Consider the following 144,179-nt stretch of genomic DNA (forward strand, 5'->3'; position numbering starts at 1 on the left):
GTCAGACTTCAAAACGCACTTTTTACATGCAAAAATCATGACAGCTTACATAAAACATTCAAAATTTTCTGAAATTGTAGCGTTTTGTAAAAATGCTTATCTTTTTATGTTGTTGAACATGCTCACATAACATAACATGCCCTGTAATTACAACTGTGCTATATATATGCATTTTAACATGTGGCAATTATAATAAAGTATTTCCTACAATATTTTAATTTGCTGCATCTTGAAAATGCATTTAATTATAACTTTTATATTTAACAGTTGTTCCTGTAAGGTTGACAGATGTTTACTGTAAGATGTAACAATTTATGTCAATGTTAAGTGAAGGTGAGATGGTATGCTTTCAAATCTGTATGGCAAAAAATAATGTTTGCATGGCTAGACAGGAACGTGTGACTTTGCATTCAAAACATGAATGATGCAAACATTTTATGCCGCACGCCCACTGACACCCACTGACTCCCATTTACACTATTTAAGAAAAAGATTTTTTACCAACTCTACACATTACACGGTGTTGTAATGGGTCAAGTTTTGCCTCTTGTATACTGTTTGCTTGCTAGAAAGTACATGGGTACCTTGCACACATTATTTCCTGATATAAAGTTCAAACTAGAACAATCAGATATAGAAATGGGTGTTGAGAGCTTTAGATATGATTTTGAGGATGCTGTCACCAAAGGATGTTTTGACCTGTTTCCATATAGAATGTTGGCTTTTTCCATTTCCAACACGCTCACTGGCGCCAAATTTGCGATCCAATCGTATTTGGAGGATGGAAATATTGCAATTAATTTAAAACTAATTAAAGCCCTAGCCTTCATGCCAAGTCCAAAAATAAGTTCAGCATTTACTGAAGTGAAAGAAAGTTTGCCAGAAATCACTTCAGAAATGGTGTCTTAGATGTAACGGACATAATATAGGATATGAAACTTTCTCTTTATGTTGCAAGGATGATTGAACGATAAGCAAACCAAACCTTTATCTTATTGTCCAATGTAATAAAGAGTTGAAAAATTGTACATTATTATTTTGCCTGTTTGCGTTCTATGCTTCCAAAGGATCTTGTTATAGATTTTATTAGCATTATATCCCTTCGTTTCAGGTATTTCATAGCGAGAGGCATGAGCGTTCCCTACTCGTCCAAGGTGTGTTTATCAAATCCCTACTCATCTAAGGTGTGTTTATGACAGAACACTGTCTAGAGAACCGCGTACCAACAGTCATCTAGAAGGATGGCATAGGAGGTTCTAGACAGTTATAGCAAAGTATCACCAGCACAACTTCGCGTTCATTGCCAAACTAAAGGGTGAACAAGCTAGAACAAAAACTACAATAAAGCAAATAATCATTGGTACAGCTACAAGGACCACGCCAGAAAAGGGGCCAAGTGCCCTCATTTGAACAAAACTAGAAGAGGACCTTATAATGATTCTACATACCAAGTTTGGTGTAGATTCTAATTCTGGCCTATTATTTTAGAGGAGAACCTGTTTAAGTTAAAATGTTGATGACGGATAACGGACTCGGACCATCTGCCTATGCATATGTCTCACCCTGAACAAAGAAACCAGAAACTACTTAGTGGAGGAAAAAAGAGACATAAGTTTGTATTGAGATAAAAGCTTATATACATAAGCTATCCATAAGACAGTATGCTCGAGTATTTGACAGCTTCTAAGCTGAACAAGGGCCATTTTTGATTTTGTTGGGTTTAACGTTACAGCAACACATTTATAGGTCATATGGCGACTTTCCAGCTTTTTGCAGTGAAGGAAGACCTCAGGTGCCCCTCCCGGCATTATGCCATCAAGGGCAAACCCCCAACTTCCTGCAAGCCAGCTGGATGGCTTCGTTGCATGAAGAATTGTACGCCTCAAGCAAGGCTCGAACCCACATCGGTGAGGGGAGAGTGATTTTGGTCAGCTACCTTAACCTCTCGGTCATAGAGGCCCATCAAGGGTCATAACTTGACAAATAAATATATTTTTTATTATGACAATGATAACAACTTCCATGCAAATCTTTAAATAAATAAAGAAGAAAAATGACCATAATTTGAATTAAATTATGTTAGAGTTATATAACTTTGTTGTTTCAGTAGGTTGGGAAGCCTTGTGTGAAGTTTCACTCCAACACATTAAGTTGTTATCGAGGTACAGCTAGACAGTTATTTGCATGCAGAACTTTTACCACATTTTCTAAGTCCAAAAGGGGCTATAAATTGAATTATATTCAGCCAAGAGTTATCTTACTTCTTCTATTTCCATAGTTCTGATAACTGGGAAGCGTTGTTTGACGTTTCAATCAAATACGTACAGTTCTTACTGAAATACAGCTTGATAGTCAGTTGGACAAAAACCAGTCACATTTTCTAAGTGAAAATGGGCCATTATTGGAATTTGATTTAACCAAGTTATTTTACTTGTTTATTTATGACTAGGAAGCCTTGCTTTATGTTTCAATCTTGTACATGCAATGGGTACTAAGATATGAAGGTAAGCAATGTGTGATGCCGACTTTGATGCCCAGGTAAGTAGAATCGCTCTCACTACTCTTTGATTAGTTAAGCTAAAAATATGGACGCTGATGCAGACAAATGAGTGAGTGCAACACCTCTACCTTTCTTCGAATGGGCGATATAAAAAAAGGCTTATTCAAGATAAGAGTGACATAGCAGCCCTAAGTCATTCACCGAACTTTGACTATTTGGCCTTGATTATATGACTGTACGACACACTTCATAAATAATAACAACTACGTTTAGAACTAAATAAATACATAAAACAGGTAAAGAGCCTTGAACAAATTAGACAGACGATCTTACAAGGAACAAGTTAACTGAAGATCACAAAGAAGTTCAGGGGAATGTCATTTAGTGACACTCCTGCTTTAAGCTTTGATGTCCCTTTGAAAGGCCAAGTGCGTCCCACACCACATCACATCCAACTGAAGAAACTTTAGAGAGTACTTTATAAGAATGCTACTGACCAATTTTGATGAAGATCTATCAAATGCCTCATGCGAAGAAATTGTATAAAGGTATTTCCGCTATTAGCTAAAGTGGTCTTAACAGAGTGGCTAAGTGCTCCCAATTAAACAACAAGAGGACCATGATGGTCCTGAATCGCTCACCTGTCCCCACATGACCCAGTTTTGAACTGAGTATGACGTCGTTTTTTCTATTATTTGACATAGTGACCTAGTTTTTGAGCTCATGTGACCCAGTTTTGAATTTGACCTAGATATCATCGAGATAAAAAATCTGACCAATTTTCATGAAGATCCATTGAAAAATATGGTCTCTAGAGAGGTCACAAGGTTTTTCTATTATTTAACCTAATGACCTAGTTTTTGAAGGCACGTGACCCAGTTTTGAACTTGACCTAGATATCATCAAGGTGAACATTCTCACCAATTTTCATGAAGATCTCATGAAAAATATGGCCTCTAGAGAGGTCACAAGGTTTTTCTATTTTTATAACTACTGACCTAGTTTTTGACCGCACGTGACCTAGTTTCGAACTTTACCTAGATATCATCAAGGTGAACATTCTGACCAATTTTCATGAAGATCCATTGCAAAATATAGCCTCTAGAGAGGTCGAAAGGTTTTTCTATTTTTAGACATACTGACCTATTTTTTGAACGCATTTGACCCAGTTTCGAACTGGACCTATATATCATCAAGATAAACATTCAGACCAATTTTCATACAGATCCCATGAAAAATATGACCTCTAAAGAGGTCACAAGTTTTTTTATTATTTGACCTACTGACCTAGTTTTTGAGGCACGTGACCCAGTTTCGAACTTGACCTAGTTATCATCAAGGTGGACCAATTTTCATGAAGATCCATTGAAAGTATGGCCTCTAGAAAGGTCACAAGGTTTTTCTGTTTTTAGACCTACTGACCTAGTTTTTGACCACAGTTGACCAAGTTTCGAACTTGACCTAGATATCATGAACATTCAGACCAACTTTCATACAGATCCCATGAAAAATATGGCCTCTAGAGAGGTCACAAGGTTTTTTTATTTTTTGACCTACTGACCTAGTTTTTGACGGCACATTGCCCAGTTTCGAACTTGACCTAGATATCATCAAGTGAACATTCTGACCAATTTTTATGAAGATCCATTGAAAAGTATGGCCTTTAGAGAGGTCACAAGTTTTTTTGTTTTCTGTTTTGGATTTAATGTCGCAACGACATGATAGGTCATATGGCGACTTTCCAGCTTTAATGGTGGAGGAAGACCCCAGGTGCCCCTCAGTGCATTATTTAATCACGAGTGGGCACCTGGGTTTTCTATTTTTAGACCTACTGACCTAGTTTTGGACCGCACGTGACCCAGTTTCGAACTTGACCTAGACATCATTAAGATGAACATTCTAATTTTCATAAAGATCCCAAGAAAAATGTGACCTCTAGAATGGTCACAAGCAAAAGTTTATGGACGCACAGACAGACGACGGATGCCACGAGATCACAAAAGCTCACCTTGTCACTTTGTGACATGTGAGCTAAAAAGGAAAGGCCCTTATAATTATGCTACAGACCTAATGTTTTTGCAGCCCATAAAAATTATCAAGGTCCCCTCTTTTGACAAAACTGGTAGATGACCTTATAGTGATACTACAGATTAAGTTTTGTGAAGTTCCACCAAGTTGTTCTTGAAAAGTTGTTTCTATTTTTAGCTTTAGTGGCACTTAAATGTGGTCAAGCAGAACCATTTGAACAAATTTGAAAGAGGACTTTGCCAGGAGGAATATTTTTAAGCAAACAAGTAGACCAATTCCACCTTTATAGTTCACCCAGAGCGTTTGGTTCAAGTGAGCTAAATATGATTGGACCTTACACTTTTTGTGAATGTTTACTTATAATTGAACAATTTTGGTGAAGGACCTTATAATAATGCTACAAATCAATTTTGATGAAGATCCATCAAGCAGTTCATGAGAAGTCTTTAGAATACATTCCTATTTTTAATTCTAGTAGCCCCTAAAAGGGGAAGACTGTACCCATTTGTATAAATTTGGGAGAACCATATAATGATGCTACAGACCAAGTTTGATCAAGATCTTTCAAGCAGTTCATGAGAAGAAATCATTTAAAGGCATTTCTTATTTTCGCTCTAGCGGTCCGCCCCCCCCCCCCCCCCCCCCCCCCCCCCCCCCCCCCCCCCCCCCGAGACGACCTTATAATGATACTATAGACTTAGTTTGATGAAGATCTATCAGGAAATTTCATGGTCAAAGGTTCGAGTCCCAGTCTGGCTAAACATATGTCCTATTTATTGGCACATATCCTAACTGAGGTAACAGTAATGTAATATAGCATCATTACAACTTGGAGAAACTCGTCATGTTAATACTGATGAAATAAATGATGTACAAACAATTACATATAAAATTTATTCGAATCTTTGAACAAAATGACATCATTTTGAACATTCAGCAATGTTTATAACAAATCAAACAAATTATATTTCCCTCTTTACTTCATGTAAAGTCTGGAAAGTGCTATTACATCTAGCCCGCAGCATGATTTATAATATTGATATGGGTACATTTTTTCAATGGCATCTTCCCAATAATAATCATCATTTTGCAGACAACATTACTTTTTTTTTCAAAATGTTAAAACACAATCTATTTTTGGTAAAACAAATAATGCATAAAACTAGTGCATATACAGTTTAAGAACTGGAACCTAGGCTCCATTTTCACCCATCAATCCAGGCGTCTCTTTCATCCATCCAATATCTTTATCCGACTGCCAAATAAAAAATCATAAACTTGCATATGAACCTGCAATGCCAATTCTCTTTGTTTTTTCATGTTTTGACCTCTTATATTTTAGACAGATTAATTAAGGAAACACCTGCAGAATAATTAAGAATACACTAGCAGCTTCAAGAAAAAGGAAAACACATTTCACAACTGTCAATCACCTAAATTTAACATATATACGAGTACGGTAACGTCATATCAGAGTACCTAAAGAGTAATTAAACACTACAAAAAATGAAAGATCAAATGTGATGCTTGAAGGACCACTAACTTTTATTTCAAAACTGAAGTAAACAAAATGTTAACCTTTCAAAATAAGACAATATACAGAAATTAATTGACATTTGTTTATTTACAATATCAAGTGTCTTTGTGGTTGGAACAAATTTTGATCTTTATGATGCAAGCATAATGCATTACATATTAATATCGAACAAACAAACGTAAAAATGTCACTATATAAAATGACATATTATAATTATCAGTTCTGATGCAAACAAACGATGCAGGAAAAGATACAAAATGTCTACACTCCTTTGTTGCCTACAAAGTATACCGTAATCACGCTGCTCTTAGAATCTTAGATGATGAACTTAAGGTAAAACCCTGAAAATATCTTATTGGCCAAAAAATCAACTGTAAGTTGCAAGAAAAAAAAACATCTGAAAGTACAAACATAAACATAACAAACTGGTGAGACCTTGAATACTAAACACTTCTTTCACTAGTCCTACGTTGTTAAGTAAAAATCATGAACAGAAATACTATTCAGTGCACAAGTGTCAAAACACTTATATCAATAAAAAAATCTCAAACTAAAGAGCTTGAGTGTATAAACAATCTGTGTACTGTAAAAATTAGACAGTGTTCAGTTTGCCACAAAAAAACATAAAAAAGTCAATAAAATCATTTATATAAAGGAAACAGACAGCAATTAACATTAATTAATGTTTATTGTGTATGAATTTCCTTATCAGTTTAAAAGACTAAATTTTAGTCTGTAAACTTTTAAGGAAATTCTGATGCAATTAACACATCACCAGGATATTAGCACTTTATGTCAACTGAAGGTTAAAATTCAGTTTTTTGTTTGCCATTTTACTGCTGTATTCATCATTACGATAATGTTGTGTGTACTTACAGCACTCCGTATAAATAATATTCTTGAAAGTGTCTAGCTACAGAACATTCTTGTAGACCATGACTTGCATAATGTGTTTACTGACCTCACTTAAAACAAATAAGTACATATCTATAAATCGGTAATATATCTAGCACTATAAACCTTTCAATCATGAATTGCACTCTTATAGCACTTCACTTTTCACAACCTTCAATACTTGCACTTCTTTCTATTGTAATAACAAACTGCATATAATTTAAAAACTATGGGTCTGCATTCGTAAATCCTTTACAGCGTATTCATCACAAAAGTTTGGCAGAAAAGGGTACTAGTACATTGTATTATAATTAAAATACTATCACTTGAAATGTCTTTTATCACAAAATCATGGCAAACCATGACAAGATCAGTAATATTCCACCATATGGTGTTGCTTTCCGGACACGCCCATCCCCTGTCATAGCCTGATAATAACATGTACCAGAGAATATCAAAATGCCCGAGGTCATCAGTGTGCCCACCTGAAATAATTAAACAATGATGTTGAAGCTGCATTGCAGCACCATGACAAAACGTGTGTGAAATGGTTTTCACAGGCAACATGTTCCAAGTCCAAGTCTGGCTGCATATTTCTTACTAGAATCTATCTGACATTGCTATCTACCATTTCAGTGTGAAAGCTTCACTTTTAGAGATTTTCTTTTGTTTTTGTTGGGTTTAATATCACACAAACACAATTATGGTCATACAGCAATTTTCCAGCTTTGATGGTGGAGGAAGATCCAAGGAGCCCATCCGTGCATTATTTCATCATGGGCAGGCACCTGGGTAGAACCATCAACTTTCCTTAACCTAGCTGGATGGCTTCCTCGCATGAAGAATTCAGCACACCATGTGAGGCTCTAACCCATATCTATCAGGGGCTAGTAATTCAAAGTCTGTGACTTTAAACCACTCGGCCAAGGAAACTTTGAACAAAGAACGAAAATGGACACAATGTTTTAGAGAATGAGACTGGACACAAAGCTTTAGACAGAGAATAAGAATGGACAAAAAGCTTTAGGCAGAAAATGAAAATGGACACATAGCTTTAGAAAGAAAATGAGACTGGATACAAAGCTTTAGTCTAAGAATGAGTCTGGACACAATTAAAGGTTTAGACAGAAAATGAGACTGGATATAAAGCTTTAGACAGAGAATAAGAATGGACAAAAAGCTTTAGGCAGAAAATGAAAATGGACACATAGCTTTAGAAAGAAAATGAGACTGGATACAAAGCTTTAGTCTAAGAATGAGTCTGGACACCATTAAAGGTTTAGACAGAAAATGAGACTGGATATAAAGCTTTAGACAGAGAATAAGAATGGACAAAAAGCTTTAGGCAGAAAATGAAAATGGACACATAGCTTTAGAAAGAAAATGAGACTGGATACAAAGCTTTAGTCTAAGAATGAGTCTGGGCACAATTAAAGGTTTAGACAGAAAATGAAACCGCATGGACACAAAACTTTAGAAAATTAGAATGGACCCAAAGCTTTAAACAGTGAGTGAGACTGGACACAAAGTTTTAGTGTGAGAATAAGGCTGGACACAAAGTTACCAATTTGAGTTCCTACATTATTTTGCAAAAATAATATACATGTACACTTCACGAGCCTGTTTAAGTACAAATTCTTTGTAAAATATTTAAAATGAAAAACATTTTGCTTATAATTATGTTTTAGAAACAATAACATGTATTAGCTTTATATGAAAGTAAACTGCACCAAAGGTAAGATTACCAGCATAGGTCTTCTAGTGAGCGGGACCCCCAGCAGCGCCACTGAATGTATCAAGTGCATCTTGTTACCAGATTCAAACACCTGAAATAATTACAGTTGTCATGACAACATGTGTTACCATATTTCTTCTTATTACTGTCATACTGTATGCAGGTAATCAGAAGAAATGTTGTAAATAAAATCTGATAGAAGATCCTTGATAGCATATAATACAAGCAAATAAAATAATAGCAGTCTCTGTTTGACTGTCTGTTCATGAGAAACATGTATGTACTTATCAGATTGTTTCAACATGACACTACTTTTTACAAATTAGAACTAGAACTGTCACAGGAGTGACTTATACCCCACCATATGGTCTTGTCACAGAAGAATGGCAACCATCAACCATAAGATATTTTAAAAATTATTAGAATAATATAAAACTTAAAAAAAAAATAATTAATACATAATACAAAATTTTACTTCATCCTGGGCTTCCTCGGCACATATAAGTAATACTAGTATATGTGCCCAGGATGAGGGATGAGGTAAATATAAAAATCTCTAATATAAGAGATACACTAAAAATTAATACCAAAAAGTGTCTTACCGACACATGTTACCACAGAAAAATGTTTTTACTTTTTATACAGGACTAATAATAAAAAAGTTAGAAAAATTCCTAAAATATTGAAAATCTAAAACTTTCTAAGAATTTCTAAAAATAGACAAATTCTTAGAATTTAAGGGGAAGTAACTCAGTATAAAAGTTTAAAAAAGGTAACTTCCCTTTGGCTCTAAGCCAATCAGAATGATATATAGTGAAAATACATCAAAATTAGCCTTAAAGTCTAAGTAAAAGGGGGCATAATTCATGAAAAATTGGTGTAGGAGTTAAGCATCTTGTGTCACATGATGTGGGTGATGAGGTGGAACATCTATTTTGAGTTTGAATCAATTCCATTTAGTAATAACTGAGATATAGTGAAAATACATCAAAATTTACCTTAAATTCTAAGTAAAAGGGGGCATAATTCATGAAAAGTTGGTGTCAGAGTTATGCAGCTTGTGTCACAAGATGGGGTGATAAGGTGGAACATCTATTTTAAGTTTGAATCATATCCATTTAGTAATAACTGAGATATAGTGAAAATGCATCAAAATTAACCTTATATTCTAATTAAAAGGGGGCATAATTCATTAAAAAATGGTGTCAGAGTTATGCACCTTGTGTCACATGATGTGGGTGATAAGGTGGAACATCTATTTTAAGTCTGAATCAAAACCATTTAGACTTAGTAATAACTGAGATATAGTGAAAATGCATCAAAATTAACCTTAAACTAGAAGATGCTTTTGTAGAAAAGTGCATGTCTCCCCCGATGCATAGTCATATAGGCAGGAAGTCAATAGGGGACAGGAGCAAAAGTCTAAGCAACACTGGTGGCTGGATGCAATAGGAATCATCTATTTGGCATGTCCAATCATTCCACAAAGTTTCAACATTCTGGGCTAAGTGGTTCTCAAGTTATGAATTGGAAACTGTTTTCCATGTTCAAGCCCCTGTGACCTTGACCTTTGATCGGGTGATCCCAAAATCAGTAGGGGTCATCTACTCTGCATGTCCAATCATCCTACGAAGTTTCAAAATTCTGGGTCAAGTAGTTCTCAAGTTACTGACCGGAAATGTTTTTCCATGTTCAGGCCCCTGTGACCTTGACCTTTAATAGAGTGATCCCAAAATCAATAGGGGTCATCTACTATGCATATCCAATCATCCTATGAAGTTTCAACATTCTGAATCAAGTGGTTCTCAAGTTATTGATCGGAAATGGTTTTCCATGATCAGGCCCCTGTGACCTTGACCTTTAATTGAGTAACCCAAAATCAATAGATGTCATCTACTCTGCATGACCTATCATCCTATGAAGTTTCAATATTCTGGGTCAAGTGGTTCTCAAGTTATTGATCAGATATGGTTTTCCATGTTCAGACCCCTGTGACCTTGACCTTTAACAGAGTGACCCCAAAATCAATAGGGGTCATCTACTCTGCATGACCAATCATCCTATGAATTTTCAACATTCTGGGTCAAGTGGTTCTCAAGTTATTGATCGGAAATGGTTTTCCATGTTCAGGCCCCTGTGACCTTGACCTTTAAAGGAGTGACCCCCAAAATCAATAGGGGTCATCTACTCTGCATGTCCAATCATCCTATGAAGTTTCAACATTCTGGGTCAAGTCGTTCTCAAGTTATTGATCAGAAATGTTTTTCTAAGTTCAGGCCCCTGTGACCTTGACCTTCAACGGAGTGACCCCAAAAGCAATAGGGGTCATCTACTCTGCATGACTAATCATCCTATGAAGTTTCAACATTCTGGGTCAAGTGATTCTCAAGTTATTGATCGGAAATGGTGTTCCATGTTAAGGCCCCTGTGACCTTGACCTTTGACGGAGTGATCCCAAAACAATAGGGGTCGTCTCCTCCATAAGCCCTGCCACCGTATGAAGTTTGAAGGTTCTAGGTTAAATGGTTCTCCAGTTATTGATCGGAAATGAAGTGTGACGTACGTATGTACGGAAGGACGGGGCAAAAACAATATATCTCCCTTGGGGGGGGTGGGGGAGACATAATTCTAAACAAGAGGGCCATAATGGCCCTATATCGCTCACCTGTCATCATTGCACTTAAGGACAAGAAGGTCAAAAAATCATAATCAAGATCAATCAAAAGAATCATATGATAAATATAGTTGAAATTTTCCTAAAGGTACAGATATGTCAAAATACACCTATAAATTGGCGGTACCATCCATGTTGTACCACAGGAAAGTGGTCTCGGTTTTTCCCTACGGCAAATAATTAAAAAGTTACTAAATAAGCTATTTATAGTAACATAAAAGGGAAGCAATTAAACAAAAATTATTGTAAGTGAACAAAAGAAGGATCTGCCAAATAAAAACAAGAGCACTGCAATGCAACACAAATGCAGAGCAATATACACACAAAACAAAGTAATATGACCTTTGACCCCTAAGTATGACCTTGACCTTGAAGTGAGCCATCCGAAACATGTGCTCTGCACATCGTTTCGATGAGGTGAACATTTGTGTCAGGTTTCTTTGAAATCCTTCGAGGGGTTCAAGAGTTACAGAGCGGAAGGGAAATTGCTAACCAACAGACAGAAAGACAGACAGACAGAAGGACACCGAGGCGATAACATAATATGTCTCTTAGGGCGTATAAAAAGGAATTGATATCTTATGGTGATACAAGTTGTGTGCAAGTTTGGTTAAAATCAAGTCATAAACGAAGCTGCTATTGTGCAGACAAAGTCAAAATAGCTAATTTTGGCCCTTTCAGGGGCCATAACTCTGGAACCCATTGTGGGATCTGGCCAGTTCAAGAAACTGGCTGTCTAGCATACCCTGACAAAAAATTAGGGCTAATTTTAGGGCAATTTGTACAAAAAAATAGGGCTAAAATTAGGAATTTGGTACAATTTTAAGGAAATTTTAGGGCTAAATTTAGGAATTTTCAAATTAAAATATGGACTTTACAGACCATGTAATGTGCTTACCTTTATGTGATTGACATAAAAGTAACTCACAAATAGTGCTTTATTTACAGAAAAGACGTCTACCAGCTTTCCACTGTTTTCAGCTATTGTTGGCTGTATCCTGGAAATAAACAGAAATGAGAATTAACTACTTTGACTAAAAGTACACATTAAAAATAGCACAGTGTCACTAGCTATACACTTACTTCGTCTGACTGAAAAGAGTTTAATTATGGCCTCCTCTTCTCCCCTTATAGCCATCACAATCCACACCATATTTTTTTATTCTTTAATTTTTTAAACAAGAAACAATGCCAAAAAGTAAGAAATGCTGTCAACTGGAGTACAGTGTATTGCCAGCAACAGTGCATATCAGAGTACACAAATTGAGAGTGAACTAAGACAAGTGTTCAACAAACTTATAACTATGATTAACTTGTACAGAAATTATAACACACTTATTACCAACAAATACATAGTTTTACAACATTCAGCATGGACATCAGGTACTTGATATACTTAGAAAATACAAATTAAACCAGCACAGGTCATTAAATTAGCAAATTCACAAAAACTGTTTCCAAGCCATACATTTGTTGACATCAGTGCATGATTGTGAGAAAAATCTCAAGAATCGTCTCCTCTTCACCCTTTTCAGCTATCACATTCCACAATAAACAATTTGTTAATTTGAAGCATTGACAGCTCAAAAAATTGCAGTGGGAAAAATATACATCTAATAAAAATGTTGATGGGCATCAGTTCATATTTGACTAGAAACTTGTATAGCTTGCAAACAATACATACATGTATAAAGAATAAATCTGAACTGTGATCACATATTACATAATAATGAAGAACAGGCCAAGTAAATAATCAGAATTTGACCTGATTTTTTATTATGTCTACACCTATATACACCTATTAACTAGGTATTACTTCTGCACTATGTGTATGCTACACTTCCAGTGAAGGAGCACTAAATATCCCTCAGATAATCTTCACTGGGAAATAGATCTTTCAAGTATCACAATTTACCTTCAGAAATCCTATCTCTGTCATCTAGTCACAACCAATAACAAGCTGAACACATGGATCCACTGGTAAACTGCTTTCAACTGTGCTAAACTGTTTTTTTCTGAATTAGAACTTTTAAACAACATTTAAAACATTTTCTCTTTTTGATCATTGCAAAAAAGTTAAAAATTTAGGAATCTTTGTGAAAAAACAGGGCCTTTTTAGGAATTTCCTTTGATTTTTTAAAAAAAATAGGAATTTTAGCCAAATCGAAAAAAAATAGGAAAAAGTAGGAATTTTAGGGACGCTAGACAGCCTGAAGAAAGGAACCAAGATCTTATGGTGACACAAGTTTCTGTGCAAGTTTGATTAAATTCAAATCATAAATGAAGCTGCTATTGTGCAGACAAGGTCAAAATAGCTTATTTTGGCCCTATCAGGGGCCATAACTCTGGAACACATAATGGAATCTGGCCAGTTCAAGAAAGGAACCAAGATCTTGTGGTGATACAAGTAGTGTGCAAGTTTAGTTAAAATCAAATCATAAATGAAGCTGCTAATGCGCAGACAAGGTAAAAATAGCTAATTTTGGCCTTTCAGGGGCCATAACTCTGAAACCCATTAAGGGATCTGGCAGGTTCAAGAAAGGAATCGAGATCTTATGGTGACACAAGTTTTGTGCAAGTTTGATTAAATTCAAATCATAAACGAAGCTGCTATTGTGCAGACAAGGTCAAAATAGCTAATTTTGGCCCTTTCAGGGGCCATAACTCTGGAACCGATAATGGGATCTGGCCAGTTCAAGAAAGGAACCAATATATATCTTATGGTGATACAAGCTGTGTGCAAGTTTAGTAAAAATCAAATCATAAATAAAGCTGCTAATGCGCAGACAAGGTAAAAATAGCTAATTTTGGCCCTTTCAAGGGCCATAACTCTGGAACCGATAATGGGATCTGGCCAGTTCAAGAAAGGAACCAAGATCTTATGGTGATACAAGTTGTGTGCAAGTTTGGTTAAAATAAAATCATAAATGAAACCATTATTGTGCAGACAAGAAATTGTGGACGGATGACGGACGAAGGGTGATCACAAAAGCTCACCCTGTCACTACGTGACAGATGAGCTAATAAAAGGGGACATAATTCATGAAAAATTGGTGTCAGAGTTATGCATCTTGTGTCACATGATGTGGGTGATAAGGTGATACATCTATTTTAAATTTGAATCAAATCCATTTAGTAGTAACTGAGATAATAGATTTCGCGACGGGACGGGACGGGACAAAACTGACTCCTATATAGCCCCCCACAAACATGTTTGGTGGGGGTATAATTATATCTTTTGTCATGTTTATTGACTTTTGAATCAATGATTTTGTTAATTTAACATAACTGGAGTTGTATGCTAGCAACCACAGCTGATTTTTCAAAATGGATTTTTGATGTTTTTAGTAACAGCTCTTTTATGTTCTATATTTGGTAACTTAAGTAATTTTTCTACCATTCTTATAGCAAATTAGGTGTTTGCAAATTTTTCCAGAATGAAATCTAAATGTAAGAGCTGGGGTCGTATTCATAAAGCATCTTAAGTATTAGTATAAGAAATTGATTATTTACTTAAGTATTACTTAGGTTAGAAATTTATTTTACTTAAGTATATTTGTTATTCATAAAACAACTTAATAAGTAATTCTTATTTTTTATTGTGGACGAAAACATTAAAAAAACAACATTAATTTCAGACAGATACATATGCACAATTATGTTTAAAGTGCTTTTATCTGAAAAACAACACTTTAATCGTACTCTCCACGCTATTTTATTTTCTGACTTAAGTCATTTCTTACGTATCTTAAGTTTAAGCTGTTTTATGACTAGGACTTAAGTTTTTACTTAGACTTAAGTTAAAATCACCACAAACTTAAGTAAAATCTTAAACTTAAGTCAAAACTTATACTTAATATGTTTTATGAATACGGCCCCAGATCTTCTATTTATTACTTTGAACAAAACAATATGCAAACTTACATTCTTAAGTCTTGTGTCCTCAGTTTTTGAATTAAATGCTGAAAAATAAAAATTACGTAGTGTCATTAATGAAATTTACCTATCATTGCTATCATTACAAACTACATGTATTACAGCTTGAATATTTAACTATTAGCCTGCTGGCAGCAAGTGATTCTGCCTTTGTGCCCAGTGCAGACCAAGATTACAAGATTACACTAGCTCAAAATGGAAGACTGCTGAGGAAGCAATTCAAACTAGAGCTATCACTAAAGGCGATTAATACCCCAGAAGCTGCGTTGACACAGGGAAAGTAAAATGTTGTGATCAAGACTTTTGACATTAAAGTGTAACCTTGACCTTGGATCTAGTGGATTGTGCACTCTACATGTTATTTTGATGAGGTTAAGGCTTGACACTAATTTCATGAAATTCATTCCAGTGGTTTAGTAGATAATATATGGTGTGGACACAAATTAAGGCTATTTGTTCTCTGACCTACAAGTGTGACCTTAGCCTTGGACCTAGTGACTCGTGTTTTAACTCTGCACGTTAGTTTTATGAAAATCTTCCCAATGGAAGAATTATGAAGTGGATACAAATTATGGATGGACTGACATGCATGTAGCTCCTGTATACTTTGGGGGTATAAAAATATTCTTTGTGACTTTAAGCTGGAAAACAAATTGAATTTGTATTAAATATATATTTCAAGAAGGAACTTTGACAGGATTACAAAAATCTGGAAACTGTAATTTGTTTGTTTTCAGAGACTTTCACTCGCACTGGCGATTTAAAGTCTGACTTGAGTGAAAACTATAAAGTTTAAACTATTAATCTATCTCCCATAAAACGAGCCAGTCCCAAAGCAAGAAAGTATGTTTTTTAGCCCAATTCTGGACTTTAAATTCCCAAATGAATGTTAACTTCCAGGGTTCTTGCTGTTCTACAATAGTTTATGTATTTTATCTCTGTTTATTTGTTAAATTGTTATGTAACAACAGTTATGATATATATGAAACCCCACATTTGAAAATATTACACTTAAGGAAAGCACCTTATATATGTTTAGGTAACTTTCAATTTTTTTCCAATTAATATCCCAGAGCATTTTCCCAATTCCACTGGCGTTGGTGGCATTCCCAAAATAATGGCAAAAAGGCCTGGTACACCTGAAAATACAGTTAAAATTACACCCAGTGACATAAAATATGTATTTATGAGAGGCTTCAATTAGGTCATGAATAAAAGGTGTTACTTTTTCATACTAAGAACCATGTTCCCTACAAATATTTTACAGCGAACTAATTAATATTCTCGGGTAAAAACAGGTAAACAGATCAGCACTAAAAGCCACTTCAACAATAATAATTTCAAGTACCGGGTACATTATACAGCAATATAAAGGGAATCTATCTATAAGATACTGTTATGTATTAACTGTATTTGTTGTCTCCCTTGGATACCTTGAAATTTCATTCATGAAAGTCAATGTGTTTCTATCAAATTATAGATTTTCTTGAACTGCCAGGGTTCTCACTAGGATTTTCAAAGTAGGAGTCCTGGACTCCTGCCTGGAAAAAGATGAATCCCAGTATGAACAATTTGAGTCCTATATTTCTGCTGGTCGCTAGATAAAGTCATGGCCTTCTGAAGCACTTCCTTTTGCTAAGGCCATAGTTTATGAATCTGCAAAATTAACATTTATGAAGTGATTCATGGAGACGATTTACTAATTATGTCATCTGTAGTTGCGTTACCTTTTCTACTCTACTTGATACCCAAAATGAAAACAAAATATTGTCTAACGAAGAAGATGTCAGATTTTTAAAACGTTTAGAAAAAATATACCACAGAATTTTGGAATTATCATAAATGCTAAATGAAAAACAAACTGGTACACACAATCATTCTGAATACTTTTGTAAAGTTTTATAACACGTCTGTTTCAAATGACGAAACAATAATGAATATCTGAGAATGTAAACAACCCTTTTACTAACTGCATTGGTACAGAAAGACAACCTATAAAAATATATACTTTGAAAATTTGATATTTTATGCTAAACTGTTCAACATCAACAACATAATGATTAATCAGCTGAAACTGAACCTTTCTATTTAAACTTCATTGTGATATTCAGTGTCTTTTGATTGGTATTACTATAATACCAAAAGACACGAGCATCTAAGTATAAAACTTTAAGGAATCAGTCCAACTACTTAAAATCATGTAAATGTTATTCTTTGCCGAAATAAATCTATCAACGTATAAACAATTTTTTGGACAAATCCCATTAAACATGTTCAATGCAATATTCATTTATTATAACACGTACATTCTAACATGATCCGATTCATTTTCCTATATAACAAAGAAGGCTGAAAACAGTGAATTATTATACAACAATTCACTGTTCTGACGTCACAAATATTACGTCATAGCGTCAAACAGCATAGCAGTACGCTGGAAAAGAAACCAAATTGAAAACGGGCAAATATTTAATGAATAATAAGAAAAAACAATCATCTGGATGACATGGATGATACAACAGCTCAAATCAAGCTGTTATCTAATTAGAAGTGTCTAGGGGTACGGATCCGTACCTCTAGATAAGCCTGTTAGAAGTTTCCTAGGGGTACGGACCTTCCTTTTTCTAGAGATTAAGGATCATTTACGTTTCAAATTTTGTTGAAAATGAAATAACAAATAAGACTTCATCAGTATTCACCTAAAACTTGGATTTAAATGGTTAACAGTGTTCATACAATTTGTTACATTTTCTTTCGGAATGTAAACAACCGAGGAACACCAAATAAATCACGAGGATTCGAACTTGCAGAAAAAAGATATAAAGATTAAACAAAATAATGTTAGACTGACTGGACCAGTCCTCGCCCAGAAAAGGCATTAAAATTGCAATATTTTTATTGTAATACTATATATCAACTTCTTTGCCTCGTCAGTTCTACCCAGGCATTGTCCCATTCAAATGACCCAATTTTTAGTAAACACTTACATCCGGGACTTTGAAAATCGGGCATAACACCACTATACTGTTTCCATCGTTTTTCCAGGTGGACAGGACCCATGCTCGCCCAGTGGTATATTTTTAAAAGAAAACCATTTATGTATTAAATGACAAGATAAACATTTAGTCTAATCTATTAGTATTCTCAACAACATATTTACTCCCGCAAAAAGCATGATAGTTATACAATAGAAGTTATCAAAACGTATTTACTGTAAAAACACTGATGCAGCATTCTTGCCTAGAAGTTATGGGTTGGGTGCAGACGAATCACAAAATTGCATAAACAACATATTTTTAATTACATTTAAATAAACTAGATGTGAAAGATGATGGTAAAATTGTCTGTAATTATTTTTGCCCTTGAAGCAGCATTTCGAAAACAATTTTGACAGCCCGGAGTTGACGAATATTTGCTGATATAAAATCATTATTTGGTCTGATAGTTTGAAATAAACTGCATAAAAAGTTCATACTATGTTTAACCTTTAGTATTGCAACAGTTTTTAACCAGTGTTTTTGAAAATATTTATTTTAAGTCATGTTTCTTTTTGGCCACTTTCACATTTGGTTTCATTTTCCCTTTTATTTTCGTCTGCTATCGACCTTGACCGGAACCGGAGACTCTTCAAAAGTGAGGACAGAGAGTGGGACACAAAGGGTACAAAAAATAAACAACACATCTGACAAAAATTTGCATCTTTATTACACAATCTGGCATCAAATTAAAAAATGGGCGAGCATGTGCCTGGGCGAGCATAGGTCCAGTGACTCTAAATATGTTGAGAAAAAACTATCTTAATAATTGATAATTAACCATAATTGTATTTATGTTTTTCACACATTTGGTAGCCGTTACGAGATACAAGTGACGTTTTCACAAACAGTTTCTTTACTTAATGTCGCTTAATTGATTACAGGCCCGTGTGCAGGATTTGTTTGCTAGGGGGGCCCAACCTGGGGTGGGTTGGGGAGGGGTATCCCCTCCCGATTGTGAAATGTTTTTAATATGGCACATGAATAGATGCATTTTCCTGCTACCTGAAACACCTTTAAGGATGCATGAATGTATTATATATTTAAGGAAAAGTCTACTTTTTAATCATTTCATCAAGCCTTTTCAATGTATGTATGATTGTACAGTCACAGTGAATGGACTTATTTTTCTGTATGATACCCAGTTGAAAAAAATGTTGAAGTTTTATTTGTTTGTTTGTTTGTTTGTTTTGGGTTTAACGCCGTTTTTCAACAGTATTTCAGTCATGTAACGGCGGGCAGTTAACCTAACCAGTATTCCTGGATTCTGTACCAGTACAAACCTGTTCTCCGCAAGTAACTGCCAACTTCCCCACATGAGTTTTAAGATGATTATTAAGTAGACTAGCTCCTAGACTATGATGATTTTTTTTCACATTTTTATGATTTCATGTAGTGAACTGAGCCAGTCTATTTACTATGTCCAATATTACAATTTTAACATCAGTCCTCTTAGAAAATCTCTAGAATAGACTGGCTTTTGTCTCTATGAACATAAAAAAGAAAAAGAAATCATAGAAATATCGTAATTTTCAGTCTAGTTGCTAGTCTAATTATTAAGGGTATCCTATTTGCAAAATGGCCAAATGTTTTTAGATTTCCAACAAAACAAACGAAGTATTATGACAATTACTATTTACATCACAGATTTCAAATGACAATGAACTCTTAACTGTACCAAAGATCTATAAAAATAAATAGATGTGTATTTTATACTTCTTTGACTGTACAAACTATAACATCACAGCACATATTAAATAATATTTTTATGTATATTACCCCTCATAAGTAACGAGTTTTAGATGCGTTTTGTAAGATTTACTGAGAAACTACTTTTAAAACTATGAGAGTTATTAAGTAAGGTTATTGGACCCAAAAGAGTAAAATTGATACAGTAGTTTCAAATTCATAATTGTTGTAAAATAAAAAGATAGGATAAATATTTATCAATTTAATAAATTTGGGGAATGTGCCTTAATGTAAAAACAAAATACAACCATCATAATGTTTCAATTTTCAAATTCATTTTATGATTTACTCAACAAAACCAACAATGTAATGATCATTTTATAACACTTCCAAAGAGTAAAAAACATAATAGTTTCTCTCCTACCCAATCAAGTACCGATTAAGCGATCAATGAAGCATGCACAGATAAACTTTTACCTGTGACATGCCTGGGGCTAATTTCCACTACTGGACACGGTTTTATGGCTCTTTAGCCTGTGTATTGCTGTCGAATCAAGCCAGTTGCGCTGGTGTATAAATTTGTTAATTGAGGGGCCCATAGTAATAAAAATCGTAACTAGCCAGCCAGCTGGGGGGGCCCGGGCCCCCTGGCCCCCCACCTGGACACGTGCCTGGATTATTAAACAATCAGTTCCATGCCGATTATCATTATACCTTGTTAAATAACAAAATAAATAGGTGCATATTATTATACCTAATTTTTTTTTGTTGAATTTCAAACAGAATTCATTTAAGGGATAGATTCATTCATTAATCTAGTCGTTACCAACAGTTTATTTTACAACGAACTAATTATTTAGATTTTGAAAGAGAAGGTAAACAATCGGGTGAATGCTGGTATCTGTAAACCAATTTGATCCAAGTTTTAAGTGAAGACTGTTTAAGTCATATTTTTTATTTCATTTCCAACAAAATTTAAGATATAAATAGCCCTTAATCTTTAGAAAAAGGAGGTCCGTATCCCTAGAAAACCCCTGACAGGCTTGTCTAGAGGTACAGATCCGTACCTCTAGAATCAAATTCTAGAGGTTTGGATCCGTATCACTAGACACTTCCTATCTAATTTGTCTGGACACTGTTCCTGTCCGGATACTAGTTCACACCAGGTTGTATTACATTATTATCGTTAAATGAGTGGGTCAGTTAGGATGATAAAACTATTAATTATAAATTTATCTATTTAGTTATTACCATGTGCACCGTATGCAGACATAATCACAGCAAGTCCTCCAGAAAGTCCAGCTATCCTAATGAAGTTCTTGCCTGCGGCTGCACCCAAATTCATTTTCTCGACTTCTTTTACCACGACAGTATGAACTTCTTTCGTGGGAACCCAGGACGCTATCTGATTCCACAAACTTCTAACAATATCTGACATTTTAAACTGTCATAACGCCGAGGGCACAAAAATTGCGAAAATTTACGAAAAAAGTACGGAAATTCTTCCTTGAATGTATCCTTGAATGGAACCTAAAGATATTAAACTACTACCCTTAAACACACCGGAGAAAACTCGACAAAACACCCCAAAACGTTTAAAGAGAAGTTGCTGGAAGGTAGTATTTCTTCACGGCTCCTTCTTTCAGTAGTTGCAGTACGTAATTCTCTTTATCTAGTACGAAAATAAATTACTTTGAAAAAATTAATTTTATTCTTTAGGTTCAATTATTTACGAAGTAGGTTTCCGCTTTCATTTTCATTTTACATGCAATTTAAAATATCAATGAATACCTACAAATTATGACTTTTCTATCTCAGTTTGAAAAACCAGAGTTTATCTTCCGCACAAAGCTTGTGTTTAAAAACCTGACACGCACTGCATGTGTAAGTGCGTTGACCCAGAGGTGTAGAAAATGTTCAACAATCAGGCAGACTGATGAAAACCAGTCATTTTTTGTAACAACACCAATATTTTATGTAAATGCAGGTAAAAACATTTTCAAGGTTTTGTTTTATAACCTCCATGCCTTTTTTAAACTTAAATCTATCAGATATTGAGATAAAAGCTAGTTTGGACTAACCAGACTGCTAGACAATCTTACTGTCGCTCAGTGGCTGCATTTTAATTTCTGACATTTGCAGCCACTGCACAGTTTGACCGTCACAATATAAAACAAACTGTATGCATCGGATAAGTTCGACTAACCAGACCGCTAGACCCGAAGTGTAGAGGTCCAGTTTCTGGACCCATAGATAGTCAACATATAATTAATTCGACGTTCAGATTGTTTAATATTTGTGACGGGGCAATCTAAACGTCAAAACTTTGAAAGACCAAAATAATGGAGGATAAATCACAGTACAAGGTTGTGTAAAGTTAATGGTTTTATCGCTTGTGCATATTGGCATGTAGACACGGTAAACGTTAAATGCACAGTGTACAGTACATACATACATAGGTTTAATTCACCAGAAAATTCAAAATTTTGGATATTATTTGATAATTTTTACATAAATCATTGAGGAATTGAATCCCCTTTAGATACATGTAAGTTTTATTTGAATTTATGGCCAATTTTTGACATAATTGGCATTTAAACCTATAGCATGTAAAGCGTCGGCAGCAATGAAAATTTCATCGGAAATTGCTTCCATTATTTTGGTCTTATGAGTGTTTGACGCAAGTGGGGATATTGCCCATATGAAAAAAATTTCTCAATATTTCCTAGGATCACATCAAATTTGTTGGACTAGACCCCTAGACAACCAGTGTAGGACTGTCTAGATCGAGGTCCGGTAATCTATGAATACTTAAAATGGTTCATGTATACAGGAACTTTCATTTATCTGTGACTGAGGTGTCAAATAATTGGTACAATAGAGATCTGATAAGCAAGAAAAAACTAAATTTATGTTACATATATGTATACAAAATGTTTAGTTATATGGTTAACAAATATAGTCAGCATGACTTTCCAGGAATGATTATCGTGCGAATAACAAAAAGCATTGGTGTGACTATGACTGTATGCGAATAAAGAAAATAATCAGCACAATGGTTGTTCGTATAAAAACAATCATCAGCACGACCTTCATGCAGATAGTCTCGGCCTTTTATATATCATTACAGTATGCACTTAACTTCTATCATTGACAACCTTTTTGAGTTCAACGATGCATGAAAACCATAACAATCAAACAGTAATATAAACATGCTGTCTTTTAAATTATCATGCGGGAGTAGTACACAGGTGAGCGCTTTAGGGTCAATGACCCTCTTGTTTGTTATTGTTGGTGTTTTATTTCTGAGTAGCTTCTATTTCATCTTTCAGCACCACATATGGGCCACCTGTATACCTGTGTTTTGGCTGATGCTGTAGCGAGATATCACAGCTTAAAGGGCAAACAAATACTCTTCTCTACAGGAACTGATGAACATGGTCTTAAGGTAATATTAATACATAGAAATACAGTACATATATATATATGATATATTAAGGTGTTACAGATTAAAGGATGAATGAAATATCTTTTCCATTGATGCTGATTTAAGTTTGGTCTTAAGGTATGTTGAGATATCAAGGTACTAATAGGTTAATAAATACTCTTCTTCACTTGATATGGCAAGATATTTCTGACTTAACACATGCAATTACTCTTTTACAATGGAACTGATTAACACAATTTTAAGGTATGTTGATGTATGAAGATATAATTATATGATATTAAAGATTTAAGAGCAAGCAAATACTCCTCTGCACCAGGATGGATGAAAGTGGAACATAAATATTTGATACATTAAGGTATCACAGATTAAAAGGCCAAACAAGTACTCTTCTCCATCATAATGGTGCTGATAAACCTAGTCTTAAGGTTACATGATGTTTGATGTATGAAGATATCGCAATGGTCAATTTCCTCCGCGCAGGCTGGTCAGGACCCATGCTGTTCGCAATGGTTGCTGGTGGTCACTAGATGACCCTTGGTTTTTGAAGATCAGTAGGTCAAAGGTCAAGGTCTCAGTGACCTTGAGACGAAAGGCTGTTTATAGCTCAACTGAGCCAAAGGCTCATGGTGAGCTTTTGTGACCGTTCAATATCTGTCGTGTGTCGTGCGTTGTCCGTCACCATTTTCTACAAAAAAATCTTCTTATTGAAAACCACTGGGCAGAATTACACCAAAGCTTCACAGGAATGATCCTTGGGTGGCCCCCTTTCAAAATTGTTCAAAGAATTGAATTTTATTATGGTCCTGTACCAGAATTGTTTAAATTATAACTCTTGGATTAAAAGAGGCCGTGACCCGGGGAGTCTCAAGTTTTACATAGACTTATAAACATGTAGGAAACAATTTATAAAATCTTCTTCTCTGAAACTGCAAGGCCTAGGCTTTTGATATTTGGTGTTTTGTATTGCCTTGTGGTCCTCTACCAAATTTGTTCAAATTATGCCCCTGGGGTGAAAAGAGACCTGCCCTGGGGGTCCCAAATTTAACATAGACTTATATAGGGAAAAAAATCTTCATGTCTGAAAGTTCAAGGCCTAGGCCTTTGATATTTGGTATGTAGCATTGCCTAGTGGATCTCTAACAAGATTGTTCAAATTATGCCCCCCCCGGGGTTAAAAGAGGCCCTGCCCTGGGGGTCACTTGTTATATGAGTTATCAGGAAGTTATATAGGATTAAATACTTAAAAAATTATCAGATCATATTTCCTAGACTGTTTAATTATAATTATTTGATGACCCCAAGCGATTAGGGGTCACCTCACTGTGACCTTGACCTACTGGCTTACTTTCTTGTTTTTTAAGATACAGCCTTGAAATTTGGATGACATGTACAGTTTTGCACACCCATCTTAAAACTGACTTTCAGTGACCATGAGTGTGACCTACTGACCTACTTTCTAATATTTTAGTATCAGTTTGCCATTTTAAACATGTGGCTCATATTACTCAGGTGAGCGATTCAGGGTCATCATGACCCTCTTGTTGATCAATAGCTAGAGAATGTTAATATCTTTAGAAGGTTAATAAATTCATAACCTTATTGGTCAGGGTGTCATTTAGGTCTGCTGTCAACTTTCTGAAACCTACAAATTATGCACAAAGTTAAAATTGAAATGCCATCATGAGTCAGGGATCAGCCTAGGTCAAAATTTTAGGGAGAAGTGACTTCTCCCTCCACAGAATTTAGGGAGAAGTTGAGAAATTTAAGGAGAAGCATCGGCATAGCATTCAGTTTCTTGCCTATATATATCCACTTTCTGTGGGTCTAGTTGTAACTTATAAACAGTAATTATTTAAGGAAATTGATTCTTGCATTATCATTTTCATGAATTTCTAAATAAAGTATAAACTTAGCTATGAAAAAGTCGCCTTTAAATTTTTATCCGAAATTTACATGTCCGAAATTCGTAAATTTAACAGGTGCACGATCAAAACGGCGTGAAAATTTTCATTAATGTTTCGATTCTCGTACTTTTATAATGCCCGATTTTTGCACCAACTTGTTCAGATTTATACATTTAATTTATTTATTTATTATTTTTTTCGAAAATAATACCAAACTCGTAGTTAATGGCGATCTTTTTACAATATTTTGTACGGCAGTTCTGACGTCCGCGAAATCATTTTTAATCCACAGTACCCGAGCCGTTCATTTACAGAAATTGACCGTAATTATGGTAATTGGAATAATTTTTGAAGTAATCGTTAATAAAATGAAAGAATAATATACAATTGTTGCATAAAATCATGCTCTCGTTAAGTTTATCGGCTTTTTACACGCCGATTGAAAATTTTCAAAATGGCGGCGGCTTACAATATTATTGATTGACGCTGTTAGATAGTAACGCTACGATTGGCTGAAGTTTGACAGGCGAGTAGGCGGGGTTGACTATGGATTTATCGATAATTTAATCTAGAATATGCATCAAGTTTTGCAACTTTAAGTAAACAGATAATAACTCGCTGAAAAACTCGGCGATTTGGATTTCGCCCGGAGGCGATAATTAGGCGAAGTGGCCGACTTTAAAGCGACGATATCGCTCAAATCGCCTTGTAGGCTGATCCCTGTGAGTGGGCATATGTGTCATACCACAGGGTGCATATGTGCTTTTTAACAGCTCTTGTTCCATCAAGCATTTTAGGATAGCTTTTATCATACATTGTTGACATCATTTTTTTATTAAATTTTCCCTTTTTTCCACCCAACAGATACAGCAGGCTGCGGAAAGGCATAAAAAACCTCCAGCTGAGTTTACCACTAGCATATCTAGCACATTTAAGGTATGTATTAATTATTCAGTTTAGAATAGAATAGAACAGACTTCAAAATAAACTTGGCAGTTAATGACAGGGTGTACTTCTGTACACATTTTTGAGCCAGGGTAATGGAATGATAATGTAAAATATCAGAATAAACATGTATGTTATAAGTGGTCATGTCTTAGTAAGTCCAAAACATAAAAGTTCTCCACAGATTAAAAGTTATAAAAAGTTTATTCATACATTAATTCGAACTTCCATTAGAAATTTGACTTTGTTTACTATTTTCACTTCAATGATATTAGTTTTTTAATTGTGCTTGTTATACCCCCAAAAAACGAAGTTTGGTGGAGGGGGGCGGGGGCATATAATAGTGACCTTGTCGGTCGGTCTGTCTGTCGGTTGGTCTGTTGGTTTTCACGGTTTCCGGACAATAATTCATGAAAGGTTAGACAGATTTAAATAATTTTTGGTACACAGACCTGTGTAACATTATAAAATACAGGTCAAGTTTGACATTGAGGTCAGTAGGTCAAAGGTAAAGGTCTCAGTGATCAGGAAAAGTTAAATGATTTCTGGATGATAACTTTAGAACACTTGGGCCAAGAATCATAAATTTTAGTACACAGGTGTAACATCATAAAGTACAGGTCAAGTTCAACTTTTAGGTCAGTAGGTCAAAGGTAAAGGTCACAATGACCAGGAACAGTTAAACGGTTTCCAGATGATAACTTGAGAATACTTGGGCCTAGGATTATAAATTTTGGTACACAGGTGTAATATAAAATACAGGTCAGGTTTGACTTTTAGGTCAGTAGGTGAAAAGTCAAGGTTACAGCGACTCTCAGAAGTTGAGAACAGTTAAACGGTTTACGGATGAAAACTTGAGAATGCTTTGGCCTAACATCATAAAATACAGGTCAAGTTCGACTTTGAGGGTCAAGGTCACAATGATCCAGAGCAGTTAAACGGTTTCTGGATGATAACTTGAGAATACTTGGGTCTAGGATCATGAAAGTTGATAAAAAGGTTGGTCATGACCAGCAGATGACCCTTATTGATTTTGAGATCAATATGTCAAAGGTCAAGGTCACTGTGACCCTGAATAGTTAAACCATTTCCGAGTGATAACTTGAGAGCGCTTAGACCTAGGATCAGGAAAGTTGATAGGAAGGTTTATCATGATCAGCAGATGACACCTATTGATTTTGAGGTCAGTAGTTTAAAGGTCAAGGTCAGAGTGAGTGGCCAGGAACAGTTAAATCGTTTCCAGACAAAAACTTGAGAATGCTTGGGCCTAGGACCGCAAATCCTAATAGGGAGGTTGATCATGACCAGCAGATGACCCCTATTGATTTTGAGGTTCGACTTTGACATTGGCTTACTTCTGTGACAAGGCCATATTGTGGAGTTATATTCGTCACTTCTGTGACAGCTCTAGTTTGCACTTAGTCTTCTGATGATTGCAAGCTGAAATTATACTCTTGGGACTCAAGTACGGCAGCTGTTCAGCCTCTGATTTCTCAAACACTTGTTTAACAGCTGTTTGAATTCTAATTGGGTAACTGTTCAGACTCTGGTTTGTTCAGACTTTGGTTTGGCAGCTGTTTGGATTCTGTTTTGGCAACTGTTCAAAATCTGATTTGTTCAGACTCTGGTTTGGCAGCTATAAAGATTTCCATTTGGCAGCTGTTTGGGCTCCGGTTCAGCAGTTGTTAGGTTTCTGGTTTGGTACCTGTTCAGACTCATGTTTGGCAGCTGTTCAGACTCTGGTTTGGCAGCTGTTTATACTCTGATTAGACAGTTGTTTGCACTCTGGTTTAGCAGCTGTTTAGACTCTGGTCTGGCAGTTGTTTGAACTCTGGTTTGGTGACTGTTTGAATGCTGGTTAGGCAGCTGTTTGCACTCTGGTTAGGCAGCTGTTCATACTCTGGTTAGGCAGCTGTTTGCACTCCAGTTTGGCAGCTGTTCATACTCTGGTTAGGCAGCTGTTTGCACTCTGGTTTGGCAGCTGTTCATACTCTGGTTTGGCAGCTGTTTGCACTCTGGTTTGACAACTGTTCAGACTTAGTTTTGGCAGCTGTTTGTGTTCTGGTTTGGCAGTTGTTTAGATTCACTGAATTTTGGTTTTGATTTGTTTCAGGAAATGTTTGACTGTTACAACATCAATTACACAGACTATATACGGACCACTGAGGAGAGACACTATGTTACTGTGCAGAAGTTTTGGGTAAATACATGTTAGTTCTTATGTAAAATTTACAAATTACAAATCAGATATTATCAACAGTAAGTGTTTTATTATTATTATAGGACTACATTTGAAATAGTGTTATGATTAATATCTCGATTAGATTGGTAATAGGAAAAAATGTTTACAGTCACAATTTTATTGAGACGTAACAAGGCTGCTGTTTGGATTACATTAGTTTCTTATTCATGTTTATTTACAAGAATATCACTTTTGCAGAGAATATCAGTTTCTATGGACCTCCATGTTACCAGTTACCAAACAATGAGATAAGAGGACTTTATGAGTCATAAAATAAGTAGAGTTACACTGTAACTCGAAGCTCTTTATTAACTGCTCAAAGGTAGACCTAGTGTTAAAAGTAGCTGAATATTAAAAACTTTTTATTTCAAAGACGATGTCTTGCACAATTGTTTTTTCAGAGAGAGCTGGAAACCAGGGGATGTATTTATAAAGGTTCATATGAGGGCTGGTACTCGGTGTCAGACGAAGCTTTCCTTAGTGAAAATGATGTAAAAACTTCAGTTAATGAAAAGGGACAGGTACTGAAGGTGAGTTGAAGCAAGGGGCAAATTAGCTTCGTATGTATAAAAAAGATGTAGGGAACACAGTTGGACAGAACAATTTGTTCCTTTATCATCAGGGTTCTTTGTAACAGTTCTATTACATATTATAGGGATAACCAACATGATTGTAATGTATACTGCATATTCTTACAACCAGGGCTTGTGATTTCCATCGCAGTTTTACAGAAGAAAATTGTATCTGAAGTCTTTCATTCTTCATCTCGTGTCTTGTGAGGAAGTTTTCATTTACTTGTGGAGAACTTGTCAGTACTGGTGCAGCATCTTATGGCACTGGCTAGGTTTATGAACCATCATAACAAAAGTATTAAAAAAACAGTCTGAAAGACATTTTCCGATGTTTTTAAGGCATTCACAGGATAAGTGAATAACCAGTTTGAATTTGATATTCAGATATTGAAACCCACCTTTTTGCTCATTACCAACTAAAAATCTTTTACATCTAATTTGTTTTGATGACCCGTCAGTATCCCATACTATCTGCCACTCTTCAACCTTAAATTTATCCTGAAGGAGAATCAGTAAGTTACAGAGGAGCACCTACATTAACAACTCCTTGGAATGAGAAATTGAGCAACCAAATCCAATGGTTGTTTGACAGGGTTTGGGCTATATCTATTGTCACTATTCACAACATTACACTGGTGTGTGGTACTATACATACAGATATCAGCTTAGAGTTGTCACCTGTTCACAACGTTAATATGAAGTGCTATTTTAACAGGCATCTGTTAAGAGTGGTCCCCAGGTCACATTACTAACATGAAGTGCTATATTAACAGGGATCAGTTGAGAGTGGTCACCAGGTCACATTACTAACATGAAGTGCTATATTTACAGGGATCAGTTGAGATTGGTCACCAGGTCACATTACTAACATGAAGTGCTATATTTACAGGGATCAGTTGAGAGTGGTCACCAGGTCAAATTGCTAACATGAAGTGCTCTATTAATGTATCAGTTCATGTCACTTAAGTGAAAGTGTATTAATGAGAGTGGTTGCCCAATAATGTCATTAACATGAAGTACTATGTTTATAGGTATCAGCTGAGTGAGGGTGGACACCTGGTTACATCACTAAAATAGGGTGCTATAATTGCAGGTATCGGCTGAGACTGGTGACCTGGTCATGTCACTAACATGAGGTGCTATATTTACAGGTATCAGCTGAGACTGGTGACCTGGTCATGTCACTAACATGGGGTGCTATATTTACAGGTATCAGCTGAGACTGGTGACCTGGTCATGTCACTAACATGAGGTGCTATATTGCAGGTATCAGCTGAGACTGGCGACCTGGTCATGTCACTTACATGGGGTGCAGTATTTACTGGTATCAGCTGAGACTGGCGACCTGGTCATGTTACTAACATGAGGTGCTATACTTACTGGCATCAGGTGAGACTGGTGACCTGTTCATGTCACGAACATGGGGTGCTATATTTACAGGTATAAGCTGAGACTAGTGACCTGGTCATGTCACTAACATGAGGTGCTATATTTACAAGTATAAACTGAGACTGGTGACCTGGTCATGTCACGAACATGGGGTTCTATATTTACAGGTATCAGCTGAGACTGGTGACCTGGTCATGTCACTAACATGGGGTGCTATATTTACAGGTATCAGCTGAGACTGGTGACCTGGTCATGTCACTAACATGGGGTGCTATATTTACAGGTATCATCTGTGACTGGTGACTTTGTCATGTCACCAACTGGAGGTGCTATATTTACAGGTATCAGTTGAGACTGGTGACCTTGTCATGTCACTAACATGAGGTGCCATATTTAGGTATTAGTTGAGACTGATGACCTGGTCATGTCGCTAACTGGAGATGCCATATTTGCAGGTATTAGCTGAGACTGGTGACCTGGTCATGTCACTAACACACGATGCCATATTTACAGATATCAGCTGAGGCTTGTGACCTGTTTATGTCATGAACATGGGGTGCTATATTTACATGTATCAGCTGAGAGTGTTGATCTTGTCATGTCACTAACATGTGATGCTATATTTACAGGTATCAGCTGAGAGTGGTCACCCAGTCACATGGATGCAGGAAGACAACTATATGTTTAGACTTTCTGATTATAAGGACAAACTTCGTGAATGGTTTGACACTGGAGGTGTGTACAATGCTGTATAATGTTACACTTTTATATTATGTGAAATTCAATGTGAAATTATTTAATTTTGTCTGCTTAAAATTGTGTGGTTTTGGCCATAGAGCTTTTTCTAAGATCGTAATGAATTTGTGACTTTTGAATTTAAGTTGAATGTTACTGGTTTAATAAAATGGCTGCTTGGGGGCAGGGCTAGTTTTTGCTATATCGCTTTATAGAAAACTTGGAAAATCTATCTTGAAACTGTCAGCTTCATTTTAAAATAATTTTACAGAAATGTCCATTGGGTGACCTACCAAATCCCTTCAAGTTGTGTTGATTTGTTAATAGGGATAGGATGTGTTCTGTCTATATTTATTATATTTTATTTATTTTGCAAACTTAGATTGAAAATCTTCTGCTCTGAAACTTCTGTCATGATTTTAATATAAACTTACTGAAATGTCCCTTTTATGGCCTTCCACCATTACCCTTTATACAATTTTGATTTGTTGAAAATCTTGACTGCCAGGGGATGGGACTAATATTCTCTATATGGTTATACGGAAAACTTTGAAAATCCTGTCCAGAAACAACTGGCCAAATTTCAGAATTATTTCATACAAATGTTCCTGAACTGACCTTGTATCAAAAGTGTTCAATTAAGCTAACTATGAGGGGCCTCCATGGCCGAGTGGTTAAGGTTGCTGACTTCAAATCACTTGCCCCTCATCGATGTGGGTTCAGGCCTCACTTGGGACATTGAATTCTTCATGTGAGGAAGTACTTCTACCCAGGTGCTTGCTCGTGATGAAATAATGCACGGAGGGGCACCTGGAGTCTTCCTCCACCATTAATGCTGGAAAGTCACCATATGACTATAATTGTGTCAGTGCATCGTTAAACCCAACAAAATAAATAAATAACCAAACTATAAAATCAGGTGAGTGATCTAGGACCATCATGATGCTCTTCTTTATTCTAAGTGAGACTAGCTGTAATAACATTGAAAACATTAATTATCAATTAAATGCCTTAATCTTATTATTAAAGTGACCTTTGTTTAGCTAGAATATTGCTGTACGCAGCAACATGTAACCATTATCATTTTGGCAGTGTTTTCTCCTGAAACTTCACCAGTCATAGCCTGTGGCATCTCTTTATGGACCTCTTTTGAGTATTTTTCAGATTATTCTGAAAATAATGGTAAAGCTTCATTCTTAGGCTGTTCTTAAAAGTTAGTTTTATAATGGCAGCATTTGTTATTGAATACAATATCATAAAACAATTTTCATTTTTGTATAAAGAGTCCAGGCTTTATTCTACGTTATCCAGATAAATGAATTTATGCCATCCATTCCGGTTTATCAAAAGTGCAGAACTGCCTTAAACACTAATTATTATGCTCACAAAATTAAATGATTTTACAGTATTTTCTTTTTAAATTTGGTTTATGTTCAGAGTCTGTTTGTTCATCATTGTGTGTAATATTTTTCCATTTAATATTTCAAATGAAAAAACATGCAAGCAAATTTTTCATTAGGATTTTAAAAGGATTTTCGCAGCTAACTCTCTCAGAATTTTAGCTCACCTGTCACATAGTGACAAGGTGAGCTTTTGTGATCACCTTTCGTCCGTCGTCCGTCTGTCCGTCCATCAACAATTTCTTGTCTGCACGATAGTGGTTTCATTTATGATTTTATTTTAACCAAACTTGCACACAACTTGTATCACCATAAGATCTCGGTTCCTTTCTTGAACTGGCCAGATTCCGTTATGGGTTCCAGAGTAATGGCCCCTGAAAGGGCCAAAATCAGCTATTTTGACCTTGTCTGCACAATAGCAGTTTTATTTATGATTTGATTTTTACCAAACTGGCACACAACTTGTATCACCATAAGATCTTGGTTCCTTTCTTCAACTGGCCAGATTCCGCTATGGGTTCCAGAGTTATGGCCCCTGAAAGGGCCAGAATTAGCTATTTTGACCTTGTCTACACAATAGCAGCTTCATTTATGATTTTATTTTAACCAAACATGCACACAACTTGTATCGCTATAAGATCTTGGTTCCTTTCTTGAACTGGCTAGATTCCATTATGGGTTCCAGAGTTATGGCCCCTGAAAGGGTCAAAATCAGCTATTTTGACCTTGTCTGCACAATAGCGGCTTTATTTATGATTTGGTTTTTACCAAACTGGCACACAACTTGTATCACCATAAGATCTTGGTTCCTTTCTTCAACTGGCCAGATTCCATTATGGATTCCAGAGTTATGGCCCCTGAAAGGGCCAGAATTAGCTAATTTGACCTTGTCTGCACAATAGCAGCTTCATTTATGATTTTATTTTAACCAAACATGCACACAACTTGTATCGCTATAAGATCTTGATTCCTTTCTTGAACTGGCTAGATTCCATTATGGGTTCCAGAGTTATGGCCCCTGAAAGGGCCAGAATTAGCTATTTTGACCTTTTCTGCACAATAGCAGCTTCATTTATGATTTAAATTTAATCAAACTTGCACAAAACTTGTGTTGCCATAAGATCTTAGTTCCTTTGTTGAACCGGCCAGATCCCCTTATGGGTTCCAGAGTTATGGCCCCGGAAAGGACCAAAATTAGGTATTTTGACCTTGTCTGCACAATCGCAATTTCATTTATGATTTGATTTTAACCAAACTTGCACACAACTTGTATCACCATAAGATCTCGGTTTCTTTCTTGAACTGGCCAGATTCCATCGTGGGTTCCAGAGTTATGGCCCCTTAAAGGTCCAAAATTGGCTATTTTGGCTTTTGTAGCCATATAGAGACTTCATTTATGGTTTTATTTGATACAAACTTCCAAAATATCTTCAACAACAATAAATCTTGGATTCCATGACAAATCAGATCCAGTCGTAGTTTCCAGAGTTATTTCATATCTGATTACCTCCCCTGATTGTAGTCAAAATGGATTAATATCAGTAACTACTTATAGGACTTATTTGAAATTTCATTATTGTCATTAGTTGGACTGAACCAATCAGGGTAGATAACTATGGACTGATTTTATGTCAAATTACCTCCCTTTATTTCAAATTAAAATGGGTGTATCTCCGTAACTAATGAAGATACTGATCTGAAATTTCATTTATGTCAACAGATTTATTTGGCAGATCCTTCTTTTGTTCACTTACAATAATTTTCTTTTTGATTACTTCCCTTTTACGTTATTATAAATAGCTTACTTTTAGTAACTTTTTTATTATTGGCCGTAGGGAAAACCCAAGACCACTTTCCTGTGGTACAACATGGATGGTACCTCCAATTTTTAGGTGTGTTTTGACATATCTGTACCTTGTAAGAATTTTGTTTTTCTGTTTGGTTAAATTTCTTACTTTGTTGTTCCTGTCCTTTGGACTTAGATATTTTTTCTGAGGACCTTCTTGTCCTCAAATGCAATGATAACAGGTGAGCGATATAGGGCCATCATGGCCCTCTTGTTCAAATCTGTTTTTGATACATAGAACTGATCAAGTAATGAGGCTAAATGTGTAATGTGCAGGTCTTTTATACAAGCAGTATGTTTAACAATTTCAAATGATTGATGCACTCATTAAGACATCAAAATGTATTCTTTGACAGTGATTGAGCCACCAGTGTTTGAACCTACTGCTCGTCGATGGTTATCAAGTCTAGAAGATCTGTCGGTATCACGGCCCTGCAGTCGACTGTCCTGGGGTATACCAGTGCCTGGAGATAACTCTCAAACAGTTTGTACACTATCTGTTCCCTCCTTTTCTCATTATTAGTCCCCTACTGGTTGAAAACCAGTTTTGGGGACTATAGGAATGCGCTTTTCCGTCATTCTGTCATTCCGTCTGTCCGCAATTTGGTGTCCGGTCCATAACTCTTTTATCCATAAAGGGATTTTAATATTACTTGGCACAAATGTTCCCCATGATGAGCCGACGTGTCATGCGCAAAACCCAGACCCGTAGCTTAAAGGTCAAGGTCACAATTGGAGGTCAAATGTCAACAGGGCTTTTTTTCTGTCTGGTCCATGACTCTCCCATACATGAAGGGATTTTAATATCACTTGGCACAATTGTACCTCATAATAAGATGTGTCATGCACAACTTTCAGACCCCTAGCTCAAAGGTCAAGGTCACACTTAGCAGTCAAATGTTAACATGGCATGAACAGGGTCTGTTTCGTGTCTGGTCCATAACTCTTTTATCCATGAAGGGATTTTAATATTACTTGGCACAAATGTTTCCCATGATAAGACGACTTGTCATGTGCAAAACCTGCACCCCTGGCTTAAAGGTCAAGGTCACAATTTGAGTTCAAAGGTCAACAGGGCTTTTTTCCTGTCCGGTCCATAACTCTCCCATCTATGAAGGGATTTAATATCAATTGGCACAATTGTACCTCATAATAAGACGATGTGTCATGCACAACTTTCAGACCCCTAGCTCAAAGGTCAAGGTCACACTTAGCAGTCAAATGTTAACATGGCATGAACAGGGTCTGTTTCCTGTCTGGTCCATAACTCTGTCATTCATTAAGGGATTTCAATATTAATTGGCACAGATGTTCCCCATGATGAGACAACATGTTGTGCGCAAATCCCGGAGCCCTTGCTCAAAGGTCAAGGTCACCATTGGGGGTCAAATATCAATAGGTCTTTTTTCTTGTCCAGTCCGTAACTCTGCCATCCATGAAGGGATTTTGATATTACTTGGCACAAATGTTCCCCATGATGAGGTTACATGTTATACGCAAAACCCGGACCCCTAGCTCAAAGGTCAAGGTCACAATTGGAGGCCAAATGTCAATAGGGTTTTTTTCCTGTCTGGTCCAGAACTCTGTCATCCATCAAGGGATTACAATATTACTTGGCATAAATGTTCCCCATGATGAGACGACGTGCCATGTGCAACACCCAGAACCCTAGCTTAAAGGTCAAGGTCACAATTGGAGATCAAAGGTCAATAGGATTTTTTTCCTGTCCGGTCTATAACTTTGTCATACAAAATAGGATTTGAATATCAGTTGGCACAAACATTTCCCTGGATGAGACAACATGTTGTGCGCAAAGCCCCGGCTCTAGGTCTAAGGTAAAGGTCATACTTAGAGGTCAAAGGTCAAATTCAAGAATGACTTTGTCTGGAGCATTTCTCCTTTATGCATGGAGGGATTTTAATGTAACTTGGCACAAATGTTCACCACCATGAGACGAATTGTCGCACGGCAGAACCAGGTCCCAAGGTCTAAGGTCAAGGTCGGACTTAGAGGTTAAAGGTCAAATTCAAGAATGACTTTGTCCGGAGCATTTCTTCTTTATGCATGGAGGGATTTTGATGTAACTTGGCACAAATGTTCACCACTTTGAGGCACACTTTTTTTAGAATTATGTCCCTTTGTTGTTATTATAAATAGATTATATTGTAACTTTTTTATAACTGACCGTAGGGAAAAATTGAGACCACTTTTCTGTGGTACAACATGCATGGTACAACCAAATTTTAGGTGTATTTTGATCTATCTCCACCTGGTAAAGAGTTTCTTGTGGACTTATATTTTATAGATATTTTTTTTTTTTTTTTTTTTTTAGGGTTAATTTCCTTTGTTGCTACTATAAATAACTTTTTATGATAACTTTTTGTATAATCGGCCAAAAAAAAAATCCAAATGAAAACAACTGTACGTATTTATATATGCAAATTTTGATACATCATTGACAGATATCAGTTCATTATGTTATACTGCAGTACAGAAAATTTGGTGCCTTCCATGCAGTAGGGGACTTTGTATTGCATGGCAATACTTCATTCACTTGTTAACCCTTACCCTGCTGAATTTTGGTAATGAATTTGTCCATCTGGAGATAACTCTCAAACAGTTTGTACACTATCTGTTCCCTCCTTTTCTCATTATTAACCCTTACCCTGCTGAATTTCTATAATGAACTTGTCCATCTTTCAACTTGGACAGTGCGATTAACTTTAAAGGGGTGCTTACCAAAAAGATATTGGCTGAATAACAAACATTGCAGATCATGATCAGACTGCACGGATGTGCACGCTGATCATGATAAACACTGGTTGCAAAGACAGAATCAATGGTGTCCAGCATGGTAAGGGTTAAAGAAAGGATGTTGTTGCAGCAAACAACTTAAAGCTGGTATGGAAACCAGGAACATGGGTTAGGTTGATTGTCTAAGGTTACATAACTGACATTCTGTTGAAAATCATAGGGACCTCTGTGGTGTGAGTGGTTATAGTTGTTGACATTGGATGCTGTGAGTTTGAAATCTTGCTGAAGTAATAGAATTTGTTTGTGTGAGAAAGTCATCCAGGTGGCTGAAGGTAGGTCACAGGGCCACCTGGGATTTTACTCCACCATCTGTAGCTGGAAAACTACTATTATAACCAGAAAAAAATTGTTAGTGCAACTCAAATGTCTGACAAAACAAAATACCAGTATATGGAATGTTGTGCTTTACCCATATTGAAGAAGTGAAAACTGTCATTCATTTGTGGTCATATTCTATGTGAATGTACGTGACACAACTTCCTCCAGCAGACCTGGGGTCAATTACTTTAGAATGTAATTAATTAAATTACAGTTACATTGAGAAATGTCCAGTTAAATTACAATTACCATTATATCAAATTTAACAATGTAATTAATTAAATTACAATTACATAGCAAATTGTAATTAATTACATTCAATTACAATACCAAATGTGGTACTTCTTACATGAACACTGTAGCAAAGTTCTTTTACTTTTTACTACATATACATAATAATTCACCTGTAAACTGATTTCAATTATTATGTCTCCCCCAGGAGACATATTGTTTTTGCCCTGTCCCTCCGTCCGTCTGTCCGTCAGTCCTTCCGTCCGTCCGTCCGTACGTCACACTTCATTTCCGAGCAATAACTGGAGAACGATTTGACCTAGAACCTTCAAACTTTATAGGGTTGTAGGGCTGCTGGAGTAGACGACCCTATTGTTTTTGGGGTCACTCTGTCAAAGGTCAAGGTCACAGGGGCCTGAACATTAAAAACCATTTCTGATCAATAACTAGAGAACCACTTGACCCAGAATGTTGAAACTTCATAGGATAATTGGTCATGAAGAGTAGATGACCCCTATTGATTTTGGGGTCACTCCGTCAAAGGTCAAGGTCACAGGGGCCTGAACATTGAAAACCATTTCCGATCAATAACTGGAGAACCACTTGACCCAGAATGTTGAAACTTCATAGGATGATTGATCATGAAGAGTAGATGACCCCTATTGATTTTGGGGTCACTCCATCAAAGGTCAAGGTCACAGGGGCCTGAACATGGAAAACCATTTCCGATAAATAACTGGAGAACCACTTCACCCAGAATGTTGAAACTTCATAGGATGATTGTACATTTAAAGTAGATGACCCCTAATGATTTTGGGGTCACTCTGTGAAAGGTCAAGGCCACAGGGGCCTGAACATTGAAAACCATTTCCGGTCAGTAACTTGAGAACCACTTGACCCAGAATGATGAAACTTCATAGGATGATTGGTCATGCAGAGTAGATGACCCCTAACGATTTTGGGGTCACTCTGTTAAAGGTCAAGGCCACAGGGGCCTGAACATGGAAAACCATTTCCAATCAATAACTTGAGAACCTCTCGACCCAGAATGTTGAAACTTCATAGGATGATTGTTCATACAGAGTAAATGACCACTATTGTTTTTGGGGTCACTCTGTTAAAGGTCAAGGTCACAGGGGCCTGAACATTGATAACCATTTCTGATCAATAACTTGAGAACCACTTGACCCAGAATGTTGAAACTTCATAGGATGATTGAACATGCAGATTAGATGACCCCTATTGATTTTGGAGTCAGTCAATTAAAGGTCAAGGTCACAGTGGCCTGTTCATGTAAAATCATTTTTTGGAAATAACTTGAGAACCACTTGACCTACAATGTTGAAACTTAATAGGATGATTGGACATGCAGAGTAGATGACCCCTATTTATTTTGAGGTCACTTGATCAAAGGTCAAGGTCACAGGAGCCTGAACAGTGACTTGAGAACCACTAGGCCAAGAGTGTTGAAATTTAGCGGGATGACTGGACATGCCAAGTAGATGATCCCTATTGCAGCCAACCATCAGTGTCTCTTTGACTTTCGCTCCTGACCCCTATTGACTTCTTGCCTATAGGACTTTGCATTTGGGGAGACATGCGCTTTTTTACAAAAGCATTTTCTAGTTTCAGAATTGAATTTAAGCTCAAAGTAAAATGTTTGTTTGCGGGAAATCATCACTCAGTCTTTAATATTATTGCAAAAGGAGCCAAAAGTCAGCCCAAATTAATAGTTAATACATTGTCAAGCAGAATTCGGTTAGGGAAGAATGATGCATGTAAAGTCAGGTATTTCTCTGAGGTCTGAATTTCTCTGAAGTTTATATGATCATGGTTCTGCAAGATGTTTCTAATTTAACTAGTATACTTCAGTATTTAATCATTTACATTTTAAACTTATATTTAAATTTTTTATTCTTGACACTACATGTTATCCAAAGACCATATTGAAAATAAGTTGTAAAACATTCATAAGCCATCCTAGAATAACTGTGTCATTAAAACTGTAGATTACTCATAATGCCTACAATAATTATATTTTTTATCTTGTTAGAACTGTGATGTCAATTGCTATGTTGTTTGTATCATTTAATACAACAAATTTTATCACAGATAAAAAATGATATGCTAAGCATTTCAGTTTTTGCTCTGATAAAAATCTAAATAATAATGATGCAAATAACAATTTCAAATCATAATTTGATCATTTTCTCCAAAAACATAGTGACAAACATCATCAAAGATTACCAGTTGGCTCTAATAAGACAATTATATCAGAACAAAGGAGTCCAAGGGATTAACAACTACCATAATATTCTATTATTGTTTTTCACAGCTATGAAATGCAAATTAGCATGTTAAAGCGAAGTGTCACTGGTAATAAACGTATATATACTATTTGCACAACAAACTGGATTAGCATGTGCCATGTAATTGGAAAGTAATTGAAATGTAATTGTCAATTACACCTCAAAACTGCTCTGTAATTAATTAAATTACAATTACATGTAATTGATAAATGACCCAATTACAAATTACATTCAGTTACTTAGGAAATGTAATTTAATTGCAATTAATTACAATTACATTTTTAATTACCCCAGGTCTGTCCTCCAGAGTATAATGGGTCAGTCAGTAACTGAGAAAAATGCACTGTAGATTAGATAAGTTTGACAAGTTTTCCATATATAGTTCGAGTGCATTTGTATTTTTATGTCTCCCCCAGGAGACATATTGTTTTTGCCCTGTCCGTCCGTCCGTCTGTCCGTCCATCCGTCCTTCCGTCCGTCCGTACGTCACATTTCATTTCTGAGCAATAACTGGAGAACCATTTGACCTAGAACCTTCAAACTTCATAGGGTTGTAGGGCTGCTGGAGTAGACGAACCCTATTGTTTTTGGGGTCACTCCGTCAAAGGTCAAGGTCACAGGGGCCTGAACATTGAAAACCATTTCCGATCAATATCTAAAGAACCACTTGACCCAGAATGTTGAAACTTCATAGGATGATTGGTCATGAAGAGTAGATGACCCCTATTGATTTTGGGGTCACTCCGTCAAAGGTCAAGGTCACAGGGGCCTGAACATTGAAAACCATTTCCGATCAATAACTAGAGAACCACTTGACCCAGAATGTTGAAACTTGATAGGATGATTGGTCATGAAGAGTAGATGACCCCTATCGATTTTGGGGTCACTCCGTCAAAGGTCAAGGTCACAGGGGCCTGAACATTGAAAACCATTTCCGATCAATAACTAGAGAACCACTTAACCCAGAATGTTGAAACTTCATAGGATGATTGGTCATGAAGAGTAGATGACCCCTATTGATTTTGGGGTCACTCCGTCAAAGGTCAAGGTCACAGGGGCCTGAACATTGAAAACCATTTCCAATCAATAACTAGAGAACCACTTGACCCAGAATGGTGAAACTTGATAGGATGATTGGTCATAAAGAGTAGTTGACCCTTATTGATTATGGGATCACTCCGTCAAAGGTCAAGGTCACAGGGGCCTGAACATTGAAAACCATTTCTGATCAATATCTAGAGAACCACTTGACCCAGAATGTTGAAACTTCATAGGATGATTGTACATGCAAAGTAGATGACCCCTATCGATTTTGGGGTCACTCCATTAAAAGTCAAGGTCACAGGGGCCTGAACATTGAAAACCATTTCCGGTCAGTAACTTGAGAACCACTTGACCCAGAATGTTGAAACTTAATAGGATGATTGGTCATAAAGAGTAGATGACCCCTAACGATTTTCCCTTATTGATTATGGGATCACTCCTTCAAAGGTCAAGGTCACAGGGGCCTGAACATTGAAAACCATTTCTGATCAATAACTAGAGAACAACTTGACCCAGAATGTTGAAACTTCATAGGATGATTGTACATGCAAAGTAGATGACCCCTATCGATTTTGGGGTCACTCCATTAAAGGTCAAGGTCACAGGGGCCTGAACATTGAAAGCCATTTCCGGTCAGTAACTTGAGAACCACTTGACCCAGAATGTTGAAACTTAATAGGATGATTGGTCATAAAGAGTAGATGACCCCTAACGATTTTGGGGTCACTCTGTGAAAGGTCAAGGTCACAGGGGCCCGCACATTGAAAACCATTTCCGGTCAGTTACTTGAGAACCACTTGACCCAGAATGGTGAAACTTCGTAGGATGATTGGTCATGCAGAGTAGATGAATCCTAACGATTTTAGGGTCACTCTTTTAAAGGTCAAAGCCACAGGGGCTTGAACATTGAAAACCATTTCCAATCAATAACTTGAGAACCTCTCGACCCAGAATGTTGAAACTTCATAGGATGATTGTTCATGCAGAGTAAATGACCCTTATTGTTTTTGGGGTCACTCAATTAAAGGTCAAGGTCACAGGGGCCTGAACATTGATAACCAGTTCCGATCAATAACTTGAGAACCACTTGACCTAGAATGTTGAAACTTCATAGGATGATTGAACATGCAGAGTAGATGACCCCTATTGATTTTGGGGTCTGTCTATTAAAGGTCAAGGTCACAGTGGCCTGTTCATGTAAAATCATTTTTTAGAAATAAGTTGAGAACCACTTGACCTACAATGTTGAAACTTAATAGGATGATTGGACATGCAAAGTACATGACCCCTATTTATTTTGAGGTCACTTGATCGAAGGTCAGGGTCACAGGAGCCTGAACAGTGACTTGAGAACCACTAGGCCACGAGTGTTGAAATTTAGCGGGATGACTGGACATGCCAAGTAGATGATCCCTATTGCAGCCAACCATCAGTGTCTCTTTGACTTTCGCTCCTGACCCCTATTGACTTCTTGCCTATAGGACTTTGCATTTGGGGAGACATGCGCTTTTTTACAAAAGCATTTTCTAGTTTCATTTACTTTTACATTACAGCTTGTTTATCATTTTATCAGGTGAAATATTGTGCACTCTTGCCCTACATTTCAGATCTATGTATGGCTGGATGCCCTGGTGAACTATCTGACTGTGTGTGGATATCCTTCTCAGGGCAGAAGCTGGCCGGCTGATGTACAAGTGATAGGGAAAGATATACTCAAGTATGTATAGTGCCTGTCTATTGAAATTAGAACAATAACAGTTATGATTCGGGCTTTCAGCAGCCCTGTCAGAAATGAATAAGTGCAAATGTAAAACAAAGTAGAGAGTTCACACACAAAATTGACATGTTGGCATATCTCCTGCCTGCAACTGATTGCCTGAAAAGCTCATTTTCAAATTCTAAATATGGAAAACCTTTCAGCATTAGCAGTATGAAGTGACCCTCAGATTGAAGGGAGTTTTTTATGCCCCTGAAGGTGGGCATATTAAAGTCGCACTGTCCGTCCGTGCATCTTTGTAAATTCTTGTCCGGGCTGTAACTCTGCCATCCATAAAGGGATTTTGAAATTACTTGTTGTAAATGTTCACCATAATGAGACGACTTACGACTTGTCATAGGCAAGACCCAGACCCCTAGCTTCAAGGTTAGGTCACATTTAGATGTCAAAGATTTAACAGGGTCTGTTTCATGTCCTGACTGAAAATAATTTGTGAAAATTTGTTATAGGTTTTATATATTTTCTTCATTTGTCTTGTATATATTGCTAGGAAATTGTTGTTAAACAGTTTGAGATGAGTCATAGATGATCTGTGATCAAATATAGTGTGTCATTTTATCATGTTTTAATAAGATGTATTTATTACCAGATACCCTGTCCGTTTTATTAAAATCCATTGTATATTGCCAACATTTGTTGTGTTGTTTCTGTATCTTATTCACATATATTATGATTTTAAATAAAGCATTTAATGCTACAGGGTTAGATCTGTAACTATTCCAAATTTCATGAAGATATCTTAAAAGCTAAAAAAGATATGACCATTTTTCTATTATGGCAACGGAGAAAATTCACTTCTCGGTGCCGCGAACGCGACATGTTCAGCTGTATTTTATATAGTGGAAAAATTCTAAAATTACGCGTTATTTTTCAGATTTCAAATGGTCATAACTTTTTTATTTTTAAAGATATTTTAAAAAGAAAACGTGTTCTGTAAAGCTCATGAAGAGCTCTAAATAACTGTCAGGTTGTTTCTGGAATTTGAATAAGTTTAAAAATCAGCTGGGGTTGCTAGTCCTGTCCATAACTCTGCCATCCATGAGGGGATTTTGAAATAACTTGGCATAAATGTTTACCATAATGAGACGATGTGTCATGCGCAAAACCCAGACCCCTAGCTCCAAGGTCACACTTAGAAGTCAAAGGTTAACAGGGTCTGGTTCGTGTCCGGTCCATAACTCTGCCATTGATGAAGGGATTTTGAAATTACTTAGCTTAAATATTTCCCATAATGAGACGACATGTTATGTGCAAGATCCAAACTCCTTGCTGTGAGGTCAAGGTCACACTTAGAGGTTAAAGGTTAACATGGTCTGTTTCTTGTCCAGTTCATAACTGCCATTGATGGAGGGATTTTAAAATCACTTGGCATAAATGTTCCCTATATTGAGATGATGTGTCATGCACAAGACCCAGACCCCTTAGCTCCAAAGTCAAGGTCACACTTAGAAGTCAAAGGTTTTTCTTGTCTGGTCCATAACTCTGTCATTTATCAAGGGATTTGAAAATAATTTGACACAAATGTTAACCATTTTGAGAAGGTGTATCAGGCTTATGACTCGGGTCAAGGTCAAGGTCACGAAATGATGTGTGTTTTTTTTGTGCAGACAACTGCAACATTCTTGGGCACGCTGCGGGGGCATTTGTCACCAATAGTGACAGCTCTTGTTTATTGCTTGATTAGAACTGAAGTTAAAAATGTAACGATTGTGGAAAATGGAGGTCTGATAAGAAGTGAAATTGGGAAAATAGTGTCCCATTGAAGCTCTGTATATCACCAATGTTTAATTAAGCCTCCGCATGAGTCAACTTTTAATGTGAGGAAGCTAACCAGATAGCTGTGGAAGGTTAGAGGTACTGTCCAGTTGTAAGCAAATGTTTGAAAATTGCATAGAGGCACAACCTGGTGCAAACGTTGAGGCAGAACTGAATACAGAACTGGAGACATTCTACATTATCATGACCTTAGCCCACTGTGACTTAAAAAAAAATACAAAATTATTGTCTGCTTTTGTTATTTTCTGAAGAATAAGAAAGTTCAGGCTTTAAATGGTCATAAGTTCATAAAATTTGATAAAATATTTCACAATATTGAAAGAATGTATTGACATATATATGCCTTTTGTCCTAGCCATTGAATACTGGGAAATCATTAATATTCGTGGGATGTGAATTCGTGGATTTCAACTTTTGAACATAAAATGAATGAAAATTTTACTTGTTCTTTGGGATTAAATTCGGTGGATTGACTCAACCACGAAATCCACGAAAATTAATCCCAACGAACAAGTAAAATTCCCCATTCATTTTATGTTCAAAAGTTGAAATCCACGAATTCACTTACCCACAAAATTGCCGATTTGACCAAACCACAATATTTCATGCCCACGAAATTAAATGATTTTACAGTAAGTCTGCCTTGGTTCACCTTTTTCTCACTGGCAAATGGACAATTGCAGGAACATAACTGCCAGTTAGTTCTGTTAGTGATCAAGATGAAAATATATACATTACAGCATGATACACATTGTATATGAGCAATGCATAAAAATACATGTAAAATCTCTGAAGCTATTTATATTATGTAGCATGGTTTTGAGCATCTTGTTTACTGTTACTGATTGTTGATTTCTTTAAGGTTCCATGCAATTTATTGGCCAGCATTTTTGATGGCTGCAGGATTAGATCCTCCCAGGAAGATTTTCTGTCATTCTCATTGGCTAATCAACGGTGCTAAGGTACATGTGCCAGTTATTCTTTTTATTTCGTAGTTTGTTCAGTTTAGTTTATACTAATTTGTTTTAGTTTCAAGCTTATTGAAACCACTCTTGAGTCTGTTTCCTGGAAAAACCAGTATTGGCGTCATATGAGAAGTCATGGTCGTGACCCCAGTGGAGCTCGAATGCACGACCCCTGGATTGAGTGGCCAACACCTTTTCCACTACACCACCACTCCCCTTGTTTAGTTTTCTAGGTGTTCATTGAACTATTACTATTCCTACCCCTTTGATGGTTTGTGCGGATGGACTTCTTTGGCAGAATGGTTAAAGTTACTGAATTTCAACCACAAGCTCTGCATCACTAGTAGTGTCAGTATGAATTCCACTCTAGTCTTTCAGCGAGTAAGCCAGCTGGTTTGCTGGAGGTTGATGGTTCTACCCAAGAGCTTGCCTGCCTAGGGTCTTTCTGCATCATTAATAGTAGGAAATTGCTATATGATCTAGACTGCATTGGCATGACTTTATCAGCCTGTAATTGCTGGATTTTAATAATTCTCTTTAATAAGAAGTTGTGAAAAAGCTGTGCATTCAAGTTTTATTACGATTCTTACATCAAACGCAAATGTATATAATTTTTATGCAGAAGGTTTGGACAGATTATATTACATAATTATACTTTAATGGCAATTTAATAATGGTGAATGAACACTGTTTCCTTTAAAGAAAGTTTATGCAGAAAAGTGGAACTTGGAACTATAATCTATTGTTGGTTTATAAGCTGTTGAAATAATGTTTTCAATTTCAAATTCTTATGATAAAATGAATAGTAATTTGATTTCTGTTACAAGGTTATATGATTTTGTAGTATCTTCAATATTTTGAATGAGTCTCTTATCGCTTCTGTTTTAGATGTCTAAGAGTCTGGGTAATGTTGTAGACCCAATGATAGTACAAGAGAAATATTCAGCTGAAGTGTTCAGGTATTATTTACTGAGAGAAGGTGTACCACATTCTGATGGAAGTAAGCATATGTTACCTTATTGTACTAACTATATCAGTATACTGGTGTTTATTTATTTTACTTATGTGTAGTACAGTGCAAACATTAAAGGTACTCTCGTGTAGTACAATGCAAAAAAACACAGAAAGGTACATTTCTGTAGTACCATGCAAACACTGAAATTGTGTGTGATACAGTGCAAACACTGAAAGTACTAATGTAGTACAGTACAAACACTAAAGGTACTAACGAGGATTTTACTCTGGAGTAGCTAATTTATTAAGAAACTTTTTATTGTCAGTTGATCTAACTTATAAATTCAATCTGATAATTTCTGCTGAATGTAAAACATGGTTGTGCTTAATTTACTAAGAATGTTTTCTTATTGTTGTATTGGATGTTTTATGATCAATTATTCCAAGTTTTAAATTGATAATTTCTACTGAATAAAATAGTGTGGTTATGTAAACATAGTTGTTTCTTTGTATAAGTAGATGCCCATGTACAACATGTCGAGACTGCCCTTTGACCCCTAACTGTGACCTTGACCTTTGAGATAGAGTCTGTCTCGTTGAGGTTAGCATTCATGCCAGATATAAACAAGATTCCTCAATGCATGTCCAAAGTTACAGGCTGAACAAGATCTGACATGACCTTTGACCTGCAACTGTGACCTTGGCCTTTGAGATAGGAACCTGGGGTTTGCGCATGACACTCTGTCTCACTGAGGTTAACTTTCTTGCCAAATATAAAAAAGATTCCTCAATGCATGTCCAAAGTTACAGGCTGAACAAGATCTGACATGACCTTTGACCTGCAACTGTGACCTTGGCCTTTGAGATAGGAAACTGGGGTTTGCGCAAGACACTCCATCTCACAGAGGTTAACATTCATGCCAAATATAAACAATATTCCTTAATGCATGTCAAAGGTATGGGCCAGACAAACAAAGCCGGGACGCACGCACGCACACACTGCCATTTGGACAATTATGTCTTCGCTTCCACAAGCGGGCTTGACAAAAATTGTGTATCAGTTGGTTGCTATTAGTTATATGATTTTACCAAAGACACATCCTATGGTTTTTATGGTACGTAAATTATTTTGAAAAAGTAAAGCTTGCAATAAATGGTCATGCATAACTGTATTGCTTACTTTGTTTATTAATAAGTCATTATTCCTACATGAATTTACATCTGGGGAAATTCCTCCACACAATCTTTTTGTAACTTCAGCAATTTTTACGTTTTATTTCACTTTTGTAGATTTCCTTGAAGAGAAGGCAATGGAGTATGTAAACTCTGATGTAGTTAACACAATGGGAAACCTTCTCAGTCGATGTACTGCTCCGGCGATCAATCCCAGCCAGATCTACCCCAGGAAATACCAGGAAACTTACATATCTAAGATAACCGCTTCAGACAGGGAAACATTTGAAAACCTGGATATGTTGATAGGTAACCGATACAGTATACTTAACCCTTACCCTGCTAAATTTCAAAAATGGACTGGTCCATCATACAATTTTGGCAATACCATTTATTACTTAAAGGGGTGTTCAATGAAAATTTACTGACTGAATAGCGAACAGTGCAGACCATGATCAGACTACATAGATGTGCAGCCTGGTCTTGGTCTGCACTGGTCACAAAGGCAGAATCACTTACTGCCAGCAAGCTAAAGATTAAAATAGGTAATATGAAAGCAGTTCCAGTTTATTTGTTTAGAAAATGTGCCCAACACTAAGTTTTTACAGCAGTCACTATTCAGCTTATCATTGAACAGTTTAGCAATTTATTCAAATGACCTGTCTATTTATTGCCTAATGATTTTGAGTATGAAAGGACCTTGAGACCTTTAACAATATGAATACACCAACACCAAAGATAGTGGGCTTTAATTGATGACTTATAAAATTCATGGGAATATTATCAAATGGGAGGTATTATTAAAAGACCACACTTGGGAGAGGTAAAAAACACTGTGGTCTTTATTGGCAGGAAGTATTTAATCATAGATAAACTGCAAATATTTAAATCGGGAATGAAACTACTGGCTTCCTTCACAGGTGGACTGCAGCACAGGTATTACTGAATGACAGAAATGGAGTATTGTGTCTCTTGACTTGCTGAATATATATGTATACATCACATCTGAAAAATAAATGCATTACATTGTAGGTATTGTGAGTTTTGTTTTTTTCAATGCCATTCAAAGCAACATGTCTTTATCAACTACATGACTGAAGCATCATTTATTTTACATCATTTATTACCATCCATTTATTTTACATAGATTTATAAATATACACGTTTCCTAATTTTACAGATACAGTGGAAGGATATTATAAGGACATGATGTTTTATAGAGGTATTGAGAGCATCATGTCTTATCTGAGATGGGCAAATGGTGTTGTACAGCAACACGAAGTTTGGAATCTCGCTAAATCAGACAACGAAACAGACATTCAACACCTCAAGTGTGTAATACATGTGGCGCTGGAAACATTGAGAGTTAGTGGAATCCTTCTGCAACCTGTGATACCAAATATATCTCAACGTTTGCTCAACAGACTAGGAATTCCTAAGGATAGAAGAACTTTTGAGTGTGCAAAAAAACCCTATTTAAATTCTCCTGAACTAGCATTAGGGCCTAATGAAGGCGTCATTTTAAAAAGATTGAAAATTATAAAATAGATAATGCAGCCCATTGATAAATCTACTCATGCTTTTGTATACAAATTTTAAATGAAATAAAAGTGAAAAAGGAAAAGTGGTTTAGTTTTAATGTTGTTTTTAGGTGTTTGAAATGGTTTAAATTAAATCTACTCTTTGATTTCAGAACTAATAATATGTACTTTAATGTTTTTCAATGGTATATTGACATATAAATATTCTATAGTTTACTTGTAGGGAAGGAACTACAATTCACAAAGTGTAAACTAGAAAATGCTTTTGTAAAAAAGCGCATGTCTCCCCCAATGCAAAGTCCTATAGGCAAGAAGTCAATAGGGGTCAGGAGCGAAAGTCAAAGAGACACTGATGGTTGGCTGCAATAGGGATCATCTACTTGGCATGTCCAGTCATCCCGCTAAATTTCAACACTCTTGGCCTAGTGGTTCTCAAGTCACTGTTCAGGCTCCTATGACCTTGACCTTTCAAAATAAATACGGGTCATCTACTCTGCATGTCCAATCATCCTATTAAGTTTCAACATTGTAGGTCAAGTGGTTCTCAAGTTATTTCCAAAAAATGATTTTACATGAACAGGCCACTGTGACCTTGACCTTTAATTGACTGACCCCAAAATCAGTAGGGCTCATCTACTCTGCATGTTCAATCATCCTATGAAGTTTCAACATTCTGGGCCAAGTGGTTCTCGAGTTATTGATCGGAACTGGTTATCAATGTTCAGGCCCCTGTGACCTTGACCTTTAACGGAGTGACCCCAAAAACAATAGGGGTCATTTACTCTGCATGAACAATCATCCTATGAAGTTTCAACATTCCGGGTCGAGAGGTTCTCAAGTTATTGATTGGAAATAGTTTTCCATGTTCAGGCCCCTGTGGCCTTGACCTTTAACAGAGTGACCCCAAAATTGTTAGGGGTCATCTACTCTGCATGACCAATCATCCTATGAAGTTTCGTCATTCTGGGTCAAGTGGTTCTCAAGTTACTGACCGGAAATGGTTTTCAATGTTCAGGCCCCTGTGACCTTGACCTTTCACAGAGTGACCCCAAAATCGTTAGGGATCATTTACTCTGCATGAACAATCATCCTATTAAGTTTCAACATTCTGGGTCAAGTGGTTCTCAAGTTACTGACCGGAAATGGTTTTCAATGTTCAGGCCCCTGTGACCTTGACCTTTAATGGAGTGACCCCAAAATCGATAGGGGTCATCTACTTTGCATGTACAATCATCTTATGAAGTTTCAACATTCTGGGTCAAGTGGTTCTCTAGTTATTGATTGGAAATGGTTTCCATGTTCAGGCCCCTGTGACCTTGACCTTTGATGGAGTGACTCAAAAATCAATAGGGGTCATCTACTCTTTATGACCAATCATCCTGTGAAGTTTAAACATTCTGGGTCAAGTGGTTCTCTAGTTATTGATCGATATGGTTTTCAATGTTCAGGCCCCTATGACCTTGACCTTTGACGGAGTGACCCCTAAATCAATAGGGGTCATCTACTCTTCATGACCAATCATCCTATGAAGTTTCAACATTCTGGGTCAAGTGGTTCTCTAGTTATTGATCGGAAATGGTTTTCAATGTTCAGGCCCCTGTGACTTGACCTTTGACGGAGTGACCCCAAAATCAATAGGGGTCATCTACTCTTCATGACCAATCATCGTATGAAGTTTCAACATTCTGGGTCAAATGGTTCTCTAGTTATTGATCGGAAATGGTTTTCAATGTTCAGGCCCCTGTGACCTTGACCTTTGACAGATCGACCCAAAAAACGATAGGGGTCGTCTACTCCAGCAGCCCTACAACCCTATAAAGTTTGAACGTTCTAGGTCAAATGGTTCTCCAGTTATTGCCCGGAAATGAAGTGTGACGACGTACGGAAGGACGGACAGGGCAAAAACAATATGTCTCCTGGGGGAGACATAATTATACATAACCAGAAGTTTATACTGCCATAACTGCATGGATATATATGCCATCAAGACCATAGAACATATATAAACATGTAAAACTAGATGGCCATAGTGGTCTTAAGCGGCTCACCTAAAATTGATTATATAAATAAATTTGAATTCATGTATGACACACTGAATCATGAATGGTTACAACTGTGTTATGTATAAAAGCATAAACCAGGTCAAGAGCCCCAATGGAACAAATTTGATACATACTTACCAGAATGCTACAGACCAAATTTGATCAAGATCAGCTGGAAGAAGTCATTTAAATGGTATTTTTTAGCTAAGTGTCCCCTTCAAGGGACCAAGTGCCTCTATTTGAAGAAATGTAACAGAGGACTTTATGAGAATGCTACAGACTAGGTTTGATGAAGGTCTATAAAGTGCTCCATTAGAAGAATAACATTTTTTTCTTTGGCTCCAGTAGCTCCTTAAAGGGGCCAAGTGCCACAATTTGAACAAATTTGAAAAAGGACCTTACAATGACAAGACAGACAAATTTGATGATCAATCGGATGATTCTTGAGGAGAAATATTTAAAAGTTTTTTTCTTCTATTTTTAGCTCTAGTAGCCCCATAAGGGCACAAGAGCCTCTTGTCTTTAAGAAAATTGGAAGAATACCTTATAATGGTGCTTTAGACAAAGTTTGATGAAGATTTTCAAGCCATTCCAGAAAATTAATTTAGAAGTTTTTCTTGGCCTCTCAAGTGTTAAGAAAGTTTTTCTATGTTTGTCCTAGTGACCTAGTTTTCAACTAGATAATCAACTATCTAATTTGACCTATATTTCATATAGAAACAAACATTTTGACAAAGTTTTATGAAGATCTAGTAGAAAATGTGGCCTCTAAAATGTTATTAACAAGACCTAGAATGTTTACAAGACTTTTCTTTGCTTTGACCAAGTGGCCTAGGCTTTTGACAGAATAACCTGACTTTGAACTTGACCTAGATTTCATAGAGATTAACATTCTGAAAAAGACTTAATTAAGATAAAGTAGAAAATGTGGTATTTAGAGCGTTAACAAGGGTTTTCTATTATTTGACCTAGTGACCTACTTTCTAACCCCGTTTTGAACTTAAATAATAGGTTTCAAAGAGACTAACATTCTGACAAAGTATTAGGATTAAACAGAAAGCATGGCCTCAGGAGTGTTAACAAGATTTTTCTATGAACTGACCTAGTGACCTTGTTTTTGACCTCGTGTACCTGACAGATTTCATAAAGACAATCATGCTGACAATATTTTATGGAGATCGAACAGAAAATATTGCCTCTTAGGCGTTTAAAAAGTTTTTCTATGATTTGACCTTGTTTTTTTACCTTAGGTTGCCAAGTTTTAAACTTGACGAAGAAGTCAAAGAGACGACCATTTTAACAGAAGCTTAAGACCAGTTAGAAAATGAGGCCTTTAGAATGTTAACATTTTTCTATAATTTGACCAAGTGACGTTGTTTCTGACTTAATGTAACCTAACTTTGAAATGATCCTAGTTTAGTTTCATTGGGACAAACATTCTGACAAGGTTTTAGGAAAATTAAGTACAAAACGTGACCTCTAGACAAAGATTGATGAAGATGAGGTAGAAATGTCGCCTCTAGAGCATTAACAAGGTTTTTCTATGATTTGACCTAGTGACCTAGTTTTTGATCCCAGATGACCTACCAATGAACTTTTTCAAGACTTTATGGGGGGTTATTTTCTGACCAAGTTTCATTAAGACTTGTCTAAAATTGTAACCTTCAGAATGTTAACTGTCAAATTGCTGATGACAGACGTCGTCGACACAGTGCGATCACAATAGCTCACATTAAGCACTTTGTGCTGGTGAGCTAAAACTAAGTAAGTACTAGTAATTGAAAGATAAAAGAGTTTTCTATTACTAATTTCATTACACATAATATCAGTTTGGTATTTTGAAGTATTCCAAAAGAAATCTACAAAACCAGAGGGAAAATGTGAATCCAACGTTAAAACTTAAACTTTCTTTTGTGACATCAAACATTTTTCCAGCAGAATAACAAAAAGTGATGCTAGTCCACCTGCTTAGCTTAAAAGAGATAGTGCAGATCTATGGATTGTGGGGTTTGGGGTTCAGTCCCCTAGGTGAGGCTTATGTTCTTGATGAAAGGCATGGTGTCTGAAATCAATTATAATGATGATACAAACCAAGTTTGGTGAAGATCCATCAAGTAGTTGTTGAGTAGAAGCGTTTAAAGGTATTTCTAGCTTTAGTTTTTGTTGCTGCTAAGACTCTAAGTGTACCCAAAATGGGATACCTTATAGTGATGCTACAGACCAAGTTTGATTAAGATCTATCTAGCAGCTGGTGAAAAGTTTTTTAAAAGTTTTTTTCTATCATAGCTCTGGCCACCCTTAAAGGGGGCCAAGCTGAACCATTTGAGCAAACTTGATTGATGCCATGCCAGGCTGCTACTGACCAAGTTTGATTTAATTTTACCAGTAGTTCCAAAGGAGAAGATGTTTCAGTAAAAATGTTGACACAGGACATTGTAGGATGCACACTTGACTATTGACGTACATATAAATAAAGTGTTTAATGCAAAACAAACATTTCAAACTAAATAATACTAAGTAAGTCATTGTGACAGCTGGCTTTTAATGACTCCAGCAAGCCAAAAGATAAAACTTTGTTAGAATAGCAAATCTGTTTCCTCAAGTCAACAGGGGAGTGAATTCATTGTATATTTTACTGTGCATTTCTGAACAATTTAAAGACTGGACAGTAAATTTCTTTAAGCACCAGACATAAAAACAAAACTGCGCATATTTTAAAAACTTTTATGTTAAAAATTCTCAACAAATTCACAACAGCATATTATTTCAAAACGAAACATGTTTGATTTTTCAAATAGTAAGCTGCAAGTCGAATGTGGTTACAATAACTATATCAGCATAATGAATTTTACAAATAATTTCGAACTGGCTTTCCTTTAGCACTTAATGTAAAACATGTTACAAAATACAGCATATCAAACTATGAAAAAAATCCGAAAAAAAAATCTAAAATTTGTAACACTTTCTCTGAACAACTCGCGAGAAAAACTCAAAACGTCACTAACAAGGCGACTTATATTTGGTAAAACATTTATCTTGTCAATACAGATAAAATTTTTGCATTTTAGAAATACAGTGAAACACCGCTCGCTCGAGGTCGCAAGGGGATGAGCAAAATGCTCGAGTTATCCATGGTTTCGAGCGACCCGAACATTGACCAACATACGAAGAAAATTGAAGTTTGGTTTACAAATTGTCATCGAGACCATTTGCAGAGGGAACGGTGATGCGTAATAATAAAACACTCGTGACATTTTCAAAAAACGTATTACAAACATTATTTATGATAGATCGTAAATGGCACATGTGAAGAAACAGCTAAGACATTTTTTTTATTTGAAATACTGAAATCGAATTTGCAATTTTCTTCTCCAAATTAAGATCTCATAATATTGTTTCAATTTTATGAAAAGGCTTTATTTGCATGCAAACAATTGTTGATTAAAATATTAAGATCTCATAATTATCTTCTCGATCCCGCAGAAAAAAGTAATAATTAACAACAATTTTGATCAATAAAATTTTTCTTCCACCTTTCATCAATAATTAATCTCATTATCAGATCAAATCTACCGACAAACAAACATTTAAGACAGTCGGGGAATAGATCATGCAATTCTCACGGTGTGCGAAAATTTTGAATTAACCGATACATTCTGACCGCCGAAGGTGTGAAAATTTTGACACCTCTGCTAGAGTTTGCCATAAGCAACAAAGAGTAAATTAATACGCAGGGACCAGGTGTCATGCTCGAGCGATCGAGTTATCGATGCTTGACCCAGCCATGGTAATTTCACATAGAAAATAGAAGGAAATCAGCCGGGACCACATGAATTGCTCGAGCGAGCCCGGGTGCTCGAGTCATCGATGCTCGAGCGAGCGGTGTTTCACTGTATCTTCAAACATTAAGTCCTTAGAACCTATGCTATTATACAGAGTAATATATTCCTTCACTGACTAATAAGTTTAAACTTAACAAGATTAATTGCAACCAGTAAACAGAGGCACGCAATTTTACTTACAATAATCTATGAATGCCTTTTTGTCTGTAAATGCATAGATCGGTAAAATAATCTGTTTAATCTAAGTCTTTTTAACCTGAAAAGAATTTAAACTGTTCTCAAAACCCTAAATCAAAGTATGGGCACAAAATAGTCAAAACCATTTTCCATGTTTCTATATTTGTACAGGTAAAACAGTAAGATCAGGAGTTTGATCAGCTAAAACCACAAAACTATTTCCTGAATGACTGAAATATTTCATCCAGTTAATTTTTGAAGCATGCTGTACTTCAGAAAGTTTGCAGTTATCTGTTATCTGAGAATTCCTGCTATGTATTGGAGAAGTATGGCCATTAGTCTCCAACGATGGACTGGAATCATCTCCACTGTTCATTTTTGCAAGATCCCAAGATGCAACCAAACAGTCGTTTCCGCCTGTCAGAAGTTTTGTTGCGGAGACGAAGCTGACTTGTGACACTCCTTGTGTGTGAGCATGAAGTGTACAAATTTCTGCAATATTCCTTCTACTTGCATCAAACACAGAGACGAAGCCATTTTCTAGTGCACATGCCAGGTATTTACCATCAGGTGACACTGTTAAGTTATGTACAAACGGTGGGTTCACCATATAGGCGCCCAGGTCTGAAGGCGCATCTTGTAATTCTTGCATATTGAACTGATTGAGGCACTTTGGACGCGAGAAATCCCAGTGAATTAGATTACAGTCCATTCCTCCTGAAAAGATTTCCCAAGGTTTACGTACTCTGAAACAGACTGTAGCGCAAATATTTGTATGTTTTCTTCGCAGTGTTTTATAAAGCCTATTCTCCTGCAGAGAAATGATCTTCACCTCACCAGAATCATCACACGCTGCAAGAAAACTTTCCTTTTCATCTAGAACTATCTGATTTATCTCCTCTTCATTAAACTGATATGACTCTACAGCACCCTGCAAGTTCCGTGAATCAAATATTTTCACAGAATTCCCTAAAGATGCAAAGAATACATTTTCTTTTGTTTTGGAAACACAAAGTCCAGTGCAGTCATCATTTTCACTTTGTAGTTTATGGCTGAGTGTACCGTCTCGGGTCCACATGCACATTTCTCCGTTTTCTCCCCCAGAAATTATGCTTGAACCATCAACTTTAGCATCAACACAAAGAGCTGAATTGGTGTGCCCTCCCTGTAGTTTAACATTAAGCTCTTCCATACTGTAACAGAAAATAATGATTATGTTTGATTATGAATACAAATACTAAATTTTATATTATTTCAACTAGTTCACTAACTACCGGTACTACCCAGGATCTTCATTAGAATTTAAAGATGGATAAGAAACACTAGGGCCAATGTATCTTAAAAATTCAGGTGTGTAATTATATTCTCAAAATTGGACAGACACTGGAATATTTGAATATTGAAGATGAAAAACAGTCTTCCGAGACTCTTAACGAAAGAATAATTTATTATGGAAGAAAGTACAAAAGTTTTGGGCTACAAAGAAGTGGTCCCGAGACCTATTAGTCCTTTGGCCAAGTTGTCCAGAAGCTTACTAGTTTCAGGCAGGGTATATAAAGCCAGTTACTTGTAAAAGTTACAAACTAGCTAAGCATTACAAGCTGGGCATTAAATCAGCATTAGGATTATCTGTCTAGTGGCTAGACTCTAGATAACTTTTTTTTTTCAAAGTAATATGTTAAACGAGCTTGTAGAACACAAAAACCTGGGCCCCTTTGATGCATTCAGTAATTGCACAAGGAACAGAAATTATTTGGTCACAGTACACAAAAGTTCTACTGTTCTGGGTAAATGTGACCTTTACCTTTGACCTATTGACCTTAAATTAAACAGAGGTCATCTGCTGGTCATGATCAACCTCCCTACTAAGTTTCATGATCCTAGGCCCAAGCATTCTCAAGTTAAAGTCCGGAAATGGTTTAACTGTTCTGGGTCACTGTGACCTTGACCTTTGGCCTACTGACCTCAAAATCATTAAGGATCATCTGCTGGTCATGACCAACTAAATTACTTCCATATCAACTTTCATGATCCTAGGCCGAAGCGTTCTCCAGTTATCATCCTGAAACCGTTTAACTGTTCCAGGTCACTGTGACCTTGACCTTTGACCTACTGACCTCAATATCAATAGAGGCCACCTGCTGACCATGATCAACCTCCCTATCTAGCTATGTTATCCTAGTCCCAAGCGTTCTAGAATTATCGTCCAGAAACTGTTTACTGGTAGTCAGATGATAAACTTGAACAGAAAATGATGTTTTTTACCTGTAACTTTTTATATTTCTGCAAATTGTTATCAATGGTTGGTATCAAAATAAAATTCAATATTTGCTGAAAACTGACATAATTTAAATTTAGTTAGCAAACTCGCACGAAGTGAGGCCCTGACAGGGGTATGTAAAATGGGGACTGTACGAACGCTGACTGGTGATAAATTCGACCACTTTGTCATTAAAAAAAAATTCTCCATAGTATTATATTGAAACTTTCCCAAAAATGCTACAACAGTCATTCCGGATCAAGTAATGAAAAATGACCCAATCTCAGGCCTTCATGTGCTGACAGTGAGCATGCGCAAAAAACATCCTCTTCCCCAGTAATTTTATATAAATAGTTTTTAAACAGATAAATGTAAGTCATTTATTTATACAGAATATTTACCAATTTTGTTTTTGTTTATACCAGTTGGTGTTGTAAGTGGTTGCTATCAAATAATTCAAAGGTGGCTGACTTTATCATCTGTCCAGGTTTATCTTCAGTACCATAAACTGTTCCGGGTCACTGCAACCTTGACCTTTTACCTACTGATGTCTGATGCCTACAGCGACCATGATTTCTTAGCCCCAAACCTAGACTTCGAACATTTATAACGACTTTCTGACCCCTCAAAGGGAGAAAACTTCTCCAATACAAATTATGGAGTGCGGTTCTTGATATAACTAACTGCGTCACCGTCTTTTCTATGAGAATAAAGTGAAGCAGACTGAAAAGTCATTTCAAATATGCCCTTCATGTTTTATCAGAGTGTGTAAAGATCTACGAGAATAACACTAATATTCAAATGAGTTCAACATAATGCATTTTTTTAAATAAGTCTTTGAATCTGTGAACAGGTGCAAGGGGATATCTACACCATTTTCAATACACAGCGGACTATCGATGACACTAAACTGCAGAAACAAAACACAAAATATACATACCAACATCTTGGCCCTAGGTCGCTCACCTGAGAAACAAACCATAACAGTATAAACATGTTTGACCTAGTGATTTCATAGAAACAAATATTCTGACCAATTTTCATTAAGATTGGACCAAAAATGTGGTCTCTTAAGTGTAAACAAGTATTTTCTTCCATTTGACCTAGTGACCTAGTTTTTGAGCCAAGATGACCTACATTCAAACCTGACCTAGATTTGATCAAGGCAATCATTCTGACCAAAATTCATGAACCTCAATTGAAAAATACAGCCTCTATTATATACAAAACATTTTTCTTTGATTTATCCTAGCGACCTAGTTTTTGAAACCAGATGACCAATATTCGAACTTTACCTTAATTTTATCAAGGCTATCATTCTGACCAAATTTCATGAAAATCAATTGAAAAATACAGTCTCTATTGCATACACAAGGTTTTTCTTTGATTTGTCCTAGTGACCTAGTTTTTGATCACAGATGACCCATATTCTAACCTGACCTAGAATTTATCAAGGCAATCATTCTGACTAAATCTTATGAATATCCAGTGTAAAAGGCAGCCCCTATTGCGTACACAATGTTGTTCTTTAATTTGACCGGGTGACCTAGTTTTTGATCCTAGATGACCAATATTCAAACTCAACCTAGATTTCATCAAGACAAACATTCTAATGAAATTTCATGAAGATCCAGTATAAAATGCAGCCCCTATTGCATACACAAGGCTTTTCTTTGATTTGACCTAGTTTTTGACCCCAGATGACCCATTTTCAAATTTGGCATAGATTTCATGAAGGTTATCATTCTGACAAAAGTTCGTGAAGATCAGTTGAAAAATACAGCCTCTATCGCATACAAAAGGTTTTTCTTTGATTTGACCTAGTGACCTAGTTTTTGACTCCAGATGACCCATTTTCGAATCTGGCCTAGATTTCATCAACGTAATCATTCTGACTAAAATTCATGAAGATCAAATGAAAAATACAGCCTTTATCGCATACACAAGGTTTTTCTTTCATTGACCTAGTTTTTGATCCCAGATGACCCATTTTCGAACAAGGCTTAGATTTCATCAAGGTAATCATTCTGACCAAATTTCATGAAGATCAGTTGAAAAATACAGCCTCTATTGCATACACAAGCTAAATGTTGACAGATGACAGACAGACAGACAGACGCCGGACATCAAGCGATCACAAAAACTCACCTGAGCATTGCTCAGGCGAGCTAAAAAGGTCAGTGGGACAATTTCATGCTTTATTGTTCTTTAATTCGTTATATGAGATGTAAACATAACAAATACATTGTACCAGGAACCATTCTCGACAGATTTCATTGGGGATTTCCTAACAGAAACGCACAGAATAAGCTTGGATGTGACAAGACAGCGACAGTCAAAAGTTATTATGCTCTATTATTTGGACAATTTTTTTTTTAAAAACTGAACATTATCAGTAGCTTTTAAGTCATTACAACATGACAAGCCACAACTGATTAGTCAAACTAATTTGACGCAATCCTAGGGAATATTTAGATAATTTTTTCATATATGGGCAATTATCTCAACTCGCGTCAAACACTCGAAAGACTAAAATAGTGGATGAAATTTCCGATGAAATTTTCATTGCTGCCGATTCTTTACATGCTATAGGTTTAAATGTTGTTGGCCATAAATTCAAACTACAATGTGTCTGTAGGACACAGGGTGTGCCCCCCACTGGTACATTTGTCACAAATAAGGGGCAATAATTCAAATGTTTGCAGTCATAAGGGGGTATAGCCTCAACAAACATTTTATGAAAAGGATTCATTATTCTAGGCCATATATTTTTTGAGCTATGAGCATCACAAACAAAAAATCTACTATTTTGGCTATTTCACGAGCCATAATTCTGTAATAAGCGCTATGATTCTCAAGAAGAATGCAAAGTAAGAAAGGTCACATCATGATAAAGACTCAAGCAAGGTTTCATGAATTTACGTCAAATACTTTTTTAGCTAGGCACATAAGGTGAAAATGTGCATTTTTTTTACTTTTTCAGGGGCCATAACTTACAAGCGTCACAAGGTGAAAATGTTCATTTTTTACTATTTCAGGGGCCATAACTCTAATAAAAATAGGGGGCGGAGGCAGGCAAAATATAGGAGGTGCGCAAGTTCATATCATGATAAAGACTCATGCAAGGTCTGGTAAATTTATTTGTAATACTTTTTGAGTTAGGTGCGTCACAAGGTGAAAATGTGCATTTTTGACTGTATCAGGGGCCATAACTCTGTAAATAGGGGACTGATCCAGATGAAAAATAGGAGGTGTGCAAGTTCATACCATGATAAAGACTTACGCAAGGTTTAATAAATTTATATTAAATACTTTTTGAGCTAGGCGCGTCACAAGGTGAAAATGTGTATTTTTGACTATTTCAGGGGCCGTAACTCTAGAAATAAGGGGCAGACCCAGATGAAAATTAGGAGGTGGGCAAGTTCGTATCATGATTAAGACTCATGCAAGGTTTCATGAATCTATATTAAATACTTTTTGAGCTAGGTGTGTCACAAGGTGAAAATGTGCATTTTTGACTATTTCAGGGGCCATAACTTGGGGTGGAGCCAGACGAAAAATAGGAGGTGTGCAAGTTCATATCATGACAAGGCAGTCTGAAAGACAGCTAAATCCCCCGCCACTGGTATGGATAGTGAAAGGGTAAACCTTTGACCTTGAGCTGTGACCTTGACCTTGAACTGACATGGCTGACCCATGAATTCTGCACATCGTCTAGTTGAGGTGATCATTTGACCCAAGTTTCATGAAAATCCTAAAAGGGGTTTAGGAGATACAGAGCTCAAACCTTTGACCTTGAGCTGTGACCTTGAGTTGACATGGCTGACTCATGAGTTCTTGATTAGGTGATCATTTGACCCAAGTTTAATGTAAATCCTTCAAAGGGTTTAGGAGATACAGAATGAACCCAAAATGGAAGGCTCAAACCTTTGACCTTGAGTTGTGACCTTGACCTTGCACCGACATGGCTGACTCATGAGTTCTGCTCATCGTCTTGATGAGATGATCATTTAATCCAAGTTTCTTATTATCCTTCAAGAGGTTTAAGAGATACAGAGCGGACACGAAATGGTAGCCTCAAACCTTTGACCTTGAGTTGTGACCTTGAACTTGAGCCAACATGGCTGACTCATGAGTTCTGCATATCGTCTTGATGAGGTGATCAATTGATTCAAGTTTCATGATTATCCTTCAAGGGGTTTAGGAGATACAGAGTGGACACGAAATGGAAGGCTCAAACCTTTGACCTTGAGTTGTGACCTTGACCTTGAACCGACATGACTGACTCATGAGTTCTGCACATTGTCTTGACAAGGTGATCATTTGACTAAAGTTTCATGAAAATCCTTTAAGACGTTTAGGAGAAACAGAGCGGACACAAAATGTTACGGAAGATGGAAGGATTGAAGGACGGATGGAGACCATTCCTATAACCCCCCACCACTTGTGGCGGGGGATTAATAATTCTTGCATACCAGACGGAGATTTCCGGCATTTTTACCGGTGCTGGAAAACTCCATCTTACACCCCGGGATGTAAGATGACTCTTGTGCTTTAAATGACGTATTACGAACTACATATATGTGGAAGATTTATGTAGTTATTTATATTCAATTTCGAAAAACGGAATAAAAATCCAATACCTTGACAGTTCCTCTTTGTTCCTGATAGTATATTTCTCGATTCAAAACACGTTAATTTATCAAACATTCATAATGTTATGCTGGAACTGATAAAACAAAACCGGAACTAAACATTGTTATTTGTCTTTGAAACGTCATGACGTCTTTCCTGTTTACAGACGTTGATTTCCCGTGCTTTGTTTAAATACTCTGCTATAAGAAATAGTTCTAAAAAGAAAGCCGTTCTACTGATTTTATTTTTTATTATTATATCTTGATATCGGTATGCAAGAAAAAGGTTCTGTCACTGGTATTAGGTGCAGATGGGAATATCCGGCTCTTGGGTAACTGTTTAGGCGGTAACTCGGTAAGAACCTCGTTACCGCCTAAACAGTTACCCTCGAGGCCGGAAATTCCCATCTGCACCTATAACCAGTGAAAGAATCTTATAAGACTCATGCATGGTTTCATCAATTTATATTTTATATCAAATACTTTTTGAGCTAGGCGGGTCACGCACAACAATATAAATGTCGAATTATTTTGACTAACAACTGATGTAAGGTTATCTGTAATCAATTATAACTTTTCAAAATATTGTAATGTCATTTAATTTAATCACAATAAGTGTCAAGTAATAGTAAATTAACTGATAACAACTGCATGGTTCTCCCAAGGATTTTGATATAGCCTGACTCTGATGAATAGCCAGGTACACTTTTTAGCAGTTTATCTCAATAAACACATTATTCATTTAAAAGTAAACTGAGTTGATGAGTTATTAGAATGATATGAAACAGCTTCTGAAACTGTAACATATAATGAATCATTAATGAACAGTGTTCCCAGAAACTCCCAAATGGTTTTTTTTTCACCCCCAAATTGGTACTTTGCACCCCCTGTTTTTGGAGACAGCTGTTACATATCTCTTAGTGAGGGGGTGCAAAAGTGCAAGAAAAACAGTTTTCACTGCCCAACTTTAAATGCCAGTGGGAACACTGAATAATATATATCTATCTATCTATGCATGATTACTGCCTCACGCCTCTTGCGCGTATTATGTGCAGGGTGCATGTATATGTACATAAAGATTTATATATTGAAATTTTATTGCCGGGCACTAAGAACATTTAAGGTGGTTACAGCCCCCGGCTGAAAGGGCCTGGACAGAACCGTGAACTGTCAAGTATAAAATCCCTGTTTGAATTTGTGCCATATCCGATTTATCTTGCACAATACGAAGCTAGCAGATTATACTTTTGAAAATGATTTAGGGGAACTATTTTCACACAAAATAAAAAACATATAAATATATAATAGAATCGCGTAAAATATATCATAAAAGACTACTTAAAATATAGATTTTACCCGTTTTAATCTAAATCCTCGAATTCTCTTTTCCGGAAGTAGATACAGAAGCTAGCAAGACATTTCGACCCCAAGACATTTCAACCCCAAGAGACAATTCGACCCCAAGACATTTCAACCCCAACTCCTTGGACATTTCGACCCCATTCAATGATATGCCTGAAAACATCTAAGAATGCCGTCATTATTATAATTAAGCTTTAATCTATAGATAATTGAGCAATTTCAAAATGTTATAACGCTTAATTACCAATTTAATTTAAAATGTTAAAATACGGTTATTTTCGCGAAAATAAGATTTTTTTACAAAAATGAGCCATAGATCTATTTGTCTAAATTTCTTTATTTTCTAAAATTCTTTTTTTTTTAATTTCTTAAAGTCTATATTAGTACATGCCTTCATATGAAAAAATGAGTGATTTTTATCTCACAGTACCGAACAATACCGAAATAATCATCATTTATAAATTATTAAAATAACGGGATTTATGTATCAACCGCGTTTATTACGTAAATAATTTATGAACAAATCGTTCTGATTATCTATCTTAAAATAACCTTCATATAACATATTTTCATACTTGGTGTTTATTTATATGTTCAAATCATCTTAAAGACTATTTTAGTACACGGCTATATTAAAAAAAAAAAAAAAGATTTTTAAATCATGGGCCGATTTCGCCGATTTTAATTATGAAAATAACTTTAATAAAGTCACATCTTTAATACCTCTTTATTTATTTATTTATTTTTATTTGACTTTTTTTTTTCGAAAGATATATGCATCTCATTTCTATGGGATTCAACCAAATGTAAATAATTATAATGTAACTCAAAGAAGTTTAAGATGTCATCATCTTCATTATATTGATATTTAAAATCATAATCAGAAACACGTAATCTTTTGATTGGATTATCACACCTTGATTAATTGTTTGTTGATATACAGCAGGTGTGCATTTATCTGCAGTACATGTTTGAGAGAATAAAAGAGATGTTCTGTTCTGTTCTGTTCTGCAGTGCGCATTGCAATTAACACTCAATTAAGCGATTGTGGTGACATCGGATATTTATAAACATGTGTCAACATTATCTTTAATTTGGGCGAAAATGTAAAGAAAACAATAGAAAATTAAACAACATATTGCTTATTTTCGCATTTAATGTTATTTTCGTACGCACACATAAAGTATTTGCTTTACAGAATATGATTTTTGTTATTTACAAACTGCTCTTTTCTTTTCTATGAACGACATTCCTTCCAGTTGTAAAATATCAAACACGAAATCCCCGTTTCTGCAAAATGTAAGAATATGTGAGTACTGTTCTGTTAAAAACGGGGAAAAAATTATTATCATATTTCATATCTGTAAGGAAAATGTGGCAGTCGTATTACTTTTTTCTATATTAAACATTTTAGCAAATTCACGTGATTTAAAGTATGATTTTAAAAGTATGATTTTAACAACTTCAAGCGATTTCGGTCACACATTAAACCGGAATCCACCTAAAAACCGGAATACACCGGAATACATTTTCCATAACCGGAATATACCTGTATTTTGTAAGTTAAAGGTATTTTTGAAGTTTTTTTTTTTAAATAATTCAATCATATATATCATAAATGAATAAAATACGAATGGAAAATAAAATACGTTCACGCAAAATTACTTTATACGAGACTGAAATTCGGCGACCGCGCGGGAAATTTCCATTACCGAAATACACCCTTTTTTTTATTAATAAATGGTATTTTTGTAGGGTTTATTGCAGAAATCATTCGTGTATAATATAAATAATAAGTTTCAGAAGGATAAATAAAATTCTTTAAGCAAAACGATTTTATAAGAGATTGAAATTCGGCGACCGCGCGGGAAATTATATAACTGAAATACACCCGTATTTCTTCAACAAATGGTATTTTTGAAGTGATTTATGACTGAATTCAAACATATAGATCATAAATTATTATTTTTCAAAAGAAAATTAAAATACTTTGCGCGTTACGTCTTGTACATGATTGAAAATCGGCGTGCGCACTGGAAATTTGTACATTCGGAATTTCCATGTCCTAAAATATTCTAATGTACACAGGTATTTCTTTAATAAATCGTATTTTTAGGGTTTATGATAGAATTCAGTCATATCTCAAATAAATAATTAATTTACAAAAGGAAAATAAAATGCACAAAACGTTTTTATACGAAGTTGAAAATTTGTTGAGCGCACGGGAAATTTGCGCACTCGTGGATGAACAACAATCACCATAATTTTGTTAGCTTTTAAATTAAATAAAAGCTTATCATATTTAACTGCGCTTACCTTGTTAGACATTATTTGTCAGATGTCATTTGTGTGTGCTTACAAATATACTGATTAATTGATATAATCAATAGGTGTGATAATCCAATCAAACTCTATCAGGACTAATCAAAGGACATTATTCGTGCTTTGGCAATAAATGCAGTAAAAGTTTTTTATATTCATATATAAACATGATATAATTCTTTTAAAAACTGTTTTTTTTTATAATATATTTTCTTCTTAAATTATCAAAATAACATGACGAAATAACTCAATTAGTTCCAATAATAAACATACGGCCGATCCTTTCCGACCAGCGCGGTTTATTCACTGACATGTATTTAAAAATAGAATATTTATATAGATCTATATATTCATATTTTCTAAAATATGTAAAATGGAAGAAATATAAAATGAAAACATACAACTATTTCTGAGGGGTCGAAATGTCTTGGGGTCGAAATGTCTTTGGGGTCGAATTGTCCAAGAAAATTATATTTTGGGGTTGAAATGTCTTGGGGTCGAAATGTCTTGGGGTCGAAACGTCCAAGATTCGATACAGAACAACAACAACAACAAAAATGGCAGCCCCCACGACAAGACAGATTTCATCCCCAATGCATTACGATCCGTCGTTCAAAGGTGCAGACAAAGACTTTGATCGTCGCAGGCGATACATTATTTATTGCTTAACACTTTCACCCAAGACATTTCCATTCCCAGACACTTCGACCAAAAAAACTGAAATTCCTTTAGAGTCAGAAAATAAAGGCAGTGGCTACGATTACGGTACCGTAATCCTAGCCTCCGGTTCTAGGATTACGGAAGTTCCGTATACCTAGACAACCCTACGAGGATAGTCTAGGATTACGGAAATAAATAAGGACATGCATAAATGAAGTTTTATACATATTTCACTGAAAATTCATGCCTACCATGTTCAAAGAGCTATACAGTAAAAATAAATAGATTGGCAACTTTAAAGGCATATAGAGCAAATCTCGCCAACCTCCCATGACAAAAAAACGAGATCTCGTTACAGGAAGTGGCGCTTTCTCCACATGCCATTTTGTATGCGAAAGCAATTATTCATCAGTAAAATAATTATCACCGTATGACCACACTTCTTTCGATGGCAAAAAAACCCCTGTACTTCGTGTCTTAAGACCATTTCTCATTAGGCAGTGGCTACGATTACGGTACCCTAATCCTAGCCTCCGGTTCTAGGATTACGGGAGTTCCGTATTCCTAGACAACCCTATGAGGATAGGCTAGGTAGGACTACGGAAGTATTTTAAGAGGCATAGAGTATATGTTAGGACACGCATAAATGATGTTGTAAACTTACTTATTTCACTTAATTTTTCATGCCTGCCTTATTATTTCGTGTTTTCTATCCGCCGTTTTGGGTTAGTATAAACTTAATGGCGGCGCGCGGAAATATATTAGAAATATGAGTGTCAAAGTTAGATTTAAAAAAAAAATTCTATACTTTGAATTTTATGATTTATAACCATTGTATGTTATTAAAGACCATTTGTGGTGACTTGATGAAAAAAATGCTGGTATATAGGAAACATAGATAATTCTATATTTCCGCCCATCGCCATTAAGATTATACTAACCCAAAACGGCCGATCGATAGCACGAAATATTTAGTGAAATTAAGTGAAATGAGTAAGTTTACAATGTCATTTATGCATGTCCTAACATAAATTTGATGCCTCTTAAATACTTCCGTAATCCTAGCCTATTCTCATAGGGTTGTCTAGGAATACGGAACTTCCGTAATCCTAGAACCGGAGGCTAGGATTACGGTACCGTAATCGTAGCCACTGCCTTCTCATTAAACTAATTTTGTTTTAGAAGCTAACATGTATTTTAAATGTAGTTTTAAAGGTACAAATTGTAACTGCATGCTCGCCAATGTTTGTTTTTAGTAAGATAACGCCAAATCACGCTCTGACACGAGCTCACGCGAGATTACAGCCAGTTGCCATTCTGTGTATTTAATACTTCTTTGCCATGTTACGTGTATTTCGTGTTATCGATCAGCCATTTTGGGTTAGTATAAACTTAAACGATATATTAATGACGGTGCGGAAATGTTCAGTATAGAAATATGAGGGTTAATGTTAAATTAAAAAAAAATATTCTATACTTAAAATTTTATGAGATTAGTTTGTTTGTCACTCGAGTTTTCCACGAAAAAAGGCGAAATCAACATCCGTATTTATAAGTTTTTCTTTCCAAAACCATACTAAATGTTTTTGTTTTTTTTTAATTTTTTTTAAATTTATTTGTTTTTTGAAATTGACAGACAAACATGGATTATATTCTAAATGATAGCTCAAAAGGATTTAAAAAAAAAATTCATACTTTAAATTATATGATTTGATTTTGCCTGTCACTTTAGATTTCCGTGCAGATAGAATCGGGCGAAATTAACACCCATATGTACAACAGGCATGAAAAATCGCTGTTTTAAGTGAAATAAGTAAGTTTACAACATCATTTATGCATGTTCTAACATATACTTGATGCCTGTTACATACTTCCATAATCCTAGCCTATCCTCATAGGATTGTCTAGGAATACAGAACTTCTGTAATCCTAGAATCGGAGGCTAGGATTACTGTACCGTAATCGTAGCCACTGCCGAAAATAAAAGGCAGTGGCTAGTACCAAAGGTCTACGTAGGCGGTTCCGGCTACATATACTAAAAGTCTAGGTAGCCGGCTCTATATATATATATATATACTTATCATATGAACACGTCAACGTAGCCGGCTTTAATAAACTTTGTTATCATGGATCATTAAATTAGTTAAATAAATTACATTTTTGTGATTTATTATTACTATTTGTGATTTACCTGTTTATTTCGCCATATTTACACACTCATTTCATATTGGCTGATACTTTGTAATGTTATCAACAAATAATCAAAGTGGCGTTATCGTCATCGGCTTGTTTAAATGGCATGTTTATAATTTTAAAAGTAAAATTTTTAATGAATTTTTGTAGTTTGTTAGAAATTGAAATAAGAAAAAAACATTTTTGATAGATGATGTCAATTCTCTGCGATCGTTTAGAATTAGGTCTTTTGATATGTACATGTCATTATCTTTTACATTTCACATTTATCACGCTACCTTAGAATAAAGAGCTCATATGTTCAAACAAAGAATTAGAACCAATGTTGATCATTGTCAAATAGAAAAATCAGCGGAGAAATTATTTAGTAATTAGTAGATTAATTAAAGACGCACATAGCTGTGCGAAAGTGATGATCACTTAAAATTTTCACTTAAAAAAAAGGCACATGAAATGATCAAACGCCGTTTCGTTCAGTAGGACCGCATCATTTAACATGTTTAATGTACAATGATGCTCTTTGTTTTGCCCTTTTGTTTGTTTTTAACTGTTTGTTTTGTTTTGTTTTAAGAATGAAGCACTGTATCTCAAATATGTATCAAGTATGTTTTAACATAACAAAATGTCGGCCGATATGATGTGAGTGCATAAATACGGCGAAATAAACAGATAAAACACAAATAAAGAATTATAAATCACAAGAAATGTAATTTATTTAATGTGTGTGTTGAGGTTATTTAACGTCGCCACCGGTTAAGACCATATGGGCAACTGTTGCTACAATTATGCTCCTCCTCCTCTTCATACAGCATCTTTACTTCACTCCCATTAGTATACATCAATTATATTTCATCATGGTTATGTATCATCGTAGTTATGTGTCATCTATTGTTTGTGTCGTCGTGTTTCTGTGACATCTGTTGTGTGTTTCTTCTTAAGTGTTGTTGACAGCGTTGTTATTGTATCTACATTTTAAACGGTCTGATCGCCTGTCCTTCATCCAGCCCCCCGCCACCACCTTGTATGTCGCCTCCACCAACTGTCTTGTCCGAAGTGCCGCATCCGGAAGCCTGGCTCCGATGTCCCACCTTGTTGATGAACCAGCTGGAGTAAACAGTATTATGAAATCCCCAGAGATGGTAATCCGGCATCGAGTCGGGGGTTCCGAGCCAACATCAGCCTCGTTGATGAACCAGCTGAAGTATCGGGAAAGCGATCCCTCAGAGATGGTAATCCGGCATCGAGTTGGCCGGGACCAACCAGACCCGGCACCCCGGTTGTAGAAGAGAGGTCCAACACGATGGCAAGCAGACTAGATGAAGCTCAGCCAATAAATGTCCCCTTTTTAAGGCCACACTCCTTGGTTTTCGTCATGTGACGCTAACTAGATCAGGCGTTGACCTAGTTAGGGCGCTGACCCAGTTAGCGCCATATGTGCCCTCTCTGCGACGTGCACGCACCAAGGAGCTCGGAGAAAAATTTATTTAACTAATATAATGATCCTTATAATCCTTTATAGATACAGTTTATTAAAGCCGGCTACCTTTACTTACATGTTCATATACGATATGTATATATAGAGCCGGCTACCTAGACCTTTAGTCTAGGTAGCCAGAACCAGCTACGTAGACTAAAGGTCTAGGTATTTTAGTCTAGGTAGCCAGAACCAGCTACGTAGACTAAAGGTCTAGGTAGCAGGAACCGGCTACCTTGCCACTGCCAAAATAAAAATAGCGTCACTAAGTTATGGGTGGACAGATTAACTCAGTGGTTTGCACGCTGGCTTTCCAGTCCAGGGTTTGATCCCTGACAGATGCCTCAGGATTTTTCAGAAACGCTTTTCAGTGTTTTCCACCCATGGAATTAGAGGTGTGCGACTACTGGTCAGAAACCCAGGCAATCTTTCGTGTGTAGGTGCTAATACACCGGGCACGTTAAAGAACCATGGGGTCTATTAAAAAAGAGCTAGGGTCTGGTACCTGGATTCTCTTGTATCTGAATATCTGTCTTTTCAACTAGTCTGCAGCAGCTGCTGTCAGACACTTGTATAAATACACGAAGTGTGTACTTGTAAATAATAGCACTTAGAGAGCACAGTTCATATAAAAAGAAATATACCTCTCTTGAGGGTGCACATATACAAGAGGCAGAAATTGCCTGTAATACAATATAGTAGCCAGAACTACCAGATCCTAAGTAAATTGTTTTTATGTTATTAATAAACAGAAACTCAGTTCTGACTTCTGTTTAAAGCTGGCGGAACAAGTATGAAAGTTGTTTAAATGATCAAGAAGGAAGTTATGTTTATTTATTAAAATATTGAAATATTAAGAAACTTTATAACATTCTTTCAAATTTCTTTTAATTTCAGTAAAACACCCACCTATTGAATAAAATCAGAAGAAATTCAGTCTTGTGCTTTAATGAAAAAACTATTCTCTCCTAAAATTGTTTAAATTTGCCACTAGGGAAATGCATAATCACCTTTGATTATAGTTTTCATAATTCAGTTTCAGTTTATTGGCAAATCGGCAAATACATACAGATTATATTTTATCACCTTGAATAATTTCTTGTATATAATTATGTTTATTGGTATCTTATCATGTAAATTTGCAACTAGGAGATAAATTATCGCCTTTGTTTACACTTTTAACACCTTAAATAATTTCTTGTTTATGTTTATCGGCATCACACATTAGTATTATATACTAATTGAAAATTCCAAAATGACAGGAGGTATTAATAGATGACATATTTTCATATCTGTCAATTTCCACAGTAGAGCAATAAGTCATCATTAACACTTGCTATAACTACTGTATGAAACATTTAGTGCAAGTATCCATTAACATGTATTAACCATCATGTAAACTGTGACTCTGAATAAACTGAAAGTACTCGCACGACTTGCAAATAAATGCAATAATAATAATACACGTATAACATTTCCCACCCATTTAGACAAATACATGTACATTTTTAAGAATACATTGTGTACTATAATATCAACACAATCAAGTAATCTAAACATATCATTTCATTCATTGTACAAATTTGACTCATTTTTAAGAAGTCACAAAATACCAATGTTTTCTTTTTATTAATTGAGTATTATTTATAAAGATACAGAAGTGTAGATACTGAATTTTCAAGTATCAAAAACAATTTATATAAAATTTGTCTCCAATATACAGCAATGTAAAGAAATCAACTTGTTTTGACACAATTTTCCTCCTTTCTCTTTTAAAATTCGCACAGTTGTTTTGTGTCTAATTCCTCAATAACATGTTGTTTTCATTTTTTTTCAATTATGTATGAAATAAAATCTGTGAAATGAGGGAAATAAATAAAGTTGAAACAGTGATTAAACTGACTTCCTTACTTTCTACAATCAAAACAATTATCGCCTTAACACCTCGTTATTAAATTGTTAATATAAATATAATGTACATTTTATGTCGTTATCGGGTGGCCGCATCTGAAGTATTATACCTGTATTTAATGATGCAAAATAATCAAATTTATACAATTTAGTGGCATCATTTTTTTTTTCATGTTACAGTTGTTCCATACACAGGAACAACTGTATATATATTAAATTATAAAGTTTATAAAACACATGAAAATTTTGCAGTTTATTAATTGTAATATGTTCAGATATTTTAATTTTTTTGTCTTATACTCTTAAATTACTTTGTTATTAAACTCTATATAATGTATTTGAGGAAAATAGAAGGTTGAATTCCATAATCTGACAGTTACTTTCCTCAGATAACCCTTGAATAAGCACTTTAATGAGATGAGACTTAACATGATTAATTAGGTGATAAATAATTATTAAGAAGGTGTTAATATTGAAATAAAGGTTTAGCTTTCATTGAGTAGTTTAAAGAGACAGACAGACAGATGGAGGGACAGACAGATACTTTATTCACCAAATGCATAAATACAATATAAGTTATAAGATAGTATTATCAATATACGGGAAAGTATCACATTATAATTAAGCATAATAAATTTTTTTCGTGAATTTAATGTGTTACATAAATCCACATTTATATCAAATTTTTAATTGAAATAAATACCACTATTAAATAAATAAACATATTTAAGCTTTAATAATGTTAATTGTAATTAATCAGTACTAATAATTTGGACTTTGTTTGATGTTAAATGAATTTTCTGTGCATTTAGGTTGAATGTCTTGGGGTTGAATTGTCCCTTGGAGTGGAATTGTCTTGGGGTCGAAATGTCTTGCTATCCATTACTTTCTGTTTATTCTGTAATTTATGATTTGGCTCTATTATCACAAGAACTATGTCAATACAAACTGTAAAAAAATTATGAAATCAACAAAAAGCCGATTTCTGACTGCCATGTGACTAGTTTGAGGACACCTGACACTGAGTTGCCCTTGTCCCTCCACCAGTCTCTGTTAATTTGAGTTGTGCATATCTCAAAAAGTATTTGACCCAGAGTCATCAAACCTCATGGGATTGTCATTCAGCATGTAAAGTTGTGCATCTGGTGTTTTGATTGGGATTTCACACAGCCAGACCAAAGTTATGGCCCTTTACTTACTCAAAATGCATGTCTGTCCAAATTTGTGTTGTGCATAATATTATCACAAAAAGTATTTTACCCAAACTCAACAAACATCCAGTATGTGAAGTTTTGCACCTGATGTTTTAATTGGTATTGAATGATTGATGATTAGAATGATTAAGTCAATATATAACAATATTCAGTCATGTGTACGTATGTCAAGCTCTATGAATATGTCAGAGTTTTTCAATGTCACTATCGGCTTAAAGCAAGGAGAACCCTTGTCACCGATAATGTTTATTCTTTTTGTTAATGATATAGTTGATAATATTGATATGAATTCTTTGACTAAGAATGACTTAGACTTATTGTCAAAATATCTTATTTTATTTGCAGACGATATTGTTTTATTCACCACTGACCCAAAGAGTCTGCAAGCACAAATTGACAGTCTATGGCACTATTCTGTTAAATGGGGCTTAGAAATTAACATAGATAAGACTAAAATCTGTATTTTTGAGAAACGAAAATGCAATCATAATGTAGAATTTTTCATAAATGATAAAAAAGTTGAAATTGTTGACAGTTTTATTTATTTAGGAATTAAATTTACACGTACAGGAACTTTCAGAGATGCTGTTAAGCTTCTACATGATCAAGCTCTTAGAGCTTAATTTAATCTTCTGTCCTTATTTGATCGTGTAGATATGGATGTTAAAACAAAATTGTCTTTATTTAATTCAATGGTCCTACCTATTTTACTATATGGCGCAGAAGTTTGGGGTGTCTACAAGTTAAAAGAAATTGACAAGTTACATGTTCGGTTTTGTAAATACCTCTTGGGTGTTAAAAGTCAGACCCCAAATTATGCGGTGTATGGTGAATTAGGGATACTGCCTTTGTCTGTTGTTTGTAAAATAAGAGCAATGAAATTTTGGTTAAAGATCATGAAGAACCCTAATACTGCTTTATATGATATTTATCTTGACCAGTGTAGAACTATTAACTGTATTTGCTGGTCAAATCAAATTAACTCTATTATAGATCACCTTGGTTACACGGATATACACAATGAACTTTGATAATAATGTGAACTATTTCCCGTTGTTGAAAAACAGATTATATGATCAATTCATTCAAGAGTGGAGTGAATCTATAAATACTATGCCTAAATTGGACAGTTACTGTAAATATAAAACGTCATTCTGTTTTCAGGATTATATTGTGAAATTAAAAAATACTGATTTACGAAAATTGTTTACTTGCATGAGATTAAGTTCACATCAGCTTGAAATTGAGATTGGTAGATATAATAATATAGATAGAAGTAACAGACTATGTAAGATTTGTAACCAAAATGTTGTGGAGTCAGAATATCATTTCATTCTTTGTTGTAGTAAATATACTGATATTAGAAATAAGCACCTTGGTAATACACAATGGCCCACTGTCCAAAAATTTAATAATTTAATGTCTTCAAAAAATGCGAAGGTGCTTGTTAAGCTAGCTAAGTTTATTAAAGAAGCCACGCAATATAGAGTTGATACACTTAAAAACAATACTACATAATGTAACGTAGATTATTGTATATGTTTTGTTTGTTTAGATGTTTCCTAACATTTTTGTTTTTCTTCTGTAATTTATATGTTTGTTTATTGTATGCATAGACTTTTACTTTTTTGAACTGTATATGTATACATGTATTTGTATCAATTGTTAATATGCCATGTTCCTATTATATTTGTTAATGGCCAAAGGCATCTGTAATGCTGAATTTGCCGAATAAACCTTGAACATTGAACCTTGGTATTTCACACATAAGGACCAAAGTTATGGCCCTTTACCTGGTCAAAAATATGCTTAAATTCAGCATGTGAAGTTTTTCAAGTTTTGTGTTTTATTTCACTTGTCAAGACCAGAGTCATGACATTTGACTTTATTAACAATATGCTTTAAGGGCATACAAGTTTTTATTGCATTTATCCAAAAGAGTTGTATAACATTTGTGAATTTTTATTTATCATGTGAAGTTGTGCACCTGGTGTTCTGTTTAGGATTTCACTTCGTTAGACCAGAGTTATGGTCCTTTTCCTTGTAAAAAATACACAAAGTGCTTAAATGTTTATATTGCATAGATCTCAGAAAAAAATTTCATCTAGACTGTCATGAAACCATGTTCAGTGACAGGAAATAGGGACACCAGTGTCTTATGGACACACAGTTTGTGCTTTTTCCATTATAGCCGAACAGTTCGGAACCGATTATGGCTAATAAAATGTATGACCATCGTTTACAAGCTTAGTTTGCAAGCATGCATAGTTATAGCAGGCTTGGTTGATTGAGACTGTTCATCAGAGTTACTGCTCACACCCCTTCTGCTTTTTACCTCCACGTCTGTGTCCCAATTTGGTTGAGTTTTTGTATGTGAGCTTGTACCTCAGTCGTCACTTATGGAAATGGATTGAAACTTCACACCTTGTTTTGACATGCAGGGCACAAGTTCCATAATTCTGCTTTGCATTTTTACAAAAAATGCCCTTTTATTGACTAAGCAGATTTTAGCTCCACTATTCAAAGAATAGGTAGATTAATAATATTGGACTCACCTATGCGTCAGCGTCAGGGCTCCGGAAATTTTGATAACTCAATCGGTCCGAAACGAAAATCCTGATATCGGCGCTACCCCACCCACCGCATTCCCAATATTACATATTTTGTAAAACGTGATAGGGTAAAGAAATAAGCATGTCATGCATTAAAACTGTGTTACCAGTCACCGCACGTTACCATACAATGAGACAGTTATTCAGTGTTATGTGTGATCGTTACTTTGTTTAAATTTCGATGTTTTTCCGAGATAATACGAGGCATTGACACCGTGTGCGTAACTTGTCTAAAAGCCAACGCACGTGACTTCAATACCGTATACACGGCAGATACTTTGTGATGTTTCCTCATTCTTTGACGGAATTCTATAAAATACAATGCCTCAAAGTGAGTTACACGACACATATTCTCTGCTAAACAGCCTCAGTATTTAAAGAATACTCTGCCGTGGACCGAATGTGTACGTTATTTGAACGCCGAGATCGAATTTCCCGCATGTATAGTACCAAAACGTCACGCGGGTTTGCCACGGATATTTCATTTCACTTACGTTGTACTTAATAAGCAACTACATTTTATAAAGTTATATGTTCTCTTCTGATGTAAACAAAATTTCAGTTTGAAACGTTTTTTAAAAGACCGATTGATAAACAGTGCCACTCCGGTTTTCTTTATCATTCGTGGTTGCCCGTCCATTTTTTTCTTTTTTGTACAGTCGGGTTGCAAAGACGATTTTCTGCATTTGTTTCAACTGGAGCCCCAACAAATGAATCATGTAATTTTTTCAAATCAAGTAATTATAAAAATTATTTTTATCGGTTTTCCGTGTGATGTCTCATTAAATCAAAGACCTATAATGAACAATTATAACTCTTTGATTAAATGCAGCGACCATTTGTTTGTTACCGTGATCAAACATAGCCTTTTGAAATAAACCATCCGTCGGAATAAAAGAAGTGGATCCCCGTCGAAATGATTTGGATCCAGTCAGAAACGTTAGGAAACCAGTCAAAAATGTTTAATACACCGCAGTCGGCTGTCTGCAAACATTAAAGGATGTGCCGTGCAAGCACTGATTGCGTCACGCGCTAATTACGGACCGATTATCAAAGTGACAATCAGACCGATTGACACGTTTTTATTGATTATCTGAAGGTGCGACCAACAATTTCCTACTTGGCAGGTGATCGTGTATTGAGATATAAGACCGAATTTATACTTTTCTCCATTTTTACGGGACCGATTTTTTTCGTTTTTTTTCACTTCACGAATCGGTCTGAAAAGTCAAAAATCGGTCCAAAACCGACAAACCGGCAAATTTCCGAAGCCCTGGTCAGCGTCTCGATTTTGTTAAGTTTTTGTATCTCAGTAACCACTTGTGGGAATGAATTGAAACTTCACACACTTATTTGCTGTGATAAACTGACTTACATTGCATAGGTTCCATAACTCTATTATGCATCTTACAAAATTAGCAGTTCAAACTTAAGTTTTTGTATGTAAGCTGGTATCTCAGTATCCACTAATGGTAATGGATTGAAACTTCACACAATTGTCCATTGTCATGAGCTGATATGCATTGTACAGGTTCCATAATCCTGTTTTGCAATTATACAAAATTATACACCTTTTTCTACTTATATATTCATTCAGTTGACAAGTCTGTTGAATAGTCAGGCGTTGCAGTCCTCAGACAGCTCTTGTTGGTTAAGTTTTTGTATGTAAGCTGATTATGAGCTCAGTACCTACTGACTGGAATGGATTAAAACTTTACACATAAGTGTCAACTGTGATGAACTGACATACATTGTACAGGGTCCATAACTCTGTTTTGCATTTTTACAAACTTGTGTCCCATTTTCTACTTGTATATTTAAATTCAAATAAAATTGGAAAGACTGTGGAACATTCGAGCCTTTCTGTCCTCGGACAGCTGTTGTTAATATGGGAGTGTATGTGAAAAATCTCGTTTTTGATGATTTATTTTGAAAAAGAAATTTTTCTACAGTATAATAAACATACATTTGGTCTATAATATGGTAAAATAAAATATGTAGGTCCATGTACTTGTATTTGAGGTAATTGCACATGATTAAAGAAGTCTGCACATTTCAAGCTGAATTTAAGACATTAATTTTGTTAGGAATATTATATTGCTTAAAAAATGATATTTTCAATTATATATTTGAACCCAGGCTTTATTCTATGAAACCTGGTTTTATCAAGCATGCAAAATTACATTTCTGTACTTGTTACTATGGTTATTCTGAAACATTATAGCTAATGATTAAACCTCTTTTGTTTTCTGTATATATTGTTTTATGAGTAGAAATATTGAACTATTTCATGGAAAGAAAAATCAAGCAATTCACAGTTGTATCCTTCATAACAAGCTGCTAAATAGCAGGTTGTCGAATGAAGATCTTAGTTGTTAGAAATACATAGATAACATTATGAAAGCAAAAGCAAATTGTTCACTCGGGTACATGAAAAGAAATGTCAAAACAAATAACAGAAATGTAAAAGAAAAACAGTATAACATGTATATCCACTCACTGCTTGAGTACTGCTCTGTTTTCTTGCATCCTTAGAGGAAATCCTTCGCATACAAAATTGAGTGAGAACAATGATCAGTAACATTATTCGAGGGCTGAAAACGAAACTAGGCTAAGTGTATATAGAAATAGAAGCAGATAGACTAGTTTGCACTGAGCCCTCGCTTTACTCAGTTCAAAAGAAAGAGCTGTTAGAAAGAAGCCCTTACTGATAAGCAGACTTGTTGTAAGGGATTAGTATGTAGTTTTTAGCTTGACTATTTGAAGAATAGTCTAGCTATTCTACTCACCCTGGCATCGGCGTCACACCTTGGTTAAAGTTTTGCATGCAAGTACATACAGCAATCATTTCAAGGCATATAGCTTTGAAACTTATTTTTTTCTTTTTCTAGGTCAATTACCAACCTCACTGGGTCAAGTTCAATAATTCTGACATGTATTTTGAGTGAATTATACCCCGTTTTGGACTTGGAAAATCCTGGTTAAAGTTTTACATGCAAGTTACTATCTCCGAAACTAATGCAGATATTGAATTGAAACATCACATGTGTCTTCGGGGTTATAAAAGTAGTTGACAGCATCAAATTCCATAACTCTGACCTGCATTTTGGTCAAATTATGCCCCCTTTAGACTTAGAAAATCCCAGTTAAAGTTTTGCTTGCAAGTACATACAGGTATTACTTAAAAGCATATAGATTTGAAACTTATTTTTTCATTTTCTAGATCAATTACCGACCTCACTGGATCAAGTCCCATAACTCTGACATGTATTTTGGGTAAATTATGCCCCCTTTTGGACTTAGAAAATTCTGGTTGAAGTTTTGTGTGCAAGTTACTGTCTGCAGAACAAATGCAGATATTAAGTTGAAACTTCACGTGTGCCTTTGGGGTTGTAAAACTAGTTGATAGCATCAAGTCCCATAACTTTGACATGCATTTTGGCCAAATTATATCCCCTATTGAACTTAAAACTCTTTTGATATTTTAACATTTTGGGTAATCTTTTCCTGCTTCTGGGACAATATTTCGAATAGTCGAGCATTGGCTGTCTTACAGACAGCTCTTGTTCTTGTGTATTCTGGCAAGTGTATGCTTTTTAAGTCTGGTTATTGACAAGTTTGACAGGGTTATTACTTAGTATAAAAAGCCCTCTGGATGCAAGTTTATTTCTTTGAAATGTTTTACAGTATAGTAACCGAGGTTTTCATGAAATTTCTCTTATTTTAGTTGATATACAGTTACATCAGCCTCTGTTGTCTCGAAGCACTACACCAGGAGATGTCCGTCTTGATATGATGTCACTCTGCTTCCAGTTAGAAACTCTCTGCAAGAAAGAATTAAATGAGGTAAGTCAAAATGAAGTAGCTGCAAGAAAAAATCATTTGAGGTCAGCGAAAGGAACACTTAAGTATATACAAAAGGAACCCTTAAGTATATACAAAAGAAACACTTAAGTATATACAAAAGGAACACTGAAGTATATACAAAAGGAACACTGAAGAGGAACACTGAAGTATATACAAAAGGAACACTAAAGTATATACAAACACTAAAGTGTATACAAAATGAACACTAAAGTATACAAAAGGTACATTGAGGTAAGCTGAAGCCATTAGTGAGTCTGGAAAAAATGGCTTTTGTGCTCATAATACTCCAGTACTTGAATACTTGACCCAATCCTGACTAAAAGACCACAACAAGAAAGAATTAACTTGGGTAATGTGAAACAACACTGCAAGTAACAAGTAAGGCTAAGTGAAGGACTTAACTTAATAGAGACCATACTAAGAGTTCTTTGTGTACTTTAATGAGCTCGACTATTCATAGAATAGTAGAGCTATTGGACTCGCCCATGCGTCCGCGTCGGCGTCCGCGTCCGCGTCCCGATTTGGTTAAGTTTTCCATAACTCTGTTTTGCTTTTTTACAAAATTATGCCCCTTTTTTGACTTAGAAATTTTTGGTTAAGGTTTTGTATGTAAGCTGGTATCTCAGTAACCACTTGTGGGAATGGATTGAAACTTCACACACTTATTTACTGTGATAATCTGACTTACATTGCACAGGTTCCATAACTCTGTTTTGCCTTTTCACAAAATTATGCCCCTTTTTCAACATAGAAATTTTTGGTTAAGTTTTTGTATGTAAGCTGGTATCTCAGTATCCACTAATGGGAAAGGATTGAAACTTCACACACTAGTTCACTGTCATGATATGACATGCAGTGCAAAGGGTCAATAACTCAACTTTGCATTTTACAAAATTATGCCCCTTTTTCAACTTAGGAGTTTTTGGGTTAAATTCTTATATGTAAGCTGGTATCAGTACCCACTAATGGGAATGGATTGAAACTTCATACACTTGTCCACTGTCATGAGCTGATAAGCACTATGCAGGTTCCATAACCCTATTTTACTTTTTTACTAAATTATGCCCCTTTTTCGACTTTCTTATTCATTCAAGCGACAAGGCTGTTAAATAGTCGAGCGTTGCTGTCCTCCGACAGCTCTTGTTTTTGTAATGGACTGTGATTTAAACTTGCACCAGTAACGAGTAAGAATGTAAACAATGGACCTACTATGTAGGAATGAATTTACAACACTTATTCTTATTCATAATTCTGATCGACAGCAAAATGCAAAATTATTAATAAATCTGTGTGATGAAGGGAGGTAATTAGTTTGTAACTGTAATTTCCTATGGTTTGAAATTCACTTGAAACTTATTTATAAAAAATATTGTTGAAATTTGGACAAAGCTTGCTGTCCATGTTATTGGGCTGCTGCTGAAATGGCAGATATAAAAGATTTGTTGTTAGTTATATTCCATTGGTGTAAGATATATTTTACTGGTACTGCCATTTAGTTGGCTCATACAGAGACATTTGGGCAGTTTCAACAGATTAAAATGTTGGAAAAACATACATTTTTGTTCACACACAAATTGCCATTACCTAACAGATTAATATTATGTCACTTGGATGTTCCAAGAAGAGTTGCCTTTCCTTTATCACATTTTTTATATGAAAATAGCAAATACTCAAAATTGTGCATTTTTGTTAAAATATAAACATATCTTTTCTTTGAGAAATATATGGACATTTGCATACTTTTCAAGGCTTTTTAATTTAAAAATGCTTTTTAATTTAACATCTGTTTTGAAAAAAAAGCTTTTTAGAACACTGCAAGAAAAAAACAACCCAACTAATGGAGGTATTTAACCATTACCCTGCTAAATTTCTAAAATGGACTGGTCAGTCATTCAATTTTGGCAGTACCACTTATTATTCAAAGGGGTATTCTCTGAAAATTTACTGACTGAATAGCAAACAATGCAGACCATGATCAGCATGTGGCAAAATTCACTTGCCATAAAAGAAATGAACACAACCATAAAATTGGGAAGAGCTTTATGGACACTACAAGGGTTAGGTGATAGACAAGACGTAATATATTCAGACTAAAGGAACTCTAGAGAATTAACTGATTCAAGCTTTAGAACAATCACAGAAATAATTAATTGAAAGGTAGGAAGGATAAATTGACTTAAGCTATTTTAGGAAAGCACCAAGAAAGAATATTGATGAAGGTAGGCATAAGGAGTGCTACAAGGAACAATTACTAGTATTGTAGTTGGATCAAAGGAACACTATTTTGAAAGATTTGCCTTAAAAGGCTTAAGATGAAGAAGGTATAATTCAGAGTCATCTGGTGGAATGCCAAAACTGACAGTTAGTGACATCTCACACCAAGGGTCTACCATGTGTTCAAGAAGAGTGAAAATATATTTTATAAATCTATGTACAAAGTAGCATTTTGGTCTATTGTCTGAGTGTACTGTATATACTTTACTTACTCAGTTTCCATTTTTTTCGTGCAAGAAGTGATGTGATTTCTGCAAATATTTCTTGTATTCAGCAAGTTATTTGCTTAAAAATATAATAATGTAATGTACTTAATAAAAAATACTGACAGGTTAGCTCTTTTGATTAGGGCTGGGATGATTTAAAAATTTTGAAACCGGTTAATCGTCTGTTTGAAATCGAATTGAACTGGTTCATCAGCCGCCATATTAAAAATGCTGTTTCCTTTCCTGACGACCCTATCAAAATACTTCCAGCAGCTGACTTTATTAGAAACTTACCGACTTTATCATTTGCAAGCAGTATGGCAATTGATAAGTCATATTTTGGTGTATTTTATTTCAAATATATCACGACATGCAAATCCAAGACTATTGATTACCGGGTATGTTCAAGTTGATGTGTTTTAGCAGAAATATACTGTGGATCTATGTGCTGGTCAAAGAAATGTATAAAGTACGACTCGTGATGTTTATTTTTTGAGAGCAATTAGCGGTTTTGAAAAATTGAAACCGGTTTCACCTAATAATCGAATCGGATCCGATTAACCGAGTAATCGTCCCAGTCCTACTTTTGATAGAATGCTAACCTAGGGTTTGAAAATCAAATTAGAGAAAATTCCATGTTTTTAGTACAACTTCAACATGTCTGTTTAGTTTAACCAAGGAAAGGTATTGATTTCAGACTAAGTGAATAAATAAAATTGTTTTTTCCTGTACTTTGACTGTTGAAATATGTGATTGTCATTAATGTTGTCCGTCTTCATAAGTGTTGTCAGTCATCATATTAGTGTAAAAAACAGTTGTTAGTAATCATTAGTGTTGTCACTCATTATAGTAGTGTTGTCAGTCATCATAGTAGTGTTGTCAGTCATCATATTAGTGTTGTCAGTCATCATATTAGTGTTGTCAGTCATCATATTAGTGTTGTCAGTCATCATATTAGTGTTGTTAGTCATCACAATAGTGTTGTCAGTCATCATATTAGTGTTGTCAGTCATCATTGGTTTAAACAATATTTATTTAACATAATTGCATTTGTTACAATGTTACATATATCAACTATAGGATTGAGTAGGAAGCTTACAGCTTTTTTTAGAAACTCTCTCCTTGAGTCAGCCATCATTAATGTTGTTAGTCATCAAAGTAGTGTTGTTAGTCATCATAGTAGTGTTCTTAGTCATCATAGTAGTATTGTCAGTCATCATAGTAGTGTTGTTAGTCATCATTAGTGTTGTTAGTCATCATAGTAGTTTTGTCAGTTATCATTGGATGTTGTCAGTCATCATTAGTGTTGTCAGTCATCATAGTAGTGTTGTCAGTCATCATAGTAGTATTGTCAGTCATCATAGTAGTGTTGTAGTCATCATTAGTGTTGTTAGTCATCATAGTAGTTTTGTCAGTCATCATAGTAATGTTGTCAGTCATCATTAGTGTTGTCAGTCATCATAGTAGTGTTGTTAGTCATCATTAGTGTTGTTAGTCATCACAATAGTGTTGTCAGTCATCATATTAGTGTTGTCAGTCATCATTGGTTTAAACAATATTTATTTAACATAATTGCATTTGTTACAATGTTACATATTGAGTAGGAAGCTTACAGCTTTTTTTAGAAACTCTCTCCTTGAGTCAGCCATCATTAATGTTGTTAGTCATCATTAATGTTGTTAGTCATCATAGTAGTGTTGTTAGTCATCATAGTAGTGTTGTTAGTCATCATAGTAGTATTGTCAGTCATCATAGTAGTGTTGTTAGTCATCATTAGTGTTGTTAGTCATCATAGTAGTTTTATCAGTCATCATAATAATGTTGTCAGTCATCATTAGTGTTGTCAGTCATCATAGTAGTGTTGTTAGTCATCATTAGTGTTGTTAGTCATCATAGTAGTGTTGTTAGTCGTCACAGTAGTTTTGTCAGTCATCAAAGTAATGTTGTCAGTCATCATTAGTATTGTCAGTCATCATAGTAGTGTTGTTAGTCATCATTAGTGTTGTTAGTCATCATAGTAGTGTTGTTAGTCATCATAGAAGTTTTGTCAGTCATCATAATAATGTTGTCAGTCATCATTAGTATTGTCAGTCATCATAGTAATGTTGTCAGTCATCATAGTAGTGTTGTCAGTCATCATAGTAGTGTTTTCAGTCAGCATTAGTGTTGTCAGTCATCCTACATGTGTTGTCAGTCATCCTATGAGTGTTGTCAGTCACCATATTAGTGGCGATAGTCATCATATTTGTGTTGTCAGTAATAATTATTGTTGTCAGTCATCATATTAGTTTTGTCACATACATGTTGTCTGTATGTACTAATTGTACTCCCGTGAATGAAAACAAAATATATTCAGTTTTGACAACGTTTCCTTTTAAACTCTCCAAAATCCCACTATTTGAAAATTTCAATGGTATTTTTAATCTCTTGAAGTTTTCCACAACATGGTCATGTTGATATGGCTTGTTTCTATGACCTTTGGTCCAAGCCTGAGATACATAAAGGATATTTGTTTATTTATATTTTTATGCCCCCGAAAGAAGGCATATTAGTTTTCAACTGGCCATCCGTTCGTTCGTTCGTCACAATGTTAACTTTTTGCATGAAGGCACTTTACTCGCGAACCACTGCACCGAGGACCTTCAAACTTCACATGCTGATAGTACTTATTGAGTACATGACCCCTACTGACTTTGGGGTCACCAGGTCAAAGGTCAAGGCTCTGCGGGGGCATTTGTCACCATTAGTGACAGCTCTTTGTTTTTTAATATGGAATATATCTCACTCCAAAAACTGTCTCACTAGGAGGTAAGATGTCATGGAAAATGAGCAAAATTTCTTTTTATTTTATGCTTATATTTGATAAAATATGCATTTTGCAACAATTTTTAATCTCAGCACGGGAAAGAGACGTGAGTACATGAACTAGAATAATGTCAGGTATCTTGTGACATTACAAATAATCATTTGTAGCATACAGGTGGCAGTAATGTACCTAGGATACAGTATGGGTCCATGAGCCATGTACATTTAAATATATTACAATTATAATGTTTTCTGAGAAAAAAATGCCAAAAAGTCTTTTTGAAAATGGCTCATTGTCACAGGTGCAAAATTTTTGTCAAAATGACTTTCTAGCATTTTTTTCTCAGAAAACATTATAATTGTAATATATTTAAATGTATATGGCTCATGGACCCATTGTTGTAGCATAACATTGTTGAAATAAGTCAGTTATAAAATGTGATAGAAGATCTAATTTTATTTTCACTTTGTGCTTTCAGCATTCACACATACATCGTGGTCATGTGAGCAACTCCTTCATTGATAGAGGTAAGTACTACAATATATTCCATAATACATGTTACAATTTTTAGATCACATGATCGATATAGCTATATGGAAAACTTCAAAAGTCTTCTCTTCTGAAAAAAAAACTGCTAGCCGGACTTCAAATTATCATCACACAAAATTTAATGATCCTAGAGTGTCAGTGCCTTCAAGCTCCCATCCACATGCCCAAACCCCACTTCCATCCCCACTCAGAAAATATATTAGTTTCTTGTGTTTATTGATATTATCTTTTAGTGTCATATAATTTCCCCTCACCCACATTACTGCCACATCACCATGATACATTTGAGCAACCAAAATTAGGTTCGGGCAAGTAGAAATATAGTTGTAGTTGCCCTGTGGCCAAATGTTCTACAGATTTAAAGGCGAGCCCTGTAAATTATATGTGGCTTGAAATGTTCATTTATTGAGTTATTATTGTACCCCCCAACAACAAAGTTGTAAGGTGGGGTATACTGGTTTCAGGTTGTCTGTCCGTCCGTAGACACAATCTTGTGTGCACCATCCCTCCTCATCCCCTTGACACAATTTAATGAAACTTCAAACAAGTGATCAGTAACAACAGTAGTTGTGCATGGGGCATGTTAGGTACTTTCAGAAAAAAAAATGCAGAGTTACGGGACTTTGTTTTTTGTTACTATACTATATACATAGACACAATCTTGTGCGCACTATCTCTCCTCATCCCCTTGACACAATTTAATGAAACTTCAAACAAATGATCAGTACCAACAGTAGTTGTGCATGGGGCATGTTAGGTACTTTCAGAAAAAAAATTGCAGAGTTACGGGACTTTGTTTTTTGTTACTATACTATATACATAGACACAATCTTGTGCGCACTATCTCTCCTCATCCCCTTGACACAATTTAATGAAACTTCAAACAAGTGATTAGTAACAACAGTAGTTGTGCATGGGGCATGTTAGGTACTTTCAGAAAAAAAAATGCAGAGTTATGGGACTTTGTTTTTTGTTACTATACTATATACATAGACACAATCTTGTGCGCACTATCTCTCCTCATCCCCTTGACACAATTTAATGAAACTTCACACAAGTGATCAGTAACAACAGTAGTTGTGGATGGGACATGTTAGGTTCTTTCAGAAAAAAAAATTTGCAGAGTTACAGGACTTTGTTTTTTGTTACTATACTATATACATAGACACAATCTTGTGCGCACCATCTCTCCTCATCCCCTTGACACAGTTTAATGAAACTTCACACAAGTGATCAGTAACAACAGTAGTTGTGCATGGGGCATGTTAGGTTCTTTCAACGACAAAAATTGCAGAGTTATGGGACTGTTTCTTGTTAACATGCTATGTACATACAGTCTGCATATGCAATCTTGTGCACGCCTAATCTTCCGAACCCTTGCACACAATTTAGTGAAACTTCACACAAGTGATCAGTACCAACCCTAGTTGTGCATGGTGCATTTACGTTCTTTTAGATAAATATTCTGCATAGTTATGGGACTTTGTTTTTTGTTACTATACTGTATACATACAGTCTATATACATACAGTCCACATAATTATGCAATCTTGTGTGCGTCAAACTGCAATATACTGTGTCAGTGCATGCGGGGGGTACATTCATCACCTTTAGTGATAGCTCTAGTTTTTAGCTCGACTATTCAAAGAATAGTGAGCTATTGGACTCACCCATGCGTCGGCGTCCGCGTCCGCGTCCCGATTTGGTTAAGGTTTTGTATGTAAGCTGGTATCTCAGTAACCACTTGTGGGAATGGATTGAAACTTCACACACTTATTCACAGTGATAAACTGACCTACACTGCACAGGTTCCATAACTCTATTTTGCTTTTTTACAAAACTATGCCCCTTTTTCGACTTAGAAATTCTTGGTTAAGGTTTTGTATGTAAGCTGGTATCTCAGTAACCACTTGTGGGAATGGATTGAAACTTCATACACTTATTCACTGTGATAAACTGACCTACATTGCACAGGTTCCATAACTCTGTTTTTCCTTTTTACAAAATTATGCCCCTTTTTCGACTTAGAAATTCTTGGTTAAGGTTTTGTATGTAAGCTGGTATCTCAGTACCCACAAATGGGAATGGATTGAAACTTCACACACTTGTTCACTGTCATAATTTGACATGCAATGTGCAAGTCCCATAACTCTACTTTGCATTTTTTCAAAATTATGCCCCTTTTTCTGACTTAGCAGTTTTTGGTTAAGTTTTTGTATGTAAGCTGGTATCCCAGTATCCACTAATGGGAATTGATTGAAACTTTTCACACTTGTTAACTGTCATGAGCTGATAAGCACTGTGAAGGTTCCTTAACTCTTTTTCCCATTTTTACAAAATTATGCCCCTTTTTCGACTTTTATATTCATTCAATTGACAAGGCTGTTGAATAGTCGAGCGTTGCTGTCCTCCGACAGCTCTTGTTTTTTTAAAATATCACCCTGGTTATTCTAAAATTACTAGTTTTGGGGCAAAAGTATTGATCCTATATTTAAAATGCAAGGGAATCTTTTTAGCTGTACTTAGTAAATTAGTGAAGTAAAACATTTAATTAAGAAATAAAGCTGATTTCATCTAAGAAATGACCCAGGGTACACTATTTGTTGTTGCTGTTTGAAGGGTAATTTTTGGGAAACTTATTCATATTTCTTTTAAAAAGATGTACTGTAACACCTAGACTAGCCACTAGACTGATAATAGATATATTTCTAAATAGAGGACCCATAAAGATTTCAAAAGTAGCAAAGATATTGGACATAGGATATAGACTGGCTCAGTTCTCTACATTTAATCATAAAAATGTAAAATGATATATCATAGTCTTAGAGCTAGTCTATATAACACTATGACACATACTAGCAATGTCTGTAGTCTAGCCCTTTAACCACAGCACTGCCGTGCCTACAGTGCAAAATGTAATACTCTTTAAGTTGTAATAAAAACAATTACAATTGCTTGATGTATATTTCAGCAACAGTGGTATATGACAGAATACTACATGTGCTTGCTAAAGTACCTCCTGATTACCAAGACTGTCTCGTAAGTTTGTTGTTATATTTTTATATGAAATAAGCATGTAACAGGATTGTCTGGTGTGTGTCTGTTTTTGTTTTTATTATGCTCATGGCTTCCAGAGACTGAGTTTCCTCTTATTTCTAATTGTGTATGCCAGCTGTATGATAATGCCACAAGATAAGAAGGTATATTTTGGAGCCTTTATGGCTTGTGGTTTGGTGGCTAACTAAATCACTTGGTTTTTAGCTCACCTGAGCACGAAGTGCTCAAAGGTGAGCTTTTGTGATCGCCCTGTGTCCGTCGTCCGTCGTCGTCGGCGTCAGCATCAACAATTTGACTGTTAACACTCTAGAGGTCGCAAATTTGAGCCAATCTTAATGAAACTTGGTCAGAATGTTACCGTCAATTAAATCTTGGATGAGTTTGATATTGGGTCATCTTGGGTCAAAAACTAGGTCACCAGGTCAAATCAAAGGAAAAGCTTGTTAACACTCTAGAGGATACATTTTTGGCCCAATCTTAATGAAACTTGGTCAGAATGTAACCCTCAATAAAATCTTGGACGAGTTCGATATCGGGTCATCTGGGATCAAAAACTAGGTCACCAGGTCAAATCAAAGAAAAAGCTTGTTAACACTCTAGAGGTCACAGTTTGGGCCCAATCTTAATGAAACTTGGTCAGAATGTTACCCTCAATAAATTCTTGGATAAGTTTGATATTGGGTCATCTGGGTTCAAAAACTAGGTCACCAGGTCAAATCAAAGGAAAAACTTGTTAACACTGTAGAGGCCACATTTATGACTCTATCTTCATGAAACTTGGTCAGAATGTTAATCTTGATGATCTCAAGGTCCAGTTTGAATCTGGGTCATGTGGGATCAAAAACTAGGTCACCAGGTCATATCAAAGGAAAAGCTAGTTTACACTGTAGAGGCCACATTTATGACCATATCTTAATGAAACTTGGTCAGAATGTTAGTCTTGAGGCTGTATAGGCCAAGTTTGAATCTGGGTCAGATGGGGTCAAAAACTAGGTCACTAGGTCAAATCAAAGGAAAAGCTTGTTAACTCTGTAGAGGCCACATTTATGACTGTATCTTTATGAAACTTTGTCAGAATGTTAATCTTGATAATCTTTAGGTCAAGTTCGAACCTGGGTCATGTCAGGACAAAAACTAGGTCACCGAGTCAAATCAAAGGTAAAGCTTGTTAACACTGTAGAGGCCACATTTATGACTTTATCTTTATGAAACTTGGTCAAAATGGTAATCTTGATGATCTATAGGTCAGATTCAAATCTGGGTCAGGTGGGGTCAAAAACTAGGTCACTAGGTCAAATCAAAGGTAAAGCTTGTTAACACTCGAGAGGCCACATTTATGACTGTATCTTCATGAAACTTGGTCAGAATGGTAATCTTAATGATTTCAAGGTCCAATTTGAATCCGGGTCATGTCGGGTCAAAAAAAAGGTCGCTAGGTCAAATTAAAAGAAAAGCTAGTTTACACTTTAGAGGCCACATTTATACCATATCTTAATGAAACTTGGTCAGAATGTTAATCCTTATGGTCTTTAGGTCAATAGGTCAGGTGAGCGATACAGGGCCTTCATGGCCCTCTTGTTATGGCTCTTGGTTAGAAACCTTGAAACCTTGCATCGGATATAAATTTTTTCCAGCTGGCTTACAGAAGTTCTGTTACTGTATCAGGATGACCGCCCATGCTTGAAATAATGACTGGTGAGGCACCTGAGGTATTCTTCTGCAAACAATAGGCTGAACATCTCCGACCGTTAATATTGAGCCAGAATGATATAAAACCCAATATAAAAACAAAACAAAACAATATATATATATATTTTTACTATACCGTAAATGTGGGCAGATTTACATTTGATCTAGAGATTCAGTCCGTAAATGTGGGCAGATTCTTTAGAAATACGACCGTAAAAGTGGGCATACTAACAGTACTGGAATTCAAAAGAATCTGCCCAGATTTACGGACGCGTGCAGTTATATATATAATTATATTGGAGCTTGTTAGACTAAGCATTCTTTTACAGGTGCATTACTCCAGAAATGTTAAATGAATTTTCAAATAATTGTACACAAATGTTGGAGATCAAAGCTCAAATAATATTAATTTTGTATATGAGGCATATCTTCTTGAGTAGCTTGAAGTCTTGTAAACTGACATCATGTTAAACTTTACTGTATCACAGTCACATGCAGACTGCATGACCGAAGTCACTTAGTGCATACAAAGATTTCACAAGCATGGTAATATGTCCACTCCTTTCCCTGTATCAAAACAGTATCTGACTGGCTAGCACTGAGATTGACTTGTCAGTTTGTTGCATTGTTGCCATATGAAATTATCATGTACCAGGAAGGAATGTCAAAGGTATGTTGGTATGTCTCCCACACGTGTGGGACATATTGATTTTGTACTGGCAGTGTATCAGTCTTTCTGTTTTTTCTGACACAAAGGTTGTCCACTCAATTCCTTCAATACCACTTGATGGATTTACACCAAACTTCACCAGAGTGAACATTGCCAAGCTTAGTTGTGCATATCATCAGCATTTTCTGGTTTCTTGATTTTTAGCTCGACTATTCGAAGAACAGTCTAGCTATTCTACTCACCCTGGCGTCGGCGTCGGCGTCGGCGTCACACCTTGGTTAAGTTTTTGCATGCAAGTACATACAGCTATCATTTAAAGGCATATAGCTTTGAAACTTATTTATTCTTTTTCTAGGTCAATTACCAACCTCACTGGGTCAAGTTCCATAACTCTAACATGTATTTTGAGCAAATTATGCCCCCTTTTGGACTTAGAAAATTCTGGTTAAAGTTTTACATGCAAGTTACTATCTCCAAAACTAATGCAGATATTGAATTGAAACTTCACATGTGTCTTTGGGGTTATAAAACTAGTTGATAGCACCAAGTCCCATAACTCTGACCTTCATTTTGGCCAAATTATGCCCCCTTTTGGACTTAGAAAATTCTGGTTAAAGTTTTGCGTGCAAGTACATACAGCTATTACTAAAAGACATATAGATTTGAAACTTATTTTTTCTTTTTCTAGATCAATTACCTACCTCACTGGGTCAAGTCCCATTACTCTGACATGTATTTTGAGCAAATTATGCCCCCTTTTGGACTTAGAAAATCCTGGTTAAAGTTTTACATGCAAGTTACTATCTCCAAAACTAATGCAGATATTGAATTGAAACTTTACATGTGTCTTCGGGGTTATAAAACTAGGTGATAGCACCAAGTCCCATAACTCTGACCTTCATTTTGGCCAAATTATGCCCCCTTTTGGACTTAAAAATTCTGGTTAAAGTTTAGCGTGCAAGTACATACAGCTATTACTAAAAGGCATATAGATTTGAAACTTATTTTTTCTTTTTCTAGATCAATTACCTACCTCACTGGGACAAGTCCCATAACTCTGACATGTATTTTGAGCAAATTATGCCCCCTTTTGGACTTAGAAAATCCTGGTTAAAGTTTTGCGTGCAAGTACATACAGCTATTACTAAAAGGCATATAGATTTGAAACTTATTTTTTCGTTTTCTAGATCAATTACCTACCTCACTGGGACAAGTCCCATAACTCTGACATGTATTTTGGGCAAATTATGCCCCCTTTTGGACTTAGAAAATCCTGGTTAAAGTTTTACATGCAAGTTACTATCTCCAAAACTAATATAGATATTAAATTGAAACTTCACATGTGTCTTCGGGGTTATAAAACTAGTTGATAGAATCAAGTCCCATAACTCTGACATGTTTTTTGGGCAAATTATGCCCCCTTTTGGACTTAGAAAATTCTGGTTAAAGTTTTGCGTGCAAGTACATACAGCTATTACCAAAAGGCATATAGCTTTGAATCTTATTTATTCCTTTTCTAGGTCAATTACCAGCCTCACTAGGTCAAGTTCCATAACTCTTAACATGTATTTTGAACAAATTATGCCCCCTTTTGGACTTAGAAAATTCTGGTTAAAGTTTACATGCAAGTTACTATCTCCAAAACTAATGCAGATATTGAATTTAAATCTAACATGTTTCTTCGGGGTTATAAAACTAGTTGATAGCATCAAGTCCCATAACTCTAATATGTATTTTGGTCAAATTATGTCCCCTTTCGAACTTAAACTCTTTTGATATTTAACATTTTGGGTAATAATTTCCTGCTTCTGTGACAATATTTCGAATAGTCGAGCTTGGCTGTCTTACGGACAGCTCTTGTTAGTAGTTATGGCCCTTGATTCATCAAATTGTATGATGCTTTGGCCACTTTCTTTTATTAATGGGCAGATTTCCACCAAACTTTACAGGAGTAATCAGTGTCAAGCCTCATTATACATATCATCCACATTTTTTGCTTTAATGATTTTCAGAGCAGTTATGGCCATTGATTCATCAAATTTTATGATGGTTTGGCCACTTCTCTTGTGTTATTGGGGGCATATCCACCAAACCTTACAGGAGTGATCACTACTAAGCCTTATCGTGCATGTTTTCAGCATGTTCTGGTACATTGATTTTCAGTGGAGTTGTCACCCTTGATTTATTTTATCTTGTTGTGGCAACTGGTCTGATACCACAAGGCGGAATTACACCATACTTCACATAAGTGCCAAGCCTAGTTGTTCATATTATGGTCTTGTTCTGGTTAGCAGAGTTTTGGCCCTTGATTCATCAAAATTTGTTTTAGGCACTTTTCTTTTAAAATAGGGCAGACTTCCACCAAACCTGTGCAAAGTCTTATTATGTATTTTATTGGCATGCTCTGGTTCAGTGATTTTCAGCAGAGTTATGGCCCTTTATTTGTCAAATTTTATTATATTTTTGCAACTTCTTTTTACATCATTTGGCAGATATACACCAAACCATACAGGAGTTACCAGTGCCAAGCCAAGTTATACATATCATATTCTGTTGAAGTGATTTTCAGCAGAGTTACGGCCCTTGATTTTTCATATTTTACAGTTTTTACACTACTTGCTGTATATGATTAGGCTGAATTTCACTAAACCTCACAAGTGATTAGCGTGAAGCATAGTTGTGCATAATATTGTCACCTTTACCAAACCAAATATCGCCTAGTTGTATAATTATATTGTTAGAATCTTATGGTCCATTGATTTTTCCTGGAGTTATGGCTCTTAATTTGTGGTATTTTACAATTTCTGCATGGTAAGTGGTAGGTTTTCATGAAAAACAATCTTTAGTTTTAATATGAAATTAGCAGGTACAGAAATTGTCTTGTAAGTTAATTGTTTTTATTATAACATGAAATTATGATGTACCAAAATTGTCCTTAAAGATAATTGTATTGTTTAAGGATTTTCTGGCCTATCCTGATGCTGACTTGGATGTCTATGCCGATAAAATATTGATGGTTTCTCAAATGCATTGAAGTATACACATGTAGCCTAGATACAGGATAGTAGCAAGTGGTTATTTATTTGCGGGGGAGCATTATACATTGTTTAAGAAAATAAAACAGAAAGATTTGTTACTATATCTAATTGAAAACATAGCACTATTTTACTTCTTCTAATTGTTTGGGTCTGCAAACAAGAAAGGAATAGATTTCTGTTTACAAATATATAACTCATTAAAGGTCGATAATGATTAAAAAAATAAGTCATTAATACATACAGTTGTTCTGATAGGTAAACGCATACAACGTACATACAAATTTATCGAAATTCACCGACTTAAAACATATCTATTATGTAAGTACTGACTATTGTTGAGACACCCTAGAAATTCTGAACGTACGTGTGTCTCTTATTTTGCCTTATCAGTTTAAAAATAAAATCACATTAAATTGTTAAAATACAGATATTAGCATTTGAAAACATTCACAAAGTAGATTTCCAGACATTTTCAAACTTCATAATGTCTTCATGAATTTTATGATACTAGTATGACTTACGTACATTGTTAGTATGTTGCCCTATTACTTAGAATATGCTGTATTGGTATGATAATAAAAAGAATGTGAAGCCATATTGATCGAATGTAGATGTAGTTAAACTGTGAAAGATAAATGTCAGTTTTAGCAAACTGCTAGACCACTGCAGTAGTTTAGACCACTGCAGTAGTTATAGTAAAGGTTTTTGTAAGAACATGATCTGTTGCTTTGCAAGGGGTCACAAGGAATGTTAAGGTTTGTAAAGAAGGTGATCAGGTGCTTTAAAAGGGGTCTCAGGAAGAGTCCGGGTTTGTAACCAAGGTGATCAGGTGCTTTGAAAGGGGTCTCAAGAAGAGTCAGGGTTTGTAACCAAGGTGATCAGGTGCTTTGAAAGGGGTCTCAAGAAGAGTCAGGGTTTGTAACCAAGGTGATCAGGTGCTTTGAAAGGGGTCTCTAGAAGAGTCAGGGCTTGTAACCAAGGTGATCAGATGCTTTGAAAGGGGTCTCAAGAAGAGTCAGGGTTTGTAACCAAGGTGATCAGGTGCTTTGAAAGGGGTCTCTAGAAGAGTCAGGGTTTGTAACCAAGATGATTAGATGCTTTGAAAGGGGTCTCAAGAAGAGTCAGGGTTTGTAAAGAAGATGATCAGGTGCTTTGAAGGGGGTCTCAAGAAGAGTCAGGGTTTTTAACCAAGGTGATCAGATGCTTTGAAAGGGGTCTCAAGAAGAGTCAGGGTTTGTAACCAAGGTGATCAGATGCTTTGAAATGGGTCTCTAGAAGAGTCAGGGCTTGTAACCAAGGTGATCAGATGCTTTGAAAGGGGTCTCAAGAAGAGTCAGGGTTTGTAACTAAGGTGATCAGGTGCTTTGAAAGGGGTCTCTAGAAGAGTCAGGGTTTGTAACTAAGGTGATCAGGTGCTTTGAAAGGGGTCTCAAGAAGAGTCAGGGTTTGTAACCAAAGTGATCAGGTGCTTTGAAAGGGGTCTCAAGAAGAGTCAGGGTTTGTAACCAAGGTGATCAGGTGTTTTGAAAGGGGTCTGTAGAAGAGTCAGGGTTTGTAACCAAGGTGATCAGATGCTTTGAAAGGGGTCTCAAGAAGAGTCAGGGTTTGTAGCCAAGGTGATAAGATGCTTTGAAAGTGGTCTCAAGAAGAGTCAGGGTTTGTAACCAAGGTGATCAGGTGCTTTGAAAGGGGTCTCAAGAAGAGTCAGGGTTTGTAACCAAGGTGATTAGGTGCTTTGAAAGGGGTCTCTAGAAGAGTCAGGGTTTGTAACCAAGGTGACCAGGTGCTTTGAAAGGGGTCTCAAGAAGAGTCAGGGTTTGTAACCAAGGTGATCAGGTGCTTTGAAAGGGGTCTCAAGAAGAGTCAGGGTTTGTAACCAAGGTGATCAGGTGCTTTGAAAGGGGTCTCAAGAAGAGTCAGGGTTTGTAACCAAGGTGATCAGGTGCTTTGAAAGGGGTCTCAAGGAGAGTCAGGGTTTGTTCCCAAGGTGATCAAGTGCTTTGAAAGGGATCTCAAGAAGAGTCAGGGTTTGTAACCAAGGTGATCGGGTGCTTGCAAGAGGCCTGAAGGAAAGTAAACTAGCTTTATAAACAAGTTGATCAGGTGCTTTGAACGGGGTCTCAAGAAGCGTCTGGGTTTGTAAACAGAGTGATCAAGTGCTTTTAAAGAGGCCTCAAGGACAGTAAAGGTTTGTTAACAGTGTGATCAGGTGCTTTGAAAGGGGCCTCAAGGACAGTTAAGGTTTGTAAACAAGGTGATCAAGTGCTTTTAAAGGGGTCTCAAGAAGAGTAAAGGTTTGTTTACAGTGTGATCAAGTGCTGTGGAAGGGGCCACAAGGAGAGTAAAGATTTGTAAACAAGGTGATCAGGTGCTGTTTTATAAGCATTTTTCTTTGCTCACCTGGGTTCAGGGTGAGCTATTTGTATAAGTGGATGCGGTCTGGCATCCACTGTCCTGTGCCCTGGATCTGTAGCATCCTGGCAAGGTCCCCTCTCCAGTTTGTACAAATAGGGGCACTTGGCCCCCTTTAACAGCAGATAGAGCTAAAATGGAAAAACCTTGAAACAACTTCTTCTCATGGACCTTTTGATGGATATTCATCAAACCTGGTATGTAGAATCATTGTGAGGTCCTCCCTCAAATGTGTTCAAATTGGGGGCATTTCACCTGTTACTGTGAAATCATTTAAATTCGCTGGCATGAAATTTCGCGCAAATGTGAAAAAGGACTGTTTCACGCGGACTTTAATTCGCACATTTTCAATTGTAGAAATGAAATATAAAGTTAAAAGTAATATTAGCGCGGTCTTTAATTCGCGTATCGGTCCTAGCGCGAAATATGCGAAAATTCGTCCTACGCGAATAATAATGATTTCACAGTAGTATACTAAGTACAGTTATTACCATTTTCATGATTCAGTTTGTCATCTGAATATTCAAGGTCAGTTAGTCAAGGTCAGGTGAGGGTCTTAGAGCCGCTATGGCCCTCTAGTATATACACAAAACATGTATGTCCATTCTGTTTGAGACATAACATTTTACGGCCCAGTTACGCATAATTAAAGCAAGTTTTGAGAGGAATTGAATGGTTATAGTCTTAACACTCTGCAGTTTAGCTGTTTACATGTTGGATGCTAGATTAGCATTAATACATGTTTGTTTCCTGTTATCTCTGTCTAAATGTCTGTTTTTGAAACATTTAAGTGTAAAAAATCATAAGTAAATATAATTCAGTCTTGTATTTTAATGATAAGCATACATTTCCATGTGTTGTACTGCAAGTTTTACAAACTACTAAGATGACTTTCTATGAAATGGTTATCACTATCTAACTCAGATGCAAACTGTTTAACAAAGTAGGACAGTGCTTTCACAGTTTTCCCAAACTGAGGTTTTCTGTATTCATCAATTTCCCAGAATTGTGAATCAAGTTCTACATGATGATATGTTTATACATGTATATATATATATATTTTTTTTTCAGAGGTATTTACAGTCACAAGGGTTGGACCGACTGTATCCAAGGGCAGTGACTTATCTTGCTGACCCTCAGTCATTCTCCCTAGATCTTGAGAAGACTCCTTTGGATAGTGAGTACATGTAGAGATAGACCCTAAAATTTTCAGTGATAGAAATACATTAAATAAAGTCTAGAAATTCAGGGCTCACCCTGGCGAAAGAAAAGTTGTAGCCAACACTTTAGCCAAACAGAAAAAGTTGTAGCCATTTTTCCAACATTGTAGCCAACATTGTAGCCAACACTGTAGCCATGAAGGCTTTGTTGTAAACACCACATTTCATATAAAACCAAGTAAATGTAAAATTAAACTCTTTTATTCAGTTAATTAATAACACATATTATATTCACAGTAAAATCTGAAATATAGAAAGCACATGAATAACAGCACTGGAATTAAATAGCACAGTTAAAACAGGTTCAATATTTATATACATACAGTGGTTAACAGTGATACAATGCTACTAGTTCAATATTCTCCTGGAATTAAATAGCACATTTCAATATTTATATACATACAGTGGTTAACAGTGATACAATGCTACTAGTTCAATATTCTCCTGGAATTAAAATTAATAGCACATTTCAATATTTATATACATACAGTGGTTTACAGTGAAACAAGTCTAATTTTCTCCTGGATTAAAATAGCACATTTCATACAAGTTCAATATTTATATACATAGAGTGGTTTTCAACTTTTCAGTGATACTAGTTTATAATATTCTCCTGGAATTACATGTAAATAGCACATTTCATACAAGTCCAATATTTATATACATGTACATACAGTGGCTAACAGTGATACTAGTTCAATATTCTCCTGTTTTTCTTCATAGCCCATACACTGAATGCTCTGGAGAATTCAAATTGTTCCATGTCAGGGCCATTTATGGCAAGAAACATCAGTCTGTCCAAAGACTGAGACTTAAGAGAATTTCTCAGCTTTGTTTTAATCAGGTTCTGCTGACTAAAACCCCTCTCACAATCCACAGACACAGGGGCCACAAGTAACCTCTCTGCTGCCTCAGCAGTGGCTGGGTACAAGTCTCTGTTGCGGATTGCCAAGTTACAAACCAGCAACTTATTGCCACCATCTATAGATTTTGTTTGAATTTCAGGAAGTTTTTTAATTCAAATTTTGTTCCCTCAAAACCAAAAGACGCCAAATAGTCAATGATAGTGTCAAGATCAGTTTCCAAAGATTCTAATTGAACAAGTGGGTTAAAAAAATTGCTGAGGGCAGTCAAAATAGCCGAATCATTGTTGTCTGCAAACCGGTCATTTAAACTTTTCACCACATTATTTACAAATTGATTGCAGACTTTGGCAGCTTCAGTCCTCTGACTCCACCCATCCCTAATGGTATGTGATCGTATAAAGCCCATCTGCATCCAGCTGAGGTTCAGCTGGTACAGCATCCATGAATTGTTTCAAATTTTCCCCACTCAGACTATCCCTGAGCTCTTCCAATGTTTCAGTCGTAGTTGAGAGTTAAGGTTTTTCTTCTGATAACTTCTAGAAAGTGTTGCCAGTGGGTTCAGACAGTCAGAGAAAGAGCCTTTCCAGAAGTTTCCTGAAGAAAAACAGATACTTGACTGGAGTAATTGGTCAAGATAGCATCTACTGACCCCCTAGAGGCCATATTTCTCAATGGACCTTCAAGAAAATTGGTGAGAGTGTTCAGCTTGATGATATCTAGGTCAGGTTTGTAACTGGGTCATGTGGGGTCAAAAACTAGGTCAGTAGGTCGAAAAATAGAAAAACCTTGTGACCTCTCTAGAGGCCATATTTTTCATGAGATCTTCATGAAAATTGTTGAGAATGTTCACCTTGATGATATCTAGGTCAAGTTCAAAAGTGGGTCACGTGCCTTCAAAAACTAGGTCATTAGGTCAAATAATAGGAAAACCTTGTGACCTCTCTAGAGGTCATATTTTTCAATGGATCTTCATGAAAATTGGTCAGAATTTTTTATCTTGATGATATCTAGGTCACATGTGCTCAAAAACTAGGTCACTATGTCAAATAATAGAAATAACGATGTCATACTCAGTTCAACACTGGGTCATGTGGGGATAGGTGAGCGATTCAGGACCATCATGGTCCTCTTGTTTCTTAATGGATTTGATTCAGACTAAAAATAATTGTTGACATTATCACCCACATCATATGAAATAAGGTCCATAACTTTGACTCAAATATTAAGTTTTACCATACCTTTGTTGCTAAATTATTCTCTGAACTATATCTCTTCTTTACTAAAGTTTGATGTACTTTCACTCATTACTAAATAGATTTGACTCAAACTTTACTGCATTCCAACATCATCATCTTCAATGTGGTTGTTAATCAATGCTATTGAATGTTTTAGTTTCTCAGATAATTATGCATTATTTCACTATCCAGTTTCAAAGTAGTTTAGTGTACTGTCTTCTTTGTTGGCTCTTTTCTTCATTATTAGCTCACCAGAGCACAAAGTGCTCAAAGTGAGCTATTGTGATCGGTCATTGCCCGGCCACATTTGCCTTGTGAACACTCAAGAGGCCACATTTGTGAAGCAATCTTTATGAAACTTAATCAGAATGTTAGTCTTTATGACCTCTAGGTCAAGTTCGAAACTGGGTCATGTGGGGTCAAAAACTAGTCAGTAGGTCAGATCAAAGGAAAAGCTTGTGAACACTCTAGAAACCACATTTGTGACCCAAACTTTATGAAACTTGGTCAGAATGTTATTCTTGATGATCTCTAGGTCAAGTTCAAAACTGGGTCATGTTGGGTCAAAAACTAGGTCAATAGGTCAGATCAAAGGAAAAGCTTGTGAACACTAGAGACCACATTTGTGACCCAAACTTTATGAAACTTGGTCAGAATGTTAGTCTTGATGATCTCTAGGTCAAGTCCGAAACTGGGTCATGTTGGGTCAAACACAAGGTCAATAGGTCAGATCAAAGGAAAAGTTTATGAACACTCTAGAGACCACATTTGTGACCCAAGCTTTAAGAAACTTAATCAGAATGTTAGTCTTCATGATCTCTAGGTCAGGTTTGAATCTGGGTCATGTTGAGTCAAAAACTAGGTCAGTAGATCAGATCAATGAAAAAGCTTGTGAACACTCCACATTTGTGACCCAATATTTATGAAACTTTGTCAGAAAGTTTGTCTTGATGATTTCTAGGTGAAGTTTGAATATGGGTCATGTGGGGTCAAAAACTAGGTCACATGGTCAAATCAAAGGAAAAGCTTGTGAACACTTTAGAGGCCACAGTTGTAACTCAATCTTTATGAAACTGGGTCGGAATGTTTGTCTTAATCATTTCTAGGTCAGTTTTGAATCTGAGTCATGTGGGGTCAAAAACTAGATCACTGCGCCAAATCAAAGGAAAATCTTTTCAACACTCTAGAGACCACAATTTAAGTTTGAAACTCATGAGAATTAGTCAGAATGTTTGTTTTGATAATCTATAGGTCATGTTTGAATCTGGGTCATGTGGGGTCAAAAACTAGGTCACCCGGTTAAATCAAAGGAAAAGCTTATGAACACTCTAGAGGCCACAGTTGTAACCAAATCTTTATAAAGTCTAGTCAGAATGTTTGTCTTGATGATCTTTAGGTCAAGTTCGACTCTTGGTCATATGGGGTCAAAAACTAGGCCAGTAGGCCAAATCAACTCTGGTGAGCGATATATAGGGCCATCATGGCCCTCTTGATTTTTTTTAGCTCACCTTGTCACAAAGTGACAAGGTGAGCTTTTGTGATCGCGCGGTGTCCGTCGTCCGTCCGTCCGTGCGTCCGTCTGTAAAGTTTTGCTTGTGACCACTCTAGAGGTCACATTTTTCACGGGATCTTTATGAAAGTTGGTCAGAATGTTCATCTTGATGATATCTAGGTCAAGTTCGAAACTGGGTCACGTGCCTTCAAAAACTATGTCAGTAGGTCTAAAAATAGAAAAACCTTGTGACCTCTCTAGAGGCAATATATTTCACAAGATCTTCATGAAAATTAGTCAGAATGTTCACCTTGATGATTTCTAGGTCAAGTTCGAAACTGGGTCACGTGCCATCAAAAACTAGGTCAGTAGGTTTAAAAATAGAAAAACCTTGTGACCTCTCTAGAGGCCATATATTTCACAAGATCTTCATGAAAATTGGTCAGAACATTCACCTTGATGATATCTAGGTCAAGTTCGAAACTGGGTCACGTGCCATCAAAAACTAGGTCAGTAGGTCAAATAATAGAAAAACCTTGTGACCTCTCTAAAGGCCATATTTTTCACGGGATCTGTATGAAAGTTGGCCTGAATGTTCATCTTGATGATATCTAGGTCAAGTTCGAAACTGGGTCACGTGCAGTCAAAAACTAGGTCAGTAGATCTAAAAATAGAAAAACCTTGTGACCTCTCTAGAGGCCATATTTTTCATGAGATCTTCATGAAAATTGGTCAGAATGTTCACCTTGATGATATCTAGGTCAAGTTCAAAAGTGGGTCACGTGCCCTCAAAAACTAGGTCAGTAGGTCAAATAATAGAAAAACCTTGTGACCTCTCTAGAGGCCATATTTTTCATGGGATCTGTATGAAAGTTGGTCTGATGATATCTAGGTCAAGTTCGAAAGTGGGTCATGTGCCATGAAAAACTAGGTCAGTAGGTCAAATAATAGAAAAACCTTGTGACCTCTCTAAAGGCCATATTTTTCAGGGGATCTGTATGAAAATTGGTCTGAATGTTCATCTTGATGATATCTAGGTCAGCTTCGAAACAGGGTCATGTGCGGTCAAAAACTAGGTCAGTAGGTCTAAAATTATTAAAATCTTTTGACCTCTCTAGAGGCCATATTTTTCAATGGATCGTCATGAAAATTGATCTGAATGTTCACCTTGATGATATCTAGTTCAGTTTCAAAACTGGGTCATGTGCGGTCAAAACTAGGCCAGTAGGTATAAAAATAGAAAAACCCTGTGACCTCTCTAGAGGCCATATATTTCATGAGATCTTCATGAAAATTAGTGAGAATGTTCACCTTGATGATATCTAGGTAAAGTTTAAAACAGGGTCACGTACCTTCGAAAACTAGGTCAATAGGTCAAATAATAGAAAAAACCTTGTGACCTCTCTAGAGACCATATTTTTCAATGGATCTTCATGAAAATTGGTCAGAATTTTTATCTTGATAATATCTAGGTCAAGATCAAAACTGGGTCACATGAGCTCAAAAACTAGGTCACTATGTCAAATAATAGAAAACACGACGTCATACTCAAAACTGGGTCATGTGGGAAGAGGTGAGCGATTCAGGACCATCATGGTCCTCTTGTTTCAAGTTCAGAAGCAGTGCACCATGTTTTAGCCTTTGGAATATTCTTTTGTATACTCTTTGGGATAATTTTGATAAAAAACTTGATTTTTGTTTATTTTACAAAATTCCTTAAGAGAATGCAATTTGTCTTAATACATGTATATTCTCTTTAAGCAATATGAAAAATGACATAATTTCTGGGGTTTTTTTCATAGCTTTGTTGACAAGTCATTTATAAAAGTTTCAAATTATTTTTCAGATTACTTTACGAGTGTTTCCACCCTAGGTCAGTTATCTACACTGGCCCGGCAACTACATAATGATTGTCTTAATCCATCCTCACATAAATACATAGCACATCAGCTAGCTCTGATGTATGTAAGTATTTATATATATTTATTTGTTTGTATATTTTGGCGTAAGCACTGTTTTCAACAGTATTTCAGGTATGTAACAGCAAGCAGCTAATATATTCCAGTGTTCCTGGAGTTTGTAGAACTAGTCCTCTACTACCTGTTCTCTGCAAGTAACTGTCAACTTTTTCGCATGTATCGGGATGTGGTGGACTTATTCATTTCAGACAATATGTCTTATATCAGATCATCCTAGAGAACATATGCCTGTCCTGGGGATCAAACTCACAACTCCATCATCCATAGATTTGCATTTTTTTGGGGGGGGGGGGGGATTGGATGAAAGTACAGCTCCCTTAGGCCCCAAACCCCATCCCCCATCAAGTTTGTGAGGCAAACTATTTCCACAACTTTAAAGAGATTCTAATGAAACTTTTTACACAAGATCTCTGAGAAGTGTATAATGTCTGTTATCTCTACAGTAGATCCACCCTCAAGTTTATGGCACAAACTGCTTAATTTTGAACAGAATTCATGAAACTTTTTCAAAACGTTTAGATGTTTTTGACATACATTTTAAGGGATGGACAAAGGTTGGTGGTCACATATACATGTACCCCTTCCATTACCCCACAAAATAATTTGATCTTTCTTTATAAAGTTCATATAATTACCATGAAGTATAGATGTCATCGGAGAGCTGTTTGTTTTCTGAGATGGGCAAAGGCTGGAGACCCCCATGTGCACATCATCCATCAAGTTTGTGCATAGGGTGTACACCTTATTTTAAAAGGGGTTCCAGTGAGGCTTAAACACAAGATAACCATGAAGTGTAGATGTTCATTGTCCCTGCCTAGGATCCACCCTGAAGTTTGTGGCACACACTATGTACATAATTTTAATGGATTTTAGGGAAACTTTATCATGAAGTATAAAAGTGTGTGGTATATATATATTGTCTTGGTTGGCTTTAGGATTTTGGCACCCTTTCCTTCCCCTCCCAAAAGATTTTAGTTCACCTGAAATACAAAGTGCTCATGGTGAGTTACGTCTCATCTATCCATTGTCCATAACTTCTAGAATATCTTACCCTTAAATACTACGCCATTTTCAACCAAACTTCACAGGATTGTTCCTTGCATGATACCCTTTCAGATTCATGCAAACCTATTAGAATTCTTGTTGTCATGGCAACCAAGACGAAAAACCTTTTTTGGTTTTCTGAGAAACTGCTGGCTCCATTATGAAATACTTTCACAGAGTTGTTCATTAGAGGACCACATGCCAGTTTCCTTCAAATCATTCTGTTTCAATGAAAAACTTAACCACCAGGGGGCAGGGCTAGTTTTTCCTACATGGCTATATGGAATGTTTTGAAATTTGTTTTTGAAAATGTTTGCCTGATTACAAAACAACTTCACATCAGTGTTCCTTAAGTGACACTCTTCCAAATTCGCTCAAATAGATATCTTTCGTGACAAAAAATCATGGCCACCTTGGGTTGGGGTTAGTTTTCCCTACATGGGTATATGGAAAACTTTGAAAATCTTCTCCTGAAACTGCTGGCTTAATTTGAAAATAATTGCATACCTATGTTCCTTGGGTGATCGTCAACTAGACGCCATGAAATCTTTTGTTTCATTAAAAAATTGGCCATCATGAGGCGGGTCAGTCTTCCATTATATGGCTATAATGGAAACCTTGGAAAATTACCTTGAAAAAAATAGCCAGATTTCAAAATAATTTAATGCAGTGCACCTCGGATGACTGCCTACAAAATTCTTTTAAGCCATGTTTATTTGTTTAAAAACAAGTTTGTTGATCAGGTGTTGAGGCTCCAATACAATTCATAAATTTGACAGTAACCTTACGTTTTGAAAAAAAAATGTTTTCACTACCTTTCAGCAAACCATGTCCCACATAAAGAGCCCAATATTTGAACAACATAAGAAAGGAATAGAAGAAATGTTTAAACCAATCAAGGCAACCCTAGCTACAACAGATGATAAACAGAAAAGATGTCTCACTGAATCTCAACATGAATGGTAAAAACTTATTTAATTATTACCTACCGTATTTCCCATTAAGAGATTAGGAGATGCTTTTTTCCATTACTTTAATTATGCTGAGGAAATGCTTACAAAAATTTTGCTGTTAAGCTAGATTTATAACACTGTGGTACAAGGTATAGAACTGAGATTGCTTTTTAACCTTTAGCCTGCTGGAGGTAAGTGATTCTACATTTGTGACCAGTGCAGACAAAGATCAGCTGATCTAGGTCTGCACTGTTTGCTTTTTAGTCAGTGAATTTTCAAATGCTGTTGTTGTACACTTCAACTAAGAAAAATAAACCATTCCCCCTTGATTTAGAATACTTTTAGAGAACAGGACAGTACTTCAAGGAACTGTTAACTGACTGTCATCCCACAAATGATAGATCAGCACACTTGTTAACTGACTGTCATCCCACAAATGATAGATCAGCACACTTGTTAACTGACTGCCATCCCACAAATGATAGATCAGCACACTTGTTAACTGACTGCCATTCCACAAACGATAGATAAGCACTCTTGCTAAATTTCTGCCATTTCACAAATGATAGATCAGACACTTGTTAACTGACTGCCATTCCACAAATGATAGATCAGCACACTTGTTAAGTGGCTGCCATTCCACAAATGAAAGATAAGCACTCTTGTTAACTGACTGCCATTCCACAAATGATAGATAAACACTCTTGTTAAATTTCTGCCATCCAAAAAATGATAGATCAGCGTTCTTGTTAACTGGGAGCTATTCTACAAATCATGGATCACCACACTTGATTTTTCATTCCTTTTGTGCCATTTTATTATCAAGCATGACCTTTTAACAGAGACAATAGACCTTGACTGTGTTCAGCTTTATCCCCTAGTACAGTATTTCATTTGTTACAATAGTAGTTATATTATAGTTTGAACAACTGTCATTTTGAATTTGTTGTTTTATTTATTCCAGGTTGTTGAACTTGACAAACCATATCCTTAACACTCTCAACACATTCCCCGCAGATCTCACGAAGGACATGGTACAACCAGCTTCTATTCTTCAGCTGAAAACAACATAATGAATACAGTAACAGTAAAATATGGAAATATACCCATACTTGTGTTGCCACATATGAAGGGAAGTCTGTATGGCAAGGGAGCTGGCAGACCCCATGGCTCTTTATTTCTGAATGTCTGTCTACTTTCTTGACAACTAGCTTGAAAGTTGAGAAGAAAGCCAACCTATCTTCTGGTACTGTGTCTGCCTATACAGGGATTTACATTATGTAATATGGTTACCTTTGTATGGCATCAGGGTTTTCTACCATTATACAAGTGGAGGTTTTACTATTGTACACTCATTGCAGTTATGTGTTGTTGTAACTTACAAATATTGGGGTTATACGTCTTTGTGGTTTTGTAACTTGACAGTCATTGAGGTTTATTTATGTTTGCAGTATTTTACTGAAATTTTTTTAACTTGACAGTCTTTTAGTAGGGTTATGTTTATTTTGTTGCGTTATTCTGGAGATTTTGTAACTTTGCACACATTGGGGTTATGTATTTTTGTTCTAGTTAATTACAAACTATTGTGCACTCCTTAGTATTATTTATTATCGTTGTAGTTTACTTGAGAGTTTTTTTTTGGTTGATTGTCACTGTAGTTATGTATCTTTGCTTTGTTTACCATGTAATATAAATGAAAAGGTTGCACACTTAAGATTTTCAGTAATGTTAGATATCCAAGGAAATTCGATAGAGATCTGATAAATTTTGTTGCACCACTAAAAAGGTCAATCTGACATCAACAAAAGATAAATGATAAAATAGGTTTTGCAGTGATATTTACTTTTGTTCATACATGTATTTGTATAATTTTAAAGGGGAATGCCTAACATTTGAAAATACATCTTGTTGGAAAAAGCTCTGTAAAATATTAAAATTGACAAAAAACGAGAAAAAAGACCTATAATCCAGTACGCATTTGAATGATGTCTATGTAATTTAGTTGCAGCCATTTCCGGCAAACTGACCTAATCGTTCCTTTCTCATACAGTGTATTCTGAGGGTACTGAACACTTTCTAGACCAGAACTTTTGTCTGTTTTTCACAGATGTTTGGAATTGTCAAAGGCTTTATTGAAAGATTAAATTTTCCTAATCTTATTGATATACAAGTATTGTAGGTATTAACTTGGAGCCAATAAATTACTTATTGTTTACATTTAGCATGCCATCATCACTCACATTTTTATACTAAATTCTAAAAAAGGTAAGATAATATGTATATACTTGAATTGTTTAAGAAGCATATACATATTCCAGTTTTATCAACAGCAAAATTCTCAGGAAATATAAATACAAAGGTAATGGATAAAACACAGAAAAGATAAATTACACAAATGAGATGATATAAAACATAATTTAGTGTTTGGAAAAAAAATTTCCCTAGTCATTTGTAGTTTTACAATATAATATGTGTAAATTAAGTTCACTTGATTATTTTACTATTTCTCAGATATTTTTTGCTTCATGAAATAACATCATAAATAGATAAGTGTAAATTACAATTATGCAAATACAAATTATTATAATTACAAAATAGCTTGACAAACTGTTTAGATTAAAGCGACACTGCCTTGGGCAAAATTATGGAGGTGTCCATTATTGTCAGAGCAATTATCAATGAAATGTGCTAATTGGTTTCATTAGTATTCAGTTTTCACAAAGTTCTAAACTGTGAAAGAAAACTGCATTTCTTTAATTGGCTCAAATTTTGAGACCACTTATTTTTCGATTTTGATAATTTTCCAGTTTATACAAAGTTCAGTTTTCTCTAGAGTCCACTGTAATGGTATTATTGTTGACATGACCTGGCACTGGAGGAGGATGCTTTAAGAGTTGCATCTGCCTTTGAAAAGTGGTCGGAACAAAGAAAATCTGTTTATTTTTGTTCATTGTGTAACAGGTGTAATTTATCACCATTATTTCATTTATTTGATTCATTTCATTTTCAGCTTTACAGTCCCATAATTTTTTTCAGGATTTTTAGAGCATAGCCAAAGTCAGTGGGGACAATATTAATTCCCTACAGTAACTATTATCTCAGAATATTAAGAAAAAAAAGTCTTTAACACATCCCACCACAATTATGACATTGCCACTGACATGATTTGTCTTAGAACACCTTTTTGTAGCTGATTTGTTTTAATATGAATATTTACATTTTGCCTTTCTATCTAACAGTCTGCATTTCATTTCTAGTGTAGTGTCCATTAAACAAAACAGCTGAATACACAAACTGCATAATGATTTTGTAAATATAGTTTTATCTTCTGTGAACTTTTGCCACATGAGTATTCTCGGTCTATATTTGCCACTTGTGTATCCCAGGTGTATATTTTTGTTTTTTACTTTAATGTGTATCATGTCTTTGGTCTGAATGTGGCAGCATATCACATATCAGTATGTGCCCAAGTTTGTACTCATATTTCTGTGCCATTTGTTTTGAAACATATACAGATAAAACCGTCCATATATGATTGCTTTCACAAGAGTTATCAGGTGTGCAATTTACTATACTGTCCTGATTAATTGTTTTAGATTAGCTACAAACAGAATTTACTGTATTAAAGTTTCTATTGTTTTATAACAAAACAGTATAGGACAAATGAAGCTGAACACAGGCAGACTAAACTTTCCAAACCAGTAAATACATTATCTTAAATTATATACATTGTATACTCATTGTTAAACTCGACTAAGCTACATTGAGACTTTAGATATCAATAATTTTCCATATTGACATGTAAAGTTCATATTTGGATTGTGGCTTCAGTATATTATAGTTATGTTGCTGCATTATAAAAGTAATTTTGAAAAAAAAAATGATAGTTTCAATTTCAAACATTCTAAAGAATGAAAATGAAATTAAGTGTATTAGATGAAGTATATCATTTATAAATCAACCTAAAGTTGCACAATCTCTACACTGCAGGACATGTATATAGCTTTTGATACAAAGGTTATTACCTTTACATATTTCAGGAACATTTATTTCAATACAACAAGAACAATTTTTGGAGCTGCATTTTAATTAGGTCATCTCATATTTGGGGAGATATATTGACTTAGTGCTGTCTGTCAGTCTATCTGTCTGTGCATCCATCTACTACACATGTTTGTCTGGGCTTCTCTGAAATTACTTGTGGCACTCTTGTCATAATGCATGGGTAATGTTCAAGGTGGATTTAATTTTGGGAATGGCACTGTCCTTAAATATTAGCAAAAATACCAGGAATGTTTTTCAACTTACACTATGCATAGATTATTAGATATCAGTAGTGTATTGATTATTAACTAGAACAGTATTCTTTTAGAAAAAAATTGTGAAGAAAGCCACAAGTTGGGCTTATTCGGGTGTAGCACAAGCAGCCATCTTTGGCGATTAAACATCCATTTTGATACTTAAAAACTGGCATGACTCATTAATTTTACAGAGGACATTTATATCTGATTAGTCATGGTGAGAGGAGTGCAAGTTTTACCAGAATTATATTCCTTTGTGATGAACACAATATTGATTTAAGTATAGGTGATGAAACACTAAAAGTCACCTTTAAACCAGATTTTAGGAGAGTGGTACCACTGGTGTATTAGGTAATGTTTATCTTTATGTAAAACAAACAGACTTTCTTTTTATTTCATGTTTTGTCTAAATTTACCCATTTTATTGTTTCTTGCCACTGTGAAAATACCAGATACATTTCACTTTTAATATTTTGATAATTCGCTGAAAAACATAAGTAATTATCTAAATTTGGTACAAACTTATGAAATATGTAGTTACTTATTTCAAATTTCAGAAAAACCTGATGCTCTAAACTATTAATATCTTTTTTGTTGACATTATGTACAAATTATACACTTTTGTTGGATCTAGTTTCACTTCTATAATCAGTGTAACAAATTTTGTCAATAGGTTTACACTCTTATACAGGATTTCTATTTCTGTACGCATGTAACTGGGTGCATACCTTTTTCCGGTATTCGCTGTTAAGATACCTGTCTTTCTCTTGATTTGTTTATTAAATGTTAACTGCACAATGTCTATGTGTAAGTGTTAAATGTACAGTGTTTGCTTGTAAATGTTAACTGCACAATGTCTATGTGGAAGTGTTAAATGTACAGTGTTTGCTTGTAAATGTTAACTGCACAATGTCTATGTGTAAGTGTTAAATGTACAGTGTTTGCTTGTAAATGTTAACTGCACAATGTCTATGTGGAAGTGTTAAATGTACAGTGTTTGCTTGTAAATGTTAACTGCACAATGTCTATGTGGAAGTGTTAAATGTACAGTGTTTGCTTGTAAATGTTAACTGCACAATGTCTGTGTGGAAGTGTTAAATGTACAGTGTTTGCTTGTAAATGTTAACTGCACAATGTCTGTGTGGAAGTGTTAAATGTACAGTGTTTGCTTGTAAATGTTAACTGCACAATGTCTATGTGTAAGTGTTAAATGTACAGTGTTTGCTTGTAAATGTACAGTGTTTGTGTGTAAGTGTTAAATGTACAATATTTGCTTGTAAATTTTAAATGCACAATGTTTGCTTGTAATTGTTAAATGTACAACGTTTGTGTGTAAGTGTTTAAATTTACAATATTTGCTCGTAAATGTTAAATCTACAATGTTTGAATGTAAATGTACAATGTTTGTGTTAGATGTACATTGTTTGCATTTAAGTGCTACATTTTGTTTTTACAAACATTTGTTCATTGATGAGTCAGCCTAATATGTGTTATGGTATGGATATCATAGTTTTCATCACATAAATAGTGCAATAAAATGTGCATCACACATATATAGTTTGTAGTTATGTTAGTTTTTATCTGTTGTTGAGACAATTTCATTCAGCACAGATGTAAATTGTCTTGAAATTTTTGCAGAGCAGACATTGGTTTTAGTATAATAGTATCATACGTAATACTATTTTTATATGTCCCTTTGGACCTGATGTTATAACACCAGTGTCCGTCTGTCTGTCTGTCCGCAATTTCGTGTCTGCTCTGTAACTCTTGAACCCCTCAAAGGTTTTGAAGAAACTTGACACAAATGTCCACCACATCGAGACAACGTGCAGAGGGCATGTTTTGGATGGCTCGCTTCATGGGCAAAGGTACATTCTAAATCCTTTTTACATTGACAGTTTTTGACAGGAGTGGCCTATTACGTCAAACAGCAGCATGTCACTACATGCAATCAGCTGTTTAAACAGCATAGAAGCTATGACTTCACTCCTTATCAAAACAGTTGCATAATATGATGAATTGTACTGTTTTAGTGCATCAGTTTTCAGGTACAATGATATGCATTGATTTTCTGTTTCAGGCTATGATCATATGCATTGATTTAGTGCAGAAACAGTTTTCAGGCTATCGGGATATGTATTGAGAGCAGAAATAGTTTTCAGGCTATCGTAATATGTATTGAGGGCAGAAATAGTTTTCAGGCTATCGTGATATGTATTAATTGCAGAAACAGTTTTCAGGCTATCGTTATATTTATTGAGGACAGAAACAGTTTTAAGGCTATTGTGATATGTATTGAGGGCAGAAACAGTTTTCAGGCTATCGTGATATGTACTGAGGGCAGAAACAGTTTTCAGGCTATCGTGATATGTATTGAGGGCAGAAATAGTTTTCAGCCTATCGTGATATGTATTGAGGGCAGAAATAGTTTTCAGCCTATTGTGATATGTATTGAGGGCAGAAACAGTTTTCAGGCTATCGTGATATGTACTGAGGGCAGAAACAGTTTTCAGGCTATCGTGATATGTATTGAGGGCAGAAATAGTTTTCAGGCTATCGTGATATGTAATGGCAGAATCAGTTTTCAGGCTATCGTGATATGTACTGAGGGCAGAAACAGTTTTCAGGCTATCGTTATATGTACTGAGGGCAGAAACAGTTTTCAGGCTATTGTGATATGTATTGGGACAGAAACAGTTTTCAGGCTATTTAGTGAAAAACGTTTTCAGGGTAGTTTTATTTTATATCTTGTAACTGTACAAGAAACATAAAACATATAAAAATGTTGCATACCGCGAATGCATAAGCCATTGATGAATTTTGAGATACTTAAATTATCATGGGTAATTTATACAAATAGGTGTCTTTCTACGTCAGCTATTATTATTACCCATACTCATAATACGTTCAGAAATGCTTTACACGATAAAGTCCAAAATTGCAAACATCATAGTTTTATTCATTTGCACAAGTAATGACATCGTGCCTTGTGATCTTTGGTTTCTATTTCTAGTCGCCTCCGAAACCAACATGAGAGACTTTCCCTTAAAACTGATAGCAATTGCAGTAAAAGGACTATGCAAGATAATGAAGGCGCTCCGATTCTGGTATAATAATTCCAGAAACTTCCCTGGTTCACCGACACCGGGCTCCTATCACAATGCTAGTAATTTGTTGTGGCATACCTTGTAACATAGCCTATCCACCCAGGCACAGTGTTGACCCGTATGATCTTGTAGTCTACAATCTTGTTCGAGTTATTCTTTGATATAAACAACATTATTTTAATCAGCATTGAGCTTCAGCATGTTGCAATTTTAATGCATCCATGAGACGATTTCTGCAAGACAAACCTCGATGTTGCACAATGCCTCACTCCTAGCCACAATTTCTTTGTTTTGTTTTGGAATTAACACCGTTTTTCAACAGTTTCGACGGGCAGTTAACCTGTCCCTGGAATCTGTACCTGTGCAAAAATCTTGTTCATCCCCGCATGACGCAGAGGTGGAGGACGAACGATTTCAGACACAATATATTTTGTCAAATCGTCACGGAGAATATACGCCCCGCCCGGGGCCCAAACTCAAGACTCCGCGATCCGTAGGTCGACTAGGTCAGGTGTAACTAGAAATTAAGGAGTAGGGGAAGAGGTCAATGACGTCTGCATATGGAACTCAATTGTTTAGTGTATAAGTTCGTCTCAACATTTATGTACATAGCTGTTTCATGTGTTTGTTTTCACATACACACCTGACTGAGGAAATTTCAGACAGAATATTATTTATGTGTCAGTTATCCTTTATAGTGTAACTATATATCCAAAAAAGAGGGCTAGAAATTAAGTGCATTCTTTGTTAATGCTTGACTTGATAAAAGTTAGGAAAAAATCGGGGGCCGTTGCCTTCTTAAGGTCACAGCCCAAGGCCAAAGGTCAAATAAGTGCATTTTGTTATGAAACGTAAAAAAATCGCCATTTTTGGGTACTTTGTTTATATAAACTTGCATTGTGTCGGTGATAATTATTCAATTTGATAAATTAAACAAATAACGTTGTGTATATTAAACAAATTCCGAGACAGAAAAATTCAAAAAGATTAAAAGTTATTTCTATAGAATGAGCGGCTAAACTTTTCGTATGCGCTGACATTTTGTTAATATACAAAGGCTATACTTCTAAAACGTCCGTTTTAGGCCAACCATTTTAAAAAGGGTGGTTTGTCATCTGTCCATAACAGGGTGAAACTAGCATTTTGTCCATGGGACACGGATGCTCCAACATACTGCAATTTCATATCAAGGTTCTTCACATAATTATGTAACTTTGAACCCACTCCTTTAAAGAGTATGGGGAGTTGAACACGTGAAATCATAAAATTTCTTCAGTATACCCTACATAGTGAAATTAACAAAGGGCCATAACACTGGTCGAAATGATAACAGCCCTTCCTTTATGGTCATACTTACACAATGTTATGCATCTGAGCAACTTCGAATCCATTCTCCTAAATAGTGTATGAGGAGTTGAACACACCAAATTTCCTCACGATGGCCTACTTTGTGGAATTAAGAAAGGGCAATAATTCTAGAAATAATAGCCATAGAAAAAAGTTCATTATGTATGTTATTTATGGTTATCGCCACATCAAAGCCCTTCAGCTGTGAAAGTTTCAAGCATATCCTTTCCTAGTCCCAATCCGTGACTCTAGTTACCTCCCCTGACGGTCCGTCAAACTGAAATGAAATTAAAGTGATAATTACGCAACAGGTTGTACTAATCCTTTCCATGCTACCACTTTAGATTCCCTACAGTTTGCCGTTTGCCGCGTTGTAGTGATGAATATAGCCAGTCTATCCCTCTGATCCGTGACATTCCGTGCAAAGCATGGTTGCAAATTATCTAGATACATGTACACTGCTGACTAGTGTACAAATTAAAACAACTACAGCTACTAGTAATGCGGTTTCAATCAAATCGAGTCTGCAATATTCACTATTAGCCCTGTCCTCGGTGCTTCCGAGGGATCTACTTTTCAGGTTTTGTTAATACAAAATGTATATTATGTTATTATCAAGTTAAATAGTAAGTATATATCTTTTTCAAGAAATTTACAAAAAACAGTTGAAAATTTTAGGTTTTATTTATCAATAGCATTCTTACATCTTTTAACGATGTTTCAGCAAATAACTTTTTATTCACACTACAGTATGTTCTTTGATTTTTATGCCCCGAAGGTGGACATATTAAAATCGCATTGTCCGTCCGTTCGTCCGACCGTAACTTCGAAAATTCTTGTCCGGGCTGTAACACTGCCATCCATAAAGGAATTTTGAAATAGGTTGGCATAAATATTATCCTTAATAAGACGATGTTTCATGTGTAATACTCAGACCCCTAACTACAAGGTCAAGGTCACACTTAGAAGTCAAACGTTAATAGGGTCTGTTTCGTGTCCGGATCGTAACTTTGCCATTAATCAAGAGGTTTTGAAATTACGTAGCATAAATGTTGATCTTAATTAATAGGATCTGTTTTTATGCCCGGTCCATATTTCTGCCATCCATGAAGAGATTTTGAAATACCTTGGCATAAATGGTTACCATAATCAGCCAATGTGTCATGCGCAAGACCCAGATCCCTTGCTCCAAGGTCAATGTCATACTTAGAAGTCATAGGTTAATAGGATCTTTTTTCGTGTCCGATATATAACTCTGTTATCCATGAAGAGATTTTGAAACATCTTGGCATAAATGTTTACCATAATGAGGCAATGTGTTACGCGCAAGACTCAGACCCCTAGCTCCGAGATCAAGTTAACACTTAAAAGTCAAGCCAAAGGTTAATAGGGTCTGTTTCATGTCCGGTTCGTAACTCGTGTCATTCATCAAGGAATTTCGAAATATTTCCCATAACGAGAAAACGTGTCATGCATAACAATCAGACCACTAGCTCTAAGATCAAGGTCACATTTAGAGGTTAACGGTTCACATGATGTGTTTCTTGTCCGTTCCATAACTCTTCCATCGATGAAGAGATTTTAAAATTACATGGCATAAACTTCCCTATATTGAAATGGCATGTCAGAAACAAGCCCAAGACCCCTAGCTTCAAGGTCAACGTCACACTTAGACTTAAAGCAGCATGCCTCCAGATTTGGCTAAAATCTTTCTTTCAAATTGAAGTTTGATGATATTATGAACATTAGAATATGAATTTTTGTTTCTAACATACTTTAAAGGTCCATTACTAAGGGAAAGTGAATTGGCAATTTTTTTCATAGCCAGCGCATAGACTTCTGCAAGACACTAAATAATGAAGATTGGCAGGTCAAAATTTACAGAAGGTCTTTGGAACTCAAAGAAATGTATGTGTATTATGTTGAAATTTCAATGAATCGACAGAATGACCCCCCAGGTCTTTTTAACTTTCTTCATACTTCATAGAAAAATAATTGTACATATACTGCTATTTATTTCGAATTTCTACATACCAACTTTCATTTTCCAATAAAATGAAATAGTTTCTGTGCTTTTTAAAAGAAATTAAAATGTTCACTTTCCTTAGTATTGGACCTTTAAATGTTCCAAATCAAGAAAAAAAGTAATCGCGTTGGGAATCAAACCCCGGACCGCCGCGGCAGTAAAGACATTTTCCCGGCGTCGTAACCAATAGCGCTATAGCTGAAGTAGTGAATAATGATTTCGAAATACAGTGAAACACCGCTCGCTCGAGGTCGCAAGGGGATGAGCAAAATGCTCGAGTTATCTATGGTTTCGAGCGACCCAAACTTTGACCAACATACGAAGAAAATTGAAGTTTGTTTTACCAATTCTCATCGAGACCATTTGCAGAGGAAACAGTGATGCGTAATAATAACACACTCGTGACATTTTCAAAAAACGTATTACAAACGTTATTTATGATAGATCGTAAATGGCACATGTGAAAAAACAGCTAATACATTTTTTTTTATTTGAAATACTGTAAATTAAATTCGCAATTTTCTTCTCCAAATTAAGATCTCATAATTATCGTCTCAATTTTATTTAAAGGCTTATTTCCTCTATTTGCATGCAAACATCTGTTGATTAAAATATTAAGATCTCATAATTATCTTCTCGATCCCGCAGAAAAGTAATAATTAATAACAATTTTAATCAATAAATTTTTTCTTCAATCTTTCATCAATAATCAATTTCATTATCAGATCAAATATACCGACAAACAAACATTTAAGATAGTCGGGGAATAGACCATGCAGTTCTCACGACGTGTGAAAATTTTAAATAAACATTAATTCATTCTTGATCGCCGAAGGTGTGAAAAATGTTGACACCTCTGCTCGAGTTTGCCATAAGCAACAAAGAGTAAATTAATTCACAGGGACCAGGTGTCATGCTCGAGCGATCGAGTTATCGATGCTCGACCCAGCCATGGTAATTTCACATAGAAAATAGAAGGAAATCGGCCGGGACCACATGAATTGCTCGAGCGAGCCGGGGTGCTCGAGTCATCGATGCTCGAGCGAGCGGTGTTTCACTGTATTGATATTTATAATCGAGACAGTTTACATGGAGTAAAAGCGTGACAAACGGTTTTCAATTTGCATCATTAATAATAGTAAAAACAGCAAATTCTCACGTGTTTCGGTAACAGAAAGTTTGTCAGTAATTAAGTTTTAAAGCCTTCTTCTGCGATCTGGAGGCATGCTGCTTTAACATTGTATCTTTCTTGCCCGGTCAATAACTCTGCCATTCATCAGAAATTACTTGTCATAATTCTTCCCTATGATGAGTTGGTGTGTCATGCTCAAGACCCTGACCCTTGCTCCTAGGTCAAGGTTACCTACGGAGAACTTGTTTAATACCTAAACTATTCTGGCATATTTTGCGCAGACAGCTGTAGCATTCTTGGGCACACTTCGGGGGCGTTTGTCACTAATAGTGCAAGCTCTTGTTTGAGCTCCAATTCTAAATACTTAGTGTATTTTGAGAGTTATATATATTTGCATTTTTCCCTATAAAACGTCAAGATCAGTAGATCTAGTGGCTATTGTCAAGTTACCTTAAAGACAGACCACAAAATAACTGTAATCTTTTGTATTTCCATGATGGTAGAATCTAATTATATTTTTTTTTTGTATGGAGAAATGAGAAGTAGCAAATATCTAGTTACAATTTGTCAGTAACAGATATAAGGCTTAGACAATGTCTTTAATGTCTAAAATTTCTCTCTCTAAATATATTATTTATTCAATTAATGTAGTAGTATGCACGATTATTTGCACCAAGTTCATGTGAGAGGAAAAATAGACCACTAGGTATTGGTGGGTCTTTAACACTTCTAATTTCTTGAATACCAATGGATAAAAGTAAATGCTATAGCCTATAATTAACGGTTAATGCGAATACGATAACGTTACACACCGATAGCCACACGAGAACTACATGCAGATATAGACTTGCCACAGTTCGCTACTGCGAATATATAAAGTGGTAATATTGGACTGGGAATTCATGGCATGATTAGTGTTTGAGGAGTTGGACACACAAGATTTTTCTCTGTATTCTATATAGCAAAACTATTAATGGGCCATAACTGCGGTAAAATAGTCACAGCAAAAGTTATATGGTCATCTGCACATCAAGCTTGTTCATCTGTGACAGTTTTAAGCAAATCAGGTTAAAAGCAAATAAGGCTTATAGTGTGGGAGGAGTTGGACACACGATTTCGGGACGGAACAACGGACGGACATCACCAACCACACAGATGTGGGGGCACAAAAATCTACTAAGTATATTTCATCAAAACTAGTACTAACTGTAGATACAGACGCAATCTACGTACGTTTCTGTATGACAGATACTATCCTTTCTAAAGTTCAGTTTTGAGCTTTGAACTGTCCGTGACCTTAAAATGACCTTTGGATACGACAGTGTCAAAAATATTTCTGCAGTTGACCCATACATAAAGATTAGCAAAGATGTCAAGCATTATCACACTTTCCGTTGGAGGTCACTTTTTCAGATATCCTTAGGACGGCCAGCACATATTTATGCAATCTCGCCAGGCATATGTATGTTTTTGACAACACAGAAAGTGACGTCACTCGACCTTCAGCTATTTCCGGAAGTAAATAAAATGAAAGTAGAAATGCTAAACTTGAAAACGAAAGCCGCATTTCGATTCGTAGATAGTCAGGGGTCACTCGCAGGGGTCACCCCGTCTAAATGTATGCGCGTGGACTTCTTCTATTTTTTTTTTTTGCTATTGGGGAGCCAATTTTCAGCACTTTATTACGAATTGAAATTACCTGGGCTTTAATACAGCATGTCAGCTTTTAATCTATGAAAAAATATTTGAGCTCTGAATAAACAGAAATCCCACAGGGGTCCGTAACGGACCAAGCTAGGGTACATTGATAATTTTGGAACTTGATCAAATCGCTCAAAATGTCATTTTTGATGTTGTCTGAGAGTGTCAGTAAATGCCTCAGGTGTAAGATATAACCGTATTTGAGAGCTGCAGACCTAGACATTTCAGAAATATTTTCAAAATAAGTTTCGTGTAATAAATGTTGTTTCTACGGAAGCGTGAAAGGGCCATCAGACGCTAATACGTTTTAGTACGTTAAGGCTGCGGAAAGGATATATCATCATAATAAATCATGTATATAGGCAGACTATAATAAATATGACAGTAGGCACATTGATACCTTTTTCAATTTTATAAATAAAATATTTCAAGGCATTGAGACACAATAAATTGATGGGTTAAATGAAAAATTACACGAGTGCGCAGCGGCATAGTTTATTTGCTCTCAATTGACCTTTGACCTAATTATACTTTAATGAGAAATCATAGAAGGCCCCTTTTGAATTTTATGTTTGGTCCCGACTCCTGGACCACTTTTATACTTATATCCAATCACTAAAGATGGTTAATCAGATTTTGATCAAGTAGAGCAATTTCGGGTATTATCGACCACTTAAGGTACGCTTTACTGTCGTCGATGGCTAAAACCACCTTAAGCTTTGTAAATACAAGCAAGCAGTAATATGAACCTTACCTAACATGATAAGGATATATTTCAGCATGTAAAAGCATATTTGTCATATATTGCTTCGAAAAAAATGAAGGTTGGTAAAGTCGTCAGTAAGCGACCGCAGGAGGCAATTACCGACCACCTTTTGACTTTTTAAAAAATACGTAAATCATAGTTTGAAAATCAGGAAATACAACCAAATTTTCTTCCAATTTTCATCTGACAATTAAATCTACTGTTTGAATATACACTCGTGTCATGCAAACTCAAAGTCTATACAATTAAACACAGTACTCGCAATGAAACGGGTAATCGCTTAGCTGGCCGACAGGAATATCCAAGAGAACAGCGTCTCCAGTGCATGAGACATGCCATCTACGAGGGCACTTGGCACACTTTACCCACTCTTCATCATCCTCATACACATCATCAGTAAGGCAGCCGGGACAAAGATCTTTTTCGTTGTAACTGTCGTCAGAATCTTCATACTGAAGTTTTATGTTTTTATTTTCATCACTGCTTTCAGACGAAGAACTATCGTTTCTACGCCTCTTCTGCTTTGATGTACCCTTTTGTGCTAGTTTAAGCTTTTTCTCTTCTTCTCGTTTTTGTTTTTTATCTGCTTTTTCCTTTCTCTTTTGTTCTTGCATTTCTTGTTTCATCTTTTTCTTCAGTTCTCTCTCTTCTTGTCTCTTTTGTTTCGCTAACACATCTGCTTTCTTCTTTTCTTCTCTCTCTTCAAACATTCTGAGTGCTGCAGAGCCGGAGAGTGCTTTTGGAAGTTTGGTAAAAAATGTGCTAGACTTGCGTCTCTGTTTTGGTACTGGAACAGAGAGAGACCTAAATGATTCAGACACTAATGACTGGCGACCTTTTGATGACGTCAGTGAAGGTGAGATTGATGCAGTCATGGACTCTGTGCACTGTGGGAGATTTGTATTGTTAATGTCACATGTGCTGTCTGAGACTTGCTTTAACCCGCCAAATGAATTCCCGCTATCAGATGGGCTGTCTTTAATGGGCAAACTATCTCCGGATGACCCTGGTAAATCGTTTGCATCAGCGGTTTTAGTGTCTTGCTCTTTTAAGACAGAAGATGTATCTTGACATGTTGATAACATTCGTGGTGGATTGGCAATTTTAGATGGTTCTAACTTTGTCTTATCTATACCGTTTGGATCTAATGGGTACAGACCAGAACGCCTGAAGCCATGTGCCGCGTTTTCCAGCGTGCTCACAGTTTCCCACGCACTTTTGAAGACAGCTGGAAACTGACGCTTTGTTAATGTTTCCCCAATATTCTCAAGCTGCCAATGTTTGAGATTTTCTTCCAGGCGGATTTCATGGGTGAAAAAAAGCCAACATCGCAGGGCTGGAGGATGTGTGTTGCATTGGGAAGCAAGCAATAGAGAATGATTCCATTATTGGCACAGTAAGTAGCAGCATCTCGTGACATGTGAGTGCTGTGACCATCTACGAATAGTAGCACTGGCTTGGGGATGTTTTCATGGTCAACATACGAAGAAAAATGCTCAAGGAAGGCAACAAATAGTTCGCTGTCCATCCAGCGGTTATGGGTATGCCCATAGATTGCTGTCGGGAATGCTTCTATACCAGTGTCTCTAAACCGTTCCCCGGGATAGACAATAAGTGGTGGAACGTAGTTGCCAAATGCGCTGAAACAAACCATGACGGTGATCTGCTGCTTGTTGCTTGACGACACATGGTACACATGACGAGCTCCTCTCTCAGCCAAAACTTTCCTAGTCTTAAGACACAATGGAAAGCCACTCTGTTCACAATTGAATAGTCTACGAGGGTCCTTTAGAAGACTTTGATAATCTTGTACTTCAGATTGCAGGTGTTCTACAAGACCATCGAACCATCCCTGGATCATCGCCATATTTACAACTGAGCGATGGTGACCTGTGTAAAACAAAATAAATAGTATATTAGAATTCCATTGTAGACATCTACTATTATGTTTACATTTATAACACTAGTCTATGATAAAAAATACAGAAAAATTGTAGAATTAGCATCACATAACTTTAAAACCAGTAGTGAGCTTGTATACCTCTGTGCAAAATCATTAACTAATGGTCATTCGTCAAATGCGGTCTGTCAAATTCAGTTTCTTTGTTAAAAATAATCAGTTTATATATACAATGTATACATAGCTATGTAGATCTAATAGATATTCAAAACTAAAAAGTTAAAGACAGATCAGTATGAACAGTATGAATTTAGATAAGATTTTTTGATATTTTGCTTTAAATCTTACTGTAAATACTGTATATATTCAAGTTAACGTAAACGTGTATACATGTAATTGTATTATGATGGAAAGCTATCTTTTGTTAAGAGTTTATATAAAAAAAGGTTACTGTAGCAGCTGTGTTACCTAGACACATTGCTGAACGCTCAGATAGGTCTGGATGGCGTCTTCTGAACGCATAAAACCAATCCTTTCCAGGCTTGTTGTTTCTGAATGATGTGTTACGACCATCCAGATCAATGATTTTCTTCACCTCTGTAAGGAGTTCATCTCGTGTCACAGGATACCCTTTCGAAGCCATTAATTTTATATAGTCACAGAGAACAATCTCCTCTGCCTCTGTAAGTACTGTAGCTGGACCCGGGCGGACTCATTCCTCAGGACTTCGCCCTGACAACTTATCTAGTAAGGTTGTTTTGGGAACGCCGTACAATTCAGCAGCTTTCCGTCTTGATAATGTGCCTGATTTGACGCTTGCAATAGCTTGTTTCATCTTCGAAGGTGAGTATTTGAGCCGCAAAGCCATCGTTTTCTGAAAAAGAAAGTGAAATTAACTAAAAATAATCCTTAAAGAAAATGGCGGTCGATAACTACCGACCATACCATATTGTGTCGGTAGTCACCGACCTCCCTCCTCTTCAAGGTCAAATAAGACGTGGAGAGAAGCAGACATATAAATTCGCGATGTGACATCATGAAGTGGTGTCAGCTTCTACAAATATTCAACAAATAAGATATACAAAGACAAAATGGTTGCAAAAACTTCCTACCCTCCTTATACTCTTAGTTATCAGCGTATTTTTAAAGAAAAGAAATAGTACCTTGTTTGTACAGGAAGCCGGCTTGTCGTTCAAAAACACTGCGTAAAAGACAAAATGGCACCGAACAGTTCCGGGAAAAATGGATGATGTCATTTATGACGTCAAAAAGTTTGATTGACACGATGTTACTCCAATTAATAAGGCATGTAATTATGTGGTCGGATAACTGCCGACGGTCGGTAAAACACGAAAGCGCTCTAATGGATTTTTTCAAAAGTTTAACGAATGGTTACTTACATTTATATGTGTTCACATATATGATGTTAACTGGAGGTATTCTTAAAACTTGATCTTCCTATCCTGGTTGTCCACCAGGATAGAATTATTTGAGCATATGTATATATTTAATAAACATACTTTACCTAAGGAATGATATGAATATAAGAACTATATTGTATTACAGTTGTCAAAGATTTGCATTCAGTTTACAGTTTACAGTTTATTAATCAAGTCAAGACCCATAAGGGCATCTGACAACAATTATAACAATAACAGTTATAGTAACAAAATCAGAACGGCATGTAGAACATGACAAATTATTGCAGAAGTAACTGATAATGTGGAGGATGAGAACTAACTATTTATCTGAAAGTAGACATAATTTTCTTCACAAATATATATTTAGGCGGAATTCATTAGAAATGCAAGTTTGTAAAATTGATATTATCTGCCTTTACCTTTCTTGGTTGCGCAACCAGGATAGATTAGCTAAACACTGTTTTAAAACTTGCATTTGAATCAGATTGTTGAAATGTCCCAATATCTTTCAAATGCAAATGTAAAACTAGAAATTTTATCGACATCAAAAGAAATAGTCCACTTTTTAATTCTTTCTTGTTGTTAATTTATATAATTATATTAAAGGGAAGTAATTATAAAAAAAGTTCATAAAATGATAAAAATATACATTTGTAATAGGGATCTAACTTTATTTAATGGGTCTTTTCGCTCATTAAATACATTTCTAACAGAATATACTAAAAATGAAAAATGTCATAAAATACTGCTTAAATGTGGCTGGCCGCCATTAAGTCACGTTTTCCTTTAAATGGACTGGCCTCCAGATCCCTCGACAACAAAAAATATTTTTTTTTTAGATTTCTGGAAATAAATGCTATATTTCTTAAGAAGACTTCAAAACTTCATTACTGCCAAACTATATGTTATGGAAACACATTCGAACAGTGTTTGTGATGCGGTCATCTTTTTTTCTTGATATGGAATGTTTAAAATATTTTAGAAACAAAAACTTATATTCTAATGTTCATAATATGATCAAACTTCAATTTGAAAGAAAGATTATTTTTTAGCCAAATCTGGAGGTCAGAGCTTTTAACCGTTAGACACCAACCTTCCTTTTAGTTATTAGCAGGTGCGGTAATTAGAAGTAGAAAGTTAAATTGTAGAAGGATCAATATGAACGTTAAAAATTGCTGCTTAAAGTAGTATTATATATTACAAAATTTGAATATTTACCCTTATTTCGTAATTGTGTCTAATATGATACAATCATTTCTATATATTGAATATTTTAATTACCAATAAAAAGATTATAAAGCATAGACAAATTTATATATTTACTGAATTCTTACCTCAAGTTTTCCATGCTGACTGGCAAAGCATTTTATACGCAACATATCACCATTTTATATACACAAACATTTCTTAAGGAAATAATTCTTTTTCAAAAGCTGCATGTATCCTTTAAGAATGTTTTATTTAAATATTCAATGTACTAGGTCATCTGATTTCTATTCAGAAAGATTGAAAGAACACAAAAAATCAGTTAATGCTTTTGCATTCTTTACGCAGATTGGAAGTAGAATACATCGTAGACATTCTAAGGATCACTAAATGTTTTAAATAGTTGATAAAATACGAACAAAGAGATAGGTATGTTTTTGAAAAATACGCATATTGGAAAAATTATGAGACAAATTGCTATGTTGTTCAATTTTGAGACGGACTGTGTATTATGCAGTTCTTGGGACCCAGTATTGTCCCTGGGGCACAATGCGTTCCAGCAACATGGGCGTCGATAACTCAATATCAGCGTACACAGCTTGATAGTGGTTACTTCGATCATGTGCTTTGCTGTGACTTCGAGATTGTGTTCGAGGCGATGTTACAGTGTTTGGTGGTCAATAGTGTTGAAAGCTGCATACAGCTCAAGTTGCACGAAGACTGTAACATACTTGTGATCGAAAGAACTGGAGAACGTCATTCTGTACATTTATCAAAGCAGAATTAGTTCAGTAAAATTTTCTGTATGAGGGCTGCAGAACCCCTCCCCGAAATAAGTTTTCATTTAAATGCCGCCCTGGATGGGCATCTATTACCTTTCCCCCAAGAGTTTTTAATGAACGGGAGACTAAAAACGGACCTACGGACCATTTCTTTTTGTGACAATTTGGTTTAAATGGTTATAGCGTACTCTTAAATTCGTTTGGTGCATATCGTTGACGTATTTATGAAGTTTGTAACCAATAGCAATTCATCAAAAGCAATCTATTCAAAAGCCGTTTTGGAAACAGATAAAACTGGTAGGAGACACACTAATATCTATATAGAAAAACTGAGGAGCAGTCGCTAACAATAATTACATGTTGATAATAAAATCATTTTACTATTCTTATAAATAGTGTATAGAACTATTGAGGTAAGACGTGACCAGTTTCACTTGTATGACCTTTATCGTAATTATGATATTGTCCGTAAGTTATGATATTTATGATATTGTCCGTAAGTTATGATATTGTCCGTAAGTTATTACATTGTCCGTAAGTTATTATACTGTCTTGTCCGTAAGTTAATATATTATCCGTAAATTATGATATTGTCCGTAAGTTATGATATTGTCCGTAATGATATTGTCCGTAAAATTAAGTTATGATATTGTCCGTAAGTTATGATATTATCGGTAGGTCGCACTCATTTTCATTATTTTAAGATATATTTGTATCCTGAAAATATCTATATTACTAAAATAACCTATATAGTTCTACCGATGACACCATGGCGTAGTGGTTAACTGTCTGACTTCCTCGAACGTTAATTACCACGGGTTCGAAATTACCTCAGACCATCTTTTAAATTTCGATGTAATGTAATGTTATCGATATTGATTTAATTCTTACATTATTTTCTGTTTTCTATTTCACGAATTTTGATTATTTTCTCTGTTAGTATCAATTATCTGGAAACGCTGGTGACATGTTATTTGAATTTTTATTTAAGATACTTAAAAAAATCGTCATTTTCTACAAACGTTAACTTGAATGCAAGTGTATTTCTGTCAATAAGTGAACCATAGGCTTTGATCAGATATGTGTGGCAATTTTCCTGCCTGTTAAATTTGCAGACAAAATATTTAAATAAAAAGAAATATATGGACAGACAGGACTTGAACCCACAACCCCGAGATTGGTGGCCAATCGTAATATAAATATAATCGAGAATTAATCAACGGAAATAGTGCCATTTATTTTGGGTTTAGAAGATCAAGAGCCAAAACGACTGTGACCTTGAACAGCAAGTTCTTGTTCGACCATTTACCAGAGAACGGTTAAGCCTTAGGACTAGAGTCCTCAAACTTGGTATGGGTGTACTTCATGGCCAATAGATTAAACGGTCACTATAAAATTGCATAGTAGTATAACATTGACCATCCATTTGGTCTCGGTAGGACAAGGTCGCTGGGAACATCAAAACGTCTGACCAAATACCAGGGTACGGTTAGACTTAAAGTCTTTAATACTTGCGGACCACATCAGCAACGAAAAGTTTTCAATAAACACGAGTTAAAAACGCAATCGTGCATTATGAGAAAAGCGCGGCGAGAGTAAAATGATCATGGGCATCTACAGAGTATAGCGTAGACTCGGTTGCCAGCGAGTTCGTTCCCCGGGCGGGGCGTATGTTCTCCGTGACGATTTGGTAAAAGACATTGTGTCTGAAATTATTCGTCCTCCACCTCTGACAATTCATGTGGGAAAGTTGGCAGTTACTTGCGAAGAACAGGTTTGTACTGGTACAGAATCCAGGAATACTGGTTAGGTTAACTGCCCGCCCTTACATGACTGAAATACTGTTGAAAAACGGCGTTAAACCCAAAACAAAACAAAAAAACAAACAAAGCTATGGAAATCAGCATGATTAACATTGTCTTATTAGTCCTATACTGGTTGAAAACCAGTTTCAGGGACTATAGGACTGCGCTCTTCCGTCCGTCCGCGATTTATTGTTCGGTCTATATCTCTGTTATATTCATCAAGGGATTCTAATATTATTTGGCGCAAATGTTTCGCATAAGAAGACGACGTGTCAAGCGCAAAACCCGGTCCCCAAGAGGTTACAACACTCCATATAGCTTTCTGCTTTATTCTATATAGAATTGACATATTTGCACACATCAGGACCCATTTAAAATGTCTGTAATTTACATTTTCTTGAAGAACACACAGTGGAAGCATACTCCACCTTGGGACGGACGTATGTCTTGTAAGCTGTTACTTTGGCACTTGGTGGACTTGAGCGGATGTTCCTGTTGATGAATGCCATGATGGAGTTGGCCTTTTGGTGATGTTATTTATATGGGTTTTCCAAGAGAGGTCGGGTGTGATGGTGACTCCGAGATATTTAGCGCCATCTGTAGGTTTCAGCCGGATTCTATGGATGTTGTATGTGAAGTCAAATGGATTTCGTTTGTTGGCTATGTAAATAACTTCACACTTGTCAGGATCAAATGACATGAGCCACTAACGTTCCCAGTCTTGCAAAAAAATCAAGATCGCGTTGGAGTTGTCGGGCGTCTTCTTGGCTCCTTGTTTGTCTGTACTTTAGACAGTCATCTGCAAAAAGGCGGACTTTTGATCTGACTCTCGAAGGCAAGTCGTTGATGTACGTAAGGAAGAGAAGGGGGCCAAGAACACTGCCCTGTGGGACACCAGATGAGACAGAAGAGACTTCTGAACTAGCGCCATCAAGGACTACTTGTTGCATGCGACAGTGCAGGAAATTGGCGATCCAAGAATGAATGCTGCTCCTGACTCCGTAGTGATCTAGCTTCTGTAGGAGGCGGTGATGACTAACCTTCTAACCTTATCAAATGCCTTACTAAAATCTAGAAGAATAGCATCTATTTTTGCTGGTTTTTGTCGATGGATGACATTTAGCTAGGTCATTTATAGTGAGAATAAGTTGGGTATCACAGGAACGTTTCTTTCGGAAGCCATGCTGGAAATCAGTGAGTATATTGTTGGAATCAAAGTGAGACATGATGTGGCTGATAATGATGTGTTCTAGGAGCTTGCAGGTTACAGAGGTCAAGGAGATTGGAGGTAGTTGGAAGCAATGGAGCTGTTGTCCTTCGTGAACACTAGGGAAACTGGTCGATAGACAGTTGGAAGAACTTTGTAAGCCCTGGTGTCAGCTCATCAGCGGCAAGCTTCAGAAGTTTAGAAGATATCTTGTCTGGCCCGCAGCTTTGTGTGGTTTGCGCCCCTGTAGAAGATTAAAAACACCTTTCTCTGTGATATTGATGGTGCCAGCTGAGGGGATTTTACTAGATGACAGGTTGGGATGAGAGATGCCATCTTCCTTGGAGATCACAGATGAAAATTGCTGGTTTAGTATATCAGCTTTCTTCTTGGCTGTGCTGTATGTGATGCCATCTTTCTTCAAAGGAGACAAGCCAAAGTTGTCCTTCCTGGATTTGATATAGTTCCAGAAGACTTTTGGGTTCTCGTGGTCCTCAGCTAACATGGCGGCTACATGTGACTCATGGGCTGCTCTGCAGGCTTTCTGGGCTTTACGCTTAATTGCTGCATACTTTTCCCAGTCTGAAGGGGAGTTAGACTTCTTAGCTCTCTTGAACCATCGGCGCTTTAATCTAGTTATGCGACGGATGCCGCTGTTTATCCAGGGCTGACCGAGTCTCTGTGCACTTTGGCGTGAGGGAACCTCTTCATCCACTATATATTGGCAGCCAGTTTTGATCCAAGATGATGTTAACGTCAGATGTGTTTTTTTGTTAATTCAATAATAGAGTATGAAAGTTCTTTGCATTTCTTCCTGATGGTATCTATATTGGCTTTGCCCCACATAAATAGTGTGCGTTTTACCGGTTTGCGACGGGGGCGCACATGTTTGTGTCTACGAAGATTGCGTGTTGATCACTAATGACAGGTAATGCTGTACATCGGTTGATCAGTTCTGGTCTGTTTGTCAGAAAAAACATCCAGTGTGTTGTTGCCTCTAGTTGGGAAGTCAACAATTTGAGCGAGATCAAGTTCAGGTTCAAGGAGTGTGAATTGTTCATTGATAGATTTCTTATATTGATGGCCTTGTATACTGCTGCCCGACCAGTTTATATCCGGAAGGTGTAAATCACCGGTGACCCATATGGCAGACTTCTTATACTTTGAGCAAACTGATGATAGTGTTTTGTAGAGGTCGGATGAATAAGCTTCATCATTATTTGTAGGACGATACACTGAGCCAATTATCAATGTTTCTTTATTTATGGCGTTCCATAAGAATGTGGTCACACAACAAACTTTATGAGCAGTCTGGATTAAAAGCGGCTTGTCGTTTTTCTGTAAAAAAACAAAGACAAATATCAAACAGGGAATGCCACGTACCAAAAACGCAGCCTCCCCAAAACGAAACCCACAGCATGCAGACGCGCACACCACAAACACACACACATACACACACCCAAAGCCAACACACCAGGACAAAACGAACAAACAAAGGAACACAGTGGGGCACCGCCTTGGAACAGTCAGTGGCAAAAACACCACTGGAGAGCTTAAACCGGTTTATCGTGCGCACCCAACCTCACTCTTACCCCCACCATGTTCCAAAGACACGGGACAGTGTAAATAAAAGTAATCCCCTCCAGGTGAATCTGTAACACACTTAATGCGCGGCTAATATTACTTTTTCATTTTAAAGGGGATGAGTCAGTCAGAATTCATTCAGAGCTTCAGGTAAAGTTGCGGAGGGGACTGTCTTTCCTGCTTTAGACAAGTTCGATGTCCATTGCATATCTTTACAGAAAAATCTTTAACTTCTGACTTCTGATGATTTGCGCTGGCAAAATATATCGGTTGAACTCATTTCTCTCGGTTCAGGCAAACACTTTGTACAATTTCAGCATTTTCGTCCAGAGAAGTCTTTTCAAGATCAAAGAAAACAATTATGGAATTATCCATGTCATAATTTATTAACTTAAAGGCTTCCGCTCAGAAATTAGGGTAGTATCACGCGTCAGGTATTACGGTTGTATCGAGTCCGCTTCGTTATCTTTTGTATTCATTTAGCTAACATTATGGTGTCGGCCCAGTACAATTTCTTCTTCTTTGCTGCATAGTAAAACAAGCAACTTCTGACATGGATTGTGACTTTCACAACAAAATTGCAGCATTGACAGCTCTGTATTTCTGAAGAATGACCCTGTTCCAGTCAATATAGCTTAGAAAATCACTATCATCAACGATGAACTTTTTTGCTACACATCAAAGATTTAAGTCCATGTTTATATTTCCAATACACATCTGTCATGTCTACCAGTCTGGAGTAGTTTTTTAATCCATCCGCACAGGAATATAGTCCTGAAAAACACACACAAAACAACTGTTAAAGACATCAGAAATGGCACAAAATGTACACAGTGTCAGTAAATACATTTAAAATATAACATGTCAAAGTAGGGATGGCTTTAAATTGGGAACTTCAAAATTTCAAAGAACTACTTCCTAGGATACAACGACCCGGAAGTACTTCAATACTGGGGTGACACCTAAATCTAACCAAAATTTGAATTAAGCCAAATTTTTACCCATATTTTGGTAAATTAGGGTATTGCGAGAAATACTCAACAAGATATTCTCACCACAAACTAAATTCTGTACCGTAGTAACACTTTAAACATGAGGCTTACTCTGCGGACAAATTGGCTCGGAAACCGGTATTTCAAGTGAAAATAGACACATTAGGAAAATTGTCATATCTTGAAAAAAATTTGATGGATTCTTATGAAATAAAGTTTGGTGTCACCGGCTTGTCTTGTAGAATCTTGTATATAACAGTATGCCTTATTTTTTCTGTAAACTTATATATCAAATAAGAAATTACTAAGAAAAATAAGACATTTTTATTTAAAAGATACAGAATTTGCTACCTAAAATGAAAATAAATTGATATTTCAAAGATTTAAAGGACAAAATTCCATGACTGAGACCAATTAGGATTACTGCAACTAATATCTGAAAGTAAAACACACCCATACACCACACTATTTACTAATAATATCAATTAAGATCAAAAGTGATTATCTAAGACTTATCACCTCTTAATGATGCACTTCAAACAGAATTTCTGATAGCTGGATTAGCATATATTATTCTTGAAAAAACAACCTGAATGTGTTAATAATGGCACAAAAAAGACTTCTAGTTACAATACTGCCAGTCTTTAAGCAGACAGCATCAAAATCTTACATCAACTGTATAGAATTCAACATGGCAAAGGGCAAACTTAAGCGCCGTGCTGCTGGCGGACATTTCAAGCCAGGAAATATGAAATCACCTGCTTACCTTCTTCCTTCTAAGGCTGCAACCGATCCTGGATGTAGTTCAGCTGTAAATGAAGACCAGCTGGATAGGGGCTGCCCAAAGAAACCCGAACTTCGACCACGACAGCTGGATCTGAAAATGGAATGTGAACCATTAGGGAACAGGGTTGTGAATCTGGACCAACTAATTTACCTTATGAACAGTGTGTATCAGCAACATAGTTCTGGAAAGTGTAAACAGTTAAATATTTCACTCCACAAGGAAGAGAAATATGGACTAGGCTCAAAACTGCAGTTCAAGTGTAATTCCTGCCATTTCCTCTCAAATAAAATGGAAACATATAAAAAAACGTCGGGACGGCAAAGGAGCAGCAATTAACATGTTACTTGCTTCTGCCCTTCAGGATACTGCCATCGGAATAGAAAAAGTGAACTTGCTCTTAACATCGATGGACATACCATCACCAGCTAGAAGCAACATGCAAACTTTACTGAATGCTGCCAGCCTCAACACTGTCAAGCTGAATGAGGAGGACATGGCAGCAAAAAGGCAGCTAGTCATTCAGCATAATCTGGAACAAGGACATCAGAACCCGCAACTTCTAGACCTGTCCTTTGATGGCCGCTACAATGCAACAAGAATGGTGTCTTCTTACAAACCTGGACAGGCAGCTTCGCAAGCCTATGGAGTTGCCATTGGAAACCATACAAGCTACAAGTATATAGTGGGACTAGCTGTACAAAATAAACTCTGCTGGACAGGGGCCTATCTGAGGAACAAGGGGTTCGACATAACTTGTCCTGGTGGCCATGCTGAATGCACAGCAACAATATCATACATGCAGCCTCATTCTGAAAGAAAAATGGCATATGGCATTGCTGAGCAGTTGTCAAATGAGGACCTACTTGTCCGCACACTGACAACTGATGGAGACACGGCAGCTCATCTGGGAATGAATGACTACTATGATAAGCTAGGCTATGCCTGGAGTGTCAACCGCCAGGCAGATCCGCATCATCTTGGCAGCAGGCAAGTGAGAAAAGCCCGGACTTCCAACTGGAGCCAGACAGTATTCGAAGGCAAGAAACTGACAGGCAGTGACAGACAACAAGCCATTTCCGCTCTGGGTAAAGATATCAAGGCCAGATGTAGCGCCATCATAGAGAAAATTCGAACCGATGGAAATGGACTGACAGAAGAAGTAGTAAATCGCTTACCGGCAATAAGAGCAGCTACTATACAGTGCTACGCTGGAAACTGTAGCTTCTGTCCACACGACTCGATAGTTTGCTCTGGTCTAGGGGGTGTTGGTGACTGGTGGTACCATTCTAAGTTTCTACCAACCCATGGAATTCATCACCTGCAATTGAACAAAAATGACCGTGAGCTGTTGTCAACAATTCTTGAGATAAGACTCGGTGGGTGTGCCATCATGAGTGTGAAAAACAACACTTCAACACAGAAATGTGAGGGGTTCAACAGGGCAGTACTATCTACTATGCCGAAAGATATTAACCTATCCAGAAACTTTGCTGGTAGTCTGGCATCAAAAACACTTCACCTGAACAATTCATTGCAAGCTTCTGTGGAAAAAAAAGTCAAAAGCATTACCGGACTGGCTCTTTCACCACGGGATAAAAGGTATCTGAAAACAACTTCAAAGAGGTCACAGACACAGAAATCATCGAACAACAGCCAAGTTCAAGACCCGCAGAAAAAATAATCGAGCAAAGCTGGAATATGCCTATCATCAAGCCCGCAGTTCAGGCCAGTATCCGGACGAGTACGTGAAAGGACAACTTGATGAGGCTCCATCAGCAAAACAGTGTTTCTAAAATTTAATGCCTTAGAAACACGGCGGTTGTTCACCTACAAGAAAAAGAAACAGAAAAAAGGGAAAGAGCACCGTCACATTCATGGCAGAATGTCTGATGATGGCCTGATGCCGGCCGAAACGGAAAGAGCTCTTGAACATTTACTGAAACTAAAATAATACATAAACAACAACAACAACAAGAACTCAAACAACAGGCATAACTAATATCCATCTCAAATTCATTGTAATACAAACATTGCCCTGTAAATTAAAAAAATAACAGAAATTAAAACTTTTAGTCAATGTGTTGATAAATGCACTAGACAGTCTGCTAAGCGGTGCCCTGCCACATCAAAATGCCCATAAATGCCCATAACACCTAGAATGAGAAAAACAATTTTTCCTTAAATTATCTGTACTGTTTCCCTCAAAAACAAGGTGTTCAACATTTATACACAGTTTATTATTGCACAAATGTGATGCCTGTTGACTGCCTGAAATATCAAAATCTCTGTAATGAACCATTAATGCAACGGTGACTGGTTCGTGTTCTATAACCGGCAGGCGGTGGGTCTCTTGGATCTCTGTAACGAAACTGGCCGTAGCCAAATTTGTTAATACAACCGGTCCAAAATATACATTCTGCATTTTCATGCAAGACCCTGTTGATCTGCAGTTTGTTGCGGCAATGTTCCAGTAGGTCATCCATCCTGAAAAAAACTGTTCGAAAAACTGATACACAAAAAAAAGTGATTTTTTCAAAAAGTAAACAAATTAATTTTTTTTCTATTTTTTTTTTTAATCAATAAAATCTGTATGATTTTCTCTTATATAGCCCGGTTAATAGTATTTTTCTTGTTGAAAGTCTTTGCACTATTGCAGACGACTGAATAATCAAAGGGAGATGACTGTTACTTAATTTAAATGAAAATTTAACTATTAAATTTTTAAAAATTCAATAAAATTAAAATTTCACAAACTTTGATAAAATCCTTTTAGCCACTGGTTTTTATTGTTATCAGCTACTAGTGTTTGAAGTTTCATTGCTGTAAACCCTTTGGTTGCTGAGATATTCAAAATTAACCATATTGGTGTCGGCCCAGTACAATTTCTTCTTCTTTGCTGCATAGTAAAACAAGCAACTTCTGACATGGATTGTGACTTTCACAACAAAATTGCAGCATTGACAGCTCTGTATTTCTGAAGAATGACCCTGTTCCAGTCAATATAGGTTAGAAAATCACTATCATCAACGATGAACTTTTTTGCTACACATCAAAGATTTAAGTCCATGTTTATATTTCCAATACACATCTGTCATGTCTACCAGTCTGGAGTAGTTTTTCAATCCATCCGCACAGGAATATAGTCCTGAAAAACACAGACAAAACAACTGTTAAAGACATCAGAAATGGCACAAAATGTACACAGTGTAAGTAAATACATTTAAAATATAACATGTCAAAGTAGGGATGGCTTTAAATTGGGAACTTCAAAATTTCAAAGAACTACTTCCTAGGATACAACGACCCGGAAGTACTTCAATACTGGGGTGACACCTAAATCACTAAATAGCCGCCTTTTCTTCCATTCCAGTCGACGTCTCTTCGTGTTTCTTTTCTTTCTGATGGAATCTTAGATTATACGATATTTTCTTCTAACCTTTGCCACACTGTAGGATTTTGTTGCTCTCTGTGGTGTATGGTTTATTTATGTATAAGGTTTGTATTGCGCATCAATAGTCAAAATTTTCACTTTCATTATAATTGCATGATTTCGTTGGTTGCTCTAAGTCCATGAATTTAATAATGTTTGGATTTACTCTTTCCCTGATATGTTTGATGGAAGTGGAATGTTCACCCATTGTAACAGCAGCATATACTTTACTCCGTCGTTCTTTGCTTCTTTAGGTAAAGTTACAGCTATGTCCGATTCCATACATAGCGCTCTGTGACCATTTTTTTCTACAGTCATGAGGAGGAACTACCTTTATTGTTCTGTCAAAGAATTGCACTTTGCACGATTCTTCAGTCTTGTAGAGAAATTCCAAGAATGTCCGTGTTTTTTTTCTCCGATGACATGTCCCCATCCAAGAATACAATAAAGTAAATATAATCACACATTTTCCCTATCCGTCGCATTTATTAAAACTTAGTCAAAACGTTTTCTCAACTGGTGAACACAATTAAGTTTTTAAGAGACAAAATAAAACATTTTGAGACCCATATATCTGCAAAAAATAAGTAGATAAATAGATAGCAAATCTATTAAACGTTGTAACCAGACAACCGAATCAGTTCAACAATATGCACAGTTACTTCTGAGACTGGTAAAGATCGTTCATACCAAGTTTGAGAATGAAAATAAAACCTGAAGTATCACGCTCCCTTTCCTAGATGTGACCTTGACCTTTGAGTTAGTGGTTTAGATATTGCACGTGGCATCGTCTTATTATGGTGGTTATTTCGCGCCATGTCATTTGATTATTTATGCATGCTATTAGACATTTACGAATTAAGTCTACGTGGACTGTGAACACCTAAGACGATTGATTTTTCAAGGGGACCGTCTCAAATGATAATTTTAATTTATGTGTGGTAGGAAAACATTCCAATAATGATGGTAAGGTCTGGCTTATTATGTTACCGCACAGGATAAGATTTGGATTTGTTTGTCCATCTGTCTGTTCGCCAGAGACGTGTTTTGTTATGCATATCGCAAAAAGTATTTGATCTAGCGTCATAACACTTTCCCGAAAGGTTCTTCAATATTATAAGTTGCGCATCTGCGACAAAGTTAAAAAGATGAGCTTAATTATCTGTTCGCAATATATCTGTATTCCAACGTCGTAGTCGTCCGAAATGAAAATAAATCTTAAATGGGTTAGCTGGGATCAAAATGTAGGTCAGCAGGTAAAACACTGTGAAAACTGTAGAAAACGTAATATCTTGTGTCTCCATTCCTTTGTTGTTATTATACGCCCGAAGGAACGTATTTTGGTGTTCCTCTGACCGTCTGTCTGTCTGTGTGTCCGTCTTAGGGGTCAAAGGTCATATAACTTTGTTTCGAGTGTGATATGTAACTCTTAAACTGCTTGAAGGATTTAAAAAATACTTGGCACAAATGTTCACCACATTGAGACGACGTGCAGAGCACATAGCTCGCTTCAAGGTAGAGGTCACACTTAGAGGTTAAAGGTCACATGACTTTGTTCTTGTTTTTATTTGGCAGATTTTTTTTTGTTCACTTACAATATTTTTTATTGAATAACTTCCCTTTTATGTTACTAGAAATAGGTTATTTTGTAACTTTTTTTATTATAAGGCGTAGGTAAAAACTGAGACCACTTTTCTTTGGTACAACATGGATGGTACCTGCAAAGATAAGGTGTATTTTGACACATCTGTACCTGTTAAAAATTTTAGTGGACTAAGAGTTTTTCGGGGAATTTCTTCCCTTTGTTGTCATTTTCCTTAGGACTTCAACAGTAAAGTTCTTTAAATTTTGCTCCCATCCTCTGATATTTGACTCAATCAAAACCTTCGGGGGCCTCCGTGGCCGAGTGGTTAAGGTTGCTGACTTCAAATCACTTGCCCCTCATCGATGTGGGTTCGAGCCTCACTCGGGGCGTTGAATTCTTCATGTGAGGAAGCCATCCAGCTGGCTTACGGATGGTCGGTGGTTCTACCCAGGTGCCCGCTCGTGATGAAATAATGCACGGAGGGGAACCTGGGGTCTTCCTCCACCATTAAAGCTGGAAAGTCGCCATATGACCTATCATGTGTCGGTGCGACGTTAAATCAAAAAAAAAATATATCAAAAACTTTTACCAAACATTCTAAGTTAAAAAGGGACATAACTCTGTCAAAATTCAAATCACAGTTATGAGGATTGTTTTTCCTGGTGTAGACTTCGATAGTAAATAACTATTTTAAGTTTAAAGTCAATAGCTTTGATAGTAACAGAGACATTTGACTTTATCAAAAATTTTAACCAAAAATTCTAATTTAAAAGGGGCATTATTCTGTCAAAATTCAAATCAGAGTTATAGGGATTGTTTCTCCCGGTGTCGACTTTGATAGTAAATAAGTATTTTAAGTTTCAGGTCAATAGCTTTGGTAGTAACATATATATTTGACTTTATCAAGAACTTTAACCAAAAATTCTAAGTTAAAAAAGGGGCATAATTCTGTCAAAATTCAAATCAGAGTTATAGGGATTATTTCTCCTGGTGTAGACGTTTATAGTAAATAAGTATTTTAAGTTTCAAGTCAATAGCTTTGATAGTAACAGAGACAATTGACTTTATCAAAAACTTTAACCAAAAATTCTAATTTAAAAGGGGGCATTATTCTGTCAAAATTCAAATCAGAGTTATAGTTCTCCCGGTGTCGCCTTTGATAGTAAATAAGTATTTTAAGTTTCAAGTCAATAGCTTTGATAGTAACAGAGATATTTGACTTTATCAAAAAATTTAACCAAAAATTCAAAGTTAAAATGGGGCATAATTCTATCAAAATTCAAATCAGAGTAACGCAGATTGTTTTTCCTGGCGTGGACTTCGATAGTAAATAATTCTTTTAAGTTTCAAGTCAATAGCTTTGACAGTAACAGAGATATTTGACTTTATCAAAAATTTTAACCAACGGAGACGCCGACGCCGGAGCGAGTGCAATAGCTCTACTTTTTCTTCGAAAAGTCGAGCTAAAAACAGGCACATCCAAATTTTATATCATCTACCGCATAGTGATGATATAATAACTCAAACCCTATTGCCGTTATAAACTCTTTTTCATATCGCGCATAATATAATTAAACTATGTTGAGACGGTCCCCTTGAAAAATCTATCGCCTTAGGTGTCCACAGTCCACGTAGACTTAATCCGTAAATGTCTATTGAGCGGACAAGAAAATGCCATTAAATCTCTGACATCCAAGCTGAGCTTGTGATCTAGATGTGGCACGCGACACGTCGTCTTGTTATGATGATTATTTGTGCCAAGACTTCAAAGTGCTCGACCACGTTTCGACTACGCTGCGTCTTGGCTTACTGTTATTTCGACTCGAAAAATGAAATTAAAAGAATAGTAAATATAAATTCAAAAACTGTCCTTGATACAACCGTTTGAAAACTGATTAAAAGTACGACAACGTTACGTAGATGAACAATTTACATGACTTTATAGCAATTTGTGAAATAGAATTTACATGTATATAAAATTCAACTGAGCACCAGCTCGTGAATACCAGTTTATAAGACAAATATGTGAAATGAGAGCGAGTTCGAACTCCAGTGTTGTGAAGAGTTCACAGTTATTGATTCCCTTTTAACAACTTACATTGAAATGATGAACAACAATCTAGTGGGTTCGACCGATAATAAGTACTGCGTACGTATAATACGTACAGTTCATAAATCACATGTCATATCGCGGTACTTGACGTGCAGAAACCTTCCTTCTACACACGTGTTGACAACACTGGTTAGACCTGACACCAAATGAACTAACGTAGTCACAGCTGTACACAGCAAAAATATTTTAATAAGGTACATGTACCCTACTTGGACTGAAGAGACATACGTTTGTAAGTATGTTTAGTATGGTGGCATATACTCAGTATGTCCACTTTTTAATGTAGACAGTTTTCTCTAAAAATATTATCTGGCAAGTGGCAAAATTGCCCAAATTGGCGATTAACGTCCTCAATACGGAATTGTCACGGTAGAAAACTTGAATAAATTTAAACATTAAATAAAACATTTGTTTATTATATTTAATTGTTGCGTTAACAAAATAGTACATAGCTTTAAGTTCTTTTGTTATCTTTGAGCTAACATTTTCACTCAAAAGTTATTGCCATAAGAAAGAGCGATTTATCTTGACGTCCGTGATATTTCTCGTAGTCAATAAATACGGTATTCAGTTTTTGTCCTGAATCAAATATTTTGTTTAATTCGCATTTAAAATAAATATGCAATCTACAGTACATTTTCCTTTTTGCTACCCAAATTGACGACTCGATATCTTATTATGTCTATCTGATCAATCTGTTAATCTATTAAGTATTATCTGGGAATAGATCTTTGATAAAATGCTACTTAATGTGATTCAACGATATTTTTACATACTTGCGTCTCCGCCTTTAAAGGTAGGGACAATGTGTAATAGACCCCAAGTTTCGGGATATTCCGAGGTTTCGAATAATTTATTGAATATGACAGAAAGAAAAGGATGGATGATGTCACACGATGCTTTAATTATGTCAGCAGAAATGTCATCAGATCCACGTGCTTTAACATATGTTTTTGTTGTTCAAAACGGCCTTTCGTATTTCTTCTTCTGCTATTATTGAATCTAATTCAATATCCTCTATATTCTGAGAGTCTATATTATTGAGTGTGTCACAGACATTTTCTCCGTACAACGTATTAAAATAGTCTACAATTTTCACTGTTTGCCTTGTTCTCGGTGTTTCCGAGGGATCTACTTTCCAGATTTTATTCAAATTTAATTTTATCACTTTCAGACTGCTTTTTGGAATAACATTTCTTAATAGATTTCCAAAAGTGTTTTGGTTGCGATTTGGCAATACCTTCTAAGCCTTTGCCTTCTTTAATTTTATATCTATATTTTACTTTTTCCGCACTATTGTATGTTATTCTCATTTTAGAAAAAAATGAGCCGATTTTCATCATTTCTGCATCTATTATACATATTTCTAGCTTCTTAAAAATCATTCTTAGCTTTTAAACAACTGTCATCAAACCATTTCTGATTAGAATTCGGTAATTTTTCAGGTCTATACGTTTATCTTATGTCTTTTACTGAAAACTTTGCTTGCACATGTTTTTAAGACGTCTGTAAAAACATTAATTTGTTCTAAACTTGAGATATCCTGATTACTGAAATTGTTTAAAGATGAAATACTGTCTTGAAATTACAGTTTTAAATTCATAAACCTTATTTTTAATAAAAACAATTTTATTCTCATAATGAGGTAAATTTAAAGTATTGTGGACAGCGGTACCTTTACCTTGAAAACTAAAAAACTATTTCTGCGTGATAAGAAAATTCTGCCCAGTCTAATATTTTAAAATTGTAGATTAAATCACAACAATTAACATGTTGTAATAGGTAATCTGTTACGCTATGCCCATGTGGTGAACAGAAGGTTTAAAATACTTTCTTTGGTGGCAGGGGAGCGGTTTCGTAATTTGGCCCCGGTCGATTTTCTCTATAAACAGGACAGGGTAGATATAAAGGCATATCTATCTTACTGGTTATTTATCATTATTAATTCTTTAATATATCTGGGGAATGAGGAACGGTTAATGATTCTACATGGCGGGTGTTTTAAAATTCCTAGCTCCGTACTTCCGGTTGAGGCTAAAACATAAACATCAGAACAAAAAGTCGACCAGACGCTCGGCTGTTATCCATCCACTTTTTTTCAAGTGAAAATTAGGGAAATAAAGTGGTGGTTGGGAGACACATTCCACACCACCTGGGTATGCATCTATGTTCGCACTATACATATATGCTACAAAATTGGATTTAAAAATACAAAATGGATGAATGGCAGAGTTCAAATTGAGGCCCGGTTAGGCTAATTTTGGTCTATAAAATTTGGGTGATTTGGCCAATTTTCACTACATCTGGCATGGAAAGCGACAGGTGCATAGGACCGGAGAGTCGTCTTTATGTAGTCTATAGTATCTGCAATAGTCCATAGTAGTTTCAAAGAAAAATAAGCAAAAACGAGATTTCTATGGATATTTCAACACTGGTACCCACACGTCAATGTGGAATTCGCAAATCTTCACTCCCCTGCCACCTTTATCGTTCACCAGTCTTCCGCTTGCTATAATATGATTGGTTGATTTACATTAAGAAATTAATTTGCGACCATTACTATCAACCACATGGTCTTTATTTAACATTTTCTGCAGATTTATACGATCACTACATAATGACTCGAAACTAACTTGATATTCGTCAGAATCTAAATACTTATCATATCCTATGTTATCGGACAGACCTCCAGTGCGCGAATTTAAGTCAGAAGTAACACAAGTCATTCCTAAAGTTAAAACTACTATACTTTTCTGTCCCTTTTCCTTTCTCTTCAAGAAAAATCAAAATCTTTATCGATTAAAACTTTGGAACAAACTGGTGGAACATATGAATGGCATATATACATATCTTCGTCAAAAACAAATAAACATTTCTCAAGTTTTAACCATACAATACCGTAGTCATTTTTTTTTCAACAATACAAATTTGATTTTTATACATGTATCTAAGAAATTAATTGCAGGTCATTATTATATTAAGAGCAGTTATTCGTAATACTGTAAACATCAGGTAACTGAGGTCAAAACATAGAGAATAGGAGTGTATTGTTCTAGACAACGCAACTATATAATGTATGTTGATGCTTTCTCTTCACGGTATTGGTTTTTGACGAGAAAGAAAAAAGCCTTCTGATAGGGCATGTAGTAACACATAGTAGCCAACCGCGACAAGTTACTATCAATCCTATATAAATGACACGTGCGCATATCTATAAAGTCGTATTAAATCTTGTTTTCGAATCATATGTTGATCATATGTTGAAGAAAGAAGTGTCTGAATTCGAAAAAAATGTTTAACTTATCAGCGAACGATTCATTGAATAAATTTCAAGATTGGATTGAAGATACCTTCAAGCATGTTGTAGATTTACTTGAAACCAGAAATAACACCTGCGGCGCGAAAAAACAATCTTCTGTATCCAACAGATACAGAAACAGCGAGCCCGAATTGCGAAGAAAACTTATGGTTTCATTTGCAGATATTAAAGCACGTGACACAGCGAATTTCGAGGGGCAATTTGGAAGTTTTGCTTCCGATTATTTCAAGGAAAGAGCTAATGAGGCCAAAATGAAAAATAGTGGAAATGCTGCAAGGAAAGATGGGGGCAGAATTAGTACTGAAGTCAGAGAAGACAACCGACCGCATTCTAAACAAGTGGAGTGTACAAATACTAGCACTTCAAGTTCTGACTTGGACAAGATGATTGAAATTCAAAATAACTCTGATTTGAAAATACAGAAACAGGTTTTGCAAACACCACTCAAGACACATGATACAAAAATAAAGACCAGCTTAAATGTGGGCAATATAAAAATGAGTTTACAATACTTTCCAAGTGTTTGTCAGCTTCGAATTGGCCTGTTTGATATAGGGGGTATTCCATGCGACAATCGCGAGATGGTAGTACACATCTTCTTGATAGACAATAAGAACAAAACATTGAAGAAATGTGTATCAAAAACAGTTATTACTGAATCCAACAGAGCTACATTCAATGAGGACATTTATTTCCAGACAAAGAGAAAAAAGTTTTACGAATGTCATTTGAAAATTGAGCTGTGTAAATTGTCGAGACGATTAAGAAGAGCCATACCAATTGGAAAGGGATTACTCCAGCTCTATGATCTCAGTCTAGTCTTGGATACAACTGTTCATGTAACATTATCACAAGAAAAGGTATGACATTATATCTAAATTACTCTTAGATAATTTGACATTTACCATGTAAGGGTTTTTAATAGTAAATGAGTTGTTTGTTGAATTCTGCAACGGACTTAGGAGCAAATGAATTTATTTCGTACTTAATGTAATTTCTATTTTAGAGAAAGTATATTACATAACTCTAGCATCGATAATTTTCATCACAGATAATATTTCATGTCACAGTCCGGTCGGCTACTGCCAAAGATACCTAAACATACTGTAAACTGTATTCTACTTTTGTTTTTAGATGCATCTTTTATCATTCACATTTTAGGTGGTAAATGCAGATGAAGTAAATGTTAGTGAAAAACGCAAATCTGTGGAAGTGGATCCGAAAGAAATAAATGGAACATCATGCTTCAGGTATGTTGAAAAGTAACATCACACGCTAGTATTTCAGCACTAATTTAGTTACCAAATAATTACATCCAAGTGATAATGCTATTGGAAAACATGTCACATAATTTAACAAATTCTTTCTTGTTAAACATGTGTGTAATATGTAAGGAACAAGAAGTTGATCTCAGAAATAAAACACAGCGGAGAATCTATATAAAATAGGTAATTCTTGAAATGACAATGAAGTTTTTAGGCAGCATGGGCATTCTAGAAATAGACTAAGTGTCCATTTCATTTGAACATATATTAAGAAGTAAGAAGACAATTTAAAAGCTTATTATTAGTTATTAGTCAATACTATAGGTTTCTAATATAGGTTTTCAAATTCCAGAAGTATGTTAACATTAATTAAATTATATAATCGAGATATTCGCTCTTTTTTTCTAGCCCTGATACCTTCAGAAGAGTGAATTCTCTACCGCTTTATCGCCGATACGCCATAAACCGTTCATAGGAATGACAGGAATTTAATTGTTTTCCAAGCTTCATATAGACCATCAGATGAAGGCGATGCTAAGGCGATATGCAGATATGCACCAGAACTGGATGTGGGCAAGAAGGGAATATGATATCTCATGATCACTTAAGAGATAATATATAAAAGAGATTTATGTTTTAACATATCGAACTAATACAATGAGGTTATACAAATGCGGAATAATTTCACGTGGGCGTAACCCGAGTGGATTATACACGCGACGATAACCGATCGGTATTGTTGAGATATATTAAAACATGGTTCTGCTAAATATTATTTCGATTCTAATATGACTTTTATGTAAACCGCTAGATAGAATAGGGAATATGATACAAATAATAGCGCAAGATGATACGTCAACGTGACGTCAGATTTCCGTGTTTTAACAGATAGTAACACTCTTTCCCGGTGCCTGCATTGCGCAAGATGATACG

At 35.9% G+C, this 144,179-nt stretch overlaps 6 protein-coding genes across 6 annotated transcripts in view; 3 read left to right on the top strand and 3 right to left on the bottom strand.

Annotated features, from left to right (window-relative positions):
- Positions 1-5,408: 5,408 nt before the first annotated feature.
- On the bottom strand, positions 5,409-21,565 carry LOC128558614 (transmembrane protein 256 homolog). Its single transcript, XM_053548452.1, has 4 exons — positions 21,280-21,565; positions 15,293-15,330; positions 8,705-8,785; positions 5,409-7,444 (listed from the first exon to the last, which is right to left on the bottom strand). Exons 1-4 carry the CDS (start codon positions 21,464-21,466, stop codon positions 7,301-7,303), a joined length of 450 nt encoding a protein of 149 aa, XP_053404427.1. The 5' UTR covers positions 21,467-21,565; the 3' UTR covers positions 5,409-7,300.
- A 187-nt stretch (positions 21,566-21,752) lies between these two features.
- LOC128558613 (methionine--tRNA ligase, mitochondrial-like) lies at positions 21,753-49,497 on the top strand. The gene is made up of 12 exons (XM_053548451.1): positions 21,753-22,015; positions 23,361-23,476; positions 26,245-26,316; positions 28,439-28,525; positions 28,969-29,097; positions 31,158-31,263; positions 34,866-34,993; positions 42,833-42,942; positions 45,641-45,740; positions 46,632-46,743; positions 47,988-48,179; positions 49,051-49,497. Exons 1-12 carry the CDS (start codon positions 21,829-21,831, stop codon positions 49,416-49,418), a joined length of 1,707 nt encoding a protein of 568 aa, XP_053404426.1. The 5' UTR covers positions 21,753-21,828; the 3' UTR covers positions 49,419-49,497.
- A 4,664-nt stretch (positions 49,498-54,161) lies between these two features.
- On the bottom strand, positions 54,162-63,772 carry LOC128558615 (WD repeat-containing protein 53-like). Its single transcript, XM_053548453.1, has 2 exons — positions 63,723-63,772; positions 54,162-56,665 (listed from the first exon to the last, which is right to left on the bottom strand). Exon 2 carries the CDS (start codon positions 56,662-56,664, stop codon positions 55,630-55,632), a length of 1,035 nt encoding a protein of 344 aa, XP_053404428.1. The 5' UTR covers position 56,665; positions 63,723-63,772; the 3' UTR covers positions 54,162-55,629.
- A 2,818-nt stretch (positions 63,773-66,590) lies between these two features.
- LOC128558616 (uncharacterized) lies at positions 66,591-109,294 on the top strand. Its single transcript, XM_053548454.1, has 8 exons — positions 66,591-66,668; positions 79,842-79,960; positions 85,746-85,794; positions 88,787-88,854; positions 97,753-97,858; positions 103,341-103,459; positions 105,340-105,479; positions 106,435-109,294. Exons 1-8 carry the CDS (start codon positions 66,608-66,610, stop codon positions 106,541-106,543), a joined length of 771 nt encoding a protein of 256 aa, XP_053404429.1. The 5' UTR covers positions 66,591-66,607; the 3' UTR covers positions 106,544-109,294.
- Positions 109,295-120,095: 10,801 nt separating this feature from the next.
- LOC128558284 (uncharacterized) lies at positions 120,096-122,393 on the bottom strand. Its single transcript, XM_053547200.1, has 3 exons — positions 122,219-122,393; positions 121,429-121,740; positions 120,096-121,186 (listed from the first exon to the last, which is right to left on the bottom strand). The coding sequence occupies exons 1-3, from the start codon at positions 122,391-122,393 to the stop codon at positions 120,096-120,098; spliced, it is 1,578 nt and encodes a 525-aa protein (XP_053403175.1).
- A 19,560-nt stretch (positions 122,394-141,953) lies between these two features.
- The window catches only part of LOC128558815 (uncharacterized), a 2,466-nt gene continuing 240 nt past the window's right edge, over positions 141,954-144,179 (top strand). The window contains exons 1-3 of the mRNA XM_053549031.1: positions 141,954-142,841; positions 143,143-143,231; positions 143,655-144,179. The exon at positions 143,655-144,179 is cut by the window's right edge and continues 240 nt beyond it. Coding sequence (XP_053405006.1) covers positions 141,954-142,841; positions 143,143-143,231; positions 143,655-143,721 — 1,044 coding nt within the window. The 3' untranslated portion in view covers positions 143,722-144,179. The remainder of the gene's footprint in view (positions 142,842-143,142; positions 143,232-143,654) is intronic.

Source organism: Mercenaria mercenaria, chromosome 7, assembly GCF_021730395.1.
Source record: "Mercenaria mercenaria strain notata chromosome 7, MADL_Memer_1, whole genome shotgun sequence".
Taxonomy (NCBI): domain Eukaryota; kingdom Metazoa; phylum Mollusca; class Bivalvia; order Venerida; family Veneridae; genus Mercenaria; species Mercenaria mercenaria.

Coding starts and splice junctions, on each gene's coding strand:
- LOC128558284 (XM_053547200.1), bottom strand. CDS start 122,393: ATGGCTTCGAAAGGGTATCCTGTGACACGAGATGAACTCCTTACAGAG. Junction 121,741..122,218: donor GCGTTCAGCAATGTGTCTAG/GTAACACAGCTG, acceptor TGTTTTACACAG/GTCACCATCGCTCAGTTGTA. Junction 121,187..121,428: donor GGAACGGTTTAGAGACACTG/GTATAGAAGCAT, acceptor CACATCCTCCAG/CCCTGCGATGTTGGCTTTTT.
- LOC128558615 (XM_053548453.1), bottom strand. CDS start 56,664: ATGGAAGAGCTTAATGTTAAACTACAGGGAGGGCACACCAATTCAGCT.
- LOC128558614 (XM_053548452.1), bottom strand. CDS start 21,466: ATGTCAGATATTGTTAGAAGTTTGTGGAATCAGATAGCGTCCTGGGTT. Junction 15,331..21,279: donor GTCTGCATACGGTGCACATG/GTAATAACTAAA, acceptor TTTATTTTTCAG/CATTTAATTCAAAAACTGAG. Junction 7,445..8,704: donor TCACTAGAAGACCTATGCTG/GTAATCTTACCT, acceptor TAATTATTTCAG/GTGGGCACACTGATGACCTC.
- LOC128558613 (XM_053548451.1), top strand. CDS start 21,829: ATGACTTTTCTATCTCAGTTTGAAAAACCAGAGTTTATCTTCCGCACA. Junction 29,098..31,157: donor AAAAGGGACAGGTACTGAAG/GTGAGTTGAAGC, acceptor CTATATTTACAG/GTATCAGCTGAGAGTGGTCA. Junction 48,180..49,050: donor AAACCTGGATATGTTGATAG/GTAACCGATACA, acceptor CTAATTTTACAG/ATACAGTGGAAGGATATTAT.
- LOC128558616 (XM_053548454.1), top strand. CDS start 66,608: ATGGCAGCCCCCACGACAAGACAGATTTCATCCCCAATGCATTACGAT. Junction 85,795..88,786: donor CAACTCCTTCATTGATAGAG/GTAAGTACTACA, acceptor TGTATATTTCAG/CAACAGTGGTATATGACAGA. Junction 103,460..105,339: donor ATCAGCTAGCTCTGATGTAT/GTAAGTATTTAT, acceptor ACTACCTTTCAG/CAAACCATGTCCCACATAAA.